General features: G+C 36.4%; 7 protein-coding genes and 1 long non-coding RNA gene across 17 annotated transcripts; 1 reads left to right on the forward strand and 7 right to left on the reverse strand.

The window, feature by feature from the left end:
* The first annotated feature begins 16,296 nt into the window (after positions 1-16,296).
* On the forward strand, positions 16,297-20,856 carry LOC133797762 (diphosphomevalonate decarboxylase MVD2, peroxisomal). The gene is made up of 10 exons (XM_062235793.1): positions 16,297-16,651; positions 17,430-17,628; positions 17,968-18,031; positions 18,375-18,438; positions 18,539-18,619; positions 19,003-19,089; positions 19,210-19,367; positions 19,451-19,499; positions 20,138-20,262; positions 20,396-20,856. The coding sequence occupies exons 1-10, from the start codon at positions 16,436-16,438 to the stop codon at positions 20,616-20,618; spliced, it is 1,266 nt and encodes a 421-aa protein (XP_062091777.1). The 5' UTR covers positions 16,297-16,435; the 3' UTR covers positions 20,619-20,856.
* A 3,806-nt stretch (positions 20,857-24,662) lies between these two features.
* On the reverse strand, positions 24,663-27,473 carry LOC133797763 (uncharacterized). 2 transcript variants are annotated; one of them, XM_062235794.1, is made up of 5 exons: positions 27,245-27,473; positions 26,767-27,035; positions 26,212-26,423; positions 25,316-25,595; positions 24,663-25,115 (listed from the first exon to the last, which is right to left on the reverse strand). In XM_062235794.1, exons 2-5 carry the CDS (start codon positions 27,025-27,027, stop codon positions 24,816-24,818), a joined length of 1,053 nt encoding a protein of 350 aa, XP_062091778.1. In that variant the 5' UTR covers positions 27,028-27,035; positions 27,245-27,473; the 3' UTR covers positions 24,663-24,815. The 2 variants fall into 2 exon arrangements, with proteins under 2 accessions (XP_062091778.1, XP_062091780.1); XM_062235796.1 differs by having other exon boundaries at positions 24,663-25,112; positions 27,245-27,470.
* A 1,923-nt stretch (positions 27,474-29,396) lies between these two features.
* On the reverse strand, positions 29,397-69,433 carry LOC133797764 (uncharacterized). Of its 3 annotated transcripts, none has more exons than XM_062235798.1 (5): positions 69,306-69,433; positions 31,344-31,612; positions 30,882-31,093; positions 30,358-30,637; positions 29,397-29,866 (listed from the first exon to the last, which is right to left on the reverse strand). In XM_062235798.1, the coding sequence occupies exons 2-5, from the start codon at positions 31,602-31,604 to the stop codon at positions 29,567-29,569; spliced, it is 1,053 nt and encodes a 350-aa protein (XP_062091782.1). In that variant the 5' UTR covers positions 31,605-31,612; positions 69,306-69,433; the 3' UTR covers positions 29,397-29,566. The 3 variants fall into 3 exon arrangements, with proteins under 3 accessions (XP_062091782.1, XP_062091781.1, XP_062091783.1); XM_062235797.1 differs by lacking the exon at positions 69,306-69,433 and adding an exon at positions 32,325-32,475; XM_062235799.1 differs by lacking the exon at positions 69,306-69,433 and adding an exon at positions 31,816-31,993.
* On the reverse strand, positions 66,361-69,416 carry LOC133797765 (uncharacterized). Of its 2 annotated transcripts, none has more exons than XM_062235800.1 (5): positions 69,306-69,416; positions 68,363-68,631; positions 67,914-68,125; positions 67,337-67,616; positions 66,361-66,823 (listed from the first exon to the last, which is right to left on the reverse strand). In XM_062235800.1, exons 2-5 carry the CDS (start codon positions 68,621-68,623, stop codon positions 66,524-66,526), a joined length of 1,053 nt encoding a protein of 350 aa, XP_062091784.1. In that variant the 5' UTR covers positions 68,624-68,631; positions 69,306-69,416; the 3' UTR covers positions 66,361-66,523. The 2 variants fall into 2 exon arrangements, with proteins under 2 accessions (XP_062091784.1, XP_062091785.1); XM_062235801.1 differs by lacking the exon at positions 69,306-69,416 and adding an exon at positions 68,828-68,859.
* Positions 69,434-70,674: 1,241 nt separating the features above from the next.
* Positions 70,675-73,931, reverse strand: LOC133797766 (uncharacterized). 3 transcript variants are annotated; one of them, XM_062235804.1, is made up of 5 exons: positions 73,781-73,931; positions 72,874-73,142; positions 72,422-72,633; positions 71,751-72,030; positions 70,675-71,230 (listed from the first exon to the last, which is right to left on the reverse strand). In XM_062235804.1, exons 2-5 carry the CDS (start codon positions 73,132-73,134, stop codon positions 70,931-70,933), a joined length of 1,053 nt encoding a protein of 350 aa, XP_062091788.1. In that variant the 5' UTR covers positions 73,135-73,142; positions 73,781-73,931; the 3' UTR covers positions 70,675-70,930. The 3 variants fall into 3 exon arrangements, with proteins under 3 accessions (XP_062091788.1, XP_062091786.1, XP_062091787.1); XM_062235802.1 differs by having other exon boundaries at positions 73,804-73,929; XM_062235803.1 differs by lacking the exon at positions 73,781-73,931 and adding an exon at positions 73,330-73,701.
* A 15,076-nt stretch (positions 73,932-89,007) lies between these two features.
* On the reverse strand, positions 89,008-106,714 carry LOC133797770 (uncharacterized). The gene is made up of 5 exons (XM_062235809.1): positions 106,676-106,714; positions 106,243-106,555; positions 91,112-91,323; positions 90,724-91,003; positions 89,008-89,503 (listed from the first exon to the last, which is right to left on the reverse strand). The coding sequence occupies exons 2-5, from the start codon at positions 106,540-106,542 to the stop codon at positions 89,195-89,197; spliced, it is 1,101 nt and encodes a 366-aa protein (XP_062091793.1). The 5' UTR covers positions 106,543-106,555; positions 106,676-106,714; the 3' UTR covers positions 89,008-89,194.
* A 12,219-nt stretch (positions 106,715-118,933) lies between these two features.
* Positions 118,934-119,644, reverse strand: LOC133795605 (uncharacterized). The gene has a single exon (XM_062233059.1). The coding sequence runs from the start codon at positions 119,642-119,644 to the stop codon at positions 118,934-118,936; it is 711 nt and encodes a 236-aa protein (XP_062089043.1).
* A 919-nt stretch (positions 119,645-120,563) lies between these two features.
* Positions 120,564-124,883, reverse strand: LOC133797767 (uncharacterized). Of its 4 annotated transcripts, none has more exons than XR_009875689.1 (8): positions 124,572-124,883; positions 123,906-124,014; positions 123,240-123,304; positions 123,042-123,137; positions 122,273-122,373; positions 121,955-122,098; positions 121,427-121,558; positions 120,564-120,811 (listed from the first exon to the last, which is right to left on the reverse strand). It is a non-coding gene; the product is annotated as an uncharacterized LOC133797767 (long non-coding RNA). The 4 variants fall into 4 exon arrangements; XR_009875687.1 differs by having other exon boundaries at positions 123,240-123,314; XR_009875688.1 differs by having other exon boundaries at positions 123,895-124,014.
* Between the last annotated feature and the right edge of the window lie 11,812 nt (positions 124,884-136,695).

A 136,695-nucleotide genomic window follows, 5' to 3' on the forward strand; every position in this document is an offset into this window, starting at 1 on the left:
TACCATTGGCTGCTTCCCAGGGCGTCTTGGATAGTTTTCTTCAGGAATATTTTGATCATTCGCGGCCATAACTGTTCAGGGATTGTACTGCTTAAGGCTCTCAATGAAAACACCAAACTGTTGACGCCGTTTTTCGTCAACTTAAAATGTAGAGCACGTAAACAGTAAATAATTATGGCCAGAATAACACAATAAAACAATGAGAGTTTTTTACGTGGTTCAGCAGTTAACTCTGCCTAGTCCACGAGTCTTTGTTATTAGAACTTAGGAAATTTCTAGAAATTCTTCAGGGATAAATTCTCCAGAATTTCTCTCAAGATTACAAAATTTCCGTCCTTTACAAAAGTACATGACTTCTCTATTTATAGAGGAGGTCTCAGAATACTATCCCACACGTTTCGGGAAGTTATTCTGTATATTAATAAATTTTATGGCTTTTAAGCCTGTAACTTCTATATACAAGGAAACGTCTCCTGAAGACCAGGGGCGTGTAACCGACTAGTCAATATCCCTTTATTGTAGGGAAGTTACAACAATAATATCTCTTGAATGCATGGACTGTGTCTCTTCAAGTGACCCATTAAACCGTTCGAGATCAGCAATCAGCATCATGCCCGTCTAAGTCTCTGAGTAAAGTACAAGTTGCCTTATTTCCCGAGACCAATTTGGAAAGGGTAAATACCACTGAGGCCGCCTTACCCCGAGCTCACACTTATGCCAAGCTCGGGCCACTTAATCCGAGGTCACCCGACAATGGACGTACTCCGATGTTCTGTCTTTCGAGCTTATAAGGACTTCGAGGCTGCCCATCTTCGAGGTTGCCACCTGCTTAGAAGATTCGGCGTCTAGATTACGAGCATGTATTTTAATTATCGCGAACTCACCCCTGACGGATCCAGCTTTCGAGGTCACAACCTCAAGTCTCGAAATCTGGGTGTAACACAATTCAATCGATAGCATCTTAAATACTCATGCAAATTTTATCATGTTAAGCAACTATAACAACCTCATATTGTAAATTAATCATGATTATGCAATCCAATGCAACCGAAAGTAACTTAAAAAAAGTTCATATACAAATTTCAACAACTTAAGCAATCTAATTTGAAACTAAAGCAACAAAAAAAAATCTTCATTTGTAACTAAAGCAACTTCAAAATATCATATGCAAATTACAACATATTGGTACATTATGATGTAAATCAATTTTTTTTGGCTTTCAAATAAAGAAAGGTCACAAGAAAGCATTGAACATATGTGGTTCTGTCATGGTAAAAAAAATTATTTCATTAATTTTCTGAAAATTTTGAATGTATATATATAAATAAAGTTTATTAAAGTGAAAGGTCTAGTTCACTGATCATCGCTAGTTGTGATGGATAATTAATTTAGATGAATGATAGAAAAAAATATGAAAAATGACATGACTCATTATCAAAATTGAAAAACATGACAATTTAGGTTGAAAAAACTAAATAAAGCCTCCAAAATACTAAATAATAAAGTTAATAGTCACACCGTATTCTAGAAATAAAAAATTAAGAATTATATATAAATTAAACATTTTTTAAAAAACCGTATAAATGAGTAAAGAATTTTCTATATCCTTATTGATGAAAAACCCTTAAAATAAAGGGGTCCTTGGCAAAATGACCTTTTTTTATAGTGCAATTTGCACTTTGGCCTAGTTTCAATAGTTTTTTTGGTCTGAAATTTAGATAACTGATCTAAAATATTAGACTCCTTGTTGAAAAATTAGACAAGCTGTCAAAAAATTCTAGATTTCTCTATCTCGAAAATAGCCAAAACCACCATTAATTTTTTTTTTCTTCAGATTTTCAAGCTTTAACCTCCATAAAACCCCATAAATAAACATAAATCCTTACTTATACTTTCAATATACTAAAACAATCATTTTGCATTTTAAATCTACAAAAACAATATCAAAAATCTCATATTTTATATATATAAAAAAACATTTATAAACCAACCTTTTGAGTGAGTGGTGGCTAGATTTGTGGAGAAATGGCAGCATCCGGTGATGAGCAGTGTTCGTCAGCGGTAGGGGGTAGTGGTCGACAGTGGTGGTGGTGGTGGTGGCGGCAAGGGATGAAAGTGGGTGATTGTGGATGGGTGAGAGAAATAAGATGATAGTTATTAGGGTTTTTATTTTAATTTATTATTATTTTATTTTAAGGGTAAAATGAGTAATACAAAAAATTCATTAATAAAAGAAATCATTTAGCTAAAATGTTTGGAAAGTAAGTTATTGTGCAAAATACACTATAAAAATAGTCTATTTCCACCCATTTCTCTAAAATAAATTATATATAAGTTACAAAAATGCCCACGATGATGTCGAATAATTTACATAATAAAGTTATCGTGAGTCACACCCGAATTCAATGTTTTTTTAATCCAAATTTAATGTTAACATAAATAAAATCAGTTTTGAAAAAAGAAAAAAGAAAAATGGATTTCTGTCTCTATGCTTTCACAATGCTTTCTTCCAAATTCACAAATTAGTTCACGGTTATTTGTTTTTTTAGCAACAAATTCAATTCACGGTTATTTCTATAATATATAACTTTTAAAAAAAAGAAAATAATAAACAATTTGTTTTTAGAAAATAAAGGGCCCGTTTGGTAAAATTTTTATTTTAAAAATTTTTAAACACAAAAATATAAATATATTTTTTTTATTTTTAAAAAATAAAAATATATTTGGTAACTATTTTTGTTTTTTATTTTAAAAAATAAAAAATAATAAATGCGTTTGATAACTTTTATTTTTATTTTTTGTTTAACAATATGATGTATTAATTTGAAGAATAGAAAAAAAAATTGAAAACTGTTTAAAAAGAATTTAAAAGTGAAAAAATTCTATATTCAAAATTTAAGATATTTTAATTAAAATTAAAAAAAATAGTAAATAAAAATAAAGTTATCAAACATATTTTATGTTTAATTATCAAATTTTTAATTAATTTAATAAAAAATTATTTTTTAAGTGTTACCAACAGCACCAAACAATTTTATTTTTAGGCATATCTATTTGGACTAAATTAAATTCTATATTTTTGGTCTTCAATACGTACGATGTCACTATGTTTCTAGTCCAAAATAATTAATTTCATATTTGAGATTTATATCAAATCAACTAATTCATTTGTATATCTTAATGATTTGTTTATATATTACTTGCAGTAAGACTTGTTCGGCATAATGCAAGACTAAACATAACATAAAAAAAAAAGTAAAAAAAAATCATAAAGTAATCTCAAGTGATATTGACCACAAAATATGAGACTTAAATTCACTTATTTTTTTTTAAAAAATATATACTTTATTTTTTTTTATTTAATAATATAGACAATATTATTCTAATGTTTGAATATATTAACAATACTGTATACATAAATAAGTAATACATTTAAAAATTTATTATTTAAAAAAACAAATCTTATTAATATATATCTATATAAAACTACATTTCAAAGAGGTATAGCACTTTAAAATCTTTACAACCTACCCTGTTTATTTTCTAATTTATGATTGATAATAATAAAAATTTATTCAATTTGATTTATTTATACTTTTTATTTGACGCGGAACCTTAAAATCTCTACTACTTCATCCATAATCTCATTTCTTTTTTCTTTTTTCATTTTTTATTTTACTTTTTCTAATTTATTAATAATAATAATAATGTTATCCCTAAAATTTTATTTTGATAACGTGGCAATCAGAGGTGACATGTGACAGAAAATGATCTACCCGACCAGATAATACTTTTGTCTGCGTCAGAGAGAAGCCTCGCCCGACCAGACAAGCAGTTTGGCCGACCAATAACGTAGTTCATCCAACTAATCATCTCAAAAATGGGTTCATCCAACCAGTCATCTCATAAATGAGTTCATCCGACTAGTCATCTTAGAAATGAGTTTTATCCAATCAGTTATGTCAAATTGAAGGTGTAGCCGACCGGATGTGTCAGAATCTCAAGAGTTAACTACCCAGTGACTTCTTTATAGAACCTTAATAACGACTTCAACCCAAATAGCTCGCAACTCCCGGCGAATCTCTCAAATATCCTGAAGTAATAGCTATATTGTTGTAATTTAAATTTGTTTGTTATTTATTAATTAAAGTTGGTTGAAACAACCAAAGACCCTGTCAAAATGGGACATTTTTCATGTACGATTCATGATGAGCCTATAAATAAAGGGCTCATGGCATCTTTTTAGGAGATCTAACCTTTTGGAGATTTTTAGACTCTAATTTTGAGATTTTGGGATTGTTACTTAAGGGGTTCTGGGAGCATTTTCTTAGAGTTTATAGAGATAAACATTATACTTTTTTACTTACACTTGAGAAACTCAGTTGACTTAGCTTCATCTTAAGTGTAGGCTACATATATTACAATTTCAAGTGAATTAGGCTATTACCAATAAATTGGGGCTGAACCATTATAAAGTTATTTGTGTCATTCATTTTCTATTCAAGGTTTACTGCCGTTTTTGCGTCTGCTTGCCGTTGGCCAAAATCGTGGTCAACAAATAATAATAATAATAATAATAATAATAATAATAATAATAATAAAATCATTTATTCAAATTATATACTTTTTTAAAATATATCTTAACAAAAGATATATAATTTAAATTTGAATTCCAAATTGATTTATTTATGCTTTCTATTTAAATGATATAATTTGAATTCAAATTTGATTAAATATTTAATTATGATATCTGTTTAGTTAAATTATAAATATAATAATAAATATTTATTCAATTTGATTTATTTATGATTTTTTATTTAACGATATATTAAATTCAAATACAAGTTATTTTTTCATTTTTTATTTTAAAATCTATTTTACATTATTTAATAAATTCATTAATTGAAAAACTTGAGGGTATTTTAGTCATAATTGTTATATTATTTTATAATATAATATTTTAGATTAAATAAATGTGACAAAAGTGTCACATATTGTAATATATAATAGAGAGTTACATATTTAGATATATGAGATATATCCAAATAATGTAACATATTTGGTGTTACAAATTTGTAACTTCCAAATATTACCATTTATTGTGTAAATTTGGTGTGTTACACAATATTGAGATGAATTTCATAAAGCCATATGTGAAATTACTGTTTTAACCTCAATAATGTGTTTTGAGAGTTACAAAATCATTTTGGAGGGTTTGGAACCGTTTGGAAAAACAGCACATTTTCAAGTGCTAAAACTGGGCTGTGGCTGTAATATCCAACATTTTCATAATACATTTATTTATTATAAATCAAAGTTTTAATACATAAAATGTACAACTTTACAAATTTAAGAAATAGTAATGGAAAAATAGTGTTTAAAATATGATTTTATGTTTTTAATGAGATTAAAGAAAGAGAAACTTGAGTAGTCAAGTATTGGACCCAAATGTCATATAATTTTAATTGGGGATTTTTATAAAATTAAGAAAGTTTGGCTAAAGGGCTTATTTGAAAAGAATTTTAGTATTTTGGGTCCAAGTGTAATTTTTAAAAAATAAATAAATAAAATAAAATAAAATAAAAGGCTTCAGCCTTTCATTTTACCCGAGCCTCTCTCTCTCTCTCTCCTCAGAAACTCTCTCTCTCTCTCTCTCTCTCTCTCTCTCTGCGTGTTACTGTTGCCGACGACGCAGGAGTACTTTCCGGCCACCATTTTTAGCCACGCGCCGGACCGTTGGATTCAGAGGCCTCCGAACTATCGACCCACGCGGGAATCTAGAGCTCACTCGCCGATTAAACGCCTCAACCACTCGATTTAAGTTCGGCCACCCCGCGACTTCAAAGTTGCGATTCGGCCACCTCGGGCATCCGTTTGCCGATCCGTCACCACCATCGTGCTCCTCGTGTTGTGGGCTTCAAAACCCAATAACTTGTTCCTACATCTACCATAGTTGGGTGGTGGGCCCACCACGAGCCACCGCGATCCACCGTAGATCGACGGTCGAAACTTAGTGTTCGAGGTTCCGAAGTACGTTTTGAGTCTCAGAAAATCATCGTTTGACTTATTGTGGAACCCGATCATTTTGGTATAATTTCTTTAACCTATATATTGTGATTTAATTGTGATTGATTAGAGTAATTGTTATTATGTGTATTTATGGTATATAATTATATATTATTGATATATGGAATGTTTTCTGTAATTTACTGGCTGTCTGAGATTATATATATTTTTTATACAGGTTTTAATTTTGGAATTGTCCACTTTATAGCCGTTGTGCTGTCTAATTTTCTAGAAAATATTAGATATTAAATCAAGTATAAAAATACATATTTAATTGATTTTATATTAATATGGAAATTATTATGATTAAGTAATTTTAATTATTATTGTTATTATTTTGTTAAGTAAATCAAGAATACAGATTCATATATATATATATGAAAAGTATAATTTATAGTAAACCTATTATCTAACCATTATTATTGTATATTAATATTTGAATATTAAAATAATATCAAATATTAGTTTCTTACAGTTATTGATATTTGTAAGACCAGTGAAGTTTGGAGAAAGTATATTTATTATATCACTGGAATTGATATTATGACTAATTAATAATAATATAAATATTTATATTTATATTATTATCATTATATTGATTATTACAACTTTATGTTAAAAATATGATTTCTTTTATAAAATGACTATTTGAATATATACATCCATATACGTATTGCTATTGAAGTATTTTGTTATTAATATCGAAATAAGTTTAATTATAGACGATAATTATTATTTTTGTTGGGATTATTATTATTATTATCATAAGGGTACATTATCTTATGAGCAAGGTTTAAAGCATGGTTTTATATGAAGAGTTATTTGCATTACGTTGATAATAATTTATTATTATCATTTATATAGTTTCTGGTATTATTAATATACACTATCAATAGTGTATATTTATGATTTTGATAGAATTTAATAAATGATGTGCCTTGAATAGGATTTGTATGGATTTGATTGATTGACTCTTGGTGAGGAATTTTAAAATAAGCTAAGGACCTAAGGTAAGTAAATCTCACCTTTTGTGCTTAAGTGTAAGATGCATGACTACATTGATTGTGTACATCTGATGAGTTAAGTATGGTATGATGATGATGCATATGATAAGTATGTGAAGAATGGTTATATGAACACCATAAGGGTGTTGTGTGATATGTAATTGATGAATTCTGTGATATGTGAAAGATGTCTTACTTGGTTAAGAATGATATGAATTATGTGCAAGTATATGTTCTTATGTTGATGGATATGTGGATTACTCTATGTTCATGATTTGTTATATGTTATGATATATGAAGCGTTTAAGTTTTTAGGCTGGAAACCTTAGACCTGAGCCATAGCTCTACGTTAAGGTATAACAACGCCACCAACCCAAAGCTTCATGTATTATGACTAAATATGTTTTGAGTTATATGAGATGTGATATAATGCCTTGATTGAATACCATCAACATCAGTCATGAACACGAACATTGGCATTTCAGCATCAGCATGTATGCATGGCATGTACAGTTATGTGATACATTATTATGTGATATAAGACCATGCATATGAATATGAGAAAAGTTATGAAATGTCTTGAAAAGTCTTATGTAAAGTTAAACATTTTAATGACACAAGGCTTAAGCAAAGTGATAATAAGATGTTTAAAAAGGGTGCCACTGTTTTGATGAAGCAATCAAGTAAGTTCAGTAAAGAAGACGGAAGTCTATAAGACTTATAGTGGCTGCCCACTAGTGTGGGCTAGGTCAGAGTTGACCATTCAGATATGTTTGCCATGTTTCCGTCTTTCTCCTCCATATGTGTAATAAGTATGGCAGCTATGGCAACGATGAAATGAGTGTTATGATGAGCCTAGCTGAGATGATGGCTAGCCGGAGGAGAACCCATGGGATTCTATATGATATGTGTAACAAGCCCTGCAGGCATTGGCTGAATCAAACAGTGTGCACAAGTGATATTGGGCCCATAAAAATGTGAAACTAAAAGAAAGAGCATAAAAGTAAAGTTTGAAAGTGCATGAGCAATAAATGAAATGCATAAGTATATAAGTCAGCATATTAGTATATGTGCACTACAAACTCACGACATTCATGTGTATGTGTATGCATGAGATTTTCTTACTGAGCGTTAGCTCATTATGTTATTTTCCAATATTTTTCCAGGTGTGGCTTTAGCTGTTGAGCAACTTGTGGAGCACGAACTCAGTAGCAATGCAATAATGGTTTAGAGTTTTCATATGGCTGCCTTAAATTTAAAGTATTCATACGTGTAATAATTTCTTCTAATAAGTTTATATAAAAGTTTTAAATTTTTCTGTATTTCTTCGTATCATTTTATTTAATTCTTTTGGTCAAGTGCCTTACATACTCGTAAACCCTAGAATTACGAGTATGTGGCAGACGTACCCTACCTTAGGGACGTTACAAATGGTATCAGAGCTTTGAGTTTGTAGATGTCGTATACTCGTTATGTTATTAGATTTTGGGATCTGAAATGCTACTGAGTTCCGCCACAAGACAAGCCACACGTTAATGGTTAGTATAATTTATCCATATTTTAGTTAATGCATGTTAATGATGTTGTATAATTGTATTAGAAACTCATTGTGTGTTTGAGTTTCCATGATATAAGTATGAGTTTGGATTAAATGAATATTCTCATGCACGGTAGAGAAATTGAAGTTTGTTATTTATCTGAATGCATGCCTTTATTATTGATGTGATAAATAATTGATGATTTATCGATGTCGATGTTTGGATTGTTAATTGATATTCTCAAGCTTTGAAAGTGATCTATCAGTTCAGTTAGTGTGTTAAGGGTTAATATGTCAGGTTAGTGTTTTGGAGAGCAAAGTTTTAGGTTGTTGCTGAGAGCACACACAATAAGAGACTTTAGTGAAACAGTAGTAATATATAGATAAAAAAAAATAAAAAATACATAATCTATTAAGGATTGGGGTTTTGGACACGTTCTACCTCGTCAATCAACTTTTGTTGTTCAACTCTAAGGGTCTCCCCAGTAGTTTGCAGTGTCTGAAATTTTTCCTTCATATCGACTGAGTAGTTAGCAAGAAGTGTAGTTAAAGTCCCATTCTCCTTAACCAACTTCTCCTTCTCTCGAGTCAATGCCTTGTTGGCATTTCTAATGGTTATCATCTCTTGTTTTTGTGTTTCTATATACCTTTTCAAGTGGTCAACCTCTTGTTCTCTTGCAAGAACCCGTTGGCCTAGGTTTGAGACCGATGCTGCCACCTGAGTGGTAAGAACTAAGGAATCTTTTACAGCTTGTAGGTCTGACCTATGGGATAAAATTATTTGGTCTTTAGGGGTGAGTATGCTTTGACCTATACTAATGGCCACCTTTTTATCGAGCATAGCTGAATCCTCCACCGTGACAAGGCCAGTATCAGAATAAAATTTGGGAAGCCAAACTCTGGGAAATTGAGTATTTCGTTCTGGGATGTGTACCGTAGGATACACCATTAGCTGTGGTAGGGGTGCAGAAATTTGTGGTGAAGATTCGATAGTGGGAAGATTTGGCTCAGGTAAAGCTAAAGTTAGGTCTAAGTTCAGCTGAGATGATGAGGATGCCATGGGTTGCTTAGCTTGAGTAATGGACGGAAGTAATAATGATTTGGTTTTCAAAAGCTTGAGATTGATTGTGTTTTAGTGTGTATGTGATGAATTTTATTTATAGAAAAATGTGTTGAACTGTTGGGTCATTGGATCCTTGAATTTGTTTGTTTTCAAGATAGATATCACAGATTTTATCTTGTTCAATGTGTTACGCTATCCTCTCTGATGATGAAAGTCAAACTTATTAGATGTTGTCGACATGGAAATCACTTCTATTGATTTTGCGATCCTGATTTGAACATGGAAACAATTTGTAAATTGTTGAATGAATCGAGGTGATAAATGTTATTTACCGAATTACTCTGTAGTGTGAATTACTTTCGGCGATTAAATTATAGTATATTAGCTGTTTTATCCCGAAAGTAAGATAATGTATTACTTGTGTGAAGTGATGACTGAGTATTATTGGTATAGGTGTTGAAATGAGACATGTCTAACTTATTAGACATGTGAGAATTATTCGTTTTCGTAGATGAAGTGGTGGATTGGTCAGTCAAGACTTATCCCATGTTTTATTCAATGAAGGGATACTAAGCTAAGTGTGTGAATTTCCGAGTGGCCACGGTTATTTGCATTCTAGCATAGTATCAATATGCCCTTTATTATTTTATACATTTGGAAACAATTTTGATTTTTAAATGTTTTCTTAGAGAAAGAATGAGAGTCAGGCTTTTCTGAACTGGTACCTAATGAATGGCCTATCTCACTATTTCTCATTCAGGGCAAGAAGTCGGTTTTGACAACGAAAGGGTTTCACAGAGACTTGGTTTTAAAGAATAATCTCCATCGGCTATATAATTGTTTTCTAGTTATCCAATTTTTTTTTATGCCAAAAAACTTTCTATTGAACAAACTTGTTGCTCAATTTAGCATCTATTATCAAGGTATAACCAGTCAATTGCATCTGCTTAAAAAAAAAAAAAAAAAAAAAAAAAAAATTGACTGTAAGACATGAAGATCAAGGATGTTTTCATGATGATGGTCATTTTCTCTTCTTACGTTATGTGGTTTGTGTTCAAAAGTATGGATGATGAGGATTCGTTTGTATTTTCGTATACATTCATTGTAATTTATACTATTGTTATAGCTTATTTCCTTTCTATCTATATTGTAGTCCTCATGTGAGGTGTTTACACATCCTCGCCTTTTTATATATGATAAGGATTACAAGAAGTCAGGAATAAGTTTTGTTTTCGGGGTGAAAGTAAGTGTTGTGTATAAAATCTTATGCTGTGAAATGTTGTTCTGTTTATTTGTAATGGTAGTTCTTGTCTCCGATTATCAAATTTTAGTTTGAAATTTCGAGGACGAAATTATTTTAACGGGGGAAGGATTGTAATATCCAACATTTTCATAATACATTTATTTATTATAAATCAAAGTTTTAATACATAAAATGTACAACTTTACAAATTTAAGAAATAGTAATGGAAAAATAGTGTTTAAAATATGATTTTATGTTTTTAATGAGATTAAAGAAAGAGAAACTTGAGTAGTCAAGTATTGGACCCAAATGTCATATAATTTTAATTGGGGATTTTTATAAAATTAAGAAAGTTTGGCTAAAGGGCTTATTTGAAAAGAATTTTAGTATTTTGGGTCCAAGTGTAATTTTTAAAAAATAAATAAATAAAATAAAATAAAATAAAAGGCTTCAGCCTTTCATTTTACCCGAGCCTCTCTCTCTCTCTCTCCTCAGAAACTCTCTCTCTCTCTCTCTCTCTCTCTCTCTGCGTGTTACTGTTGCTGACGACGCAGGAGTACTTTCCGGCCACCATTTTTAGCCACGCGCCGGACCGTTGGATTCAGAGGCCTCCGAACTATCGACCCACGCGGGAATCTAGAGCTCACTCGCTGATTAAACGCCTCAACCACTCGATTTAAGTTCGGCCACCCCGCAACTTCAAAGTTGCGATTCGGCCACCTCGGGCATCCGTTTGCCGATCCGTCACCACCATCGTGCTCCTCGTGTTGTGGGCTTCAAAACCCAATAACTTGTTCCTACATCTACCATAGTTGGGTGGTGGGCCCACCACGAGCCACCGCGATCCACCGTAGATCGACGGTCGAAACTTAGTGTTCGAGGTTCCGAAGTACGTTTTGAGTCTCAGAAAATCATCGTTTGACTTATTGTGGAACCCGATCATTTTGGTATAATTTCTTTAACCTATATATTGTGATTTAATTGTGATTGATTAGAGTAATTGTTATTATGTGTATTTATGGTATATAATTATATATTATTGATATATGGAATGTTTTCTGTAATTTACTGGCTGTCTGAGATTATATATATTTTTGATACAGGTTTTAATTTTGGAATTGTCCACTTTATAGCCGTTGTGCTGTCTAATTTTCTAGAAAATATTAGATATTAAATCAAGTATAAAAATACATATTTAATTGATTTTATATTAATATGGAAATTATTATGATTAAGTAATTTTAATTATTATTGTTATTATTTTGTTAAGTAAATCAAGAATACAGATTCATATATATATATATGAAAAGTATAATTTATAGTAAACCTATTATCTAACCATTATTATTGTATATTAATATTTGAATATTAAAATAATATCAAATATTAGTTTCTTACAGTTATTGATATTTGTAAGACCAGTGAAGTTTGGAGAAAGTATATTTATTATATCACTGGAATTGATATTATGACTAATTAATAATAATATAAATATTTATATTTATATTATTATCATTATATTGATTATTACAACTTTATGTTAAAAATATGATTTCTTTTATAAAATGACTATTTGAATATATACATCCATATACGTATTGCTATTGAAGTATTTTGTTATTAATATCGAAATAAGTTTAATTATAGACGATAATTATTATTTTTGTTGGGATTATTATTATTATTATCATAAGGGTACATTATCTTATGAGCAAGGTTTAAAGCATGGTTTTATATGAAGAGTTATTTGCATTACGTTGATAATAATTTATTATTATCATTTATATAGTTTCTGGTATTATTAATATACACTATCAATAGTGTATATTTATGATTTTGATAGAATTTAATAAATGATGTGCCTTGAATAGGATTTGTATGGATTTGATTGATTGACTCTTGGTGAGGAATTTTAAAATAAGCTAAGGACCTAAGGTAAGTAAATCTCACCTTTTGTGCTTAAGTGTAAGATGCATGACTACATTGATTGTGTACATCTGATGAGTTAAGTATGGTATGATGATGATGCATATGATAAGTATGTGAAGAATGGTTATATGAACACCATAAGGGTGTTGTGTGATATGTAATTGATGAATTCTGTGATATGTGAAAGATGTCTTACTTGGTTAAGAATGATATGAATTATGTGCAAGTATATGTTCTTATGTTGATGGATATGTGGATTACTCTATGTTCATGATTTGTTATATGTTATGATATATGAAGCGTTTAAGTTTTTAGGCTGGAAACCTTAGACCTGAGCCATAGCTCTACGTTAAGGTATAACAACGCCACCAACCCAAAGCTTCATGTATTATGACTAAATATGTTTTGAGTTATATGAGATGTGATATAATGCCTTGATTGAATACCATCAACATCAGTCATGAACACGAACATTGGCATTTCAGCATCAGCATGTATGCATGGCATGTACAGTTATGTGATACATTATTATGTGATATAAGACCATGCATATGAATATGAGAAAAGTTATGAAATGTCTTGAAAAGTCTTATGTAAAGTTAAACATTTTAATGACACAAGGCTTAAGCAAAGTGATAATAAGATGTTTAAAAAGGGTGCCACTGTTTTGATGAAGCAATCAAGTAAGTTCAGTAAAGAAGACGGAAGTCTATAAGACTTATAGTGGCTGCCCACTAGTGTGGGCTAGGTCAGAGTTGACCATTCAGATATGTTTGCCATGTTTCCGTCTTTCTCCTCCATATGTGTAATAAGTATGGCAGCTATGGCAACGATGAAATGAGTGTTATGATGAGCCTAGCTGAGATGATGGCTAGCCGGAGGAGAACCCATGGGATTCTATATGATATGTGTAACAAGCCCTGCAGGCATTGGCTGAATCAAACAGTGTGCACAAGTGATATTGGGCCCATAAAAATGTGAAACTAAAAGAAAGAGCATAAAAGTAAAGTTTGAAAGTGCATGAGCAATAAATGAAATGCATAAGTATATAAGTCAGCATATTAGTATATGTGCACTACAAACTCACGACATTCATGTGTATGTGTATGCATGAGATTTTCTTACTGAGCGTTAGCTCATTATGTTATTTTCCAATATTTTTCCAGGTGTGGCTTTAGCTGTTGAGCAACTTGTGGAGCACGAACTCAGTAGCAATGCAATAATGGTTTAGAGTTTTCATATGGCTGCCTTAAATTTAAAGTATTCATACGTGTAATAATTTCTTCTAATAAGTTTATATAAAAGTTTTAAATTTTTCTGTATTTCTTCGTATCATTTTATTTAATTCTTTTGGTCAAGTGCCTTACATACTCGTAAACCCTAGAATTACGAGTATGTGGCAGACGTACCCTACCTTAGGGACGTTACAGTGGCCGCGGCCACTGATGTCCCTGGGCGCGGCCACAAGTGTATTTCAGGCCAATTTTTCAGTTTTTTCTAAATGTGTTGAACGGTTCCAAAAACCCAAATAACTCCCAAATCTCAATTTTAATTCCATATTAATCCAATTAAACATTGGTAACAGCCATGGAGTTGGTGGAATTTGAAATTCAAAGGATGTCTCTAAACTCTATAAATAGGAGCCTATAACTTATTTGAAAGACACACCATTTCTATCCATTAGAGCACTTGGCTAGAAACACCTTGAGGTTTGATTATTTCAGAAAGCATTTCCAAAATCTGTGAGAGATCCCTTAGTACTTGAGTTAGGAGAAAATAAGCTTTTGGACAAATGTTTCAAACCTTGTTCAAGTTAGTGATCTCCAACACTCTTCACTTTGGTTGTGTGAGTGAGAGTTTATTGTTTTTGTTCTTGTTTTTATTTTCTTCAATTGCTTTTTCTTCTTGTTCTATTTACTTGTACTTTTGTTTAAGAGCTGTAATCCTTTTATTTCCTTTGTTCAAACACTTCTAGTTTACTTGTATCTTTTTGTAATAGAGTTGTACTTTCTATTTCTATCATCTTACATCTCCTTCTCCTTTTATTTGTATTTTCAGTTAAAGAGTTATAACACTCTTTTTAATCAATCTATATTTATTTGTAATATTATTGTATAGAGTTGTATTATCTTACCATTTCTATTAAGGCAAATACATATTTTCTTAACAATATTAAAAAATTGTTTGACCAAAATCAAGCTCAGGGTATTATTTTGTTCCATTTTACAAAATACAAGGTCCAAATTGTCATTTAACAAAATACAAGGTCTGATCGATAATAATAATTATAATAGAGATCAATTAAATAAAAGTATGAAAATATATATATTTTACATATATCTTCATATAATTTAGATATTTTACTATCTTAGCTTTATTATCCACTAGTGAAATATAAAAGTTTGATGTAAAATAAAAGATAGTGTGGAGGAGAGGTGATGAGAGTACTATTAAAGCACTATTAAGGCAACTCCAACTCCAACCATAAACATAAAAATTGTGCTGAAACAACACTAAAATAATATAATTATAAGGGATATTTGCGGTGAAAATACATAAGTTTTGCACATTGTGACACGTAAATACTTAACTTTATTTTTCTGCTAAAATACCTTCCGTCACACTTTCTTGGCATCTGTAGGTATCTATTCGTTAAGTGTTAGGTAAGTGTCTACGTGGCAGCTTCTCATTGGTCCACATTATTTAATATTTAATTTTTAATTAAGAAATTGATTTAAATATTTAAAATATAATAAGTGTGTAGATAACGAAAATTATTGGTTTTAATGATTTTTTATTTTTTTAATAAATATTTAAAATATAATAAATGTGTAGATAACGAAAATTATTGGTTTTAATGATTTTTTATTTTTTTAATGTTAACTTAAACAGAATATTATTATATTTAACAAAATATTTTTATATTTATCGGTAGTTTATAAATACTTAAACTTAAATAAAAAATAAAAAAAACAAAATATGTATATAATATTTTTGAAATATTTTACAATGCTAATTATTTAAAAAATAATAAATAAATTAAATAATTTCTCACACTATTTTTTCTAATTCTTCCAATTTTAAGAATATTCAAGTGAAAGGTAATGATTATTAATATTCTTTTAATATGTTTATTATTTGAAAGTGGTACGAGAGAAATCGTATGGAGATAGTGAATATTATTTAATCAATACAAAATCATTGAATATGGGGAGGTTTTTATTTATTTATTTTTTTTATCAAAAAAAAAGTTTTTTTTTTCTTGGGTTGAAGTGGAAAATTGAGTAATAAAAACAAATAATAATATTAATATGTTGAGTGGAAAATTGGAGTTAGAACTTGGAATTGTACCCTCTTTATTTTTTTATTTCGCTAATGTTCAACTTCAACCAATGAAACAATATTCAACAAACAACAACAACAAACAACAACGTATTCACTCATTCATTCACATGCCACCATTTGTCACTTTCTTCCTCTTTCCCATTATTTATATACTATAAAAACTTGTCAACAAACGCTAACTCCCACTCTGCTCTGCTCTCAGATCTCTCTCTTTATCACCTTCTTGGAAAAATTTGGAGTTCTCAGCAATGGCGGATGAGTCGCAAAAATGGGTACTCCTCGTCACTGCCCGTACACCCACCAACATCGCCGTCATCAAGTACTGGGGAAAGAGAGACGAGAAATTGATCTTACCTGTCAACGACAGTATCAGTGTCACTCTTGATCCCGATCACCTCTGTACCACTACCACTGTCGCTGTCAGTCCCACCTTTGACCACGATCGGATGTGGCTCAACGGCAAGGTCACACTACTTTTCATCTTTTTAACGTTTTATGGGTTTTATTTAATACATTTTTTTTATTTGGTTTTCTGTTTGTTTCCCGGGAAAGTGAAGGGAAAATTAGATTTTATTTTTTTGGATAGAAAAGCTTGTAACTTTGGACCTGTCGAGTGTATGGTTTTGGTCAATGGTGGCGTACTTGTGTCAATATCTTTTCAGGTATAGAGGATTTTTCTATGTTGGAGTTTTAAGTCTTCCTTTATGCCTCTTTGGATGAAGAGAAAGTGTTCTAGAAAAAAGTAGTAAGGTTTGTTTATATAGTTAGTTTGGGGGTTTGAGAGAGTTAGAATATGGAAATTAATATAATATGGAGGAGTTGAATTTTGTGGGTGTCAAATTCAATCCTCATTTTTGGTTGGTTTCTTAGAGATTGTCTTTTGGAGATGAAGGTTATAAGAATTAACATAAGTCAGTGGAGAAGAAAATTTGTTTATCCGGTCAATTGTATCCTTAGCTTTTAACACATGTAGGTAACGGAATTTTGTTCTCTTTTCAATTTTTAAACAATGCAAAAAATTTAAGTACATCATATTGTTTAATCATTTTACTCCAAAAATAAAGAGAATATGATCAGAACCAGCCATATTTGTTATTTAAACTTGGTTAAGGTGAATTTTTTATCTTTTTAACAATGAATTTTGTGTAAAAACTGAATTTTTCTTGTTTTTAAGCCCATTCATTACATGTACTGCCCTTTTGGTCTTGTGCTGATTCGTGGCACTTTTGCTGGTTGGTGTAGGAGATTTCCCTTTCTGGAGGCAGGTTCCAAAGTTGTCTTAGGGAACTTCGCAGTCGTGCTGGTGATGTTGAGGACAAGGAAAAGGGTATCAAGATTTCGAAGGAGGACTGGGGAAAATTGCACATACACATTGCTTCATACAACAACTTCCCCACTGCTGCTGGATTAGCTTCCTCTGCTGCTGGTTTAGCTTGTTTTGGTAATATACAAATTTTAATTCTTTCTTCTTTTCATACAGATGTTGTGTTGTTTTAACAGTTTTTCTTCTAAAGTATAGTTGAAAGAACCATAGTTTTGATTGTGTTTTCTAAAGTACTAAAGTACCACTAACTTGATTTAAAATGTATGTTAAAGTGATGCAACAAATTTTCACTACATGACTGGTTATGTTTTATTATTTGGCATAATTTTATGTTTTCTTGCATACTAGTTATTTATATTTTCGACTTTATAATATGTTTGTTTTTTGTTGCTAGAACTTTTATAAATAAACCTTATTTTTTCACATTATAAAGATTTTTCTGCTCTTTATGTACAGTTTTTTCCCTTGCAAAGTTAATGAATGTGAATGAAGATCAGAGCAAGCTTTCGGCTATTGCAAGGTACTAATTCTTTTCTTCATTAATAATTTTATATATTTCATTTTAAAGTTTCCAAAGTTTGTATTTGTCACCATGGTTAATTTTGTAAGGACGTAGCCCACTGCTATCTTTACCTAGGGTACCACTCATGTAGAATCTACATTGTAGATAGTATAATGGTAGTTAGCCTTATAATATTTTGATGTTATATATCTTTGGAATCTGATCACTCCTCTCTCATTAAGTTAGTTTCATGAGCTTGTACACATATGAATTAAATAGTTTAATATTTTCCTGTAAAAGGATATTGGAAATGCTGGTTGTAGTTTGTGATAATAGTTAAGATTTTTTTTTATTCACACAGGCAAGGTTCAGGCAGTGCTTGCCGAAGCTTATATGGTGGATTTGTGAAGTGGATCATGGGGAAAGTATGTTTGATTTCTCACACGGACCTTTTATTCTCAATTACTGTAAGCCAATTCATACTTTTGAATATTTATAGTGATTTTTTTTTCTTCAATATTTAAGGAAGAGAATGGAAGTGACAGTGTTGCAGTTCAGCTAGCAGATGAGAAACATTGGGATGATCTAGTCATAATCGTTGCAGTGGTACACATCTTCTCCTTTCAAGTGTTTCTATTATTTGATTGAGTTTTGTGTTTTTCCAGTTGTGGTTTTAGTGTGATGATATTGTAGTTTGTGGTTTTTATTACTGTGTTGCTCATGGCAGGCATGACTGTGAACTGGTTATTTTTTACATTAGTTATTAGAGTAGACTATCTCATTAGTGTCCTGGAATTCTTGTTGGCAATTTAAAATCATGGTATGAAAACAGATGCTGAAATTGAGACTACTGTAGAAATGACTCCTTTTATATATTGTCCTTCGGAGCTGATATCATATTCGAAAGTTTGGTTAAATTTTGTCTCGTGACTTATGGTTCTTCTAGTATCCTGTATGGTGACTCCATTTATTGACTTTGTTGCTTCCAGGTAAGTTCACGGCAAAAGGAAACAAGTAGCACCTCAGGAATGCGCGAGAGTGTTGAAACAAGTTTGCTTTTACAACATAGGGCAAAGGTATATTGTCTTTCTCACAGTTATGACTGTCACACTATTCTATGTCTAATTAAACTCTTGACACTAATCATAGTTTGAACTATTGAGAATCCTAACTTTTTTTTTTTTGAATTGTTGTAGGAAGTAGTACCAAAACGTATATTGAAAATGGAAGAAGCAATAAAAAATCGTGATTTTGCTTCATTTGCACAATTGACTTGTGCGGATAGCAACCAGTTTCATGCAGTTTGCCTAGACACAAGCCCCCCTATATTCTACATGAATGACACATCCCACAGGCAAGTCCTTTTCTGTAATTTTGTTCATCAAGATGCAAGATTAGACTCTTGAATTGTATACTGAGAAAATAACTTCATTTCAGGATAATTAGTCTTGTTGAAAAGTGGAATCGTGCTGAAGGAACACCCCAGGTATCAATTTATGCTTTCCTTCATTATAATTTTAACAGTTATTTTAGTTTTTAAAGGTTTTTAAGGTCGCATGTGCCTATGTAAAATTAATTAAACTGTCCTTATAAATATGTGTATAGGTTTACATAAAAGAGATTTCTTTCCAAATTAAAATCGAAAAGCTAAGTGTAGATGTATTTTGTTCCTAATGATAATCGTAGCAATTGAAACATGCGAAGAAAAATCATGTAAATTACAAATGCAACTTGTCAAATATTTGTTATATTAAAAACGACACATACCTTTTGAGAGCTCAGTGTTCTATAGTCATTTTGAACAAATTATACCTGGAAATTTGTAGATATTTAAAAAAGCATTATCCTCGTATTTAATTGGTATTTGGTCATGGAATCTCATGGCTTATCACTTGTTTTATATTTGTCTTGTCAATTTCTCTTATTTGACTAACTACTTATAGTAAGTAACTTCTGCTTTTTTACTGATATATTTATGCATTTTCATATCCTAACCAATTTTCCATTTTGGCTTGTCAAGTGCTCAGTTATAAATGATCTATAACTCTACTAATTCATATTATGTGTCTCAAAGCTTGAAGCTGCCACTATGAATAGCTGGACTGATGTTTACTGAATTTACAGGTGGCTTATACTTTTGATGCGGGGCCAAACGCTGTTATGATTGCACGCAACAGAAAAGTTGCTGGTCTTCTGCTTCAGAGGCTCCTATACCACTTCCCTCCAAACTCGGATGCAGATTTGAGCAGGTGATTTATACTTGGATTCTATTGTCACCATATGACATTTTTTCCCTTTTCTTTGCATAATACATAGCTTCTCCATACGTCATTTACTATTTTACCAATATCTTCTTCGTGGTTTGCTTCTCTTTATCTTCAGTTACATTGTTGGCGACAAGTCAATTCTACAAGATGCTGGGCTTGAGGGGCCGAAGGATGTGGAAGCTTTGCCGCCACCGCCAGAAATCAAGGATAACATTCCATCTCAGAAATGCAGAGGCGATGTGAGTTATTTTATCTGTACCAGACCTGGAAAAGGTCCGGTCTATGTTTCAGATGAAAGCCATGCTCTTCTTAACCCAGAAACCGGGTTGCCAAATTAAGTTATAGAGTATAATTTCCTTTAGCTGGATCTTCTCATCGTCAAGCCGAGGCATGAAGTGTATAGCTCATGTAGATAATCCTTTTATGGTTTATCTGAGTTTCTCCAAATCAGTTTGTGCTCATTTACTAATGTATTTTGTAACTTAAAATCTTTCTTGCTCTTTTGATCAAATTTTTGTACTATTCTCTTCTTTAACGCATAAATGAATAAGTTGTTTATTGTTCCTTTTGCTGAAATTCAAATGGGTTCCTTTGCAAAATATGCCTCTTGAAAGTGATCTTTTTTTTTTTTTGAAATGAAAGTGATCTTTAGTAAAGAACTCTTGTTTCTAAAATTAATTTAAATAGTCTTTTTGACTTGCAACGCAGGGAAAAAATACTGTTGTAAATTGATACTAGAGCATAAACATTTGACTATTCATTATTTATTTATTTTTACCTCTAATTTTTGCCCACTCCCTGCTATAATAATTACAGGACTTAGTTCGCATACCTGAGCACTCCCAACCCAACGGGTGTTTTTATATTTTAAAATACCTTACAAAAATACTACTTTTTATATTCTACATTCAATCTTTACATTACACCATATATGATTTTTTTTTTTTTTTGATATCATTTAAATATTATTATTTTTATAATTTTATTTATTTTAAATATTTTATATCACTTTCAATAATATCTCTATATCTTACAATAATATTTATATATCTTTTAATACTTGCAATAAATATTTATACATAATGTCAAATATAATTATATTTTATTTTTAATTAATCCAAATTTATAAAATAAGCTAAAATATAATTTCCTTACAACATTTAAATATTCTATTTTTTATTGATTTCAAATATTTATCTAACTATTAATAATATTGTTATATATCTTAATATTTATTTCAAATATTTATCTAACTATGATAATTAAAGATATTGAAAGATTTTAGGAAATTAGCGGCAAAAATACCCAATGTTTTGAAAAACTTGTGAATTAATACCTAATTTTTTGTGTGGGAAAAATACCTAATGTCAACTTCCGTTGGTATCTGTCCATACTCAGCTCATTAACTCCATTAAAAGCTAATCTTGGACTCATGTGTCAGCTCCATATTGACTTATTTAAAAATATTTTTTTAAAATATAAAAAAATTATTAAAAAATAATTTAATCAGTAAAAAAATTTAAAATTTATTTTTATAAGGGAATATACTCATTTGGTACCCTATGTTTTTGCAAAGTATCATTTTCGTACCCTCTATTTTCAATAATGCTCATATGGTACCCTGTATTTTAAAATCGTACATATTTGGTATCATAAACTTAGATTTGATAAATAAAATTTTGTCAATTTAATCAAACTGCTGTCAATTATGTAAGTTACAAATTTAAATTTAATTACATAATTACATATAACTGATGACAGTTTGATCATATTGATAAAATTTTATCTATCAAATGTGAGTTTAGGGTACCAAATATGTACGATTTTAAAATACAGGGTATCGTATGAACATTATTGAAAACAGAGGGTACCAAAATGATATTTTGCAAAAACATAGGGTACCAAATGAGTATATTCCCTTTTTATAATAAGTTTTTAGAAAAATATTATTGTAGAAAATAAATTTAAAATCAAGAAAAATATTTAATCAATAAAGCAAATTAAAATTTATTTTTATAATAAGTTTTTAGAAAAATATTATTAAAAAATAATTTGAAAAAGAAAAAGTTTATTTAATCAATAAAAAAATTAAATTATAAATTTTAATTTTTTTATTGATTAAATAATTTTTAATAATTTTTTTCTATTTTAAATTAATTTTTTAATAATTTTTTTTTCTAAAAACTGATTATAAAAATAAATTTTAATTTTTTTTTACTGATTTTAATTTTTTTTACTGATTAAATTTTTTTTTAATAATTTTTTTTCTATTTTACATTTTATCTAAAAAAATATTTTTAAATTGGCTAATAAGGAGCTGACACGTGGGTCCATGTTTAGCTTTTAACAAACTTAATGGATTGGGTACCGACGGATACCAACGGAAGTGGACATTAGGTATTTTTCCCACACAAAAAAAAAAGATTGGGTATTAATTCACAAATTATTCAAAACATGGATACTTTTGCCACTAATTCTCCTAAGATTTTTTTTGCAAAAGTATATGACAAGAGAGAGAATATATATATTAGAGTTTATATATATATATATATATATAAAAAAGAGAAGAAAAAATAATAGTTACAATTTAAATAAATTAATTATAACTAATTTTTGGCTTTGTTGCTAGTTTCAATTAATATAAAGTAATTAAAGAAATACATTCAAATAAAAGAATGGAAGTGGAGCGTGAATGAGACGAGGAGAGAGAGAGAAAGTATGAGAAATTAATAAAAAATTAGTTTAGAGTATGAACAATATGTTATAAATTTATTCAAATATTGTAGCAAAGTTAAAAAATTTATGTACAAATGAGCAACTTTTTTTTTACTAATTCTCTAAAAATTTAAAGATTTATGTAATTTACAACAGTAATTGAGACTGCTCTTATATCTAAACTCAATAAAAAACATACAAAATATAATAATGACAAATATAATACGATATTGGAAAATTTTAAAATTTCAAACTATTTCTAAAATAAAATGCACTTATACATAATGTATTGTATTTTTTATTTGTTGGATTTTTAACACAATCTATCATTGCATCGTTCCAATCAGTTTTCAAAGTTCTACATCCAATCTAATTTTAATTGGGTATCTAATCTCATTTGGTTTAGAAGGATTGATTAATTTAACAGTCTTACTATAGCAAAAAATGACCAATAAAATTAAAAGAGAGACTGAAAAAACATAAATACTTGAGTAATTAGCGGCAAAATCTCATTATTTTTACCGTTTGCTACACTTAACCCCCATTTTTTTTTTTCCCATTGAAACCTCCTAATCCCCTATTTCATTAGCAAATGTAAAGTCTCTATTTGTTGTGGCTGTTAACTGCCAATATAGATACACGTGTCTATAATTTATTGAGTCACATATTAAATAGCAATGCCACATCATTTTTTTAAAATTAAAAATAACTAAAACTAAAAAAAAATAAAAATAAAAAATCAAATCTTTCTCTCTCGTGATACTTTTTTTTTCTTTGACTTCTTCTTCCTTCTTCCTACCCTCTTCTTTTTTTTTTTTTTTCAGATCCACCCACGCAACCCTCAGCTCTCTGAGCCACCATCTTCGACGACCTCCAAGAAAGAGAGCAGGAGGGCGATCGAGAGAGATGAGGGAGATCGAGACAGAGAGAGGGGATCCGGGCAAAAGAAGAAGAAAAATAAATAAAGAAGGGGAGGGAGGGAGATTGAGAGAGAGATGATCTAGGCAGTAGAGAAAATAAGAAAGAAAGAAAAAAGAGGGAGGGAGGGAGATTGAGAGATCAAGAAAGAGGATATGGGAGAAAGAAAAGAAAAAGAAAGAAAAGGGAGGGAGGGATAGAGATTGAAGGTCTGATTGGTTCACAAAACTGTATTTCTGAAATGAAAATCTAAATGCAGTGACTAAAAATATATTTATAAAAATGTCATTGGTTCAATGTATGTAAACATGATTTTATTGTTTTTTACTTTCCTTCATAAAATCTGAATTCTGATTTGTATTTAATTTTCAAATACAGTCTATCAATAATTTATTTTGATGGGTCCTACAGATTTTTAAAAATCTAAAATCATAAAATTGTATCCAAATTGAATACCAATCACGCCAGAGATCGAGAGAGGGAGGGGATCTGGGCAGTAGGGAAAGAAAAAAGAAAAAACAAAGAAAGAAAAAGAAAAAGAAAAGAAAATTAAAATTAGTTTTTGTTTTTTTAATTTATAATTTTCTTAATTTAAATTTAAAATTTTTTATTATTTTTAAATAATCTTGATTATATTTAAATAAATAAATAAATAACTTGAACCAATAGAAAAATGTCACATGTACCTTTGTCTATACCTGGAATGTCTACTATGGCATTTAACGGACAAGAATGGACAATACCTTAGATAATGTAACGGAATAGTAGATTGAAAGGTTTCACCGACAAAAAAATAATAATTGAGTGTTATGTGTAAAATAATGTGAAGATGAGGGAATTTGCCACTAATTATTCTAAATATTTTATATGTAAATGTATATTTTTCAATTCCATAAGCAAAGCTACTTCTCTCCAATAAGGAACACCTTCATCATAGCTTCACTCATTCCATTGGCCAAGGGAAACAAGTGTCCAGCCCCTGGTAATTCATGGTAGTGAATCCATGGAAGTTTACTAGCAATATAGCGTTGCAGGGCTACTGGGACAAGCCTATCTTCATCACCCTGCCATAGATGGACAGAGCCTTCATTGTTAGGAAAAGGGTTCTTCAGATCATCCATTGGATCAAATTCCCAACTCCCAAATCCAACCATCATATCTCTATGCAATGACTCAAATTCTCCTTGCTGTTTGACCTGCTGCTAGGAAAGAAAACAAAACAAAAAACACAATCATTTAAACAACATGAATGAGACTGATCATGGCATTAGGCCTTAGTTCACACTTCATATACAACTAAAACAACATTGCCATTGCTAATAGAAACTGCATGATGTAGTTTCAGGACTAGGCCAAGGCTAGGCTGTAATGATATACTTCATAATGCAGTTTACTTGAGTACCATGTTTGTTTCCATATCAGGACCAGAAACTGAAAGCCTCTTCTTCATAATTTCCAAATCTTGTGGAGAAAACATACTAGGATTACGAGCTATGACACTAGACGCGGGAAAAATCTTCTGAGTGTTCCACCAATAGGTTAGCCACGGTAGGTGGTGAGCAACTCGGAGTGTCCATTGATCCTGTGGTGGTTGTTGGTAATAGGCCTCAGTGGACAAGTTTGTAGGAAAAGAAGGCCACCAGTAGTTGATCACAGGAGTAATGAGTCCTGCTCCTGCAAGCCTGTCAACATTCCAAACTTCTAATTTTGAACAAATTTCATATTTGAGGACTGAATATAGAGATTGTATACTGATGTATAATGGGAAAAGAGTTTCTTCTTTTTTTTCTCCAAAATTCTTGTTTTCCATGTTTAGACTAATGCAAGAAATTTTCTCCTCTTTTTATTTTGTGCTGCTTTTATCTTAAATGCTCAAACTTCTCAATCTCACCTGCCTAATAAAAACTCATTGTGGAAGCTTATATTCAGAAAAAGATCAAATTATGTAAATGTATTTTGTAGTAGTTTTCTCTCTTCTCACTCATATTTACTCTTGGCTATTATCATGATTTTCATATAAAGACATGGAAAGATCACTCAGTTTCCAATTTCCACATGTTAGAGTTATTATTTGAGGGCTTTTTAGTCTTTTCTTAATTATTGTTATTTTATATCTTTTGCCTTGCTTATTAGTTTTGTAACTTAGAACACTTTTCTCTCTATTTTGCAATACACTCTCGCCTCCCTTTTCTCTCTTCATCTCTTTGCTATCTCCATTTGAGTTTTATGGATTGTGTCTTTTGCATAATTATCACCACAATGGATGTTAACCAAAGAGCATAATTGGGGATGGCTAACCTGTTGGGGATAAACTTAAGGCAGCCCCATATAGCCTGGCCACCCATGGAGTATCCAATCACATAGAACTTGGATCCAAGTCCAAGCTGATCAGCAAGCTCTTCAATATCCAAAGCCAAACTCTTCATTGTCCTATTAGGATCTGGGTCACTTTCTCCATAGCCTGGTCTATCAAATCCCACTATGTAGACTCCTAGTTCTTCAATAGCTTCCTGAGAAGATCATGACCATAAAAGGACACATAATTACATACACACATCAAACCTGTCAAATTCTTGAGTATGGAATTCCAAAAGACTAGCCTATTGAGAGGAGGGTGCCCAAGTAGTTATAAAACCAACCAGTCCCCCATAAAGGGGAACTCACTCCCAAAAGACTAGTCTATAAGAAGATGATGATGATGCTCAAGTAGTTATAAACCACCAATCAGTCTTATAATTAGTAGGTGTGGGATCCTAAAAAAGCTACTAAAAAGACGGTTTGCTATAAAGAGAACCATACATAACATGCATATATACATATGAACACACATATAAAAACAATATAATGGAGTACCGGAGAGAGGGTTGTAGCAACCACTGCATGGTGTCTGCAAGAACCAAAGGAATGGACATAGATAATCTTATATTTGGAAACTTTTAATGGAACACCATATTCCTTATAGGCCAAATGTCTTCCATCTCTAAGCTTTATTCTGGGAGCAGTGATGGGTGGTCCTCCAGGTGAGCCACATACTTTAGGTGGCGGAGGGCGTATTGTCTGGTATGCCAATGACACCAAAACAATCACCAAAACCAGACCAATTCTCTTCAGCATTCTTAGCCCTTTAAGAAAAAACAATGCTCAAAATGATGGACTAGAAATTTTAAGAAAAATGCACACACGTGATGAAAATTTTCTGAGCTATAGTTGATATTGTACAGCAAATTGAATCTTAGACACAACAGAATAGAGTTTTAATCAAGTAACCATGTAATGCAGACTAATTCATTTTCTTTGATAAGGTTATTTTCATCAAAATTAAAGTCATTACCAGTGAAAAAATTGGAGAAGCTTGGTGCTCTGCTGAAGTGGCTTCAAAGGAGCTATAGTAGTTATAAAAGTATTCTTTCACCACTTATTTGTAAACAAGCATATTATAGAACTTAGTTGAAGGAAGGAACTATGCCATTACTTCAAACTCCAAAATCATCAGTTTTGACCTTTATTGTGTGATGGTCTTCATTTTCAGTTTATCATCAGAGAGATCTATAGGTTTGTGGAAGAGTCAATGTTATTTCACTACAACCAAAATAAGTGGAGCCAAGCCAAGAGGAAGCTAATCTCATTTGTTGTCCACATACTTTTACTAGGGGCCACCTTTTGATGAAATATCTCTGATCTTGTAGGCTCATCCAAATAATTATTTAAAAAGGAAAAAAACAAAAAAGAAGGAAGAAGAATAAGATGAAATTGTGTGCTTTTAGAGATGAAAATAGGGCAAGCAGTATGACTTTTCATACATTGAATTTTTTCCCAATGTATTAAGAGTGACCAAACCATACAACTTTTCTAAAAGATTTTGAGGTGATTTGATGGAGATGTAATGTGTTAAGACCCTGTGGTAGCTGTAAAGATTTTCCAAGAGTAGTTGTGTGTGAAATTAGTGAAAGGATTACAACGACCAAGCCAAACCATACCATCGTATATATGGTCATGTACAGAGTAAGATTGAGCAAGACTTTGCCAATACAATTTTCTTAGTGGAGTCACTCCGAAGTCTATTTTGCATCACATTAGACATGTCATCCTGTAATTGGAATTTGGAATTAGGTGATTTAACATGTTTGTCTGACTATGTAATTACATACTAATTATGTAATTAGTAGTAATTGAGAGGTTCAATTACACTCTCAAACTCCTATAGGCCTACGAGAATTTGGTGTAATTCACTGTGTAATTACTAATTACTATCAATTTTAAATAGTATTTATTATATAATGTTATTTTTATGTGTAATTACTAATTTTTTTTTGCCAAACATGACAATAGAAATTTATAAATAATTATCACTTGACATCTAAACACACTTTGTATTTTAAAATATAGTGTAATCACTGTAATTATTTCCTTAGTAATTACATAATCTAATAATTACACAGTTGTTTTCAAATACGACCTTAGTGTTTTCAATGTAGATTGATTAGATAAGCGTATATTTTTATTGTTTGGTTCATTTTTGTTAACTTAAATCACTAATATGTTTTATATTGTTTCATAATGGTTTTCCTTTTTTTTTTTTTGTCGTCTAAACCCAACCCTGTTAGGGCATTATATTTTAATTGAATACATTTTTTCCCTTTTCTTCTTTGACCATTTTCATAAAAGTGCATCTTAAACGGGAAAAAAAGGTTAAGGCAATAATTAATTATATATTTACCTTTTCTAATGAAAAATCATTTGTTTTTATCTTCAAATATAAGTTATTGTTCTGAATAAAAACCTGGAATTAAATTGAAAACCAAAAAATAAAATAATAATTATAGCAATAATGACCCAATTTTTTTTGGCTAACCACTAAACATTTCCGATGAACATTGTTTTGATATTCATTACTAAGTAATTATTTACATTAAGACATTTTGTAGTTGAAAGTTTTATTGTTTGTGGCTAATTAGACATTTAGTTGAAATTTTCGTTAGAGTTTTCTTTCTATTGATTATTGTAAACGGTTTGGTATGACTATGTTAGTTGATTTTGCTTCATGAGCAGTATTTTCTTGTAATGGACTATGTCTGATTGACCTATCAATAGATATTTCCTTTACCTTTCAAAAAGAAGACATTTTGTGTTTTTAGCAATATAATTAGTTTGAGGGGCATAAAAGGAGTAACTTTATGAGTTCTTTCACCCTAAAAAAATTCATGAGTTCTTTTGGTATTTCCATATGTACCTTCAAAATTGAACAATCAAGCTTTTTATTTTTATTTGTATTTGTATTTTTTATCTTTAAAATAAAATTTTCCCATTGTTTTGCCTTTCTTTCTTTATAGACAAAGAGCATATTACTTTCCTCACTACCATAGGCTCAAACTTTATAGTGTATGTTTGCTTGCTTTATCTGACATTTTCCTTTATAAAAATTAAGAATAGGAAAAACAGGCAAAGAAAACAAAGCAAAACAACTACAAAAACACACAACAAAATAATAAAAAAGAAAGCTCTATTGCTTTTCATGGGAAATGTTCTCATCTTGAATAATTATGGTGAGTTGTGACTACAAACATAGACATACTCATTGCTTATTATACTATCAGCTATGGTCTCTTTCGTCAAAGTTCATTTCCACAAAGTCCTATATGGAGAATAATGCAACCTACTTCTCTCCAATCAGGAACTGTTTCATTAAAGTTTCACTCATTTCCTTGGAAAGGGGAAACATGTGTCCAGCACCTGCTAGTTCATGGTACCGAATCCATGGAAGCTTATCAACAATATAGCGTTGCAGCGCTACGGGGACAAGCCTATCTCCATCACCCTGCCATAGATGGACAGAGCCTTCATTGTTAGGAAAAGGGTTCTTCAGATCTTTCATTGGATCGAATTCCCAACTCCCAAATCCAACACTTAAGTCTCTATGCACAGACTCGAATTCTCCTTGCTGTTTGACTTGCATCTGTATAGAGGCAATAAAACAAACATATCATCTTCATGACAGAAGGAAATATGCATGAATGAGGTTAATACAATTGATAGCAACTGACATTGAATTAAACTTGTTGATAAAGGCATTCCTCACATTCAATTCTTTTGTTAGTGTCTAGTCCATTACATCTGTTATGAATAAGTTAAATAGACAACGAAATTTAGTAAGGTTTGTCATGGTCTTTAGCTTTCCCTATTCAGACTCAATTAATCAACCAAAAGGGGCATTGCATTAGGTGAACAACAGAGTCAAAAACCAGCTATAAACTCATCAATGCTTTATGCCTACATATTCAAAGATGACAGAATGTAATTTTGCTAAGTCAAATCGAAATCAAAGTAGGACACTAAGACCATGATGTCTAATTAAGTAAATAACTTTTGATAGCTACTGCAGTCTAAAGTAAGTTGTGGATTCTTTTGGGGTGTTAAGCAGTTCGATTCATAGATGTAGTTAAGTACCTTGTATTTTTCTCTCTCATGATTAGGAACTGAGAGCATTTTCATGATAAGTTGTAAATCTTGAGGAGAGAAAATTTCCAGTTTCTCAACTATAAGACTTAATGAAGGAAACCACTTCTGAGTGTTCCACCAGTAGGTTAGCCCTGGTAGGTAGTGAGCTACTCGGAGTGCCCATTGATCCTGTGGTAGATGTAGGTAATAGGCCTCAGAGGACAAGTTTTTAGGAAAAGAAGGCCACCAGTAGTTGACCACAGGAGCAATGAGTCCTGCTCCTGCAAGCCTGTCAGCATCCCAAACATCTAACATTAAACAATTTTGAAAACCTGGATTTATGTATATAGATTCACCAATATAAAATTGGACAATAATTTCGCATAATAGCAACAATGCATGCAGTATAACACCCAAACCAAATTTCAGATGTACTTTTCCTCCTTTAGACTAATCTCAACTCCTTTCTCAGTTCCTTTTTTACTCATATACTAAGGCATGATAGCTAAAGAGCATAACTGGCTCTGCCTTACCTGTTGGGGATATACTTGAGGCAACCCCATATGGCCTGGCCACCCATGGAAAATCCCATCACATAAAATTTGGATCCAAGTCCCAACTGATCAGCAAGCTCTTCTACATCTAAAGCCAGACTCTTTACTGTGCGGTTAGGATCTGGGTCACTTTCTCCATAGCCTGGTCTGTCAAATCCGACCACATAAACCTGTAGTTCTTCAATAGTCTCCTGAAAAAATCATGTTCACCATAAAAGGGCAACCTTGAACACACAAATAATAGCACACATTCCTCCATACATATGCATGTACATAAGCATATACAAAAACCTGGGGAATCAAAGTTCAATACATAAACCCCATGTTCGTGAGCAAGTTCTTATGAAAACCATGTTGCTTAAAGGGTAACATTCAAGTCATACACATTTACATACATAGATATATACACATATACATCATAAGAGAGACAGAATTAAGTACCGGAGAGAGGGCTGTTGCAACCATCACATCATGTCTGCAGGATCCAAAGCCATGAACATAGACGATCTTATGTTTGGCAGATTCTTTTGCAACACCATACTCTTTGTAGGCCAAAAACCTTCCATCTCTAAGCTTTATTCTAGGAGCAGTGATAGGTGGTCCTCCAGGGGAGCCACATATTTTAGGTGGTGGGGGCCGTGTAGCCTGGAATGCCCATGACACCAAAATAAGCACCAAAACTAGAGAAATTCTCTTGATCATTCTTGATCCTGAAACAAAATAGAAATGGAAATGATTAATGAAAAAATGAAATCTTAGTGATAGAAAAGAACATAGACTTTTTTACGAACATCTTGATGAGTTCATTTTGTTCCAAAAACAAAAGGTAAAAAAAGAAGCAAGTTTGACTGACAATAGAGAGTTGAGATTTGCAGACTGAAGCCAATGCTCGAAAAAAAGGAACAAGACATACCCAGGTTTCAAAATCAAATTTCGTGCTTTTTGGTAGAGATTCTTCAAAGAAAAGTTTGATCTTATTTAGAATGGAATGTAGTTTTGGTACTTGGCCATGCTTTATATATATGATATAACATGTTGACAAAGTGGCTAATTAACAACAAGATGAATCACTGGTTGAGTCTTTATATTTGGTTGTTAAGATAATTAAACTCAAGTTATGAACTTTTATATTCACTGAACCTGAAGTGGGTTATTGGCAAGGACTTAAGAATGTGGTACTAAAACCAGCTCATTAAGAAAAAACTGAAACTCAGTCTCAGACAATAAACAGTCGTCAAAATTTGATGAGTAATGAGAAGATCAGAGCCATGCCATACAAAATCAAGAGTAAGAAAGTTACATGAGATGTGCATATATGATGTGTAACAAACACTATAAATATATATTATATATATAAATATATATTGTGTGTGAGTGTATACTGAGCAAATATAGAAAGAAATGAAGAGAGAGAGAGTGAACCAGATAAAAGTTTGAAGGAGCTTGAGAGTTCTGGCGAAGTAGTTGGGAGAAGTAGCTCAGCACAGCAGTACTAGTAGTAGTAGCTCAATTCAACTCTTTCTCCATCACCTATTTGTAGTTAAACTATTTCCAGCAAAATAAAATAAAATAATAAGAGACCAGTGAGGTAATCACAGGACAGGACGAGTCATAATATACCTAAAAAGTTTTTTGTTTTTCTGAATAATTACGTTTATTTAATTGTGCTATTATCTCTGTCTTACTGTCTTACCCTTACTCCATCCACCTATATTTTGCCAGCTAATGTAATATTTATTATTTTAAAGATGAGAAAAAACTTCTGATAACCTTCCACTCTTAAGTAAGCATTAAACAGTTTTTTGCTCTATTATTTTTCAGACTCTTTTATTTAGGGAAATTTCATTGCTTACTAGTATATCATATTTTATTTTAATAGTGTAACTATTTACCCACATTTTTTTTCTACTCTCACACCTTTTCTAATTAAACTTATTTTAAAATGTAAAAATAAAATAATTTCTTTTCTCACCCCTCCTAAATTTTTAATAAGTACAATATTATCTATAAAACCTTCTTCCCCACTATGCATTTATATTATTAAAATAATTATCTCATATACAAAACTAAAACTTAAATCACTTACACTAATATAAAATACTCATAATGATCAATAACTTCATATTATGATCAATATTTCATCTTTTACCTCTTATTTTCATAGCCTAATGGTCTTTCTTCTCCTTTTATGTTTTTATTTAATCTTTTAATGATGTCAATCTTGAGTGACGTGTTATTATCATATACAGTTTTAAGAATGAAATACAATAAATAGTTCATACATATGATACAAACAATAAAATACAAAAAAAAAATCAAAAAAACAAAAATAAAAACCTCATTAGAAATAATTATTTTAGCATCTCCATATCCATGTCCACTACCATATTCATATCTATATTTTGTTCATTCATTACCTTTTTTAAGAGTAATGATTTTTAAATTGATAATCTAACATTTTTTGAATATTTATACATAATATGTTGAGATGGTGTATGTTAAGAATTATGGTTTATAATTATAATTTTTTGAGGATATTTATGTCAATTTACACATGATTATGTTTGTAAATGACTAATTAATTACCCATTAATTATCAAAAGGGTGAGGGGAGAAAAAAAGTGTGTGCCAATAGTCACACACATTTTAATAATATGATAAAATTAATAGATATCTCAAATATATGTTAGTTTTAATAAAATTACTATAGTACCCCTCTCATTAAACTCCTTCCTCTTTCTCAAACTCCCCCAATTTGGACATTGTGTTTTGTAAAAGTTACTGATCATACTCTTTGTTTTGTTAAATGACAATTTGGATCATGTGTTTTGCAAAATTGAAGAAAATGATACCCTCAGCCCGAATTTGGTCAAATAATTTTTCAATATGACCAAAATACCCCCCACTTTTATTAATTAATGAATTAATTAAATAAGAAAATATATTTAAAAATAAAAATTAAATTAAATTATGTTTAAATAAACATAATTAATTTTAAACATTGATCCAACGAAAATTAATCTTCAATCTTAATTAAAAAAAAACTTAAACCAAAAATAAATACAAATTTTAAATTTCTTTCACTTCCCTCTAAGTTCATCCCCAAATTTTTCCAAAACTTGTTCATCTATAATCATAAAACATAAAAATCTCAAATTAGAAATAACAAATCTAAAGTTCATGAACACAAAATACAGAACCCAAAAACTCATAACATCAACAAAAATCAAAATCACAACATGAATATATCTATGAAATCATAACCAACAAATCCAGTAACTTGCAACCCATATTAAACAAATCAATAATTCAAAACTTGTTGGGTAGAAGAATGTAACCTGCAACCCATAACAAACTCAGAACATTGCAACCTAGGTTTTTTAATCTAAACTCAAGAACAAACTCAATAACACAAGAACGCGAAGCCAAATCCAGATACATTGAGAACCCAAACCCATAGCCTATCTCTGTTGCCTTCATCGCCAGCCTTGCATTTCCTCAAAGCTTATCTGTCACGAAAGCTATGTTCGCAATGTTGGAGTTTTATGCCCTAATTAAAACCCAAATTCTTTGTAATCTCATTTTATTATCAATAAAAGAATAGAAATCATTTTTTGACTTGGTCAATCACTTTGCTCACATGTTTTATTTTCATGATTATTTGTTTAATATAAACTTCTATTAAATCTCGAGCATATAGCTAATCTTATTTATAGTGACGTAATCATAGTGGAATATAAATATGATTATATGTTCATAATAAGTTAGTCCTAAGATTAGTCAGTGCATAGGATTTACACTGACTTGCCAATCTACGATATGATCTACTTACACATTACAGTTGTTATACCTAAAAATTGGAGATCAATAATGTGGCAATAAAATTAACACGTGGCATGAGTAGTTGGGTGATCTGGCTTAGCAGTAGCCCAATGCATCAGTTGAGAAGTTGGACTGCTTGAGAGATGCATTGTCAAGTCAGATACGCCCAAGGAGACTATTTTGTCTAAGGAGTGCTTGGCTCCGACCCCAATTTGAAGAGCCCAAGTGTTTGTTTCAAACCCAAGTCCAAGGACCTTAGCATGAGGAGCCTCTTGAATATTTGGCTCGAGTGTGTCCGAGGTAAACCTCTCAAGGTTTCCTAAATGTTGGCTCGAACATGTCCAAAGTAAGTAGCTAAGGAAAAGGAGTTCCATGCACCAAGAATTGGGACTTAGGTTTTTTACAAGGATAGCCTGCACCATGTCCGATCGGACATGGTTGAAGAGGCCAAGGGAGAGATACCTCGGACTTATCCGAGGTGAGAAGCTTCAAGGAGGTTGCCTCGGACCTATCCGGGGTGAGATGCCAAGGAGGTTGCCTCGGACCTATCCGAGGTGAGAAGCCAAGGAGATTGATTCAAGGAGAAACATGGCATGCTAGAGGAGAGTGCCATGTTAGAGGAGAGAAGTGCATGTCCTACCACCATGCACGTTCGACCCACAAAAACATGTCCTACCACCATGCACGTCCAACCAACACTTGCATGAGTGGTCAGTAGGAGGTGGATCAACTAGCTAGAGGAGACTAAGTCAAGATTCCCAGAAACAACTTCAACAAGATATGCGGGAATCTCTCATTCTTCCCACGAATGGGGGGTTTGTTACATTTTGAATTTCGAATGTTTCTTTGTAATTTAAATGTAATAAATATAATAAAATATCCCGGTTCTAAGGGATACCGTATGTATGACCCTAAGTCTATAAATAGGGGGCTTATGGGATGAAAGATGGGCTTTTTCTGCTTCTTCTTTCTAGAGAGAGAAAATTGGGTCTGAGTATTCTAGAGAGAGAAAGTGCTGAAATAAGAGAGAATTCTTGTATTTTTGCAATCTGTACTGAAGAAACTCAATTGGCTCAGTCCATCTGATCTTGAGTACGGATCTATAAATCACAACTCTAAGTGGATTAGGCTATTACCGACAATCGGGACTGAACCACTATAAAAATCTTGTGTGTTCTTTATTTTCTTTATTATACTGTCTGTGTCGTATAAAATCTCTTGAAGGCTTGTCGTATTTGACGTTCTCACGTTGTTGGCTAAAAACACAGTCAACAACAGTGTTATGTTCTTTCCAGAACATTAGCAAAGTAGATAAGATCGGATGTATTTGTTATATCGGACTGGACAGATATTGACAGTTGATAAGATAAGTAAACATACCATTATTATCTATTCTAGTCATATCATATAGTTGACCATAGGTCAATTCAATCTCAATTCTGAGCGGTTAGTATTCTAACTGTAGAGTCCAAGAACTTTACTTAGCTAATTGTTTAGTAGTATTATAGTATGTTTAGTGTTATCTTTGTTACTATGGATTTTTGGTTCAGACCGGGAATTATTTGGACACTCATAGTAGTACTTATAGATTTTCTAAGTTTAACCTATAGTTTAAGAATATTAAGTATAACCTAAGGTTTGATTATGTGACTGATATTAAGGATTATATTTATTATATTATAAGGTTTAGACATCAACCAATAGGATTTTAAGCACATGTTATGAATGGTAATTAAGGATTAAGTATTTTGGAGGATTAAATTAAATAAGGGTAAATTTTGAATGTTATAGGGTCAGTCAGCAGCTTTGAATACGTTGAGGGCTTAGTCAAGGCTGTTTACTCCATTCAAACTTAGCTAAAAATGTGTAATTTCGTGTTTAATTATTCAGCATGTGCCGATATATCGCAGCTATAGGGGGCGATATATCGCAGCACGTAAATACGGAAAACACGAAACGATGCACGGTCGCCTCGGGCATACTGGCCCAGGCGATATATCGCCTACAGGGGGCGATATATCGCCTCCTCCAGTATGTTTTCAAATGTTTTTGAATTCATTTCCTTTCAGCCATTCAAACTCCTTCAACAGTCCAGCATCTTTTGAACGAGTCTTCAGCCTCTGCTGAACGATTATTTAAATAATTTTCACCTAAAAAGCCATTATTTTTATTCAAGTAAAATCAAGATATTTTCATTCCCAAACTCTATAAATAGGACCTAGTACCCAGCCATTATTCACCTTTTACTCTAAGTTCAGAAGCTGCTAGTGCTAAGTAAGTGTGAGAGTGTAAACACCTGGTTTGGGAAAAATCATAAGCTTAAACATCATAAGCTTATCAAACACTTTGGGAAGTGAGATTCGTTAGTATTTCGGTTGTGGTTAGATTGATCTTGCAAGTCGTTGAGGTAAACCCGAAACTCTAGTTCATTTGATTTATGTTATGTTTCCCTTCTCTTAGTCTTCTACTCAGTTTCCTAACCTCATTCTTATTTTGGTTAGGGAATCCAAGTTCTTAAGCACATAAGTTGTGGTAAGCATATTTTTTTTATGGTTTAGTTTTTCCATCCCTTTCATTTCATCTCCTTTCTTCTTTAGACTCACTCTTGTTCATTATGGTTTTAGGAGTGTTCCAAAAAGTCCCAACTCAGTCCACATATCCCGGTAACTTTGGTAAGGAAAATAGGCTAGAATCTATATGTTTATGTTTATGTTATCTTATGTGTTATGTTATGATATGATATGAATATGTTATGCATGTGTTTGTTGTAGGCTTGGGCTTATGCCCTATTTGACTAACAAGACCCCAAAAAGATTGTGGGCATATGCCTATTTAGCTGGTAGGACCCCACTAATCTCATGGGCATAAGCTTGTTTAGTCTATGGGACCCCAAGTAATAATGGCCATTATAATAAGTGAATTATGTGTTATGATATGTCTTTACGTTATTATGAAATTATGTTTATGTTTATGACTGCGTGTTAGATTTTTTCTTGCTGGGCATTAGGCTCATTCCTTTCTGTTTATGTGCAGGAAATAAGCTTTAGAGGTGGAAAGATTCGTGACGCTTGGAGGATGTGTATCGATGGTGAATGGAGTCAAGGGGCCGAGCGTTATTCGATTCGAGGATGTAGTCTCATTTTATGTTTTTATGATTTTATGTGTATTTTCCGCACCAAATATGTAATGTCTTTTATTTTTAAATCATCTTTTGTTTTAAAAACAATGGGATCCCAAATCCTTCTTAAGTACTCTATTTATTTGTAAGTAACTCAATAAAGTTATGGTATTTTCGTAAAAATGTAAGTTTTATGTATAGTTTCGTTAATGGTCCAAATAGTCTAGATTAGTGGGTCATTACACTAACTGATTGTATTATTTGAGTTCTTTGACTTGTATGTTACCAGCTTACCCTACGGATTAGCCCATACTTACATCTTGGGAACTCGGTAGTATAATTGAGTGGGAGTGTTAATCATAGATATGAACATCTATAACTTCTAATGAAGAAGTGAAACGATGGTTTCCTTTTAGTTTGGTTCAAGGTGTTAAATGATAGAGATCTCATTTCAGTAATTAAATTAGTTTACTGAAATATCATTTACAAGGAACTAAGTGTTTTAAGGATAAAATACAATGAGGGGTAAAACGGTATTTTAGTCCTATCTCATTGTAGACCGTCTATAGAGGATTGAGTGACAATTATGGTTGTAACAATGGATAATTAATAGCGTATCTATATTTGTTATAGAGCGTTCTATGAATTCAAGAGTGCAATTTCGAGTCTATAGTTGAGTCATGAGGAATTAATAAGTTAGTAAATTTATTTGTTAGATTTATGATAACTTATTGGAGCTTGATTTCATAGGCCCATGGTCCCTATTGTACCTTGGATAAAATCATCTAGATAGTCTCAATTAATTGATTTAATCATCAATTAGAATTATCAAAGTTGACCCGGTCAATTTTGGATAGTTTCACAGAGTTGTGTAATTTTGAGAAGAAAAGAGAAATTATGGCAGATTTATTAATTAAGATAAATTGGTATCTAAATTAATAAATAAATTTAAATCAAGGTTTAAATTATAAATAATTAATTTGATAAAGGATTTAAATAATTTTTTAATTAATTAAATCAATAGAAAATAATACAGGCCTTGATTTTAAGTCCAATGTGCTTATAATCAAATAGGAAATTTCACGGGCCTATAGCTCATGATAATTTCGACCTAGGGTTTCAAAATGGCTGTTATTTTATTGATTTTTTAATTAAATTAAATAGTCTAATTGAGTCTATAAAAGGAGTGGAGTGCTTAGAGAGAAGTCAAAACATAAGTTTGATAAGTCACAAGTCAGATTTTCTGATAGTTTTAGATTCTCTCTAAACACAAGTCCTTTTCTAAGCCTCTTTGTTATTTTCTCTTCTTCTCTCTATATCTATCTCATGCGTTGAGAATTGCCCACACTAGTCTAGGTGGTTCTAAGGATACATTGGAAGATTGTGAAGAAAATAGAAGATCGGTTCAGTTTCTTGATAATACTCTGCGACAGAGAGGATACAAGAATTAGAGAAACTGAAAGAATGACTCTTAATTCCGCTGCGTATACTGTAAGTATTCTATTATGTGTTTCTCTTTGAATTCAATTTTAGAAACATGTTTTAGGCTATCTCGTATTAATTTGTTTAATATTAGATATACATGAAAATAAATAAAGATCCTGTATAAGCTAATCCAATACGCAATTCCTCCATCCTTGACCACAAATCTAAGATCGAACGCTTCCATCTGCAACATGGAGCTGCCGTCGAGCACCCCCATCCGCAACCCAGAGCTAAGTCGCCAGATCGACCCCCCAAGTCGCCCCAACTAGCCCCCCCAATCGCCCCAACCTCCGCTCAAGCCTCTCCTTCACTTAGATCGCCCCCACCCGCAAGTCGCCCCAACCTCCACCACAACTGCTCCTTCACTTAGATAGGCCCCTGCAGTTGCTCTATCCTCCACCTTATCTGCATCAGGTCCATCACCCCCAGTCGCTTAACCTACGTCCTAGTCCCGTTAGTTCTGGCGCCTTTGGTCACCTCAGTCTTTGTCCCAACTCTGTCCAACACCCAAACAACCTAGTTCAAACAAAAGAAGAAGAAGAAGAAGTAGTAGAGAAAAGGGTTTTAAAAAAATTCAGTTTTTGTTTTTAATTTTAATTCATTTTAGTTTTATTTAAGATTTTAATTTTGTTTTGTTTAAATTTTTATTTTTTTCAAATTAAAATATTATATTTTTGTACTATTAGTTCAATTATTTATTTTTAAAATTATTTAAATGTAATTAATATTAAATTTTTATATATAAAATTGGGGGGTATTTTGGTCATATTGAAAAATTATTTGACTAAAATCGGGCTCAGTGTATCATTTTGTTCAATTTTGCAAAACGTAGGGTCCAAATTATCATTTAACAAAACAGATGGTCTGATCGGTAACTTTTGCAAAATACAGGGTCCAAAATGGTATTTGCCCTAAAAAAATCATATAAAACTAAATCAAACTCTAACTTGAAAAAAAAAAATTAATATTTAATAAAAATAATTAAATTAATTAATATAAATCAAAATCTAACATATTAATAAAAAACTATGAACACATGTTTGTCATTTCCTCTTTTTTTTCTTCTTCTTCTTAAAAACCCTAACCATAAATATGAACCTCACCATTCCTCATTTGCCTTCTCTTCTTCTTCTTCTTCTTCCGATTTGGCCAGACCTATGGGTGATGGGCGACAAACAACGGGTGACATGGGCTTGCTCGAATCTGCAGGGGTGCCACTAACTTGCTTGGATTTGCAGGTGGCGACGAGCGACATGTGACCCGGGCTTCCTTTGATCTGGAGGGGCACCACCAGATTGTTCAATCCGTTGGATCAAAGACGTTGGCTCAGTGTATCATTTTGTTCAATTTTGCAAAACGTAGGGTCCAAATTATCATTTAACAAAATAGATGGTCTGATCGGTAACTTTTGCAAAATACAGGGTCCAAAATGGTATTTGCCCTAAAAAAATCATATAAAACTAAATCAAACTCTAACTTGAAAAAAAAAAATTAATATTTAATAAAAATAATTAAATTAATTAATATAAATCAAAATCTAACATATTAATAAAAAACTATGAACACATGTTTGTCATTTCCTCTTTTTTTTCTTCTTCTTCTTAAAAACCCTAACCATAAATATGAACCTCACCATTCCTCATTTGCCTTCTCTTCTTCTTCTTCTTCTTCCGATTTGGCCAGACCTATGGGTGATGGGCGACAAACAACGGGTGACATGGGCTTGCTCGAATCTGCAGGGGTGCCACTAACTTGCTTGGATTTGCAGGTGGCGACGAGCGACATGTGACCCGGGCTTCCTTTGATCTGGAGGGGCACCACCAGATTGTTCAATCCGTTGGATCAAAGACGTTGGCTTGCTTGGATCTGCAGGGCGCCACTGGATCAAAGTTGTGGGCTTTCTCAAATCTGCAAGGGTGCGACCAACACTGGAGAGGGAAAACAAAGGACAACAGGTGGTTGGATTTGGGTGAGGTACAAGGGCTCGGTGGATGGGCTTTTTTTTCTTCCATTTTTTTATTATCATCTTCATATTTTGTGTTTTGTGCCCATTTTTTATGGGTTTTGTTCATTTTTGATGAGTTTTTGTTTAGGTTTAAATTTGTGCATGAAACCGGGTATGGATGAATTTTTGTTAGGGATTTTGGATCTATTGATGAAAAATTTTCATTTTTAAATCTGGATTCATCATGGATGAACTCAAGAACAAAAACCTATTATTTTTTTTAAATTAGGATATTTGAGATTAATTTGGTTAATGTTTTAAGTTTATAAATTAAATTTAAGTTTTAATTTGGCTTATATAATCAATCAAAATATATTTTTGTTATTTTTAAAATTTTATATCAATTTATTTTCGGAAATTAAAATATTTAATTAAGTAATTTAATTTTTAAATATTTTTTATTTTGAAATTAATTTAATTTATTTTCTATTTTAAAATATATTTTTAATTATTAATAAATTCATTAATTAAAAAACTTGAGGGTATTTTTGTAACGTCTCAGTTTCCCTAATAAGGTCTAGTGCCTTGATTAAATGTTAGGAGGATAATAATTGAATTATTATGTGATTATATGCATGATTATATGAATTATGTGAGTTATATTATAATATGACTATGTTTACATGTTTAGGTGTATTATGCATGCATGTGGGCTCGTTTCTTATTAGAATGACATTTTTGTAAATTTTGACCCGTTGAGAGCATATCTGTAAGTATATGTGGATATATTTGAGTTAGTCGGCAAGATACGATCTTAGTAAGCAAGTAGCGGTTTAGTCACAACGGGGCAAAATACCCGGCTGAGGGTGAGCCTAGGGGTATTTTGGTAATTTAGTACATTACCGGGATTTATCGGGTAATGGAAAATTACTTGAGTATTTGAGTGTAATGGATTTGATTGGGAAATTAGAGTGATATTTGAGATTGGTGGGAATCTTTGGAAAATACCAAAATGCCCTTGGTTTGGTAAAAGAGGCATTGGCTTGGATGATGGTAAATTGGTCATTTTGACCCTTGGACCGAGTTAAGTGGCCAGAGCATATCACTTTGGCTCATTCTACGTAATTTTGTCTCTCTCCATCTCTTTGTTTCTCCTCTCTTGGTCCTACTTTGAAGAACTTTGAGAAAGCTAAGCTAGGAAACTTTAGGGAGAAATCTTGTGTAATTGGAGTTCTTTTGCTGGGTTTAAAGGCTATTGAGAGACCAAGGAGAGCTAGGGGTTCGAAATTCTGCAGCTAAGGTAAGGGTTTGCTGAAGTGTTTATCATGTTCTTGGTGTTCTTTGGTTGTGGTGGGTTTTGAATCTTAGTTTTTATTTTTGGTGCTTTTGGTGTTGTTTAAAGATTGATTTGAAGTTAAGAATTGGTTTATAAACTAATTTAAAGGCTTGTGGTTGTCTGAATCATGAATTGGAGCTCTCGATTTCTCGTTTTGGTTAGAGAATGAGTTTTAGAACTCAAAGTGGGATTCTTGGCATTTCTGGTTTTCTGAGAGCTTTGAGGTTCTTTGTGAGCTCATGGGCACTTGGATAGCCATCTTGGGGGTCAAGGTGTTGTTAGGATTGAGTCAGGAGCTGGGTTTGGTGACCCTTGGGGGTCTTAGGTCGAAGGTTGTCGAGCTTAGATAAGAGGAACTGCAGAAAATGGAACCCAGAATTCTGGGTTCGCATTGTAGCGTCTGTTGGGGTTTTATGCCCTAATTAAAACTCAATTTCGTTGTAATCTCATTTTATTATCAATAAAAGAATAGAAATCATTTTCTTGACTTTGTCAATCATTTTTCTCACATATTTTATTTTGCATGATTATTTGTTTAATATAAACTTCTATTAAATCCCAAGCATATAGCTAATCATATTTATAGTGACGTAATCACAGTGAAATATAAATATGATTATATGTTCAAACATAAGTTAGTCCTAAGATTAGTCAGTGCATAGGATTTACACTGACTTGCCAATCTACGACATGATCTACTTACATACTGCAGTGTTATGTTCTTTCCAGAACATTAGCAAAGTACAAAAGATCGGATGTATTTGTTACATCGGACTGGACCGATATTGACAGTAGATAGGATAAGTAAACATACTGTTATTATCAATTCTAGTCATATCATATAGTTGACCATAAGTCAATTCAATCTCAATTATGAGTGGTTAGTATTCTAACTGATTGTATTATTTGAGTTCTTTGACTTGTTTGTTACTAGCTTACCCTACGGACTAGCCCATACTTACATCTTGGGAACTCGGTAGTATAATTGAGTGGGAGTGTTAATCATAGATATGAACATCTATAGCTTCTGATGAAGAAGTAAAACGATGGTTTCCTTTTAGCTTGGTTCAAGGTGCTAAATGATAGAGATCTCATTTCAGTAATTAATAATAGTTTACTAAAATATCATTTACAAGGAACTAAGTGTTTTAAGGATAAAATACAATGAGGGGTAAAGCAGTATTTTTAGTCTCATCTCATTGTAGACCGTCTATAGAGGATTGAGTGACAATTATGGTTCTAACAATGGATAATTAATAACGTATATATATTGGTTATAGAGCGTTCTATGAATTCAAGAGTGCAATTCTCAGTCTTTAGTAGAATCACGAGGAATTAATAAGTTAGTAAATTTATGATAACTTATTGGAGCTTGATTTCATAGGTCAATGGTCCTCACTGTACCTTGGATAAAATCATCTAGATATTCTCAATTAATTGATTTAATTATCAATTAGAATTATCAAAGTTGACCAGGTTAATTTTAGATAGTTTCACAGAGTTATGCAATTTAGAGAAGAAAAGAGATTTCAGAGCAGATTTATTAATTAAGACCAATTGGTGTCTAAATTAATAATGTTACACCCAGATTTCGAGCTATGTTAAATATGACCTCGAAAGTTGGATTCGCAAATAAGTGGACTCATAAAGTTGGAAACATGCTCCAGGATTGAATGTCGAGCCTGCAGGACATAGACGACCTCGAGTATGGTGACCTCGAAGTATTCATGATCTCGAAAGATAGCTCCGGGGACGCTCTCATCTTCAGGGACGATCTCAGATCAGGGGTCCTGAGCTTGACGCACATACGATCTCGAAAGCCATGTGGCCTCGGAAGATGTTTTTAGCTTGATAGATGACGGGAAACCTGGGAAGCTAAAGCCTTAGAGATACGTGATAACCACCTTGAATATCTACAAGTGTTATAAATACGAGATGTAATCCTCATTCATTATTGTAAATCCCCTAGAATCGTGGGATATTATTTGGTCAGTTATACATCTCCTAATCTTCAAGGGACGTTTCCTTTTATATCTGATTATAGGCATTTAAAGTCATTTATTTTATTTACACAAAAAGAGTAACTACCCAAAATATGTGGGATAGTATTCTGCAGCCTTCTCTATAAATAGAGAGGTTAAACACCATTGTAATGGATCGAAATTCTGATCCTTGAGAGAAAACTCTGGAGAATTCATTCCTAAAGAATTTTCAGAGATAATCTTGAGATTAATAACAGAGACTCATGGACTAGGCAGATTTAACTGCTGAACCACGTAAAAATCGTGTCTATATTGTTTTACTTCAATTGGCCATTATCAGTTATCGTTTATGTGCTCTTCTTTCACTGTTTGACGAAAAATGGCGTCAACAGTTTGGTGCTTTCATTAAGCATTCATCCCTGAGAAAATCATGGCCACAAACAATCAGAACACCCCTGATAAAAATTACCCAAGACGTCCTGGAAAACAACCAATGGAGAACCCGGATGTTGAAGAGAGAAGTGGGTCCTCTGATTCCCGGGAACCACCTCCTCCACCAAGAGATGAGGATATGTACTACAATCCTGAGCGGTACGTTCCTATTGTGGAACTTGAAAACCGGCAACTGAAGCAGCTGTTGGCAGAGGCCAACAAACGGAATGAGGAGTTGACAAGGATAGCCGCAGAGGTGCAGGTGGCTCAGCCCCCGCCTCCGCGCGAAAACCAAGTCTCTCCTCCAAGGGACGTACATGTTCCTCCCCGGAGGCCCCGCGGGCGTCCATGAAAGGATGCCGCCACAAGGAGGCCGACTCAACCTCTGGCACCAGCGGAGCCATCCGCTCCACCTATGCCCCAAAGGAGTACTCGAGCTCGGGCTCCGGCTAACCCGCCTGTAGAAGTGCCTGTAGGAGCTGAGAATAACCGAACCCCTGCAGAGGCTCGGACTCAGGTACCTGGGAGCGCACCGAATGAGACTGACCCATCTCGGGCAAATTCTGGACCCTCAAGACCGCAACAAGGGTGGCAGCCACCGTCGCCTATACGGTTCCCTCCGTCACCCATAAGATATCCTTCGCCCCCATGCAGAAACGCTCAACCTGTTCGAGATCAGGATCAAGGGCGTGCGGGGGAAAGACAAGGAAACAAAGAGACTTTCTAGGAGCGGAGAGGCGCTCCATCTGAGCGAAGTCAGACATCTCGGTCTCGCACTGCGGAGACGAGGCGACATGGAAAGAATCCATCGCGAAATAACCGAGCAATGAGTTTCACCAGTGATGAGTCCGGAGAGACCAGGTCCGTCAGTAAGCACGACCGAGGTCGTAAGAATACTGGAAGTCGCAAGAATCGTCCCGACCTGCGAAATCATCTGAATCAGAGTCGGGGGAATGGATATCAAACAAATCCGGACCTGAGAGATCGCTTGAATAAGCGTAGAGATCCCTTGTGAAGACGCGAGCCTGGAATCACTATCAATGACATTCAATTCCAGACAGCACCTCCTATTGACCCAGTCCAAAAAAGAATTGATCAGCTCGAAAGAGCCTTTAGGCTTTTAAAGAATGAACGGGGAAATGGTCGATACGAGGACTCTGATGAGGAGCTCGAGCCGTTTGCTCCCCATATTTCTGACACTCAATTTCCTCAAGGGTTTCAGATTCCTCATGTCCCTACGTTTGAAGGAAAGACCGGCCCGTGTAATCACCTGAGCACGTTCAACACGATCATGAGAGCCAGTAACGTGAGTTACGAGCTCAGGTGCATGTTGTTTCCAACATCATTGGCAGGTCCTGCCAAAAGTTGGTTTGAAAAGTACAAGAGACACTCGATAACCTCATGGGAGCAGTTGTCCAAAGACTTTAAGAACCAGTTCAGAGCAATGGTAGGGGTCAGACCAGAAGCATCCACCTTAACTAACGTCCGGCAGCAACCGGGCGAAACATTGAAGAGTTACTTGACAAGATTTAATCTGGAAGTAGCCCGAGCTCGGGATGTGGATGACAGTGGACACCTCATGGCTATCCGAGCTGGCGTATTACCGGGAAGTGCCCTTTGGGAAGACATGCAAGGGAAACCGGTGAGGTCAATGACCGAGTTTAACAGACGAGCGCAGAGGTTTGTCAATGTAGAGGAAGCGAGGTCGACGCTCAAAGCGACCTCCCAGTCCGAAACTACAACGATAAACATCAACTCTGCCTCAACCTCGGTGGACCCAACACCATCAAAGCCTGCCTCGGAGAACCCCTCCAAGAGGAAAAAGAACGAAGGAAGTAACCCCGAAGCTGAGGGAGGAAAGAAAAAGAAAGGGGAGAGGTATTTCTCCATGTATAAGGTATACACCGAGCTCAATGAGTCTCGAGAGAACATATACCTGGCTAATGAGAACCAGGTCCCCTTTAGGCGCCCTGACCCGATGAGAAATCAAAAATCCAAGAGGGATTCCAGTAAATATTGTCGGTTCCACAGAGACACCAGACATACAACCGATGAATGTCGACAACTGAAGGACGAGATCGAAGGGTTGATCTCGAGAGGTTACTTCCGGCAGTATGTCAAAAACCAGAGTACTAGTCAGGCGGTCGCGAGCCAGAGAGTAGCCGCGCCTCCGACCGCACAAAACAATAACTCCCGATCTTGGGAAGAGGACAGGCCCCCGCCAATTGATGGAGAGGATGTAATAACCATCTCGGGAGGGCCTCACCTCGCGGGAGGAGGTAGAAATGCTCAAAAGAGGTATGTTAACGAGTTGAAGACAGGGGACGGGTCTCCTTATGAACCCGAACCTAGGGTGCCAAAGAGCCAGAGAATTGAAACACAACCTATAACCTTCACCGAGGAAGACGCTTCCCATGTTCAATTCCCTCATCATGATCCACTGGTCATTACTCTTCAGTTGGCCAATAAAAGGGTTCACCGAGTTCTCATAGACAATGGGAGCTCGGTCAACATCCTTTACAAAGCAACCCTAGAAAAGATAGGACTCTCCCTTCGTGACCTGAAAGCGTGTGCAACTACTTTGTACGGCTTTTCAGGAGAAGGAACTGCCTGTATGGGATCTATTGAACTCCCCATAACCTTGGGAGACTATCCAGTCTCGGTGACCAAGATAATGGAGTTCGTAGTAGTAGACTTACCATCTGCCTACAATGTACTGCTCGGGAGGCCCGCCCTGGTCGGGCTGGGGGTAGTTTCATCAGTACGGCATCTAGCCCTTAAGTTCTCGACCCCCAGTGGAGTCGGGACATTAAAAGGAGACCAGTTGGCAGGGAGAGAATGCTATAGCATCTCCTTGAGGGGAAAGAAACAAACGAACGCTCAAGCACTCGTTATCATACAAAACAAAGACGGAACGGTCTTAGAGGTTGACGAAGAGATCGATCCTAGGATTGAGGAGAAGATTGACCTCGAACCTTTAGAGGAGCTCGAAGAAGTTCAGGTCGAAGAAGCTGATCCCTCAAAGAAGGTGAAGGTCGGAAAACACCTCCAAGACGAGGCCAAATAGCAATTAATCTGTTTTTTGAAGAAAAACCAGGATGTCTTCGCATGGTCGCATTCCGACATGGTGGGGATAAGCCCGAATGTAGCAAGCCACGCATTAAACATAGACAAAAGCTTTCCCCCAAAGCAACAAAAGCAAAGGCAGTTGGATGAGAACAGAAAGAAAGCACTGAAGGAGGAGGTTGACAGGTTAAAGGCAAACCATTTCATTAGGGATGCCTTTTACCCTGACTGGGTAGCCAATCCGGTGTTGGTCCCAAAGCCCAATGGGATGTGGAGAACCTGTATTGACTACTCAGATCTCAACAAAGCTTGCCCAAAAGATTGTTTTCCGTTGCCAAGGATTGACCAGCTCGTAGATGCCACGGCGGGGCACGACCTGATGTCGTTCATGGATGCCTATTCTTGATATAATCAGATTCCCATGCACGCCCCCGACCAAGAACATACGAGCTTCATCACAGATAAAGGGCTATATTGTTATAATGTCATGCCATTCGGGCTCAAGAATGCTGGAGCCACATATCAGTGGCTCGTAAACATGATGTTTTCAGAACAAATAGGGAACAACATGGAGGTTTATGTTGATGACATGCTTGTAAAGTCTCAACTCGACAAGAACCATGTTGATGACCTCGAAGAGTGCTTCGGCGTGCTCAGAAAGTATAACATGAAGCTAAATCCTCAGAAGTGCACTTTTGGGGTATCTTCAGGAAAATTTCTGGGCTTTATTGTGAACTCCCGTGGAATCGAGGCTAACCTCGACAAGATCAAGGCCCTGATTGATATGCCCTCGCCTCGAAAGCACAAAGATGTCCAAAGTCTGACTGGCAGGATGGCAGCCCTAAGCAGATTTATCTCGAAATCTACGGATCGTGGTCTTCCATTTTTCAACTTACTGAGAGGAGGTAAAAAATTTGAATGGACAGAGGAATGCGAGTTGGCCTTTCAGGAGCTCAAAAAACACCTTGCAGAACCATCCATCCTGTCAAAACCTGAAACGGGGGAAATACTGTACCTATACCTTTCAACTACCGAACACGCGATAAGTGTGGTGCTCGTCCGAGAAGAAGAGAGGGTGCAAAGACCCGTTTACTACATCAGTAAAAGATTACTGGGGGCAGAGTCAAGATATCCACTGATGGAGAAACTCGCGCTCAGTCTAATTCATTCATCCCATAAGCTCCGCCCCTACTTTCAGGCACATCCCATCCATGTGCTGACTGATCAGCCACTTAGACAAGTCCTATCTAAACCAGAGGCTTCTGGTCGACTTCTTAAATGGGCTGTTGAGCTCGGACAGTTCGAGATCACCTACCACCCGAGAATGACCATTAAGGCACAGGCGTTGGCAGACTTTATAGTGGAATGTACTGGTATAGCCGATGACGAGGTAATAACCACGGCCCACGAGCTGTGGAAACTTTACGTCGACGACTCGTCAAATGAAAATGGAGCGGGGGCAGGGGTCATTTTAGTTACCCCCGCGGGAAGCAGATTTCATTCTGCCCAAAGATTTGACTTCAAAGCATCGAATAATGAGGCCGAATACGAGGCTACTCGCGGGACTTCGTATAGCTAAGGAGCTCAAAGCTAAAGCTATACATTGCTACAGTGACTCACAGCTCGTGGTTAATCAAATCTTGGGTGAATATCAGGCTCGCGGCACGAGAATGGCAGCTTATTTGGAGAAGGCGAAATCCGCGCTAGAGTGTTTCGAATTCTTTACAATCGAACAGGTTCCCCGAGAGCAGAACTCGAATGCAGATGCCTTAGCTCGACTCGCCACGTCCACCGAAAACGAAGAGCTGAATGTTGTACCCGTAGAACACCTATCAGCACCTAGCATTAACGAGCCAGAAGAGGAAGATGTGTGTATGATCGAAACAGAGCCGACCTGGATGACCCCCATAGTTGATTATCTCGAAAACGGAGTTCTTCCAAAAGATCGGAGCAAAGCTCGAAAGTTGATGTATCAACTTCCCCGTTACACAATTTTGGATGGAAGGCTATACCGAAGGGGATATTCCATGCCGTTACTCAGATTCATAACCCCTCCCGAAGCTAAGAAAATCATTGAAGAAATTCATGAAGGGTTCTGCGGAGATCACACTGGAGGTCACAGCCTGTCCAAGAAGATCATACGCCAGGGATATTTCTGGCCAACCATTAAAGCAGATTCCTTTGAGTATGTGAAGAAGTGCGACAAATGCCAGAGATTCGCCACGATATCCCGAGCCCCACCATCCGAGCTGACCATGTTGACATCCCCATGGCCTTTCGCGGTATGGGGCATCGACCTCATAGGCTCTCTCCCGACTGGCAAAGGCGGAGTGAAATATGCTGTAGTCGCCGTGGATTACTTCACAAAATGGACGGAGGCTGAACCATTGGCCACTATAACCTCAAAGAAGATCCTCGATTTCGTTGTAAAAAGCATCGTGTGCCGATACGGAGTGCCGAGGAAGATCGTATCCGACAACGGAACCCAGTTCGATTGCGACCTATTCACCAATTTTTGTGCAAAGAACGGTATAATAAAGAGTTTTTCATCAGTGGCTCACCCTCAAGCGAATGGCCAGGTCGAAGCTGTGAACAAAACTCTCAAAAGTTCACTAAAGAAAAAGTTGGAGGAAGCAAAAGGACGGTGGCCCGAAGAATTGCCCCAAGTCCTTTGGGGATACAGGACCACGACTCGAACCTCAACAGGACATACCCCGTTCTCTCTAGCATACGGCTGCGAGGCAATGTTGCCCATAGAAGTCGAAATCCCAACGATCCGAACTCAGATCTATGACCAAAGTTCAAACCATACTCAGCTCGAGGAAACCTTAGACTTGATTGAAGAAAAAAGAGAAGAGGACCAGCTGAGAAATGCTGCCTACCAGCAACGAACTACCAGATATTTCAACAAGAGGGTTCGAGATCGAAAATTTGGAATGGGGGATCTGGTGTTAAGACGCGTATTCTTGGCAACTCGAGATCCGGCAGCTGGAGTGCTCGGGCCGAACTGGGAAGGACCATACCAGATAGAGTCAGTCATCTGACCTGGTGTGTACAAACTTGCGAGATTGGACGGGAGCCTAGTACCTCGAGCATGGAATGGCGAACACCTTAGACCTTACTATCAGTAGTGTAGGAAAAGTGTTGCCTATAACCATGAGTTTCTATTTGTGTTAGCTTATTTGTTTTTGAATGTCATCAAATAAAAGTTCCATTTCGTTCAAATATGTTATTTCTTTTCATTTTTGCAATCTCTCTTAATTTAATAACCTATGGTCACACTCATAGGATATTAAGGGGGCATCATTGGTACATATACCATCAGCTTAAAAAATAAAATAACATATACAAAAAATATATAAAGTATTTGGATGTAACCAAATACGCGAGCCTAGATAGTTCGGATATAACCGATTTATCAAAAACATAAAGTATTTGGATGTAACCAAATACGCGAGCCTAGATAGTTCAGATATAACCGATTTATCAAAAACATAAAGCATTTGGATGTAACCAAATACGCGAGCTAAGATAGTTCGGACATAACCGAATTACCAAAAATATATAAAGTACTTGGAAAGAACCAAATACGCGAGCCTAGATAGTTCGGATATAACCGATTTATCAAAAACATAAAGTATTTGGATGTAACCAAATACGCGAGCCTTGACAGTTCGGATATAACCGATTTATCAAAAACATAAAGCATTTGGATGTAACCAAATACGTGAGCTAAGATAGTTCGGACATAACCGAATTACCAAAAATATATAAAGTACTTGGAAAGAAACAAATACGCGAGCTGAGATAGTTCGGACATAACCGAATCATCAAAAAACAGAAAACGTTTGGAATTAACCAGATGTGCAAACTAAACAGGTTTGGAACAAACCAGCCAAAAAACTAATCGATGATAAGTAGGAACCTAAACCTACTTCGAGATAAGTCGAGATCGAGGCTGGAATATCTTAAAGAAAATAGTTTCGAACTCTTAACCTCGGGGAAAAGACTGAGGATGAGGAAAAGTGACTAAACAAAAAATATATAACCAAATCATTCACATTACATACCATATAAGTACTTTCGGGTTCATGGTTAAAGTAATACCCGACCTTGAAAAATAACGAGGTCGGAAGCGGATAATTTGAACAAACTGTGCATGAATGCATTGAGCTTCGAACCTAAACCCACAATATGTTTGTATGACTAAATAAACATAACTGATTCATCAATATAAAATGTGCCAAATATTTCGAGCCAAGAAATGTAAAGCATATATAAGTAATATTTAAAGAAATTGTATCAGCCCCGAGGGCATAAAATAAAATAATTACAGAAATAAGGGGACGAAGCCCCAATAAATGGTTTCCCTAAGATCAGAGTCAAGGAAGAGGAGTCTCCTTGGCCTTCTCAGCATCTGCAGCACCGGATTCCTCAGGATGAATAACATGGCTATCCTCCTGGGTTCCCTCCGAAATAGCGTCTCGAACAGCCTTTTCCTTCTCGAGCTGCTCGACCTTCTCCTTCTCGATCTGCTCAGCCTCTTCCTTCTCGAGCCGAGCGTTCCACCTTTCAAGAAGCGGCGCCTCGTGAGGACCTAAGAAGCTGGTGTCCAGATCTTCATTGTAGGCCCACATTCGGTACATAGCAGAGTCGACCGCTTGATCCTTCTTCTCTTTGTATTCAGCAAGGAGGCGAGTTTTTTCATCCTCTATGATCTCGAAGGTGGCAGCCTTGTCCTCTTCAAGCTTCTTGTTGGTCTCCTGAAGCTGGGTGATCTCCCTCTTATGCTCCTCGAGCACAACTTTCAGCTTCCCGAGCTCGGTGGCCATGTCTTCACGTTCCTTGGCTCCTGCCTCAAGCTTCGCATTCACTGCCTTCAGATCATCGCACGCTTTGAGCTGGAGATCCTTCGCTTCCTGAGCATGAGACTTGCTCGAGTGGACCTCGTTGTTCAGCTTATAGTTGAGCTGGGCAGTGAAGGCAAGAGCCTGAAAAAAGGAAAAAACCACCATTAGCTCCAGGTCAGTGTGATTATAAGCAGAAAAGGAGGGACTATAGAAGGATACTCACCGCGGTAGTATGCTCGATACTCTTCTCGTAGAGAAAAGTGCAGTATCGGGTGTCATTTAAGCACTTCCATTGGGGAGCTTCGAGACTGCCATAGCTCTGGCCGATCCGAGACATAACATCCGAGACCAGCGTAGATCCATGGGACCCAGCAGCATTATCAACCACAAATGCATCCATGTGGGTGGAGACTGATAGCTTCTGTGCTCGAGAAGCAGAAGGCCTTCTAGAAGGCGGACCTAAGGAGGACTGAATCGCCATGGGAGGTTGGGACTCAGCCATAGTGGAGGGACCGACCAGCGAGGTCGGCGCCACTACCGAGGCGATGACCTGCGAGGACGGCGCCGTTGTGGAAGCACCGACCTGGGAAGTCGCTGCAGCGATGGAGCTCGAAACCGGCGGAGCAAGGGGAGGTGTTTTCTTGGACCTCTTGGGGCCTTTGCCCAGCTGGTCATTCTTCTGCGGCCCCGCTCTAGGGCGCTTGCTCCTCTTGGCGCCGGCGCCGTCGATGATGTTGTCGAGGTCGGAGTCCATCTTGCCTGCACAAGTGACAACACATGAGTTAATAAAAGAGAAGCATACAAGTTGTTTCAGTATCACAGACATATAAAGTGATGATAGAAGAAACCTAACTGGAACTCTCCCCCGAGCTCAAACTTGGGGACCATGAAATTCCCCCGTCTTCAGAGGAGGCGGGGGGAGTGCCTTCCCTATATGTGGGCGATAACCTCGAAAGGTCCCTATAATCGTTGGTCCTATACTGAACGGCTATCCCGTTCCACATCTCGTCCGTGGTGTACATGGTGTCGTATTTCCCGAGCCCACTATCATACCTATGGACGCAGTCATCTACCCAACTCCATATGTAGAAGTGGTATCTATCCTGTGGACACGAGACTAACCTATTGGGCCTGTGTTTTAGTAAGGTCGGGGACCACATTCTCGAGGTAGGAAGGACTTTACCTTCATCCGAATTCGAGCTTGAAGCTTCATCATTAGCCTCATTCCCAGACAGCGGGCTCCTTGGGCGAACTGGAAGTGGCGGCCTCGTTTCTCTCCTCGGAGGAAGGGCGCCTGTGGGCAGTGGCACCTGCTCCCAGTGTTCGTATTTTTTATTGGACCAGTCAAAGGTGGACTGGCCCTCCTCCAAAAGCCCGCACTTGCAGAGCTTGTCCTCGTGTAAAAGGTATAGGAGAGACCTCCTGCCACAGGGGAGTTGGAGCAGGGTCTCTCTATGCTCCTTCATTGTATCGTCGGGGGTGGGACGCTGAAAATTGGCTGAAAGACAACATATTTCTACTAAGTACGGATCTAAGAGCTAAGGTCACGAGCACAGAAATAAAGATAACAAGAATACTTACGGTTCCGCCTGAACGAATAGTGTCAAGACGGGGACAGACCGTCTGTCCAGAAGAAGGCCCTTTTGAAATCGGGCGGATGATTAGGAAGATCTTCAAAGACCTTCTTCTCCTTGGGATAGCTCGAGAGGTAATAAAAGACATCCCCTCCCCGAGCTCGGGAAGGGTTACTTTTCAGACAAAAGAGATACAAGATCTCTTGAGGCGAAGGTCCTTTCCACCCCATCTCGTGGAATAAGGACCTCAGGGCAGACAGTACCCTGTAGGAGTTGGTGTTGAGTTGGAACGGGGCCAACCCAACGAAATCCGTGAAGTCCTTGAAAAAAGACTTCAAGGGCAACAGAGCTCCTGCCCTCATATGTTCCTGGCTCCAGGCCGCGTATTTCACACTGGCGTCACGACCCCCAGGGGCGAAGCAGCTTCGTTCATGCTTGGCCGGAGGTCGACATTTCAAGGAGCCTAACAGGCTGAGACCGTGGAAAGCCAGGATTTCAGTTATCTGGCTAGTTGTGGTAACCGAGCTCCAGTAGTGCTCGGCCTCGAACATTTCCCTCCCCGGCTGCGAGGAGGAAGGTTCCCCCATTAGTGAAAATTTGAGCTCTCCTGGATGGTATGCGACAGTAACCTTTAATGCAGGATCGAGAGGAATCGGCCTAGGTCCTGAATTGGATTCCGGATAGAGGGCCTCCCGAAGAACTCTCCTCTTCCCCTCTATGACCTCGTCAATCTGGTGGCGGTAGTGAGCTCGAATGTCCACTTGCTTGCGCGCAAGCTCGTATTCTCTTATCCGACGTTGATTACGGGCGAACATCGATTCTGGGCTCGGAGATTTTGGCTCGTAAGGGATTGCCAGCAACGACCCCCACCGTTTTTCTAGATTCTCTGACATCTAGCGAGAAAGAAAAAATGGTGAGGGCCATGCATGCAAGATTTCCGAGCTCGAACTTACGAGCTCGGGGTTTAGGAGAGAAACAAGCTAAATATTAAGACCCTAATTGAAGAGTCAGGGGCGTGCGTTCCACGAAAAAGAAAGGAGCGTGGATAATTTTTTGAAAATCCCAAAATCAAGGGAAAAGAAAGTGGCGGTTAACCAGGAAAGGCAACCTGGGTTTCGTGCATTTATCAAGGCCCATATTTTTAACCCGAAAACTTAGTGTACAAGAAACATCGCCTATAAATTTCAAAACCCAGAAAATAGGAACCTCACCCAAATATGAAAACTGGGTATAAACCAGTGATGTAAATCCAGTACGGAAGTCTAAAAAGCATAAGATTCTATCGGATCAAAACCTCCTATCGTATTATGCTAAAGATGTAAACTAGTATAAACACATACACAACAAGAACAACATGAATGAAAACTGGAAAAATGGAAAACAAAGATTGCTTACTTACACAACAATGGCGATTGCAGAGAGATTGTCAATTGAAGAAGAGGTTGCAAATAAGAACTCACGGACTCGAACAGACCGGGGTTTCTTTGTTTCTTTGGCCGAGAAAACATGCACATAATAGAAACGTTATGAGGAGGTCTCTGGTTTCTTTTTTTCTTCTTCTTCTTCTTTTCTTGCTTTTGTTAAACGAAGGTAAAAATGAAGACGAAGAGTAGGGTCTCGTATATATAGATGGAAAAAGGGGGATCAATCCGGGGTGTTGAATGAAATCCTTGCTAAATCGGACGGATGGGAATCAATGACAAGATGGCGCCGAAAAGGTGGCAGACGGATGATCGTGGGCCTGTTTCCAAGGTACTCAAGTACCGAAAATGAGCAATACCCAACTGACGCGTGTCCATTTTCGAAAGTGTGACGGTACAGTTCTCAAAGAAAGTAGTTCAAAAGTTTCCTTCTCTTAGGATTCGAACAAATACTTTTGAGGGGGCAAGATGTTACACCCAGATTTCGAGCTATGTTAAATATGACCTCGAAAGTTGGATTCGCAAATAAGTGGACTCATAAAGTTGGAAACATGCTCCAGGATTGAATGTCGAGCCTGCAGGACATATACGACCTCGAGTATGGTGACCTCGAAGTATTCATGATCTCGAAAGATAGCTCCGGGGACGCTCTCATCTTCGGGGACGATCTCGGATCAGGGGTCCCGAGCTTGACGCACATACGATCTCGAAAGCCATGTGGCCTCGGAAGATGTTTTTAGCTCGATAGATGACGGGAAACCTGGGAAGCTAAAGCCTTAGAGATACGTGATAACCACCTTGAATATCTACAAGTGTTATAAATACGAGATGTAATCCTCATTCATTATTGTAAATCCCCTAGAATCGTGGGATATTATTTGGTCAGTTATACGTCTCCTGATCTTCAGGGGACGTTTCCTTTTATATCTGATTATAGGCATTTAAAGTCATTTATTTTATTTACACAAAAAGAGTAACTACCCAAAATATGTGGGATAGTATTATGCAGCATTCTCTATAAATAGAGAGGTTAAGCACCATTGTAATGGACCGAAATTCTGATCCTTGAGAGAAAACTCTGGAGAATTCATTCCTAAAGAATTTTCAGAGATAGTCTTGAGATTAATAACAGAGACTCGTGGACTTGGCAGATTTAACTGCTGAACCACGTAAAAATCGTGTCTGTATTGTTTTACTTCAATTGGCCATTATCAGTTATCGTTTATGTGCTCTTCTTTCACTGTTTGACGAAAAACGACGTCAACAAATAAATAAGTATCAAGGTTCAAATTATAAAAAAAATAATTTGACAAAGGATTTAAATAATTAATCAATAGAAAATAATTCGAGCCTTGAATTTTAAGTCCAACTAGCTTATAATTAAATGGGAAATTTCACGGGCCTAAAGCCCATGATAATTTCGACTTAATGACTGATATTACCTATTATTTTATTCATGTTTTAATTAAATAAATGACTTAATTGAGCCTATAAAAGGAATGTTAAGTGAGAGTTGAAATCAGACAATCTGACAGATGAAAACAACATTAGAAAATCTATTCTTGATGCTCTAGGTTTTAGGTTCTCTCTACAGCAAAAGTCCATTTCTAAGCCTCTAAATTCTCTTCTCTTATTCTCTTTGCATCTATCTCATGTGTTGAGAATTGTCCACTCTAGTCTAGCTGATTCCAATGATACTTTGGAAGGTTGTGAAGAAAATTGAAGATCAGTTCAGTTTCTTGGTGATACTCTGTGACAGAAAAGATTCAAGGGTTAGAGAAATTGAAGAAATGACTAATACATTTCGTTGCGTATAATGTAAGTGTTCTTATCATTATCCCTATTTAAATTCAATTATAGAAACATGTTCTAGGTTGTCTTATATCAATTTGTTTAATATATGATTTATATGAAAATAAACAAGATCATGTATAAGTTTTCCCAACAGCGCCCCTGCCCTGGATTTGGGCACCCCTGCGCTATGCAGGGGAGGGCTTGGGGGCTCTATGTTTGGCTTGGGCGCCTCTGCTCTTGTGTTGGGCGCCCCTGCGCTATGCATGGGAAGTTCTGGGGCTCTCTGACTTGGTTGGGCTCCCCCCTATGCCAACTTCATTAAGCCCCATTTTTAGAGCTAGGGAAGAACTTGGGGGGCTCGGGGATGGTTCCACCACCCCGTTGGGTGGGATTGAAAGTCCCGAGAGCACGAGATTGGTCCCGGTGTTTGATTTTGGGATTGAATCTTAATGAGGATATTATTTATGGTTGTGACTAGGTTATCGCTAGTGCTCAGGGCAGGATCTTTCTTAAGGGTCGTTTTATCTATCTTGTGCTTGGACCAGAGGTAAGAATACTGCACCCAATACGTGATATATGTGATCAGGGCTTAGCGCGGTTGTTAAATATAGATATGAATAGGGCTCGGGCCCCTATGAATGTGCATGATTATGAGTATGCCTGTGATTGTTTGATTAAGCATGCTTGAATGCTCTATATCTAGATAATTGTTAAATGATGTATGCTTGTCTGCATTATCTGATTGAAAAGCATTGATTTATAAGTCTAGGGCGACAATAGAACGTTGAGCGCCGGTCGAAAGCATTGACTTATAAGTCAAGAGTGGAAATAGAGCGCAAAGCACATACCGATATTGTTAGGCCTAATCAGGAGCGTGGTATACACTTGACCGACCCTATGGTCGTTTGGAAATTAAAGCATCAGGTACATTGGGCCAGCTCTAAGGCTGGTTATACAGAGGATAGGGAAATGGGCCCCGGGGTGACTCTATAGTCCCATATCCTAGGGCAACGGGCCTCGGTGTGACTCTATAGTCATGTATTTAGGGCAACTGCCCCGGTGTGTGATGGACCCAAAACGGGTATTTTTTTAAAATTTCTACTCGCAAGTGCACGAATCGTACATGGAATATAGTGTTCGTGTAAGCACGAGATCGAACCCAAATGAGTTGTCTAAAATAAAAAAGAAAACTATTTTAAACCAAAATTACTAAATTCTAACATAGCTCCAAAGATTGATGAGTTTTAATGTTATGAACATAAAATAAAAAATTGAAAATAAAGCTATTTAAGAGAATAAAAATAAACCAATAATGATTTGAAAATAAGTGGTAAAAGGGAAGATTATTAAGATACTAGAATCCACAAAATGTAAGTTTAATAATATTTATTAGTATACTGATTCCCAAATTTTAGTGATAGTTAAAATAAATCAAACTATAATTTTCCAAATAGATATATAATTTTAAGCACAAATTACTTCCTAAAAAGATAGAATTTTTCTTCATTTTTCAAAAATTATAATTTCAAAGTATTTAATGTGAATCATTCTAATGAAACAAAAAAAAATCAAATAACATTATTTATAAGGCAAAACATAATATTTTTGTTCTAAGCATTGAATGTGTACAATTTAATAACACATTTTACACAAAGAATATTATGTTTTACAAAGTAAAGAACAAAGTGCATATTATCTAACAATCCAAAATATGAGATATTAAAGATGAAAGACATATATGAAGAAGAAAAATCCATAAACTTTGTTGCATTACAAAGGAAATCAACATACAACATAAATATTATCTAGTTACAAGTTGCTTCATCATGATCTTAATAATCTTATGAAAAAGATTAGAAGCACATAACTAGAGTAGAAATTACAAAATAAATGACATACATACTTGAAAATGCTCTTGAAAAACCCAAAATGGAAGAGAGAAAATGGTAGAAGAAGATGGTAACCCAAAAATTAAGCACCCCAAAAATGGTCTTGAAATCCCATATTTATAGCCAAAATGAGATTATTAAAATAATCAACTTAAATTAATTAAATAAAATAAATATGGTATGTAGAGGTAAATTATAGGGTGTAATGATGATGTTGTGGTGAAAATGTATAGAAAAATGGGTAAAAAGTTGGTATTTTGGACATAGGAGACAAGGGGACATTGGGTAATTTTATGGGCTCAAGAATGGTGGTGTACAGCTGGGCCAGGCGGCTGGCTGCTGGGTGGCTGAAGGGGGGCAGCAGGCGTTTGGGCCGAGTGGGCCTGGAGGACACTTGGGCTTCGGCTGGATTACATGCACGGCTTGGAGAGGGATGCGACTGGGTGCTTTGTTGGCACATGGAGCTGCTGGGTGACACCTGACTAAGGTCTTCGGTTGGAAGAGAAGGTGATGGAGTAAGGCACGGGTTGGTGTGCTTGGCGTGAGCTAGGGAGGCACCAGAGAAGAGGGCCAGGCGTTGGGCCTGGGAAATGGCCAGCGGGCCTGGTGGAGTGAATGCCATTTTCTTTGAAATTTGCCACTTTTTTCTTTCTTTTCTTTTACTTTTCAAAGCCCAAAAAAAATACAACTTACTCCCTACAAAATAAATATAAATTAAATCAAAATAAAATATTTTCAACTCTAAAATAAATCATATTAATTCATTGAAAATATTAATTAAAACTTAATTTAATTTAAACATTTAAGCTCAAAATTGCATCTTTTTACTCATAACTTAACAATATTAATTTTAAATAATTAAACTATAACATTTTACAATAATATAACTATAAAAATACACAAAAATCTATAAAATTAAAATAAACCTAATAAATTTAAAATTACTTAAAAACTTAATAAATCAATTAAAAACTCAAGAATTAAGCAACAATTAGCACATAAAAAGTGGTAAAATAACTCTATTTTGTAGAGTTATCAGTGTGACACTGTAGTCACTTATCTGAATAGAATACATGCATGAGTAGGGTTATTACTGTTAGGCATGCTTATTATGTGTAATGACCCAACTAATTCTAGACCTTGGACCATTAAAACTACTTATACATAGACACTATTCTTAATAAAACATACATACGAAATACTCATAACTTTATTAAAAACTGTAAAGCAAAGGTTAAATGCATAAAAATTTAGGGTAGGATATGGGTTCCCATTGTTTTGAAAATAAAACATATTTTAAATTGTAAATAAATTCGTTACAAGATCAAGTGCGGAAAAATACATATAAAGCATAATTGAAATGACTAAAAACAACTTCATCCTCGAACCGTTCACATAGTCCACCGAATCCATTCTCCCTCAATATACAATCCCAAGTCGCTAAGAATCTTTCCGTCGCCATAACTATTTTCCTGTGCATATAAAACAAAGGAATAAGCCTAATGCCCAGCAAAAAAAATCTACTATAAGCATGAAACATAAACATAAACATATAACATATAACTATAAACATGTATTGGGGTTTGCTAACTAAGCAACTATAAGCCTCAAAATACAATGAGGTTTGCTAGATAAGCAACTATAAGCCCCAAGAACATAAAAGTGTTGGGGTTTGTTATTTAAGCAACTATAAGCCCCAAAACATACATATATCATAACATATATATAACATAATCATATAAGCATATAATAACTATTCTATTTTCCTTACCAAATACCGGGATGTGAGAACAAGGACGAGATTTTGGAACACTCCTAAAAACCATTAATGCAAAGGTGAGTATTTCTAAAAGAAGAAGATGAAAAAGAAATGAATCTAAAGTACCAAGAATAAGAGCTTACCGAAATGAATCCTCAAGTTCAAAGAACTTATTTTCCTAACCATGAATGGAAAACAACGAGTTAGGATTTGAGTAGAGAAAAACTATAAAAACTAATGAAATATACAGAAATGAACTAGGAATAGGAATACCTTTGAATGCACTATGGCTGAACTACACCTTCATAGAAAATCACACTATTAATCTTACTTCCCAAGTGTTTATTAAGCTTAAAATGATAAAGCTTATAACCCCAACCCAAGTGTTTAACACTCTAAGGTAAACCTAGCAGCTTGAAGGCTCTGAACTCAGCTTGAGGAATGAAAGAAATGGCTGGGTATTAGGTCCTATTTATAGAGTTCAAGAGTGAAAAGATCTTCTTTTAACTTGAATAAAAATAATGACTTTTTAATTGAAAAACATTTGAATATTCGTTCAGCAGAGGCTAAAGACTCGGTCAAAAAATTCTGAGCTTATCAAGAGGTTATGAAATAAAATGAGCTCAGTTTCAAAACCATTAAAAAATAATGCCCTAGAGCTGATATATCGCCCATGGTAGGCGATATATCGCCTGGGCTTATGTTCTCGAGGCTCGTCGAAGTGTTCGTGCAAAGTTACGTATTTTTCGTATTCCCCGAGTGGCGATATATCGCCCCCTAGAGCTGCGATATATCGGCATACATTGAAATATTATACACGTAATTACACTTTTTCAGCCTAATTTGAATTGAGTAAACAGCTTTGACTGAGTCCTATAACGATTTCAAAGCTGCTGGCAGACTCTCGGATTTTCAAATATTATTCTTAATAAACTATTCCTCAAAAATACTTAATTTCTCAATAAACATGCATATGACAAGTGTCATTACCTTATTGGGTCTATCTAAACCTTATAGTATAATGAATATTATCTTTATAATCAATTATATTAATCAAACCTTATGTTATAATTAATATTCTTAAACTATATGTTAAACTTATAAAATCTATAAGTGTTGCTACGAGTGTCCAACTAAGTCCCGGCTTGAATCGAAAATCCACAGTAATAACATACTACAACTATTACTAGCTATTACTATTACTACTACTATCTAACTAGCTAAGTAAAGTTCTTGGACTCTATATTATGATTATGTAATATGTTATTAACTGCTTATGAGCATGTTTAAGTTTTCTTGTTGAGCCTCGACTCACGGGTGATTTGTGGTGCAGGTAAGGGGAAAGGGAAGCTGGACTAGCCATGAGTTGGAGAGCTTCAGTGGCAACGTGTACATATGCGGCTGCTCAACCACCATGGCCGGAGTTTCTCAGAGGAACTAGGGACAAACCCTATTTTGACGCTTAGGTCGGCTTGTTGTAACTTTTGAGTTGTAAATAACCTTTTAAATGTTTAGTTTGGCTTCCTATGTATGGAGTTAAATGTTTTAATGAAATGGTTATTCCGTTTGACCAAATTCTTTAACCCTAAACCGTTAATCATGTTTAGTCACACGTTTATGGTCAAATGACTCGTTTAGAGAGTCTAGCACTGTTTAAAATACACAGTGTAACGGTATTGGCTATCCATAGCATTACAATTTTAGTTATATTGAAAAATATTTTGACCAAAATTGAGTCCATAGTACTATTTTGATCCAATTTTCAAAATATGGGGTCCGAATTGTCATTTAACAAAACATAGGAGTTGATCGCATATTCAGGAAAAACAGAGAGACCAAACTGATACTTTCTCTTGTTTTATTTGTTGGACAGAGAAAATAACAAAAATTCTACAGGGTCTTGGTTAATATTATTTTTATTTTATTTATGTTGTGACTTGTGTGTGACCTTCCAAAAAAAACTGTTTAATATTTTGGTTTTATTTTGCACATATCATTGCTCCAACTTGATATACTTTCCTCTTAAAATACTCCATTTCGTGGTACGAACAAGAGATAAGTTTTCCTAGTTGAGTTTATTACATAAAGGGAAATTTCAGTTTCTATGCTTAATAGAGTGTGCTAATTAAAAAAAAATGTTAGCATAAGATTTCAAAATAATGCAACTTTTTGGCACTCTTCTCAAAATACCCTTGCCATTTTTCCCTTCACTTATCACTTCCCATTTCTCTCTCTCTTGGTTCACTCTCTCTCACCTCATGGCACCACCAACACTACCACTACACTAAATATTGCATAAGATTTCAAAATAATGCAACTTTTTGGCACTCTTCTCAAAATACCCTTGCCATTTTTCCCTTCACTTCTCACTTCCCATTTCTCTCTCTCTTGGTTCACTCTCTCTCACCTCATGGCACCACCAACACTACCACTACACTAAATATTGCATTTCAAACACATTTTGGCATGATTTTTGGGATTTTTTTTGTAATTTTTTCAGATCTAAAACTCTGAAATATGCATAAAAGTGACTTTGCTCGATGTCTGCTTGATGAGGCCTTCAAAATCAAGATTTTCATGAAAAAAACAACTTTGGTTGATGGTAGTTCGATGGTGCTCGATGCCAGATTGACGGGGCCTTCAAAATCAAGATTTTCTTGAAAAAATGACTTTGCTCGATGGTGCTCGATGGGGCCTTCAAATTCAAGATTTTCATTAAATAAATGACTTTCCTCGATGGTGGTTCGATGATTGTTTGATGGTGCTCGGTGCGATTCTTGCAAGAGACATAATGTTTCACTCGGGTGTCCGTTTGGAGTGATTTTTTTTTTTGTTGTATTTTTTTGAAGATCTATATGTTTAACATGCTCATATGCACATTTGTGAAGTTTAAACTTGAAAACATACCAAAAATGTCTTAAACATGAGGTATGTTTGCATTTTTGTATATTTTTTTTCAAGTGTTACATTTCACAAATGTACATATGAGCATGTCAAACATGTAGATCTTGACAAAAATACAAAAAAAAAATCACCCAAAATGGACACCTGAGTGAAAAATTACGTTTCTTGAAAGAATCGCATCGAGCACCATCGAATCACCATCAAGGTAAGTCATTTTTTTTTTATGAAAATATTGATTTTGAAGGCCCCATCGAGCTGACATTGAGCACCATTGAACAATGTCGATTTTCTGCAGATTTCAGAGTTTTAGATCTGAAAAAATTGTAAAAAAATTCCAACAATCATGCCAAGGTCTGTTCAAAATGCAATACTTAGTGTGGTGGTGCCGTGAGGTGAGAGAGAGTGAGCCGAGAGGGAGAGAGGGGGAAGAGAGAAGAGAGAAGAAAGATTTGGAGAGATTTGAGGAGAAACTTTGAATGTTCTTGATGGAGAAGAAGGTTGGCGTGGTGCTACGGGGTGGGTATGGGGGCGGCATAGTGGCTGGTGACGCTAGGTGGGGAGGAGGCCGACTAGTTCTAGATGAGATCTTTTTTTTTTTTGTTTGCAGTAGTCCTTCTGAAAACGATAGAGAGAGATAGGGAATAGACCTAGATAGGGGTAGTTTAGGAAAGTTAGACAAAAATTAGCATAAGTTAATAATAATTATAAGATAGGGTATTCTTTTGTCATTGGTCTTTAATTATAAGATAGGTAGTTTTCCTTGCATAAACTCCTTTTATATATCTATGGGTTTGGATGTATTCTTTTGCTAATGCTAATATCATTCGCACAATATTAGCTTAATAATAGGCATATTGACACAATGAATAATATTAGACACACACTATATGATGTGTCATCAATTATAGTCATTTAGATATTTTTATGGACGACCCATCATTTTAAATTACATGCTAGATTTAATAATACAACATTGTGTATAATTTAAATGTGTATCAATAATTATCTTGACACAATATTACGTGCAGTGCAAGACGATTGATTTCAAAAGTACTGCTTACAAAAGGAGACTACATCATCGTTGGAAAATAGTCTTTTTCTCACGTGATTTCAATAAATTTTAGCTCATAGCTTATCATTTTAGCTCTTAGGGCTTCACTTTAAGCTCTACCGGTAGGGTTCTTAGTGTTTATAATCCGTGAATAGTTTTCGGCGCGATTTTTTTTATGACCGTGTATATTATAGCTATTTAGAGCATCCTGCAAATTTTCAGAAAATTCGGAATAGTTTACAGTACCGAAAACTAGGTTCAAACATGTTGTTGCATGCGTGACTAATTTTTTTTATGCGCGTGAAAAACAATATGTTTGAACCTAGTTTTCGGTACTGTAAACTATTCGAAATTTTCTAAAAATTTGCAGGATGCTTTAAATAGCTACAATATACACGGTCATAAAAAAAATCGCGCCGAAAACTGTTCACGGGTCGAGAAACACTGAGAGTCCTACCGGTAAGGCTTAAAGTGAAACACCTATAGAAAAATTGTCATATATATATATTATATTAGTACAAATTTGGCTAACCACTAAACATTTCCAATGAACATTGTTTTGACATTCATTAATGAGTAATTAATTACATAAGCCATTTTGTGTTTTCATGTATTCCCTCTTAGCAATTTAATTAGTAAGTTAATTTTAAGGGGAATATAAGGAGTAATTTTATGAGTTCTTTCACCCCTAAAAAAAACAACAACTTAATGAGTTCTTGTGATATTTCCAGATGTACCTCAAAATTGGACAAGCAAGCTTTTTATGTTTATTTGTAATTTTATCTTTAAAAGAAAAAAATTTCCTTTTGTTTTTCCTTTCTTCCATTATAGAAAAAGCGCATATCACTTTAAATAAAGACCATGCAATATCATGCATGTTTCTGTTTTTAGCACTCATCACTACAGCCATAGGTTCAAACATTTAAATGTATGTTTGCTTTTGCCGACATTTTTCTTGTAAAAAGAATAAGCATAAGAAAAACATACAAACAAAACAAATGCAAAAACACAAAATAGTAAAAATAAAATAAAATAAAAAGAAAGGCTCTATTGCTTTTCGTGGAAAATGTTTGCATCTTGAATGGTTATGGTGAGTTGTGACTACAACATGTTCATTGCTTATTATACTATCAGCTATGGTCCCTTGAGTCAGAGGTCATTTCCACAAAGTCTTAAATGGAGAATAATGCAATCTACTTCTCCCCAATGAGGAACTGTTTCATTATAGTTTCACTCATTTCCCTGGCAAGGGGAAACATGTGTCCAGTACCTGCTAGTTCATGGTACTGAATCCATGGAAGCTTATCAACAATATAGCGTTGCAGCGCTACTGGGACAAGCTTATCTTCATCACCCTGCCATAGATGGACAGAGCCTTCATTGTTAGGAAAAGGGTTCTTCAGATCATTTATTGGATCAAATTCCCAACTCCCAAATCCAACTCTTAAGTCTCGATGCACAGACTCGAATTCTCCTTGCTGTTTGACTTGCATCTGTATAAAGATAATAAAAGAAACAAGAAAAAAAAAATCCATCTTGATAACATTCGGAAGTGTGCATGAATAAGCTTAAAACAACCAAGAGCAACTGACATGGAAAAAAATTGTTGATAAAGACATTCCCTAATACGTTCATTTTTTTTTACGAGTGTCTACTACATTACATCTATTATGTATAACTTATTTAGACAAAACAAAATTTATTGAGGTTTGTCATGGTCTTTTAGCTTTCCCTATTCAGTCTCAATTAATCAACCAAAAGGGGCATTGCAGTAGGTGAACAAGAGTCATAAACAAGCTATAAACTCATCAATGCTTTATGACTACAGATACAAATTCAAAGACGACATAATGTAATTTTGCTGAACCAAATTGAAACAAAAGTAGGACACTAAGGCCATGATGTCTAATTGAGTAAATAGCATTTGATAGCTAGAGCAGTATCACGCAAGTTGCCGATTCTTTTGGGGTGCTACATAGTTCAATTCATGGGATGTAGTAATGTACCTTGTATTTCTCTCTCTCATGATTAGGAACTGAGAGCCTTTTCATGATAAGTTGTAGATCTTGTGGAGAGAAAATTTCAAGTTTCTCATCTATAACACTTGATGAAGGAAACCACTTCTGAGTGTTCCACCAGTAGGTTAGCCATGGTAGGTAGTGAGCAACTCGGAGTGCCCATTGATCTGGAGGAGGTTGTAGGTAATAGGCCTCACTGGACAAGTTTGTAGGAAAAGAAGGCCACCAGTAGTTGACCACAGGAGCAATGAGTCCTGCTCCTGCAAGCCTGTCAGCATCCCAAATATCTAAATTTAAACAATTTTGAAAACCTGGATTTATGTATATAGATTCACCAAATATAAAATAGGACAATAGGGTGTTTTTCTCCCAGTTTTTCACAATAGCAACAATGCATGCAGTATAACACCCAAACCAAATTTCAGATGTACTTTTCCCCCTTTAGACTAATCTAAACTCCTTTCTCAGTTCCTTTTTTACTCATATACAAAGGCATGATAGCCATATATAGTTTCCAATTTCCACAATGGATGTTAGCTAAAGAGAATAAATGCCTCTGCCTTACCTGTTGGGGATATACTTGAGGCAACCCCATATGGCCTGGCCACCCATGGAAAATCCCATCACATAAAATTTGGATCCAAGTCCCAACTGATCAGCAAGCTCTTCAACATCTAAAGCCAAACTCTTTACTGTGCGGTTAGGATCCGGGTCACTTTCACCATAGCCTGGTCTGTCAAATCCGACCACATAAACCTGTAGTTCTTCTAAAGTTTCCTGAAAATACCATGTTCACCATAAAAGGGCAACCTTGAAAACACACATTCCTCCACATATGCATGTACACAAGTATATACAAAAACCTAGGGAATCAAAGTTCAATACATAAACCCCAAGTTCGTGAGCAAGTTCTTCTGAAAATCATGTACAGCTTAAGGGTAACATTCAAGTCATGCATATTTACATACATAGATATATACACATATACATCATAAGAGAGATAGAATTAAGTACCGGAGAGAGGGTTGTTACAACCATCACATCATGTCTGCAGGATCCAAAGCCATGAACATAGACGATCTTATGTTTGGCAGATTCTTTTGCAACACCATACTCTTTGTAGGCCAAAAACCTTCCGTCTCTAAGCTTTATTCTAGGAGCAGTGATAGGTGGTCCTCCAGGGGAGCCACATATTTTAGGTGGTGGGGGCCGTGTAGCCTGGAATGCCCATGACACCAAAATAAGCACCAAAACTAGAGAAATTATCTTGGTCATTCTTGATCCTGAAACAAAATAGAAATGGAAATGATTAATGAAATCTTAGTGATAGAAAAGAACATAGACTTTTTTACGAACATCTTGATGAGTTCATTTTGTTCCAAAAACAAAAGATAAGAAAAGAAGCAAATTTGACTGACAATACAGAGATGAGATTTGCAGAGTGAAGCCAATGCTCGAAAAAAAAGGAACAAGACATACCCAGGTTTCAAAATCAAATTTTGTGCTTTTTGGTAGAGATTCTTCAAAGAAAAGTTTGATCTTATTTAGAATGGAATGTAGTTCTGATACTTGGCCATGCTTTATATATATGATATAACATGTTGACAAAGTAGCTACTTAACAACAAGATGAATCACTGGTTGAGTCTTTATATTTGGTTGTTAAGAGAATACTCAAGTTATGAACTTTTATGTTTCCTGAACCTGAAGTGGGTTATTGGCACGGACTTAACAATGTAGTACTAAAACCAGCTCATTGAGAAAAAACTGAAACTCAGACAATACACAGTTGTCAAAATTTGATGAGTAATGAGAAGAAGATTAGAGTTATTCCATACAAATTCAAGAGCAAGAAACCTCCAAAAGAGATGTACATACATAATCTGTAAACAAACACTATATATATAATATTGTGTGTGTGTACTGAACAAATATATAGAAAGAGAGGAAGAGAGAACCAGAGAAAAGTTTGATGGAGCTTGTCTGTTCTGGCGAAGTAGTTGGGAGAAGGAGCTCAGAACAGCAGTACTAATGGCTCAAGTGAAAGAAAATCCGCTGTCCCAATTTCCTCTCTACTCCCTGCCCACACACACACCTCCTTATTTAACATATATTTAAATTGTTTTACAATTAATATTTTACCACTCTAAAATTAATATTAAAGTTAAAAAATAATAAAGTTTTTCATCAACCATACAAAGCATTGCATTTCATTTATTTTAATTTTTTCAAAAAGAAAAAGAAAAAAAAATGGTACTTACCATTATAATAAGTTGCCTTCAACAATAAAATATGAGCATTGGGAGGTGAAATATTAATTGGAGAAATAATGTTAATATAGTTGGGTAGAGAGAATATCTATTATAGTTAGAAAGTTGTAAAATAATTTAAATATATGTTAAATAAATAAATAAGATGTTTTAAAATAATTGGTGGGACTAGGAGGTGATTGTAAATTGGGGAACATATTTTTTTTTTCCTATTTGTAAGCTTTTCCCAGTAGTAAATTAAAGAGAGGACCACAGTAATCACAGGAGTCATAATATACCTACTAAACAAATTTACACTCCCAAAAGTTTATAGTCACTCCATTAATTAAAAAATATATATTTTAATTATTTTAGTCATTTTTTGTCAATATTTATTTTTGATATTTTTTTTTTGTTAATTTTACTTTATCTTGTTTCCATAATTTTTTAGAAAAAAACTTTTACTTTAACAAATTTATATAATATATATTTTATTTTAATTTTTTATTTAAATATTAAAAATATATATTATTTATATGTATTTTCACAACATAAAAAGGAAGAAAAAAATAGAAAAATATGAACATAAGTTGAGAAAAAAAATTATATTAAATTTTAATAAAGATTAAGTGTATTAATTAAATTTTGGGGTGTTAATATAATGGCTTATTTAATTGTACTATTATCTATGTCTTACAGTCTTACCTTCCCTCCATCCAATTATATTTTGACAGCTCATGTAATATTTATAAAGACATTTTGTGTTTTCAGGTACTTCTTTTTAGAAATTAAATTAGCAAGTTAATTTTAAGGGGAATAAAGTAGTAACTTTATGAGTTCTTTCACCCTTAAAAAAAACTTTATGAATTCTTTTGATATTTTTCAAAGATGTACCTCCAAAAGTGAACAGGCAAACTTTTTATTATTATTATTTGTACTTTTATATTTAAAAGACAATTTTCGTTTTGTTTTTCCTTTCTTTATTTATAGAAAAAGCCCATATTACTTTTTCACAAGTTGAAAGCTTTCTTAAATATAGACCATGCATGCATGTGTCTGTTTTTAGCACTAGCACTCATCACCACTACAACCATAGGTCTCAAACTTTATAGTGTATGTTTGCTTTAGCTGACATTTTCCTTTATAAAAAATAAGAATAAGAAAAACATACAAACAAAACAAAACAACTACAAAAACACACACACAAACACAAAAAAAGGCTCTATTGCTTTTCATGGGAAATGTTTTCATCTTGAATAATTATACTATCAGCTATGGTCCCTTGAGTCGGAGGTCATTTCCATAAAGTCTTAAATGGAGAATAATAATGCAATCTACTTCTCCCCAATGAGGAACTGTTTCATTATAGTTTCACTTATCTCCCTGGCAAGTGGAAACATGTGTCCAGCACCTGCTAGTTCATGGTACCGAATCCATGGAAGCTTATCAACAATATAGCGTTGCAGGGCTACTGGGACAAGCCTATCTTCATAACCCTGCCATAGATGGACAGAGCCTTCATTGTTAGGAAAAGGGTTCTTCAGATCTTTCATTGGATCAAATTCCCATCTCCCAAATCCAACTCTTAAGTCTCGATGCACAGACTCGAATTCTCCTTGCTGTTTGGCTTGCATCTGTATAGAGGCAATAAAAGAAACAAGAAAGAAAAAAAAATCATCTTCATGACATTACGAAGTATGCAAGAATAAGCTTAAAACAATCTAGAGCAACTGACATGGGAAAACTGGTTAATAAAGACATTTCCCAGATTCAATATTTTACGAGTGTCTAGTACATTACAACTATTATGCATAACTTGTCTAGACAAAACAAAACTTAGTGTGTGTGGGAATATTTTTCTGTTCATGCATATGTAAGGTTTGTATTCAGTCTCAATTTATCAGCCAACAGGGGCATTTTGCGTTAGGTGAACAACAGAGTCGAAACTCGAAAACCAGCTATAAACTCATCATTAAATATTCAAGAAATTGATGATGTAATTTTGCTAAACTAAATGGAAACCAAAGTAGGACACCACTAAGGTCATGAGGTCTAATTGAGAAAAATAAAATTTGATAGCTAGTGCAGCATAGTGTAAGTTACGGATTCTTTTGGGGTGTTACATAGTTCGATGTATAGAATATAGTTAAGTACCTTGTTTTTTTCTCTCTCATGATTAGGAACTGAGAGACTTTTCATGATAAGTTGTATATCATGAGGAGAGAAATTTACAAGTTTCTCAACTATAACACTTGATGAAGGAAACCATTTCTGACTGTTCCACCAGTAGGTTAGCCATGGTAGGTAGTGAGCCACTCGGAGTGTCCATTGATCCTCTGGTGGCTGTAGGTAATAGCCCTCAGTGGACAAGTTTGTAGGAAAAGAAGGCCACCAGTAGTTGATCACGGGGGCTATGAGTCCTGCTCCTGCAAGCCTGTCAGCATTCCAAACATCTAACTTTAATCAATTTTGAAACCCTGCATTTTTGTATATAGATTATCACCAATATAAAATAGGACAAAAAATATATTTTTCCCAGGTTTTACAATAACAATAATGCATGCAGTATAATACTCAAACCAAAGACTAATATTCCATACTACTTTCTCAGTTCTAAGTAGTAAACACATCCACAAAAAAAGTAAATGCTTCCAATGTCACATGCCCATGCAAAATTCATTCTACAAATATGTACTTGGTAAATCAAATCAGTAAATGTATTTAAAATGGTTTGCTCTTTTCTCAGCCATATTTTACTATGTTATATATGGTTTCCATTTTCCAAAATGGCCTGGATCTAAAGAGCACAACTGGCCCTGCCTTACCTATTGGGGATATACTTGAGGCAACCCCATATGGCCTGGCCACCCATGGAAAATCCCATCACATAAAATTTGGATCCAAGTCCCAACTGATCAGCAAGCTCTTCTACATCTAAAGCCAAACTCTTTACTGTGCGGTTAGGGTCAGGGTCACTTTCTCCATAGCCTGGTCTGTCAAATCCAACCACATAAACCTGTAATTCTTCTAAAGTTTCCTGAAAAAATCATGTTCACCATATAAGGGCAACCTTGAAAACACACAAATAATAGCACACTTTCCTCCATACATATGCATGTACACTAACAATCAAAGTTCAATGCATAAACCCCAAGTTCGTGAGCAAGTTCTTAAGAAAACCATGTACAACATACAGGGTAACATTCAAGTCATGCATATTTACATACATGTAACATACATAAACATATACATCCATAAGAGAGATAGAATTGAGTACCGGAGAGAGGGTTGTTGCAACCATCACATCATGTCTGCAGGATGAAAAGCCATGAACATAGACGATCTTATGTTTGGCAGATTCTTTTGCAACACCATACTCTTTGTAGGCCAAAAACCTTCCATCTCTAAGCTTTATTCTAGGAGCAGTGATAGGTGGTCCTCCAGGGGAGCCACATATTTTAGGTGGTGGGGGCCGTGTAGCCTGGAATGCCCATGACACCAGAATAAGCACCAAAACTAGAGAAATTCTCTTGAACATTCCTGATCCTGAAAGAAAATATAAATGGAAATGATTAATGAAAAATGAAATCTTAGTGATAGAAAAGAACATCTTGAAGAGTTCTTTTTGTTCCATTAAAAAATAGTAAAATAAAAGAAGCAAATTTGAATGAACAATACAGAGATGAGATTTGCAGACTCAAGCCAATGCTCGAAAAACAGGAACAAGACATACCCAAGTTCCAAAATCAAATTTTGTGCTCTTTGGTAGAGATTCTATTGAAAAAGTTTGACAAAGGGAGTATAGTTTCGGTACTTGGCCATGCTTTATGTATATGATATAACATGTTAATAAAAGTGGCTAACAACACAATGAATCACTGGTTGGGTCTTTATATTTGGTTGTTAAAAGCTTAAACTCAATTTATGAACTTTTATTTCCTCTGAACCTGTAGTAGGTTATTGGCACAGACTTAACAATGTGTATAAAGCTCATTAACAAAAAAAACTGAAACTCAGACAAAACACAGTTGTCAAAAATTGATGAGTAATGAGAAGAAGATTAAAGCCACGCCATACAAAAAACAAGAGTAAGAAACCTACGAAGAGATGTACATATATAATCTGTAAACAAACACTATAATATATATATATAAAAGTATTGTGTGTGTACTGAACAAATTTACATAAATAGATGACGAGAGAGAACCAGAGAAAAGTTTGAAGAAGCTTGTCTGTTCTGGCGAAGTGGTTGGGAGAAGGAGCTCAGCAGTACTAGTAGCTCAACTCTTTCTAATTCCCACAAAGTCTAATTCTAACACCAATCACCTATTTGTAAGCATAATATTAAACTATTTCCCACAAAAAAGAAAAGAAAAAAAAGGCCCACAGTAATGACAGAGTCAAATATTAGTCTCTTTCATCAACTTGACGGGGAATGATACGTGCATACAAATATACAATATATATATATATAAGAAAACAATGCTACAAGTTTTCTAAAGTAATTTCATTTGTTTAAGGTATGCCACCAAATCCTATTTCCTATAATCTTTGTCTTATAGTGGGGTGATCGCAGTGTTCACGGATATGATCAATTTTTCAAATCGCAACATGCATATCGTAGACTTCAAACTGCATAAAATATACTGTATTTTTGCAGTGTGACCGATTTACAAAATAATAAATGTACACCAAATTAATAAATTCTTAGCAAAACAAAATACAACAAACTAATAAAATAAAATGTGATATAGAATTAAATATTTTAATTAAAATATAATATATTTAGATTGAAATATAATATATTTCCACCTCTTATAAAACATAATAATGTTTTTAGTTATTGTGTATATTATACTGATTCTTGCACGTTAATGGCATTTTTCTTCTCCGGTAACGGCAATTTCATTAGTGTTTATTACTTTATTGTACTTTGGATTAAAGCTAAAATACTTGTGAGTTGAAACAAAGAAATGTACAAATATTTCTTTCTAGAAGCACCCAACATATCCCATCTTGAAAACGAGAACTTTTATTCTTATTTCAATCTCTAACGCCACCATATTACCATCTTATTGACATTGGCAAAAGAAAGTCAGACATTTCGGTTTTAGGTAAAATATATATATATAGACTATCTATACATATATGTATAGACTATATCTTTGGAGAATATTGTCCTTTTTCGCGTGATTTCAATAAATTTTAGCTGATAATTTGTCATTTATTCTATATAGTGGGAGACTTTAATTTTCTAATATTTAAATTATTATATTAGTAAACTTAAAGATTTGATACGAAAGAAGGACTAAGTTAAAACTCATAAATAAATTTGTAAGCAACAAATGGGGCAACTCCCAAAAAGAAGGAAAACGTTAAGAGAGTTAGACTTAGCCCAAGAACATAACAGTAATAAAATACATTAAGAATTGAATAAGAAATTCAAGTTGCAGCTGCCCTAGTCCTATGCTGGTCTGCAACTGATTCCATAAACATTTTAAACATGAATATTTACTTTTAATTTATATATATGCTAAAAGAAAAGAGACAATTTACAAATACTTCTCACCAAACATGTAATAGTAATTCCCCTTAAAAAATGTGACATAATGTCTTCAAAGTATGTTGACTTTTAAACATACCAAAAAATTCAATTTGCAGTGTTGGGTCCAAGCATCATTTTTGCCCGGTTCACATATACATGCATGGAGAGAAAAACATGCAAATTGAACACGTGGAAAATATTTATTTCTATATATATATAAAAATTATATTATAGGGTGTTGTTTCGATGCACCTCTCATTTTTTGTGTACCGGTGCACCAATGATTGGACGACTTTGGATGTAATATTTTTGTTAGTGATGATGGATATTATATTTATTTAGAATATTCGATAATTTAAAAAAAAAAATTGAATAATTTATAATATCAAAAATAAAATTTAAATATGTCATTTTTTTACAAACATAACCAAATAATCATGTTTTTATAAATTATTTAAAAAATTTTAAAAATTTATAAATGCTCTAAATAATTATAATATATACAATTATATAAAAAATTATGCAAAAAAATTATTTGAGTACCGAAAACAAAAAAGGATAGCAAAAAATAGTGTGAAATATAGAATTTTCCCATATTATACTAAAAAAAAGATAAATTAATGATGTCAGAATAAATGAATTTGAATCCAATCCAAATTCATGGATTCTCTTGTAGATTTCATTTCTTTATTATGCTTTTTTTTATTATAAATTTTTTTGTCTTTGATTTGAGAAATCTTCAAATTGAAAATATGTAATTGTAGACGACTTTAATTTGAGCCATCACATTCATCATAGATGGGTATGAGTGGTTAATTTGGTAAGACTTGTGTTCCCCCATAGACATTGTTGATCACTAGCTTGATGCTTCTTCACTGGTTTGGAATCTTCATCTTTTATGCATTCACATCCATTTGAATTTAGTTGGAGATTGACAATCGCTATGGATGAAGCTATTCAAAGATGGTGTCATGGTGATGATTTAATAATTAGTTTTTTTTTAATGTTTTTAATGAAAGCTATTAAAAGATATATATGGTGTTGGTGTGAATGCAATTATACTAAATACCTATCGTTGTTGGAACAGTTGGGTGGCAAGTCAGGAATAGGTGATCACATAATTTATGGTTGTTTTTATGAATGATTTTATGGTTGTTAATTCTTCTACGTTAAACCATAATAAACTAAATTTGGTTGGAAAATACTTTACTTGTGGCACAAATGGTGTATTTAAAAAACATAGGAATATTAATGGAATAATCTAGTGACGAAGTCAAAAAAAAATTATTTTAGGAGGCTTATTATCTCTTCTATATAATAACTGTGTAGATAAATATTTAATAGAATATATCTTTAAAATTAATTTAAAAATAGATATTTATCAAAAAGGAAATTTGACTTTTGATGCATCAAACGTTTCCCATGACAAAATAATAACAAACTTAAAAAATATCACATTTTTATTCTAGTATTCTTTTGAATTCCCAAAATGCCCCTAACATAAGTTTTCCCTCTCTTTTTCTCATAGTCTTCATTCTCTATCTCTTACGTTTTCCATCTCTATCTCTCAAGCTCTCATACAAAAACAAAACAAGTCAGCCACCATTATTTTAATCTATACTAATTTTCGAGTTCATTTTGAATTTCAGATATAGGGGCAAATTGTGAATCCTTTCAAGCCAAGAAACTTCATTTTGGATTTCGAATCTATGGGCAAAAATCGTATGGGTAAGTATATATTTGTTATATTTAGTGAGGAAACTTGTTTGTCTACATTATTTGTGCTATTTCGAATAGATCTGTATATGTCTTCATGTTTTATTGTAATTTTTCACTGTCGCAATGAATTTTGGCTACTTCCTACGATTTTTTCTTGGTTTTTTGTCTGCCTCAATGAGTTTTGATGAAACTCGATAGATCTCGATGGGTTGCATGCATAGAGGCTCGATGGTCCTCGATGGTCCTCGATGGACCTCGACGTGCCTCGATAGTGTTAGGATGTTAATACCTCGATGAGGCTCGATGGTCCTCAATGGACCCAATAAACCCCCGTTCGGTGATGTCCAATGGATACCTCGATATGCCTCGATTGTCCTCGATTAACCTCAATAGAGGTATAGAACTTAAAATATAGTATGTGCCTCGATGAGTTCATAAGAATTTTTTTGGGCAGTATTCGATGTGCCTCAACTGTCCTCGATAAAACTCCTTAGGTGTATAAGAATATAATTGGATTGTTTACCTCGAGAGGCCTCGATTGCCCTCGATATACCTTGATAATGTGACATCGATAGGCCTCAATATATATCGATAGAAATTGATATTTTGCTGTTTTATGTTGTAGTTTAACTTTTTTACCTTTTTTTTATGCAGATTCTACTGTTTCCATATTTGTTGCATTCAATGGTGTTTGGGAACTCGAAAATAGGGATTGGAGCTGAAAATCAAGTTCTGCCTTTGGAGAAGACTGTGACGTATGAGCAACTGCTTGACATTCTGTACGATGAGCTTGAAGTGAATAAATGTGTGCATGACTTGAAAATTGAGGTCCCGTACACATGCCTATCATAATCCGTCAAACCTACCATTATAAAAAATTATAGGCATATGCGTGCATTCATTGGGTTAGCATCAAAATTTGTAGAGAAACTCATTCCTCTATGTGTGACATTGGTTAAGAATTGAGGTATAAGAAATGCATCGACCTCTCCTAGTGTTAATAAATAAGTTCGATTTGAAGAGACCATTTCTCTCTCATGTCATGGTTTCAAAGGAACTCAAAGTGAGGTTGGAACATTTGTTCCCGAGAAAAATTCAGACGTTATAGTCCATGATGATATCCCTGTTAGAGATCCGTCATATTTGCATGACACAATGGAGTATGATCCCTATGGCTACGATCCTTATATTAGGGCAACAAATCTTGGTGGGCTAGATATTAGGGCAGATTTTCCAACACAGAGTTAAGATGTTATGGTAGCTGAGGAGCGCAGAATAAAAGATCAGCAAACACCTGGGACCAGCAGTAGTCGTCCAGGTCCAAGTAGAACCAATGATAGTTTTAGATGGAGTTCTCCATTGGACTTAGGTGAAGATCGTAGAACATGGAGTGCTCCCATGTTCACCAAAGAGGATATAGAGGCCTCACATCAACATCATTCATCAACCAGCAAAGCTTCAGGAGAATTACACCTTGGCAAGTTCTTTCAGAACAAGCTTGAATTGAAAACCAAAGCATCCATATTTGCGAAGAAGAATAATTTTGAGTTTATGGTGAAGAAATCTGGGACTGATGTGTGGTACATTACCTGCAAGGATCCTGATTGTGGTTGGAGATTGAGGGGTAAGAAAAAATTGCGATCTGAAATGTTTGAGATTACTGTATACAACAAAGTACACAATTGCTCACAAGAAATTCGAGATAAGGACCACCGTCAAGCATCACCGTGGGTTGTTGGGCACCTTATCAAGAGGAAATTTGCTACCGATGGTACTCAGTACATGGCAAACAACATAAGGGAGGACATGAAGCATCATTTTGGGGTCGAAATGAGCAATGAGAAGGCGTGGAGATGCAGAGAAAAAGCTCTTATGTATGTCAGAAGGACACCTAAGGAATCATACTACAAGTTACCTGGATACCTGTGTCAGTTGGAGCATAAGAACCCAAGTACAATTACTGATTTTGTAGCAGAAGATGGTCATTTATTGTAGTGCTTCTTTTCCCTCGGTGTTTCTAGGCGTGGTTTCCAATACCATAGAAATATCCAATCACATATAAATAAATATATATTCTCTTGGAAAACGTGTATCATTAACAAGAAAAACACTCCCAAAGAGGGAGAAAGGAGACATCTCATTTACAAGAAAACTACTACTACTTGTAATGACCAAATTTCCAAATAAGATTTAAGACTTTGATTAGGAGGCCAGGATGACCATAATTAATTTATTATGTTATTAAATAATTATATGCATGTTTATGTGAATTATATTATTATATGATGATAAATGCATGGATATGGGTCCACTTTTCATTATAAGGGCATTTTGGTAATTTGGCCCGTTGAGGGCATATTTGTATATTTTCATGCATGTTGGTGAATTATGAATAAGACCACATTATAATGTGGATTTTTTCGAGCCATTCGACAAAAGACAATCTTTTAATGCAGATTAGAGGTTTGGTCATAATGGGGTTGATTTCGAGGCTCGGGGTGAGTCTCGGGATAATTTGGTGATTAGAACATTACCGGAAATTAAAGGGTAATGGGATATGATTTATTAGCATTAGAAAATATTGGGAATAACGGGAATTGGAGGGTGTTAATTATGATTAACGAGAAAGGCGAGAAATGATAGTTTTACCCTTGGTGGCCTTAAGAGGACTTTAAATGTGTGACGCCCCACATCACTATGGCTGCTTTCTGGAATGACGACTGGCCCTACAAACCAAGACAAGTCTTTCCAGCGTGCTTTGTCCTCACTCGCACACTTCCTGGGAAAACTTCCCAGGAGGTCACCCATCCCTAGATTACTCCAAGCCAAGCACGCTTAACCATGGAGTTCTCAAGTGATGGGCTACCGAAAAGAAGATGCACCTTCCTGATATAGGTAGTACCCATCAATCCATTTAAGCCATCTTCAACTGTGTAGTCCCATACCTCCACAGTCTTAGAATCATTACACTTGACCTTCCCCAGGCGGTGTGGGATTGCACAACTTACCCGGTCTTTCCCCTTACGGATCACGGGATTCTGACTGTCACAATCACCCCCCATTACGGGCCCGACGTCCCCGTCGGCCACACTTCCAGCTGGGTCAAGGCTCTGATACCATTATGTGACGCCCCACATCACTATGGCTGCTTTCTGGAATGACGAATGGCCCTATAAACCAAGACAAGTCTTTCCAACGTGCTTTGTCCTCACTCGCACACTTCCTGGGAAAACTTCCCAGGAGGTCACCCATCCTTAGATTACTCCAGGTCAAGCATGCTTAACCATGGAGTTCTCAAGTGTGGGCTACCGAAAAGAAGATGCACCTTCCTGATGTAGGTAGTACCCATCAATCCATTTAAGTCATCTTCAACTGTGTAGTCCCATACCTACACAGTCTTAGAATCATTACACTTGACCTTCCCCAGGCGGTGTGGGATTGCACAGCTTACCTGGTCTTTCCCCTTACGGATCACGGGATTTTGACTGTCACAAAATGACCTAAGGGTATTTTAGTCTTTTGACCCTAAAGGATATATATCAGCCATTAGAAGCTTACAAGGCTGTAGAAAATAGAGCATCACTTCTTCTTCATCTGATCATCTTCTTCCCTTCATTTCTCTTTGAATTTTGAAGCTCATTTTGAGGAACCAAGCTTTGATGATCTAGGGTTATGTTCTAACATTGAAGAATGTGTGATTCTGAGATTGATGTGAGTTTTTAGCAATTAAAACTCTGGTTCTTTCCATGTTTTTCATTTGGTTTTTAGTGGGATTTTTTAGTTGGATAATGGGAATTGATGGAAGTTTTTGGCAAGGGTTGCTTGGGTTATGATGCCTAAAACTTGTGTATATGGTTTTTGGGTTCAATTGGGAGTTTGAATGAGGTTTGGAAGCTTGTTTTTTAGGTTGGGAATGGAAGAATCATAGGAGGGAAAAACCAGGGAAGTTCTGTCTGGTCCTAGCACTACAACGCCCAAAGGATGGCGCTACAGCGCTAACTAGGGCAAAAACTCCCCTGCTTGTAGCGCTAGGGCGCTAGGGGGCAGCGCTGTAGCGCTACCTTGTTTTTCCTGATGCATATTTTGGGCACTTTTGAGGGTTTTTTTCTCGGGGTTTCAATTCCTAAGGCTCGGGATTGAATCTACTCACCGTTTGGGTACGATTCGAGATCCCAGAAGTGAGGTTTAGGTCAAGAACCTTTTATTGTTGATTTCATTAATTGGATTTCATATTTGGTTATGACTAGGTGACTGCTAAGGGATTAACGGATTGATCATTCTCAAGGGTTGTTCTTAACGTATTTCTCGCTCGTACCAGAGGTAAGAAAACTGCACCCCATATTTGACATGCATGGTTATCAATGAAGCATGTTGAGTGTTTAAATGTGGACATTGATTGCATATCAAGTGCTTGGCATTTGCTATCTGTTAATGGTACTGACTTATTAGTCAGAATCGACAATGGTGTCAATATTAATTATGAAGATGTGGCTCATTAGTCAGGTTTAGCAGTAGTATTGAGCATTGATCGTATGGTATTGGCTTAAGAGTCAAGAACGGTTTTAGTGTGTTTAACGCAAGCCAAAAAGATTAGATCTAATCGACATAAGCATTATCATCAAAAGCATGAAATGCTTGACCGACCTTAAGTTCGATGAAAACTAAAAGCGTGTGTCTAGTCTAAAGGCTAATTATTTAGAGCCAGAGCCAGAAAGGCTAAGGTGACCTACACGTCACATGCCTCGGAGGGTATGGGACCTCAGAGAAAGACTTATCAGTCATCTGACTGAGGTAGACTTATTAGTTATCTGACCGAGATAGACTTATAGGTCATCTATACAGAGATAGACTTATCAGTCATCTATTTAGAAAGTGACTTATTAGTCAATTATTCAAAGAGTGACTTATTAGTCGTCTACCTCAAAGAGACTTATTAGTCATCTACCTCAGAGCGGGAGACTTATTAGTCATCTACTCAGAGCGCAGGACTTCACAAACATTTATTTGTACTTGCTTGCATGCATGAGTAGGGTTATTAGTGCTAAGCATGCCTGTTGAGACTTAGTAGCATGTTATTACTTGTTCATGAGCATATTGAGTTTTCTTGCTGAGCTTCGGCTCACGGGTGCTATTTGGTGCAGGTAAAGGCAAAAGAAAGTTAGACCATACTTGAGTTGGAGAGCTTAGGTGATGACGTGTACATATGCAACTGCTCGATCGCCACGTCTGAGGGTTGAAAGAAGAACTAGGGTTAAACCCTATTTTGACGCTTAGGTCGACTGGTTGTAAATAGTTTGTTGTAATTAACCTTTAAATTATATTTTTGAGATTCCAATGTATACAGTAAACGTTTTAGTGAAATGTTGTATCTTAACCAAAAAATTTAACCGTAAACCGCTAATCATACTTAGTTGCACGATTATGGCTAAATGACTCGATTAGCGAGTTTAGCACTGTTTAAAATGCACATCGTAACGGTCTCCGGAGATTAGGGCGTTACACTACTGGTTGAAGACACCGATAGTCTAATACCTCTTGGCTAAACTACATTAGATTGTCTAAAGATGGACATAAGATAAAAGAGCCATACCATACTAAATATTAAACAGACTAATCACAAAATGATATGTGTTCGTCCAATCGGCATCTAGTAGTGTAACACATGGAAATCGACGAAATAATTGCTTTACTAAATACTAGGGGTGAGCAATTAAACCAAGAAACCACTAAAACCGATTACACCGACCGGCCGTGCACCGAAAAAACCAACACCGAAAAAATCGTGGTAGGTGTAAACCGAGCTTAAGCGGTTTGTTTTGAAACTTTCTGCACACCGACCGTTTGAAACTTAAATCGACTGAATACTTATATATATATATATCAATACCTTAAAATGGTACACAACCGGCCCTAACAACTTGAATTCCAAAACCTAAAATATCACTCATCTTATTCTTTTCCTCCACCTTCATTCTCTTTGACCCATGCTCAGTCGGCAGCACACTAGCCTATTTTCTTTCTCTCTCAGTCCCATCCCATGGTGAGCAACGCATGAGAACTGTCCTTATCTCCCTCTCTGATAGACCCAAAACGGGTATGTTTTAAATATTTATAAATCGCAAGCGCACGAATCGTTCATATAGAATAGTGATCGTGTAAGCAAGGATGTCGAACCCAAAGGAGTTGTCTAAAATCGAAAAGAAAACTATTTTAAACCAAAACTAATAAATTATAACCTAGCCCCAAAGATTGATGAGAATTTGTAACAATAAAAAAAAATAAAAGACAATAATAAAGAAATTAAAGACAATGTATAAACATAAATTAATAGTAGAAATCAAGATGGTAAAATAAGATTATTAAGGATTAGAATCCATAAAATATAAGTTCAATAATATTTATAAGTATATTGATTCCCAAGTTTTAGTGATAGTTAAAATAAATCAAACTATCATTTTCCAAATAGATTTATAATTTTAAGTACAAATTACTTCTAAAAAGATAAGATTTTTCTTCACTTTTCAAAATTATAATTTCAAAGCATTTAGTGTAAATCAATCTAATGAAATAACAAATAAATCAATGAACATTATTTATAAGGCAAAATATAATATTTTTGTTCTAAGCATGGATGTGTACAATTTAATGACACATCTTACACAAAGAATATTATGTTTTTGCACTAATGAAGAACAAAGTGCAAATATGTGCTAACAATCCAAAATACATGATATTTAAGATGAAATAAGATATTTGAAGAAGAAAATTCCATAAACTTTGTTGCACAAAATTATCAAATCAACATACAAAATAAATACTATCTAGTTACATATTGTTTCATCATCACCTTAATAATCTTAAAAAGATTAGAAACTCAGAACTAAAATAGCAAATACAAACTAAAAATTACAAACATAAATAGGAAAATTTGGAGGATGAACCCTCAAATTTTTCCTCTAAAAATACATAGAAAATAACCAAAGAGAAGAAGAAGATGAAGAGACTAGAGAGGTTTGAAAGTGTAGAAACTTTGTAGTATGGTAACCCCCTCTCCCTAAAATGAGCACCTAATTCCCTTATTTATAGCAAAAAAATGAGTATTAAAATAATCAATTTAATTAATTATAATATGGTAAATAATGGTAAATTATAAGGTGTGATAATGATGTTTTGGGGTAAAATGTGTAGAAAATAAGGTAAAAAGTTGGCATTTTTGGTATAGGGGACAAGGGAATATTGGGCAATTTTATGGGCTCAAGAAAAAATTGCTTTGTGGCTTTTGGTGGCTGTGTGAAGTAGGGCTGTGCAGAAATTTTTACAACCCGCCCAATCCAAATAAACCGCCCAAACCAACCCGAAAAAACTGCTAAAAAACGCAACTCAAATAAACCGACCAAAATTTAAACTGCCAAATTGTTATATTGGGTAGGTTGAAAATAATTATCAACCCGCCCAATTAAAAACTTATTATTAATTTATTATTTTTAATACATTTAAATAAATATATTAAATTTATGTTTGTAATTCGACTTTTGTTTGTAATTGGACTTTGTACTATATTAATTTTCTTTTTTATTTTAATGACATATGTTTGTTACTTTGTTTAATACTTTTAATATTGATGCAATTATTAATATATTGTCAATTAATATATAAGAAATTTTTTCAAATAAATATATAAATTAATTAAGTTTTGTTTTATTTTTTTTTACTATAAATTTAAAATATTGTTTTAAGCTTAAAAAGATAAACTTCACACTATTAGTACTAGTATTTAAAAGAAGAAAAAATGTAAAAAAAATATATATATATCACTTCGGTTTGGGCGGGTTGACCCGACCAACCCGCCCAACCCACAAAAAAAAAATACTTCGATTTGGACAGGTTGACCCGACCAACCTGCCCAAACTATTGGACGGGTTAAATTTATTTTTTTCTTAATTTGGCAAGTTAAGGATTCACTTTTGCTAACCCGATTATGACATTGGACGGGTAAAAATATCTTGTAACCCAACCAATCCGCCCAATAATCAGCCCTAGCTAGAGCGTGTTGGCTGAAGTAATGGTTGGTGAGGAAGTGTGAGGCGTTGGCTGGCTTGCTGGAGAGAAGTTTGGACATGGCTGCAAGGAGTTGTGGGCTTGGTGAGGTGGTTTGGGCCAGCGGCTGGAATGGGCCTTTGGGTGCAGGTGCAGGAGTGGCTCCATGGGCCTGGGCAAATGGGATATTGCTGTTGGCTCCTTTGAGAAAATGCCACATTTTTTTTTTTGAAATGCCATTTTTTTCTTTATCATTCTTGCTTTTCAAGAGCAAAAATACACCAAAATTCCTAACAAAATAAACATAAATTAAATATTTTCAATTATCTAATAAATCATATTAATTCATTGAAAATATTAATTAAAATTTAATTTAATTTAACAATTAGTTTCAATAAAACACACATTTTTTTACTTCTAACTAGACACAATAATTTAAATAATTAACTACAACATTTTATAACAAAATAACTATAAAAACTTAATAAATCAATTAAAAATCAAGAATTAAGCAATAATTAGCACATAAAAAGTGGTAAAATAACCCTACTTTATAGAGTTATCACTATCATTCGCACAGTCTCTCTTTCTGTCACTCAGCTAATGCCTTTCCCTCTCATTGTTGATTCAAGGTAAGCTTCAACTTCTTTCATTTAATTTACTCAAAGATTTTTCATGAACTTAATTGTAAATATATTGTAGTTGAGTATATAAATATATATCTTATCCGTTTTAATATATACAATTTTATTTGCGTATATAATTATATATAAATAGTATTTTTATATTTATATTGTATTTATATATATAGTTTAGAGATTTGTGGATATATATAATCTTGTATGTATATATGCGATACTCTACATTTCTATTTCCACAGCTTAATGGAGCCTAGTTTCTTACTAGTTTTGTTATTCTTTTGCTTTTTTTTTTTTTCCCTCTTTTAATGTTTTTGTTAGTTTTTAGAAAGAACCCACCAATAAAATGAATCACCTTAGTCAAACGAGATAAAATTAGAGGGAATTACACCAAATATGAATTTTTTTTATAAACTTTGAAATATATGGCAGTTTTTTTTTTAAAGTTTTTTATGGCATATTTTTTTTGTTTACATTTTGATGGGATTTTTTTCCTATATATTTGTAAAAATTTATTTGTATACCATATTTTATCTTTTATTCTTTTTTAGTACCTATTGTTTATATATTTTGAAATTATTTTAATCTATTTGTGTTAATTTTTATCATTTATATTTGATAAAATATTTTTTTATATAATTCTTTGAAAGAAAAAATTAAGACATATTCAAAAGAAAACGCTTTTATTGATTATTCCTATATTATTATTGGTAGTATTATTTTTTTTGTTCTTTTCTCTTTTGTTGATTTTCCGGATTCTTATTGTCTCTCTATATTTATCTATCTATATATCTATTTCTCTTTTCTCTTCATATGCTTTTATTTTTTTTTCTTTTTTTTTTCTTAGTTGTTTGAAAGTTGCTGCTGGGTTTTCAAATTCATATGGATGTGTCTTCATATAATTTGGATTGATCTTATCTTCTTCGTCTTCTTTTTCTTCTTCTTCTTCTTCATCATCTTCATCTTATTTTCCTGAAGATATATTAGAAAGTGTTTGCATTGCATATTACAGCAGCCTAATTCATCCACTGCTACTCTCACTTCCTCAATTGTTTCCATCATTGCTCCTCCAAAGAAGAGAAGAAATCAATCATCATCAAGCAAGTATCATTTATATTATGAGATTATTTTAACAATTTTAATCTATTTGTGTTAATTTTTTTGAAAAAAAAAATTGAGACATTCATCACCATACTTTTTATTCTCATTTCTTCTTCTTTTTTTTTCCATTTTTTATCTTCTTTAATCAACATTTTATCTACAGTAACTGGTTACCCCTATCAAAATAATTTTGATTTTTTTTGTCATAATAATCGTATGCCACTGTCTATTTTTTTTAATGATGTGTGGTAACCGGTTACAACTATAAAAATCAGTTTTATTATTTAAGAGGTGTTGTAGTAACTGGTTACAACTATAAAAATAATTTTTATTTTTTTAAGTAATGTACCATTATCAAAATATCAACTGAATTGTAACTGGTTACTCAATGAGATTTGGAAGAAAAAAAAAATGATATGAAAAAAATAAACTAAATTGATCTTGAAAGTAACTGGTTACAACTAGGTCCGAAAAAAAAAAAAAAAAAAACAGAGACAGTTGCAATGGTAAATGATTACTTAGCCAGACTTGGAAAAAAATAAGATTCAAATAGAAAATCTAAACTAATCATAATCGTAACTGGTTACAGCGAGGTTTGAAAAAAAAATCAAATCTAAAAAAAAAACCAATTGCTATGGTACCTAGTTACTTAGTCAAGTGTAAAAACAAAATAAAATCTAAACAAAAGAATCTAAATTAATCGTTATTGTAATTGGTTACTCATAGGTCTAAAAAAAATCAGATATGAATAAAATGAATGAGGCATCATGGTACCTGGTTACTTAAACAGATTTGGAAAAAAAAAAACTGATATGAAAAAAAAAAACTAAATTGATCTTGAAGGTAACAGGTTACAATTAGGTCTGAAAAAAAAAACAGAAACAGTTATAATGGTAAACGATTACTTAGCCAGACTTGGAAAAAAAATAAGATTCAAACAAAAAATCTAAACTAATCATAATCGTAACTGGTTACAGCGAAGTTTGAAAAAAAAAATCAAATCTAAAAAAAAGAACAAATTGCTATGGTACCTGGTTGCTTAGTCAGGTGTGAAAACAAAATCAAATCTAAACAAAAGAATCTAAATTAATCGCTATTGTAACTGGTTACACCTAGGTCTAAAAAAAAATCTGATATGAATAAAATGAATCAGGCGTCATGGTACCTGGTTACTTAAACAGATTTGGAAAAAAAAAACCCAGAAAAATCAAAAGTTTTGTTTGCTTGTTTTTTTATTTCTTGTACTTGTATTCTGAATAAATTTTGTAAACCTATCGATACATGTTTTGAGCAAACGTTCTAGTTCTATTTCTTTAAATAATTAATAAACACATAAATATTTATGTTAGAACCTTATTTGATGAACGTTTGGCTGCTAAACCTATATCCAATTGATCTAAACATCACAAGCAAGAACTTTTTGACAACTTTTGCCCTTTTCAACCAAAAAAACTAATCAGCTAACCTAAGCTTTCATATGTTAAAAGTACCCTAAAATATTCAACTACCTAGCTTCTTATACTACCCTAGTCTACACTAAATAATAGCAGTCAACTTTTTTTAAGTACATTTCTTAAATCAAATCAAATATGAAGTCAAGTACCGATTTAGAAAAAAAAAACCCAGAAAAATCAAATATGAAGTTCAAAATCAGATGTGAAAAAGAATAAAACTATATTTGAAGAAAGAAAAAGAAGAATAAGAAAGACCGAATAAGAAGAAGAAGAAGAAGAAGAAGAAGAATAAGAAGAAAGAAAGAAAGAAGAAGAAGAAAAAGAAGAAAGAAGAAGAAAAACCATTTCGTCGTCGTCGGAGGCAGCGGCGGAGGTAGCATCGCCGAAAGAAATCTGAGATGGACACTGAATGGGGAGGAGAAAGAAAGAAATGAGAAGAGAGAGAGATCGTGAGGAGAGAAGAGAAAATAAGAGAATTAAGTTTATGGTAATTTATTTACCATATTTTAAAAAAAAATTCCAAAACTTACCATATTTTGTACAATTATTTTTTTCCCATAAATTTAGAAACTATATATATTTTTCTCATATTTATGTAAACTTCTCTTTTAATTATTACAATACAATACAATTGCGTACCAAACATAATATAATTTAATACAAGTAAATATCAAACATAGTGTTGTATTAAACAAATACTATACAATGCAATAATATACAATCCTATATACAATACAATACGGCATACTAGACGGATCTTTAATTTGTAGTTTTTATAGAACTGTAAACAATGTAGAAATTTATTTATTTAAAAAAATGCAATTTGAAACAAGTGGTTGAAGAAACTCATACAGATAAGAGACCTAAGAGACCATACTAATACTAAATAGAGTAAATCATAAAGTAGCCAAACAATAGAGTCCCACAATTATCCATTCATATATAAAGATACCAAAAATTAGCATAAAATCAATTTTAGTAACAAAATACTCAAAAATAGTAAAATGTTAACATATATCCTCTTCCTTTTTTTAAAAAAAATAATATTAATAAAAACTTTCAGTCCATTCCTAATGAAATAATAAAGTGATCATTAATAATAGATTAGTTGTGATTGTCATCATCCCCAATTAAGAATTGCTTTAAGATAGTTTCACCCACTCCATGAGCACTCGGAAAAAGATGACCAGCACCAGGCAACTCATGGTAGTGAATCCATGGAAGCTTATCAACAATGTAACGTTGAAGCTCCAATGGGACAAGCTTATCTTCTTCCCCTTGCCATAGATGGACTGTTCCTTCATTGTTGGGAAAAGGGTTATTAAGATCTGTTGGGTCAAATTCCCATTTCCCAAATCCAACCATCATGGATCGATGAAATGACTCAAATTCTCCTTGTTGTGTCACTTGTTGCTGCAAACACAAAAATGTTCTATGTTGTCACATAGCTAGTTTAATTTGAATTCAAACTAAGCCATAGATGAACAATACAAAATGATTTGTGATATACAAGGTAACTTTTAGGTGTCGAACACTATATAAATAGAAATGCATGTAGAACGTAGAATTGGCGAGGAGTGCTCTCTTGTCTCGTCTCAATTAACCATTTAAATCCCTATTGTCGTCCTCATCCCTGTTCCTATTCCCATTTTTTTTTGTTAGGGGTGAGGCGGGGAATTTCACGAGATCCATTTATTTAAAAATAAATTTTAATTTAAAATTTTTAAAATAAATCACATGAAATTTAAAATTTTACACAATGTTCGTAAATCAAAATACTAAATATTGTTTCAAATAAATTTTAAAATACTTAAATGTGATTCGTAAACTACAAAAACATATAAATAATGGTTTATATTTTTTTGGACCCTATGTTTTTACTGATTACTTTTTTGGACCCTGTGTTTTAAAAAAAATTATTTTTGGACCTTATATTTTGTAAAATGGTTCAAATAGACCCCTAAACTCAATTTTGATGAAGAAAAAACTGAATATAACAACACAATTTTTAAGCAAAATGATTTTATTTTTGTTCTGAATTGTTAGTTTGGTAAATTATTTGTGATTTCAGTTGAGAAAACTTTGACCGAAATCGGGTTTAGGATTCTATTTGAACCATTTTACAAAACTTAGAATCCAAAAAATAATTTGTCAAAACACAAGATTCAAATAAGTAATAAGACAAAACACAAGATCTAAAAATATACAAACCCTATAGATATAAAATACATTTTAAAAAATATGAACAAATAAATAAACGGGGCATGTTGACAGAGCCGATTCTAGACATAAGTGGGCTAGGTTTGTGCGTAGGGCTCCAATTAAAGGAGCTCAAAATTTAGAAAAATGTCATTTTTCTATACAAAATGGCTCCCACATTTTACAAAACTATAATTTTATATAAATATATAAAAAAAAATTCTTAAACCCCTCCATCTCCACACCCTCTCTTGCCTTATTTAATATTCAAGAATAAAATTACCCCTGCTCTCTATTTAAATAGATGGAACAAAAATATCAAAAAAATGTCTTTAGGGGCCGGGAAAAATGTGCATCTCTGCCTATAAGTTATCTTAACTAGTGTTTGGAAGTTACTTATTATAGCAACACTTCTATAAAATGATTAAGTATACCTTCTGCTTTTCCTTTTCTGGAGTCATTTTTGACAGTGAGCTGTTGAAAATTTTGAGATCTTGAGCAGAGAAATTGATAGGACTTTTAGATATAACGGTGGAAAACGGTAACCAAGTTTGAGTGTTCCACCAATAGGTCAACCATGGCATGTAGTAAGCAACTCTTAGTGCCCATTGGTCTCCTTTGGGCTGTCTGTAATAGCACTCTCTCGACAACTCAGCTGGCAATGATGGCCACCGGTAGTTTATAACAGGAGCCATTAGTCCTGCTCCTCCAAGCCTATCCAAATACCATATACCATTTTTTTTTTAAGAAGACCTATATAATATGACATAATAATTAAAACAATAAAAAACATCAATTGGGTATGTGTTAGTTTTTTCTTACCTATGAGGAATGTACTTGAGACAACCCCATACAGCTTGGCCGCCCATGGAATTTCCAAGCACATAGAATTTGGATCCAAGTCCCAAATTATCAGCAAGCTCTTCAATATCCAAAGCCAAACTCTTCACTGTTTGTTTAGGATTGGGGTCACTTTCTCCATACCCTGGTTTGTCAAATCCCACCACGTACACACCTAGTTCTTCAATAATTTCCTGACCACATCATATATGAATACTCAGTAGATAAAAATATACATGGTTATTTTCATAGAGCTACAGTAAAAAAGACTTGGTGAAGCTCGACTTGAAGTGTTAATTGCCTCTATTATTATTGTCTCATGCTAAATTAATTGCGCATGTGTGTAATTTTGACAATGTTTGTGGTAATGTTAAAATGACCCAACAATTAAAGTGTTGATATTTGGTATTTTAAGGTGCACAATACTATATGAAGTGGCAACTCATGATTAGTTACCGATATTCTATAATACTTATTAAATTCAATAAGTAGGACACGATGTTGGATTGCACTAATAACAATATGTCACATATTTGTGGTGTTGGACACCAATAATGCCCCTTAGCCATTCTCTGGTGGACACAGGCGAGCCAGGCCCTTGACTAAATCCCCACACAATAAGACTCCAAAATTTAAAAAAAATGTCATTTTTTACATACACAAAGATTCTGAAATTTTAAAAAATTGTTACTTTATATATAATTTCTTTTAAAAAATAACATATCTTTTATATGGTTTCCCACAACTTAGGTCCACCATGTCTTTAACTTTACTTGGGGTTAATTATCTCCCGACAAAAAAAATCATGAAAATGTTAGTTGGGTTCCAACTTAGCTTCCCTTTTAAATTTGCTTTTCAACAAACTAAATATATATATATATATATATATATATATATTATTCAACCTTTGTTGCCTCTTTTGTAGAAATGGATTAATTTCTTTTGCCTAAACTAGAAACCTTAACATAAAAAAAAAAGTAATATTAATTTATTAAGAAGAGAGTTTTAATTAATTAATTAACACCGGACAAAAAATGAATATAAATTTATCAAACGAAGCACAATTTTAGAAGAGATGTAATGAAATTTTGTAATTAGTTCTTCCAATAAAAATTATTCTTTTTTATTTGGCTAATAGAGACAAATATCTTGATTAATTAAAAATTGAACCTAAATGAGAAATTTCAACATAAAAAAGTAATATTAATTAGTAGGCAGACAAGGAATTAATGAAAAAGTTATTAGTTGGGGTTCCAACTGTTAGCTTATGTTTAAAAATTGCTTCATCAAACTAAATAGATACACACTGTTCAACCTTCGTTTCCTTTCCTTATAAAAATGGACAAATTTATAAAACGAAACAAAACAATTTTAGAAAGAATATAATGAAATTTCATGATTGGTTATTCCAATAAAAATTATTCTTTTTTATTTAACCAATAATGACTGTTATCTTGATTCATTAGAAATTGGACCTAAACGAAAAAGTTATTGTTATCCCCATTTCCTACGTGGGCTCGGGGCCTTCGTCCAGGCCCATTATCAAGGGCCATGTAGGCACGCGGGCCCGGCCCAAGGCCTCTTGGTATGGAGAATGTCCGTGGAGAAGGGTATAGACCGGGGATTCATGTCTGGGCCCGTTGGAGGGGTCCGAAATGTCCCTCCGGGTCCGTCCTCCAAGACGATAGTCCGGGCGGTGTACAGAGCGTCCAGACCACCCGCAGCCTACGTGTCTCGATCCCGGACCCTGAAACGGTCCGGACCTATGGTAAACGAAGCGGGACAAAGGTAAACGGACCTGGATCACCTCACCCCCGGTTGAAGGGGCCAAGCGTCTAGGACCCTGAAGCCGCCTCACTCCACATGGGCGTTGTCCCCACTTTTCACCTGCAGAAAAGGCCACCTCGGGATTGCACGCCAATATGTCAGGTCTGCGCAGCCAAGTACTCTGACTGGTCTTGTCTCCTGAATCGGCCTCGTGACTCGAAGTGATCAGACCAAAAGCGCCGTTTTGTCGGGCGAGACGTAGCTCTAAGGTCAACCTGTTGGGCCTTAACTGGTTTGGAATTCATGTATTTTGTACCTCTTGTATTGGGCCTCCACTAGAAAGGCCACATATATCCATTTCTCCAATGGGCCTGAGTCGGACCCGGCCCAGACCCGGTGTTCCGACAAGCCTATAAATGTAAGCTACAGAACGCTGTAAACTCTCTCGCTTCTTCCACTAAAAAAAAGGCAGGAACTCTGTCAAACTATAGAGGAAAAACTCCATTGTAAAAGCTTCTTCAAGCTCTAATAATATAGACTCGTGGACTAAGGCTAGTTAACGCTCCAACCACGTAAAAACCCCATGTTAATCTTCTGTTTTCACTATACTTACTAGTAAATATTGGTTATTAATAGAGTTGCCGAAAATCTCGGTTAATAGTTTGGTGCTTTCATTGAGAGCTGAAGGAAGCTAGTGCTAACGTCAGGCCTTTACTACGATGGTGAACACGCGCACACCACCTTCGACCCTACCAATCCAGAGCATGACAACGGAGACCCGCTGCCTTCGCAGCCTATCCCTCAAGATCTGCCCGAGGACGTGCCTCCTCAAACATCTCACCAAGATGAGTCACAAGACTACGAAGGTGGGACAGAATACGAAGAGGAAAACGAGGAGGAGTATTATGAAGAGGAAAATGAGGGGGAGTACCACGACGAAGCTGCGGATCCCAAGACCCCCCACGATGATCAGCAAGACTTGGAGGTGACCAAACTAAGGCAACAAGTCCTAGATCAGGAAGCCAGGATCGCTGAGCAAGCGGAGGCACATCGACGGATACAAGAGTCTCTCCAAGCCCTACAGGCACTCTTGGTCGCGCGGGGTCCGACAGTCAACCCCGCAACTGGCCCACTTCCTGAGACGCGGCAACATGCCCCACGAGAGCAAGCCGGGGTCCCCAGAGGTGCCAGCCCTGTCCCTCCCCCGGAGCCTTTTTCCGAGCAAGCTCCAGGATGCCCGGACAGGGAGCGACGGAAGACCCGGGAGAAGACCACTCCCGTCGCTAAAGTCGGGGCTCGTTCCCGGCCGCTACCTAGGAAAGAAAAGGTGCGCCCCGTCCTAGGACGAGGCCACCCGATCAATCTGCAGGGGACGCGGCCGCGAAATACACAGCCCCGACACGCCCCAGGGCGAGACGGGCGGGAAAGGTCTTTGCACCCAAGTGCCTCGGTTAACAAGGACCGTCGGGAACAGCCTCGCTGCGAGGAATGTCACGCCCCCAGTTCAGGGGACGACACTTCCTGGATAGATTTACGCGATGGACTGAACGCCCGGAAAGAGCGGGCCCGTAAGGAAAAGATCCTCCCCCGAGACGGTGACCTCAGAAACAACATCAACGACAGGAGGAACGAGAGAATCCCCCTGGAGGATGGCACGGCCAGGCAACTCATGGAGCAAATGGCCACGTTGAAAAAGGTCACGGATCGCCTGGTCTGCAAGCAAGAAGGCGTAGACACCGACTCTGACGAAGAGGATAAAGAGCCCTGCGCAAGGCACATCCTGGACGCCATACTCCCCAAGGGGTTCAAGATGCCAAGTCTCACTGCCTATACTGGCAACACCGACCCCAGGAACCATCTGTCCCAGTACAACCGACTCATGACAGTGGCCCATGTCAGCGACGACGGCAAATGCCTCTGCTTCTCGATCACTTTGGGCGGTCCCACTGAAGAGTGGTGGAAGAGGCTTAAACCGGGGTCCATCCAATCCTGGTCCGGGCTGCAGTCAGCATTTCGAAAGCAGTTTGTGGCCGCCATGAGGATGGATATGCAAATCAACGCTCTCGCCAATATTAAGCAACTCCCCGCAGAGACATTGAGAGCCTACATCCAGCGTTTTACTGAGGAGGCCTCCAAGACGAAAGTCGACGACGGACAGCGCCTAGTGGCACTACAATCCGGGATCCAGGCCGGGTCCCCCCTTTGGGATGACATGCAGCGCAGCAAGGCCGCCACCATGGACGAATTCATCAGGAGGGCCCAAGGATTCATCAACTGGGAGGAAGCCCAGATCCAGGCCTTCGGGTGGCCCCCGGCTCCTCATCCCGTCTCTCAGAAGATTCCGGGATATACAGGACAGTTTCCAGCACAGTCCTACGCCACGCCCCCGGGACATGCCATCACGCCCGGAATCAGTTACACCCCTGCGGTATACGGCCCTGCCGCCTCGGGGTACACCCCGGCCCAGTCAACCCACTTCTCCGGTTATAGCGTCGCGCCGGCAGGACACAGCATGGCCCCCGTCGTGGTCCAGCAGTCATAAACGGGAGTGACTGAGGCAAGCGTGAATCCCTCCCGGGAGAAGCGATCAGGCAAAGGCCAGAACTGGCCCGAGCCGGCCAAGAAGGGGAAGAGGGGCTACGATCCCCAATATTCAGAATACACCAACTTTGTGGACACCAGAGAAAACATCTATCTGACGACAGAGAGGGCGGTCCACTACCGGAAGCCTAGCCCCATGTATAAAGGGGGAAGGAATCCGAGAGACACCAGCAAAATGTGAGCCTATCACAAGGACGTGGGCCACACAACCGATGAGTGTCGGCAGCTCAAAGATGAGATTGAAAATCTCATCAAGCTGGGGCACCTCCACCAGTGGGTAAGGATGCCCGTGGGAGTCCCGGGCGTTTCAGCAAGCCCTGGGCAACCCACGTCCCCGGGAACGACTCGGGCATACCCCCCCAGGGAGGGTATGCACAGGGACCTCCAACGCAGGCCCCTCAGGGGGCCCTCACAGCGCAAGTTCCCGGTCCCGGAATGCCTTATCCCTTCGGGGCAGCACCCCCTCGAGTTGACGGACATGTGGCAACCATCTCGGGCGGACCTCACCTGGGAGGGCCTTCAAGGAATCACCAAAAGCGCTATCTGAGCGAGCTGGACCACGACCAGGAAGTTTGCGCCCTTGTCCAGGCTTCGGCTCAGCGCCCTAAATTGATAAACCTCCCCATCACCTTCACGGAGGAAGACGCCCGCAACGCCCACTTTCCGCACCATGACCCGCTGGTCATAGACGCTCAAATCGCCAACAAATTGGTGTCTCGCGTGCTGGTAGATGATGGAAGTTCCGTCAACTTGTTGCTCAAACCCGCTTTCACCGCCATTGGCCTGACGGAAGCGGATCTGGCGTCCTGCCCGACCTAAATTTATGGCTTCAATGGAGATGCGCTTCTCCCCATGGGAAAGATCCAGCTGCCGATTACGTTGGGGGGTGAATTGCAGCACTCGTTCAAGTTATGCACCTTTGTCGTGGTGGACTGCCTCACTGCTTACAATGTCATCTTTGGCTGGCCCGCACTGGTCGAGTTCGGGGCCATCACCTCCATCCGCCATCTTTGCATGAAGTTCCCATGCGACAACGGAGGGGTAGGGACCGTCTGGGGAGACCAAAAGAGCGCTCGGAAGTGCTACCATGTCTCCACCCGGCCCATATTCATGATCCGGGAGGAGCCCGTCGAACCAGTTCTTCTCCCGCCCGCCGAGAGGATGGTCCGGGAAGAAGACGACCAGGACCCGCGAATAGGGGACGATCGTGCCCTGGAGCCAATGGACGAAATAAAAGAGGTGTGCATTAGCGAAACCGATCCAACCCGGGTCATCCAAGTCGGAAAAAGCCTGCCGGCAGACATTTGGGCCGCTGTCATCGCTCAAGTCAAGGATAACCAGGACCTTCTGGCCTGGTCCCACTCCGACATGACCAGGATAGACCGCAACATCATTTTCCACGCGTTGAATATTGACCCAAACGTGACCCCGATCCGCCAAAAACGTAGGCCTTTGGGGACGGAGAGGGCCGAGGCCCTTAAGCTGGAGGTTGAGAAGCTGTCTTCTATCAACTTCATACGCGAGGTTGTGTACCCCATGTGGCTGGCCAACCCCGTCAAGGTACCAAAGCCGAATGGGACCTGGAGAATGTGCATTGACTTCACAGACCTCAACAAAGCTTGTCTGAAGGACTGTTTCCCGCTCCCCCGGATCGGCCAAATGGTGGATGCCATGTCCGGGTACGAGATCTTGAGCTTCATGGACGCTTACTCTGGCTACAACCAGATCTCTATGCACATGGCTGATCAGGGACACACCAATTTCCTAACCGACAAGGGAATCTATTGCTACATAGTCATGCCTTTCGGACTCAAGAATGCCGGGGCAACGTACCAAAGACTCGTCAATCGGATGTTTCGAGCCCAGTTAGGATGAAACATGGAGGTATACATCGATGATATGCTGGTCAAGTCTAAAACATCCTGGAACCATCCGGATGACTTGGTGGAGGCTTTCGCGGTTATCCGGAAGTACGGGATGAAGCTGAATCCTAAAAAGTGCACTTTCGACGTGGCTTCCGGGAAGTTCCTGGGTTTCATAGTAAGTTTCCGGGGAATAGATGCCAATCCGGATAAGATTAAGGCATTGATCGACATGGCCTCTCCCCGGAAGCACAAGGACGTGCAAAGCCTAACGGGGCGAGTAGCCACCCTGAGCCGTTTCGTTTCTAAAGCTCGGACAAGTGTCCCGTTCTTCAACGTCCTTCGGAGAAGCCAGTGTTTCGAATGGTCGCCTGAATGCGAAGAGGCCTTCCAGAAGCTGAAAGAACACCTGGCCAAAGCCCCGATCCTGGCGAAACCGGTGGAGGGGGAGTCCCTGTATCTATACCTGGCCGTGACCGAGCACGCGATCAGCGCCGCGTTGGTGCGAGAGGAACAAAGGACACAACTCCCGGTATACTACGTAAGCAAGCGGTTGCTCGACGCTGAATCTCGATACCCGTTGATCAAAAAACTAACTTTCTGCCTGCTGATGGCGTCCAGAAAGCTTCGACCTTACTTTCAGGCCCACGCCATAAAGGTCTTAACCAATCATCCTTTGCAGCAGGTATTACAGAAGCCCGAGTCATCGGGAAGACTCCTGAAGTGGGCCATGGAGCTAAGCCATTTCGATATATCTTACGTGCCCAAAGTGTCCATCAAGGGACAGGCCTTGGCCGATTTCATCGTCAAATGTTCCGGGATTTCTCTGGAAGACAGTATTCCCGAAGCCCCTGCGGCACCCTTGTGGAAAATCTTCGTGGATGGAGCCTCGAACGAGAATGGGGCCGGAGCCGAGATCATCTTGGTGTCACCACAGGGACACCAACTGCAAAATGCCCTTCGCTTCCAGTTCAAAGCATCAAACAACGAGGCGGAGCATGAAGCTGTCCTAGCCGGCCTGTGCTTGGCCCGGGAGGTAGGGGCAGCGAGCCTGGAAATTTACAGCGATTCCCAGCTAGTCGTCAGACAAATCTCGGGGGAGTATCAGACCAAAGGAGAGAAAATGGCGGCGTACGTGACTCAAGCGAGGGAGCTATTACAGGCGTTTGCAGCACATTCCATCCGCCAGATCCCCCAGGAGTAGAATGTCATCGCGGATACACTGGCCAAGCTGGCCACCAACGCCGAATCAGAACTGGCCGGACTGGTCCCTGTCAACCGTCTCCCTGTCCCGAGCATCAGGGCCCCCGCCATCCACGCTGTTGACCACTCCGCTTCCTGGATGGGACCACTGATCCGCTATCTGTCTATCGGGGAAGTTCCAACTGACCGGGCCGCTGCCAGGAAACTCCAATATCAAGTCCACCGCTACGTCATGATGGATGGAAAGCTCTATCACCGGGGTTTGTCCATGCCTTACCTGAGGTGTGTGTCCGGGACCGAGCTGGGCGCCATCATGCATGAGGTGCATGAAGGATTTTGCGGAGATCACACTGCCGGGCCCAGTCTGTCCAAAAAGATCCTGCGCCAAAGATACTTCTGGCCAACCATGAAGAAAGACTGTATAAATTACGTCCGCAAGTGCGAACAGTGCCAGAGGTACGTGAAGGTCCCTCGGGTGCCCCCGACAGAGATAACCTAGATGAATAGCCCCTGGCCTTTCGCAGTGTGGGGGATCGATCTTGTTGGATCCCTCCCGACCGGTAGAGAGGGGGGGGGGGGGGGGTAAAGTACGCCATTGTGGCTGTGGACTATTACACAAAATGGGTTGAGGCAAAGCCCATGAACACAATCACTTCCAAAAAGGCCTTAGATTTCATCATAAACAACATAGTGTGTCGGTATGGCCTCCCCTACAAAATCGTATACGACAACGGGAAGCAGTTCGACAGCGCCCACTTCACGGATTTTTGCGAAAGGCACGGTATAGTGAAGAGCTTCTCCGTGGTTGCCAGACCTCAGGCAAACGGGCAGGCAGAAGCTGTGAGCAAAATCCTAAAGGGGACACTAAAGAAAAAGCTCCAGGCCTGTAAGAGAAAATGGCCCGAGGAACTCCCCCGCGTACTATGGGCTTACCGAACGACCGAGCGGACGTCAACCGGCCACACCCCCTACTCTATGGTCTATGGATGCGAAGTCGTCATCCCGATCGAAACGACCGTCCCGTCCCACTGACGTGACACGTATGATCTCGCCCATAACCACGCCTTACTCCAAGAATCACTAGATCTCATCGAAGAGATCCGGGAAGAATCGCAGGTGCAGCTGAAGATGTATCAAGGCAAGATCGTACGGCACTTCAACTCCAAATTCAGGAGCCGTAAGTTTGAAACTGGCGACTTGGTTTTGCGAAGAGTCTTCCCTGCCACTCAAGATCCGGGAGTGGGGGTTCTGGGCCCAAATTGGGAGGGGTCGTATGAGATCCAGCACGGGGTGTGCCCCGGAACGTACCGCTTAAAGCGGCTCGATGGCTCGGAGGTCTCGCAAGCCTGGAATGCGGAACATCTCCATAAATACTATCAATAGTCAGGGAGCCTTTCCCAGTTTAATATTTTCGTTGTAAACAATGTACGCCTCAGGGTGAATTTCTTTCAAACAATGGAAATGACGTGTCCAAAACTTCATAAAGGGTCATTGTCAAAACTGTGCTAATCTTTCTCAAGTCACCACAGACCTATCTCCGCTCACTTGCGGGGGTATCATCCCAGGTGTAAGCAATCACCTGGCGGAGCGCAAGCTTAGGCTAGTCCCGGCCCGGACCACAGTCCGGGAGACGCAAACCCCACGGTCCAACCCCAGACGAACGATGACCGGGGGGTATAAAAGAGGACCGTGCCCAAGGCCGGTCCCACCCCAGATGAACGATGTCCAGGGGTATAAAAGAGGACCGTGCCAAGGCCGGTCCCACCCCTAGCGAACGATGTCCGGGGGTATAAAATAAAGAGGACCGACCTAAAGGCGGTCCCACCCCGGACAAACGATGCCCGGGGGTATAAAAACGGACCGAGCCCAAGGCCGGTCCCACCCCGGACGAACGATGTCCGAGGTATAAAAGAGGACTGTGCCCTAGGCTGGTCCCACCCCGAACGAACGACGTCCGGGGGTATAAAAGAGGACCGTGCCAAGGCCGGTCCCACCCAGGGCAAACGATGTCCGGGGGTATAAAATAAAGAGGACCGACCTAAAGGCGGTCCCATCTCGGACAAACGACGCCCGGGGGTATAAAAGCGGAGGACCGAGCCCAAGGCCGGTCCCACCCCAGACGAACGATGTCCGAGGGTATAAAAGAGGACCGTGCCCAAGGCCGGTCCCACCCCGGATGAACGATGTCCGGGGGTATAAAAGAGGACCATGCCAAGGCCGGTCCCACCCCGAGCGAACGATGTCCGGGGGTATAAAATAAAGAGGACCGACCTAAAGGCGGTCCTACCCCGGACAAACGATGCCCGGGGGTATAAAAACGGACCGAGCCCAAGGCCGGTCCCACCCCTGATGAACGATGTCCGGGGGTATAAAAGAGGACCGTGCCCTAGGCCGATCCCACCCCGGACGAACGACATCCGGGGGTATAAAATAGAGGACCGACCCAAAGCCGGTCCCACCCCGGGTGATCGACGTCCGGTGGTATAAAATAGATGACCAGGCCCAAAGCCGATCCTGCCCGGACGAACGATGTCCGAGAGTAATGCCGGTCCCGTCCTGGACAAGTGATGTCCGGGGGAGCAAAATAAAGAGGACGGAGCTTAGGGCTCGTCCTGTCCGGAAAAATTACGTCCGGGATATAAAAGCATCCGGTTTACCCCAGGGCAAAGCCAGGGCCTAAAACTGATAAAAGGAGAAAAGAACTCCAGGTTAAACCATGCCACGAGGGCCCTGGAATGGGTGCCAGGATTAGAAACTTGGAAAGTTAAGTCGTTGGGTCTAGTCCAGGCCGTTGGAACCAGAACTAAACCCTTGCAATCAGTTAATCGCGGCAACAAAATGAAATTCCTACTTGGAACAGCGAAAGGAAACCTTCATAAAAACCAGAGAAGGTAGCAGTGTTTTAAATTTAAGTACAAGCCAAAAACACAAATAAAAATTACGTGTCCGGGCCTACAACACATCCACCCGGAGGTCTACATCCTCCCTCTCCTTGGCCTCATACTCGGCCCGCTTTGTCTCAGGATCGGGGAAGACAAGGAGATTCATGCTCTTATCCTTGCACCAGGCCATGTAGATGGCCTCGTCAAAGGTGACATCTAGTAGGCCCTCGGCCTCCTCCTTTTCTCGACGGGTCGTTTCATGCGCCGCCTTCTCCTGGAGCAGAGAATCGCCCAGCTCGCAGACCCGGGTTTTCAAGGCCTGGATCTCCTCCTTATCCAGGGCGGACTGAGCCGTGGCCGTCTCCAAGAGCGTCGCCCGCTCATCGGCCTCCTTTGTCTTCCGGGACAACTCCTCTTCCAACCCGGCCTTGACTCGGCCGAGCTCCTCGCGCTCTGCCTTCACACGGGCCAACTCTGCCTGGACGAAGGCCGTCTCCCGGCCAAGAGCCTCCTTGGCGGCCTCCCTCTGATTCACGGCCGCCTCCAACTCTAGCTTGGCCGTCTCCATCTTTATGGCGAGCTCGGCCACCAAATCGGCACTCCGTTGGGACAGCAGATCGACCTAGAGCAAAGAAAAGTTAGAAAATAAAACTATCATCAACAAGTAAGGGAAGGAGTGTAAGAGAAGTGAAAGTTACCGCGGTGGCCTGGTGGCGGAGAGCCTGAGAGACGAATAGTACGTCCGGGTTGGCTATCGTGGCGTACCTCTTGAGCTGAAGATTGGACATGGTGCTCCCAACCTGGTCCAGCAGGTCAACCGCCAGGGGAGCCATGTCCTAGCCAAGTTTAGGGCGGAAGCCCGCTTCAGCGATTAGCCGGTCCACGATTGGCTGGGGAGCGCTAAACTCGGCAGGACGATTCGAGAATTCAACCTGACAACGGATCGTCAGGGCCTTGTAAGTGTCATCCCTCCAGCACCGGCCGTTTTCCCAAGTCCGGTTGATCAGCTGGGACTGCTCATCCCGCAGGGCTAGTTCCCCCTTCTCCAGAAGAGTCGGGCGTAGGGGAAGAACTGGCGTGGGGGGGGGGGGGGGGGGGGGGGATTTCTTTCGCGGTCAGCCGACTCTCCCCATGTGACTCTTCAGTCGAGCCGGCTCGCATCACCCGGGGCCTTTTCCCGGCGTTGCCTTCTCCGGCGTCAGCATCCGGGCCCCTCTTCCCGGAGCTCCGGCTAGCAGCTGCGCCCGCCTCCAAATCAATCACCGGGGGCGGGTTGGAGGCGAAGTTTGCAGCAGGCTCCACGCCCTAGAAGGGGACCACGGCCAGAGCTCCTTCGCCTGGATGGAGCTCTGTCCCGGATAGTTCCCCCGTAAGGTGGGGCTCCGGACCTGTCACCTCGTTCCTCTTCCTGGCCGCCTTCTTGGCCGACCGGTCCTTGATAAGCCGCCTCATTTCGCTGGCCGGGTTTTACATGTCAGAGTCCTCTGCAAAGGTACAGAAAAAGGAGTTAGGACGGTAAACCAAACAGATGAAAACACAAATCAAAGTTAGGAATGGCCTGGGACGAACCCTCGTCTAGGCCCCGGGCGAGACTCAATTCCCTTAAATCAAATGAATGGACTCGATCCCCCATGTCGTCCGGGTTCAAGAAGCCCCCGTACTGGAGGAACCCAGATAAGAACATGAGGACCTCTGAGCCTACCGGGACGGGAACTAAAGGCCTCACCTCCCCATCGGCCCCAAACGCGGGGCCCAGGGGGACTAGCCTATCCCTAGCTAAGTCTCCGACTCGAGGAGCATACGTTAAGGTTAAAGGGGAGTTACCTCGCCCCGATACGCTAGCCCCGGGGGTCCCGGAGTTTGGTAGGGCATCTTCGAAGAGCTCCTCCAGCTCTTTTGAGGTGGCCGCTTCCGCCGGGGCCTGGTCCTTCTTCCGCTGGGCCGCGTCGGCCCGCGCCGCTTGTACCACTATGGCAATGTGGTCCAGAGCCAACTGTTCCCAGACGTCGACGTTCTTCTCGCAGGGGATGCCCCGAAGGTTCGGGATAACAATGGTATGGGTGGCCGTGAGCATCCCAACCAGTCGGAGATTGTCATTCGTGACGTAGCCCCCTAAGTCTAGATCCTCTGTGGTCAACTTAGAATAAAATCTCCTCATTTCCAGAATGAACTCGGTAAGAGGAGTTTGAGTGAAGGGCCCTGCCACCCGGAAAATATGATAAGAGACGAGTAGAAAAGGTGAATAAAAGAAAGGTCCAAGGAAGTACTTACCCACTCGCTGGAAGTCCAGCAACAGTGTGGGGTTCTTGTCTACAAGGAATCCGGACGTCATGAACCAATAATGCTTGACGTCTGGGGGATGCCTCTAGGAGCTGGTAGGAGCGGGATAGCTGCTCCGCGATTTCAACCTATAAAAGTCGTCCAGGGTCTTGTCCTTGACGTTAACCTGCGGCTCCAGCTTGTAGAAGTACAAGACCTCCGCAGGGGTGGGCTTCGTGATCTCCTTCGCGGCGCAGAATACACGCCATCCAGCGAGTAGACGGTACGCTTATGGCAGAAGCTGGAACAGTGCAATTCCCACGTACGTCAAGAACCGCACGAAAAAGTCATGAAGCGGGAGCGTAGCTCCCGCGCTGATATGGCCAGCACTCCAGGCTCTGAATCCTTCCACGGACGTATGCGCCCGCTCCTTGAGCCTGGCAAGGCGGTTGTGAAAGAGGCCCGGAGTTGATTCGATGCCCAAACGCTGCTTCAGGAGCAGCATCATCCGGTAATTTCGGAACGAGTTAGACGTCACGTCCATTTCCCACCTGTTGCCCTTAGGCGTCTGGGATCCGGGAACGGTGACAGGGGCCCTATTGACCTCCTCTTCAGAATGGAGTGTAACGCCCGTTGCCATAGCTGACGATCTGGGAACACAGAAATAAAGGCCAAGCAGTCAGCACCTAAACCCAAGAAAGTCGGTCAAGGTACGGGGAGTCGGACTGCTTGGAATCCCGTCGGATCAGGTCCGGGATTCCGGAGAGCCCCGGGACCCTGATCGGGAGAGGAGACTACTAAGGCCCGCCCCTTGTCCGGGAAGCGTCCGGGTACGGAGCAACCCGGACCAAGCGGCCTTCCTAGCAATTTCTAAGCACAGAGCCTAAACGCACGCATCAAAAGAACATCACAGGTTCATAAAGTTGTCAAGAGAGTTAGGAGAACTTACTGTGAGGTGTCGACCATAGAAGGTGGTGGTTGTCCGACGGTAAGGACAGCAGAACCTCGTTCTTGAAGTGGCGCAGCCGGTGCAGCAGTTCATCGACAAGACAAACCCGAGACACGTCTTCAGGAAGAAGAGCAGAAGTTGGGATTCTGGGGAACAGGTGGCGGCGCAGAGTTAGCAGGTGACATTTATGAGTCCTTTCAGGTTGGATCCTCGCCATCTCAGATCTGACGGCCCAGGAGTGACAGATGCCAAAGGTCATCCCATCCTACGGTCCACCTCGTTCTAGGGACATTAATGATGGCCCCCCGTGCAGATGGGACGCCTCGAGACGTGCGCTGACACCCTAGTCTAGGCCTAGCGACCCTTGGAAGGACTAGGCGACCCTTCAAGACCCGTGCAGCAATCACCTGACGACACGTGTATCCTTACCATAAAGCGGGACAAAGGTAAACGTCCCCGGACCGTGGTAAGTGATCCGGGCCAAGCATCCAACCAATGCCACGGCCTACTGACCCGGACCCACGAACTCGGGCAGGAACCGGGGAGGCAACCAAGCGAGCATCGTGGGGACAGTGTAACCCTCCTCTTGGCAGACCTAGGCGAAGGCTTGGGGGGTAAATGTTATCCCCATTTCCTACGTGGGCTCGGGGCCTTCGTCCAGGCCCATTATCAGGGGCCATGTAGGCACGCGGGCCCGACCCAAGGCCTCTTGGTATGGAGAATGTTCGTGGAGAAGGGTATAGATCGAGGATTCATGTCCGGGCCCGTTGGAGGGGTCCGGAATGTCCCTCCGGGTCCGTCCTCCGAGACGATAGTCCGGGCGGTGTACAGAGCGTCCGGACCACCCGCAGCCTACGTGTCCCGATCGCGGACCCTGATACGGTCCGGGCCTGTGGTAAACGAAGCGGGACAAAGGTAAACGGACCCGGATCACCTCACCCCCGGTTGAAGGGGCCAAGCGTCCAGGACCCTGAAGCTGCCTCACTCCACGTGGGCGTTGTCCCCACTTTTCACCTGCAGAAAAGGCCACCTCGGGATTGCACGCCAATGTGTCAGGTCTGGGCATCCAAGTACTCTGACTGGTCTTGTCTCCTGAATCGGCCTCGTGACTCGAAGTGATCAGACCAAAAGCGTCGTTTTGTCGGGCGAGACGTAGCCCTAAGGTCAACCTGTTGGGCCTTAGCTGGTTTGGAATTCATGTATTTTGTACCTCTTGTATTGGGCCTCCACTAGAAAGGCCACATATATCCATTTCTCCGATGGGCCTGGGTCAGACCCGGCCCAGACCCGGTGTTCCGACAAGCCTATAAATGTAAGCTACAGAACGCTGTAAACTCTCTCGCTTCTTCCACTAAAAAAAAGGCAGGAACTCTGTCAAACTATAGAGGAAAAACTCCATTGTAAAAGCTTCTTCAAGCTCTAATAATATAGACTCGTGGACTAAGGCTAGTTAACGCCTCAACCACGTAAAAATCCCATGTTAATCTTCTGTTTTCACTATACTTACTAGTAAATATTGGTTATTAATAGAGTTGCCGAAAATCTCGGTTAACAGTTATATATTAAGAAGAGAGTTTTAATTATTAATACTGGGCAATGAGAAAGGTCAGTGGAAAGAAGTGATGCAGTATGTCTAGAGGAAGAGAAGCCATGGATGAAGATGATCTTATAATTAGCATGTTGTTTAGGGACTCCAAATTCCTTGTAAGCCAAATGTTTTCCATCCCTTAACTTGACTCTTGGAGCTGTGATTTGAGGCCCTCCTTTAGACCCACATATTTTTGGTGGTGGTGGCCTCACTGCTACTATAGCTGCCTTGTATCCCCATGACACCACCAACCCCATCCCCATCACCACTACCGGAGCCATAATCCCCTTAAACATCTCCATCTTTGTCCGATCCCTGAAAATTAATTATTTGTAATAGATGATCATGATCATGATCATTAATCCAAGACAAAAACAATAACCAGATATGCATAGATTTATATAGTAAGGCTGTGAAATCAAATCATCAACCTACCAGAGAGGGATAGATTTAGGGGCAGGCGTGCTCTTTATTTCTTTTCTGTATTATATAGTTTATTTCTATATGACCCTTTTGCTAAGGCTGTTTAATTATATATATACATATATATGTGAATGTATTATAGTTTGGTTGGAGGAAAAAGTTGAATTTGATAATGCATAATGTGTTTGGTGAGACGTGGATAGGTCACTGAACTGATCCAGGAACAAACAAAGTGCTGTTTTGTCCAAGCTATTTTACTTACGAGGAATGTTCTCTCTCTTTTGTATTCTCCTTTTAGTTTTGTGACAAGTGTCATGTTCTAATTAATAATTATTTTTACTTAATAATTAGTTATAAATTATATTATACTTTTATTACATTAATATCACTCTAACTAAATTACTCTACTAAATTTTTCACTTACGCCAAGCTAATAGGAAATATCACCACACAAAAAATGTTAGAATTTAATTAAAGAGGATGGAAATAATTAACAAACATAATAATATATTATTAATTGAAGAACAGAAAAAATAAATACAAAATAATAAATTATAAAATTGGTAATTGAAAAGAAAGCCGAGGCACGTAAAACACGCTTTCCTTAAAGCAGATTTGCCCCATTTACCTGATTGGTGTTAGAGGATACGTGAGCAACCACTTCCCAGAATACAACGACTAACGTGTAGAGGAACACACCGCTTTCACTACTCCAGCTGTAACGCCCTGGTTACCCCAGAACAGTTACGGTGAACGGTGGACTGGAAATTTGACTCGCTACCCGAGTCATTTGGTCAAAAACGTGCTCTAAGTGTAATTAACAGGTTAAGGTATAAAACCAATAAAAAGGAAATGGAGATTTTTATTACAAACTGCTCTGCAGAGCTAAACAAAATGTTTACAAGTTGTTCTCAGTACAAAATGGTCACTACTGTTTCAACTTTACAATCCTACCGACCTAAGCGGCAAAAATAGGGTAAACCCCCTAGTTCCTTTGAGAACTCCTTGACCGTGATGGTCAAGCGGCCGCATATGTACACATCACCACTTCAGCTCTCCACTCTAGGCTAGGTGAGCTTTTCTTTCCCTTTACCTGCACCACATAGCACCCATGAGCCAAAGCCCAACAAGAAAACATAATACTATTCTATAACATTATCGAATGATTATCATTATAATCACACTGAGCATAAAGCTTTCAAACAAATGAGTGGACATCACATGAGGTCCTGATAAACCATACTGAGTGACTGACAAGCAAGTCACTAACTAAAATGGAAGAGTGGCTGCTAGGTAACCCACTAGCCTTCAACAGGTTCTGGTAAACCATACTGAGTGACCGACAAGCATGTCACTGTCTCAAGTGGGAGAGTGGCTGCTAGGTAAGCCACTAGCCTCCAAGCGCTTATTTCATTCATCGACCCTCGGGGTCAGCCTGGCATTAATGCTCTTTGAGTCATTCAATGCTGATGTTCGATTAGATCTAATCTTGTTGGCTTGCGTTAACACGCTAAGGCCGTCCTGGCTAATGAGTCAGCTCCACGTGACCAGTGCCCAGTACCACTGCCGAACCTGACTAATAAGTCACAGCTTCACAGTTGATACTAGCACCTTTGCCAAATCTGACTAATGAGTCAGTACCATGCACAAGTGAGCAACATATGCTAAGCATTCTATATTCAATCCATGTCCATATATACACAACCAACATGCCTCACGAATATCCATGCATGTCACACTTGGGGTGTAGTTTTCTTACCTCTGGTTCGAGCTAGAATGAATAAAAGAACAACCCTGAGAACGATCAACCTTATGGTCCTTTAGCGGTTACCTGGTCATAACCAAATATGGGATTCCATCAATAAAATGTTCCCAAACCAAAACCTAACCTCCGGGACATCAAACACTACTCAACCGGGTAGTAGGTTCAACCCCGAGGCCTTAGGCTTGCATCCCCGAGCCAAAAAGTCATTTCTGGCCAAAAAGCCACTAAGGGTCGTGGCCCTCCTTGGCCATGTCGCGGCCCACCCCTCAAGCAGAGGCGCCCAAACTCAGCATCCCCCAAGGGCCGCGGCTCCCTCTGGCCATGCCGCGGCGCAACCTCTAGTTCAGCCAAAACCCCTGTTTTTCTTCCCTTGTGTTTTCTCTTAGAACCAACCCTTCAAACCCAGTTTAAACACCACCCAAACCTCCAATAAAATCCCCAAACTTTTCCTATGTCACACCCTTAGCAAAGCCCAAGACAAACCCCAATTAAAACTTCCATCAATTCCAACAATCCTCCATAAAAACACAAGCTGAAATCTAACACTAAAACAGGGTATAACCAGAAACTCAATGGATAAAACTCACCTCAAACCTCCTTTGAACTTCCTCAATTGCCAAACCAGGTCCACTAACTCAGCCCTTTGATCTCCTAGCTTAATTCCACACTTTGAGCTCAAGAACACCAAAGAAGAAAGTGGAGGAAATAAACGTACGGGAAGGAAGAAGACAAGTCTGTTTTTGCTCTGTTCTTCTTCAACCCTCCTAAGTCATATATATCCAAACCCCAAATGACCAAAATACCCTTAAGTCACCTTAAGACTCTAAAACCACTTCAAGGGTAAAATTGGTACTTTTCACCTATCCCGTTAATCATAATTAACGCTTCCCAATTTCCGCTAATCTCATTATTCTCAAACACCAATAATTCACATCCCGTTACCCTTTAATGCCCGGTAACACTCTAATCATTAAAAGCACCCCAAGACTCACCCCGAGCCCCGAGCTTAAGCCTGTTATGACCAAACCGATAATTAACACACCATGATCGTCTCATGCCAAATGGCTCGAGCAAACCCACATCATAATATGGTCTCAAAAATATATCACCAACATGCATCCAAATAAACAATTTACCCCTCAACGGGCCAAGTTACCATCACACCCCAGTAATTAAGAATATGGACTCACATGCATGCATTTCACATCATATAATAATATAATCAACATATACATGCATTATATCAATTAATAACATAATTATGCAAGTACGGCTCTCCCGACCTACTATTCACGCCGCTAAACACATCGGAGAATTTGGGGCATTACACCAGCGAACTCGGATTAATACATTCACTCTATCACCTTAAGACTTACGAAAAACAAAGAAGAAGAAAACAAGAGAGCTTTTTAGTGAGTGACTCTATTTGTTGGTGTCTCTAGAATGAAAGGTGAAGCCTCCTTTTATAGGCTTCATATGGGGTGGAATACCAAGTGTGGACACAAGGGAATTAATGCAAAAAATCCCACAAAATTAGTGATATTGATCAATCATAATCTTTACCATAATTTTTTATATCAATTAGAATATTCACCATTATTACAGTGATTACATCATTGACCAAATCTGCATTTATTAGCAGCTATCAATGGACCACATTTAAGGCATCAATTTTCCATTCACACATTAGCCTAAATTGGCTATTTGTTATATATAAAATATAATTTTTCCAACAATCCCCCACATGAATGAAATTGATCAACGATAAGGAATACACAGAGAAAAGACTCACAATGAATTGACAAGACTCGACTCAACACGGTGATAGAATTCTACGGTAGATACCTGCATAGGATAGGTGGGTGTTAACCTTTGAACCTTCCCTTGTGAAAATATATTTACCTTACTAGCTGATCTGTGGACGCGATGTCTTTGAACTGTCTGCTGTTGATGTAAATGATGATATATCTCACACAGATATCTTCCTGGCATCATATCGGTTCTCATGATTATGTTCATTTTGGCCATGAACATCCGCCTGGTTCTGTGAGAGGTTTTAGAGAATTTAGCCCCCACAATTCTCCTTTGAAGCGGCCCCACTTCTCTCTCACATAGGTGACCTCTTAATTAAGAAAAATCCCGCATTGCCCCGTTTGGACTTCCGACGCATAAGGGTCATTAAAAGCTTAATGTTTATCCTTTTTCCACAACGAGAATCAGTGTTTCATCAACAGAATGGGTAGGGTTAGTCCCCACAGTGATCTTACAAGGTTTATATAATTAGGTTGTCCCATTGAACCTAGATCTTGGGATCTCCAGTCAACTAGGTTGGGTTTTCCTTTATATCTACCTTATTTCTTCTGGGCTTAAGTCCCAATCCTTCTGATGTCTTTTCAATTTGATCTCTATTTAACCCTTTGGTTAGCGGATCTGCAATATTATCTTTTGACTTCACATAGTCAATTGAGATAACTCTAGTTGAGATCAATTGTTTAATGGTATTATGTCGTCAACGTATATGTCTTGACTTACCGTTATATAGAACATTCTTTGCTCTGCCAATTGTTGCTTGATTATCACAATATATACATATTGCAGGCACAGGTTTAGGCCAATCTGGAATATCATCTAAGAAATTACGTAGCCATTCTGCCTCTTCACTACATTTATCCAGAGCAACAAACTCAGATTCCATTGTAGATCTAGTGATTACAGTTTGTTTCGAAGATTTCCATGAAACCGCTGCACCACCTAGAGTGAAGACATATCCACTAGTACCTTTTGAGTTATGAATATCAAATATCCAACTTGCATCAGTGTATCCTTCAAGCACAGCTGGATCTCTGGTGTAGTTTAGCCCATAGTCATGAGTATACCTTAAGTACCTAAGTACCCTAGCAATTGCTTTCCAGTGTTCAACACCTGGATTACTCGTGAATCGACTCAAAGTACTTATAGTATAGGCAATGTCTGGTCTAGTACAACTCATCAAGTACATTAGACTTCCTATTACTCTAGCATATTCTACTTGGGACACACTTTCACCATTATTCTTGGATAGATGCTGACTTGTATCGATTGGTGTTCTGGAAATTCCAGAATCATCTTTACCGAATTTTTCAAGTATCTTGTCCACATAGTGTGACTAACTCAAACTGAGTCCATCTGGCGTCCTTATAATTTTTATCCCTAAAATTACATCAGCCAGTCCCATATCCTTCATGTCAAACCTTGAGTTTAACATTTTTTTGGTGGATTTAACCATTCGTTGGTTGCTTCCAACAATGAGTATGTCATCTATATACAAACATAGAATGATGTATCCCTCGTTTGTGGTTTTGATATACACACATTTGTCACACTCATTGATTTTAAATCCATTTGTCATCATGACACTATCAAATTTTTCATGCCATTGCTTTGGTGCTTGCTTAAGTCCATACAGTGACTTAACAAGTTTGCAAACTTTCTTTTCTTTCCTTGGAACTACAAAACCCTTGGGTTGTTCCATGTATATTTCTTCATCAAGATCTCCATTTAGAAAGGCAGCTTTTACATCCATTTGATAGACTTCTAGATTTCGCAATGCAGCAATTGCCAAAATCATCCTGTAGAATTTATTCTCGTCACCGGAGAATAAGTATCAAAGTAGTCATAGCCTTCTTGTTGTTTGTAACCTTTTATTACCAATCGGGCCTTGTACTTATCAATTGTTCCATCTGTTTTCATTTTTCTTTTGAAAATCCACTTGGAACCTAAAGGTTTACATCCAGGAGGAAGGTCAACTAGTTCCCAAGTATGATTTTGCAGGATGGACTCAATTTCACTCCTTATGGCTTCCTTCCAAAAAGGACCTTCAATAGAGCTCACAACTTCTTTATATGTTCGAGGTTCTGCCTCTATCATATAAATTAGAAAATCTGGTACAAAATAATTTTCTATCCTTGCCCTTTTGTTTCGCCTTGGCTCTACTTGGACTTCATTAGTTTCCTCTTCTTGTTCTCAATCATCCATCGTTTCAGATGTTCGCTTAGAAGAGCTTGGTCCAACCCCATTATCTTTGCAAGGAAATACATGTTCAAAGAATGATGCATTCTTTGATTCCATTATCGTATTCTTGTGAATGTCCGGGTTTTTAGACTCATGTACAAGAAATCGATATTCATTGCTATTTTGTGCATAACCAATGAAAATACAATCTACTATTTTTGGACCTATTTTCATTCTTTTTGGCAATGGTGCAATCACCTTAGCCAGACATCCCCACACTTTTAAGTACTTGTATGAAGGTTGTCTACCTTTCCATAATTCATATGGTGTCTTTTGATCTTTCTTTCGGGGAATCTTATTTAAAAGATAATTAGCTGACAAAATAGCTTCACCCCACATGTTCTGCAGTAATCCAAAACTTAATAACATGGCATTCATCATCTCTTTTAAAGTGCGATTTTTCCGTTCTGCCACTCCATTGGATTCAGGAGAATAAGGTGTTACCTCGTGAATGATTCCATTTTGTGCACAAAGTTCACTAAATGGTTCTACATATTCACCACCATCGCTTCTACACAAGTTTCGCACTTATGTTTTGAATCAATATTGAACGTGGGTATGTGATTCAAGTTAATTAATCTACGCAAAGAGTTATAATTAACATGATCTAGTCTACCATGCCATAAATTTGAAGACTCAAGAAGGTAAACAGAAGAAGTACTAGCTTTATTATTATCAATAACAACCATTACATTCATCTTCCACATGCCCTCTTTTACATAACCCTTCCCAATAGGAACACCCGCTTTAGTGAGTACAATTTTCTGAGATTCAAACACCATCTTGAACCCATGTACACTCAGCAGAGTTCCAGATATCAAATTCCTACGAATGTCAGGCACATACAGTACATTTTTCAGCTTGACATTCTTTCCAGACGCCATCTTCAAGAACACAGTTCCTTCCCCTTTTATCTCAGAGGTTGCCGAGTTGCCCATGTAGAGCTTCTCTCCATTTTCCAGTGTAGTCAGATCAGAGAATGCTGACTCGTTTGCACATATATGACGAGTAGCTCCAGTGTCGAGCCACCATTCCTTTGGATTCGCATCCACCAGGTTGACTTCAGAGACCACGACACATAAGTCTAATTCAGCGACCTCTTGGGATATCGCGTCCACCATATGGGTCTCATTTCCTTTCTTCTTGCGCAATTTGCACTCAGATGATTTATGTCCCATCTTGCCACAGTTAAAGCACTTCCCTTGGAACTTTGGCTTCTTTGCAATTCCACCTTTCGGTCCCAACTTGGGCCCTTGCTTGTGCTTAGGATTCTTCCCCTTTGAGCCTCTATCATGCTCCATCAAGTTTTCCTTGGCAGCATTAGGATTCAAGGTTCTCTTTTCATTACCTTGGTTATCCTCTTCAATGCGAAGTATGAGAATGAGATCTTCAACACTCATTTCCTTTCGCTTGTGCTTCAAATAGTTCTTGAAGTCTTTCCATGCAGGGGGTAGCTTCTCAATAATTGCAGCTACTTGGAATGATTCACTCAAAATCATTCCTTCAGCATGGATCTCGTGGATGATCAATTGAAGCTCTTGCACTTGGCTTATCACATTTTTGGAGTCTACCATCTTGAAGTTCAAGAATTGACCAACCAAGAATTTCTTGGCGCCAGCATCTTCAGCCTTATATTTGTGGTCCAAAGAGTTCCACAATTCTTTGGTTGTTTTCTTCACACTGTACACACCATACAGAGTGTCTGATAAGCCATTCAGAAGATAATTCCTACAAAGGAATTCAGCGTGCTTCCAAGCATCAATTGCTTGTTGAGTTTGCACATCTATCTCATCCTCTCCAATAAAGGGAGGATCCTCTTTTAAGAATCTCGCAAGATTTAATGTTGTCAGATAGAAAAGCATTTTCTGCAGCCACGTTTTGAAGTTCACCCCAATGAACTTATTCGGTTTCTCATTATGGTTCACAGGAACCGTTGAGACCGTTGGTACCAATGGTACCGAAACTTGCACAGTCTGACCCTTAGATTGGTCCTTGGTGGTTGAAACTGGAGTTCGGGGAGATCCTTCAATGCTTCCAGTAGCAATGACATCCATATTTTCAGCCATATCTAATTGGTGTTAGACAAAATTTAGTTATTTTACGTTTCAAACAATAGTATATGATAATTTATAAATATGTATTCACTGCCTAAAACAGTACCAAAACTAAAAAAAATGCGCATAAACTAATTGAATTAGAGAGATCCGAATGAGATAATAAAAGCATTTATACAATTAGACATGGAAAAAAATATTAAACATGAGGCATTAAGAGCATATAGCTGGCCATTAAAATACAAAAATAACATATATAAAATTATATGGATTTTAAGGACGTGAAGACAATAAAAATAAAAAAGTTATATTGATCCTATGTAAATAATGTAAAAGATAAGAATCAAATCAATATATATCATTATAAAATCAGAGAAAGGATGATAGAACAATTATTTTTTTTAAAAAGAAACTAATTACATCGTATCATAAATTACACATATTTATAGCATAATATAAAAGATATCCTAAGGGAAAAACAGATAAGTAGAAAGAAAGTATATAAATACTATAAATCAAACATAAATTGATACAAAAGAATATGACAAATAATATGTCAAATAATCAAACATAATATATATATATTTATATATATATAAGTCACAGAAAACGTAATCATGCATACAAATTTTATATATAAATATATATGATATGAAGTGGTTGAAAACACTGTAATGAAACTGAGATCAATAGTTCACAGTATATATACATATAAATGAAACAAAAAAAAATTACACCAAAATTTATTTATAACGAAAGAAATATGTCCTTCAACCTGTTGATCTACTCCAAAATGAATATTCTTTAAGATTGTTAGAATTTAAATAAAAAGAATGGAGAAAATTAACAAACATAATAATATATTATTAATTGAAGAACAGAAAAATAAATACAAAATAATAAATTATAAAACTGGTAATTGAAAAGAAAGCCGAGGCACGTAAAACACGCTTTCCTTAAAGCAGATTTGCCCCCTCTACCTGATTGGTGTTAGAGGATACGTGAGCAACCACTTCCCAAGATACAACGACTAACGAGTAGAGGAATACACCACTTTCACTACTCCAGAGAACTCGGATTAATACATTCACTCTATCACCTTAAGACTTACGAAAAACAAAGAAGAAGAAGACAAGAGAGCTTTTTAGTGAGTAACTCTATTTGTTGGTGTCTCTAGAATGAAAACTCTAGAATGAAAGGTGAAGCCTCCTTTTATAGGCTTCATATGGGGTGGAATACCAAGTGTGGATACAAGGGAATTAATGCCAAACATCCGGCAAAATTAGTGATATTGATCAATCACAATCTTTACCATAATTTTTTATATCAATCAGAATATTCACCATTATTACGATGATTACATCCTTAACCAAATCTGCATTTATTAGCAGTCTATCGAATTTCACACATTAGCCTAAATTAGCTATTTATTATATATAAAATATAATTTTTCCAACAAACAAAAATAGTAGTGAATATGTTTTTCTCAATAATAATAAATGTATAAATAGAACAATAAGTATTTTATATATAACTTTAACAATATCATTAAATTTAATAAAATTTTATTCTACATTGTATAAAAGTTAACACGTATATTTTCCAAGGAGAAAATGAAATATTAAAGCATATTTCTACTCATTACTCACAATATATATGTTTTGGATCATATATGAAAGAAGGTATATTTTAATCTCAATTTTTATTAATTATAATATTATATACTATTAATTTGGATTTAATATTCACTTTATTAGAGTTGATTTTGAGATTATATTTATTTTGTTGATTATTTCATGCATTGATGTTTAAAATTGAGTCTGTATGCCCGTTAAGCAAATAATTTTTTTTCTGTATGTAACTTTAGTGGTGTGTTTTTTTTTTTTGTATGTTCTTTAGTTCATTTTCCAACAATAGAAATATAGATTTTAGTTTTAGGTAGAAAATTAAGTATTTGCTTTGTTGTTTAATTTAAGTAATTGCTTTTTGCTATATAATGAAAAAAACTTCTAAATATTTATTGTGTTTTTTTTCATGATTAATTTTTTTATTCTCCCTTAAGCAAAAAAAATAAAAATGAGTAGAGTGATTTAGTTAGAGTGGCATTAGTGTAATAAAAGTATAATATAATGGCTACTTATTAAGTAAAAATAAGCTTTACTTAAAAAATGACACTAGTCACAAAACTAAAGAGGGATCGTGCAAAAGATAGTGAAGAAGAGAGTCTTCTTAGTACTTCTCTTTACTTATTTTATTTCTAAATTTTAGCTGACTTTATTAGTATATGATTCTTATATTTTTTTAGGAGTCTTGTTACTTGACACTTTAAGGTGCCCAACACTACATAAGGTGACACCCCGTGATTAGTTACCGATACCACATAATACTTATTAAATTCAAATAAGTAGGACTCGATATTGGATTCTACCAATAGCGGTGGTGTTGGGCACCAATAGTGCCCTTTATCAATTCTCTTTTTTTAGGGGCTCTATTAATTTATATATATATATATATATATGAATATTCTTATGTAGGCATCACTTTTGCCCTTACCACCGTAGGAGTGTTTTCTATTTTCGGCACTTGGAGAAATTATAACCAATTTTTTTTTGTATGATGACATACATTTAGTTATAACAGGCATCTTGCTAATTTTTGAAAAATTCTAAATAATTTACGATGCTAAAATTAAAGTTCAAATAGTCAGTTGCACTCGTGCCTAATTTTTTTATACGCATGGAAAACATATTATTTGAACTTTGATTTCAGCACCTTAAATTATTCGAAATTTCCCGAAAATTGGTGAGATGCCTTCTATAACTATCATGTATGTTGTAATATAAAAAAAAATTGGATTATAATTTCTCAAAGTACCAAAAATAAAATAAAAAAACGTTTCTACAGTAGGGGCAAAAGTAATGCCCCTACCTAAGAAGCTCTCTCTATATAAATAAATATATAATGAAATGAAAAATATTTGTACCTATAGGTACTTTTAGTATTTTCACTAAATGGATAAGTTATAATTCTATTTTTTTTATATGGCGGTGTATAATGTAATTATAGGAAATCCCTCACAAATTTTTAATAAATTCTGAATAATTTATAATGTCGAAATTAGAATACAAATAACTTGTAGTACATATATTTATTTCGACATTTATACGCGAGTGCAACCAACTGTTTGAATCTTAATTTTTACTTCCTAAACTATACAGTATTTTATAAAAGATTTTATGTAACTACATCATATATTGTCATGTAAAATAAATAAAATTACAGCCTATCTATGTACATAAAATAATAAAGTAGTTATAATTAAGTAGTGATTAAACTATACTATAGTATTACCCATTTATAATTAGAGATATATATTGTTAACTTCAATCTTCAACAAATAGTCTTATAGTCGAGATATCGTTTTCAATTTCACTTTTGTAATGTATTGTAACTCTAGATTGAGTACTATTGAATATATCGTAGTCAAATTTTCTCAATCCATTAGATAACCTTTGTTTGATAGGAAATCGAAATACTATCTAATTAAACAAATTATGATGGCTATGTGGATAAGGCCTACATGTTTTTTTATTACATAACTAAAACATGTAAAAAAAATATATTAAATGTAGTAATAATGCTTTCTTATATTTAATATTTCGAACGTGATCAATACATATATATGTGTATGCATGCATGTTAGCAAGGTTTGAAGGGTTAATCAATTACTAAACAATTTTAAATTTATATTCTTTTTATTCTCCAACAAATTAAGAAATAAACTCTCCCAATTAATAATTTTTATTATTATTTTAAGTCTTAATTTATCTTATAATCACTAACCTAATACAAAAGAGGGGTTCCAAATTCAAAACTTCTCCCTAATATTAAAAAAAATCTGATAATTATACAAAATAAGTCATTTCATTTACTACGATCATTAACTTTAGACTCCAATAAAATATGTAAATAGTGTGCTATATTTAGCATAAAAACAAATATATTATATATTTAGACAAATGTATGAACTACTTCATTCACACAGTGGAGAATGAAACGATACAAACCATTACCAGCAGAATTTTATAAACTAATTAAAAAGTATCATAAACGATAAACCATGAAACAGCAACAGACAATTACAATTGAATGGACATATATAATTGAGATATTTTAGTTTTATCTATATAAATAAATTTATTTAGTTATTTGCAACTAAAATTCCTCCATTTTAGATAGGAAAAAACAATATTGTTTGGTGTGTATCCTTTACTCAATAACTTAATAATTAGTTTTCACACCAATATATATAAATTCACCCATAGTATGGCAAAGCTTCAAATTAAAACAAACATATCTTTCTAGCTAGCTCTCCTCCCATTTTATACTGATAATTATTGTTTACACCAACATGTCAAAGATGGCCTTCAATTTAACTTTCATTCTATGCTCGGTTATTCTCTTCTCATCAACCTTTGTAAATGCTCGTTTTCTCACTGAGAAATTATTAGAAAATAAACAAGAAAATGAGAATGAGAAGACCACTAAGGAGACAATTGGCAATGAAAAGATCTCATCCATCCCTGGAATACCATCCATCCCAGGAATTCCCGAATTCTCATCAATTCCAGGATTCTCATCTATTCCAGGATTCTCAAATGCACCACCACTCTTTAATATTCCTGGAATGTCATTCATTCCTGGAATTCCTGGGATGCCGTCCATTCCTGGAATGCCATCCATTCCAGGAATGTCAGATCTTCCTAATATTCCAATATTGAACCCTCTAATCCCTATGACTCCAAATTTACCACCCCTTCCTCCTTTACTTACTCCTTCCACTCCCACTCCCATTTCTTTTCCTTCGCCTCCTGCTCCAAATTCACCAATCTCGCCTTCTCCTAATTCTCCCTCTAAGTCTTCTCCTAGTCCTGCCACATCCTCCTCGCCTTCTCTTGCTCCTGGGCCTGACACTTCCAGTAGGAATTTTCCATCCCCTACTGTTTCTCCCACTCCCGCTCCTGCAACTCCCACCTCATTCTCCTCATCACCTAGCCCGACAGGGTACTGAGAATATATTACTAACAAATATATATATAGTAGTTTTGGCATTTTCAGTTTGTTGATCCAATAATATATATGTATTTGCATAAGAAAATGTAGCTATGGGTTTTGTGATTTTTATATATATATGTGCAATTATATGTATGTATATGTAAGAAGCAACTGCATACGTGTAAAAACATGAATACATTGACTCTTATTCAATACGAAATATTGTATTGTATACAAAAGATCTTGGCCATTAAATTTGTGTTCTTCCATTAGTCTAAATGCTCAAATCTCTTCTATATAAATAGTATGTAGATAATATAAATTTTTTGTTTTAAATATTTTTTTATTAAGATTAACATAATATTCTAAATGTTTAATGGAATATACATTTAAAATTATTTAAAAATAGATATTTATTAATTAATAATATAAATTCAAATATTAAATTTAAATTCAAATGTTATAAAATGTCATTATTATAATAATCACTACTACAAAAACAGATTTTCCCGACAATTTTTTAACTGTCATTATTGAGCAATGACGACAGTCGACTAACTGTTGTATTTGTCTATGCCGGCGTAGAGGTAGCTACACCGACAGTTAATGAGTGTCGTCGTTGCTGGCTACGCCGACAGTTAATAGGTGTCGTCACTGCTGGCAACGCCAACAGTTAATACGTGTCGCCGTTGCTGACAACGCCGACAGTTAAGAAGTGTCACTGTTGCTAGCAACACCGACAATTATTATGTGTCACTGTTGCTAGCAACACCGACAGTTAATAAATATTGCTATAACATTAAATTTATATATATATAATAATTTTTCAATATATATTTTTTAAAACTTTTAATTATATTTTTAACAATTGAAGTTTGATATAAATTTCAATAAAAAAATTACTCATAATTAATTATTATTACCATAACTTGTAAAAAAATTATCATAATAAAATTACTCAAAAATCCATAAAAATCCATATACATACAACAATTACTCATACAATTGAAATATAAATAATACATCAAATCCCAATGAGACTAAATAATTCTCAATAGAAATTCATTATTCTCAATGTAAATAACACATCAAATCCTCAATGTACATAATTCTTACAAGAAAGAAATAAAATAATACCCAACAACTTGAAGAAGAATTTCTTGTTGTCTTAGTTCTCTTATATAATTGTCTTGGTTCTCTTAAATATCCAAGTAGAGTTTTAGCCTACAATATAGAATAAACACCATTAAAGTCAAACCAAAACTAAAATAAATAGAGAACTTGAGGTTGCAGAAGACATAAAAAGGATGAAAGTGATTTTCAGTCACAAAAATAATTTATATAAAAGTTGTATTTTTCTTATCAAACCGGATAGCCTCATGGCTTAAGTAGTTAGTCTTAGTTCTTTAAACTAAGGAATACATACATGTCAATCTCAATTTAAAAGTCATAGTTCTTTAAACTAAGGTGATGCTAGACATTCTCTCCATAGTAGTAAACTAGAGACTAATAGCTACAGTTTAAAAGACAAAATCGTAAAAGAAAATCAACCACGAACCAAAAGGAAAAGTGAAAATGATTTATAGAAATAGAGCATATATATAATGCTTTGAAATAACATATAAAATACTGAAAGAATGGGAATATAAAATGCTTTGAATAAAATTATGGCAATCTCTCTTAAAATTCTAACATCAACCTCATATAATCACCTTTTTTCAATAAGACAAATTGTTGAATACTTTAAACTTTCTAGCCTAAAAGTTCCTTGTGTCCTGTGTGTGCAGTCTTAAAACAGGTTGTAAATAAATGTCATGCTAAAAGCTCACCAACACATACCTGGAAGAGTGTGAGTTGGACAAATAGAGTTGTAGCTTCTGTGTGAAGAGTCTGAACTTTTCGCTCAAGTTCCTATATATTGCGAGCTTTCCTCTCCTTTGAGCAAGCACAGACTGCTGATCAGTCAGTATCCTTTGTCATAGAATGAAAATGTCAGGGGAAGAGGGCATACTTAGAAATAGAAAATTAATACAAGAGATAGAACTAAAAATATAGTTATATTTCACCAATAATGCATGGATCTATTTAGTGCCAAAATCTCAAGTAATTCAGAAACTTCTCAAAAGAATCATATTGCCCTCAACTTATTATCCAAAACATTTTTACAAAATAATACATTTAATTAATTGCCTACCAAAGATCTTATCCTATAAAAGGTTATATAGCATTAAAATTTCATCGAACTTTAAAGCCTACACTCAGACAAATTGCTATATAAGTCCATACGAGAAATCAAACCCTAGATTTCATGGCAGCAACCCATGGACCTAACCTCTCAACTTAAGAAATATAAGCCATTAAACCTACCCAGGATTATGCCTCCCCCAGAGTAGTGATACGTTTTTGGGCATTAACATCAACACGGCCAGCTATCTGGCCAGCTATCTTTCCAACTTTGGCATTAAGATTGCCTTTCTCTTGCTTTTTTCTCCCGCAACAGGATTGTGAGGCCTTGCAATATTCAGAAAAGTGAGAAGGCTACAGTAGATTCATATACAAGTCCAAGAATCAATTACTAAAACCTATTTTTTTTCTTCAGATTATTAACAGCTCATAAATAGTAAAATATATTTTAAAACAACATCATGTTCAGACTCAACAAAAGAGAAATAGAAAGGAGATTACGTGTGCTAATCGCGAACGAGCACGCCAATGGGGAAGCACACGCTGGGATTGAGGTAAGGCCGTGAGTGAGGGAAGGATGTGGTGACTTCACGAGGGTGTGGCTGAGAGGTATAAAAAGCACTATTTAGTGTTCCATCATTTATAAAAATAATACAAGGCATATAGAATATAAATAGCCATCAAAATTGGAAGTGAAGTTCAACTCAAAACCCATTCATATATGGTCTCCCTCTTAAACTTCAAGATCCAAACAAAGGGTAATTATTAAAAATATTGGTACATTGAATTACAAATATTTGTAAGTCTTTGAATTTGACATTAATTAGGAACAAAATATTAAACTTAGCCCAAATACCATTCTGAATTCTTTAATCATGGAATTGAAGCACATAAATCTTCCCAGACAAACAAGCAAAGCAATCTAGAGCAATTTGATTCTTCAGATAAGAAAAGCATTAAAAAAGAAGCACCCAAAAACATAAACACAAAGTAAGACTTATTGAATATAATCCAATCCGAGCATTCTGATTTCTTCCATTCCTTTATTTTAAATAAATTTCTCTTGTTTCACAAAAAGTATATCAAATTCAGACCAGACAAATGAGCAGTAAAGTAATCATGGTGAGTTATATACGTTCAGATACATTAATTCAAACACCTCGTATTCATATTTCATTCTATCAAAACAGATAATTTGCCTTTATTACAGTTGAGTAACCAACAAGACAATATTAGTTTACTACCAATCAATAAAAGGTAAGTAAATTACCTTGGTTATCATTTTCTGAGATAAAACAAGCTCCTTGGGATCAATCTCATACTCGGGGACTTCGCGTGCATTTATAACGTTCATGTGATGAGCCATCTAACACAGTAAAGTTCAAAATTAAAAATTTGCAACATGCTTTTATTTTGTCAAAAGAATGATAATATAAGCCACTGACACTAGAGAAGACGCAAAACATACCGGAGGCTTTGCACCATGTTCCTCTAAAAGTTTGATCACATCTTCATTTTTGTAATGCACAGCATCTGCAAGAGGCTGTTGAATATTCAATATAGAGGATATGATAATGGTCCATACTTCATATAACTATATAAGAATACACAATGCTAAAGATTGAACAGCCACAACAACACGCAATGATCCATTTTAAACCAATTGTAAAAAGAAAATTCCAAGTATTTTTTTGTCAAAGTTCGTGCAAGAATTACCATCTTCATGCCTTTAATTACAGACCCAATCAAGTTCTTAAAACTAGTATTTAATCTAATACAACAAAAAATTGATTCATACAGAATAGGGAAAAAAAGTTTTCTTGGTATAAGAAGTTCGATTTAAAGTAAATAAATTTCTTTTAAAAAAAATGATATCAAGGTAAACAAATTCATTATTATACTTCAATTTTACTGCTTTTTTTTTTAAGGAAAAATGTAAGTCAGTCCAAGTTGAATGAGCACAAATGGGTCATTGCGTGTTGTTGTGGCATGGAAGAGGAGTCAAAGTTCTCAGACCATAAACCTGTCTATGCTCTTTTCTCTGTACAAATAGACTCCAAAAGACATAACAACAACAACACCAACAACAAATTATTTTATTAAATTTAATTGATTACTCTTACCAACACAATACCTCAGATGAGATATACTAGTTGTGATAGATTTTCTTGAGAAGGCTGGGAAATTTAAGGAAGCAGCAACACTTATTCTTGCTTATGTTCTTTCCAACTCACTCTGGTCATCTAGTAAAATAAGCAGCAAAACATAAATATAGGCACAAAACAGAACAAAAAATACAAAATAGAGATTAACCATAAAAATAGGCACAAAACAGGACTCAAAATAAGCAAACAACATACACTGCTTTTATTTTTAGTTGATGTTTCTAATGAGGCTCTTAAACCTTTTAGAATTAAATTTTAAGATTATCAGGATGCCACTTCTCTTGACCACAGCACTAGGATAAGTCATCATCAGTGCAGTGACCAAACCAAAACTCATAAAGAACAAAAAATGGAACTAGCATCCATACTTCCAAGGCCAAAATTATTAACAAACCTAACTTGGTCTAGAACCCAAATCAATTCAGTTGTCAAGCCACTACACCAACCATGGGAAAAATCCTAGAGACCTCACGAGCCTAAAAACTAGACCTTCGGCTATAAACTCTAGGACCCTTTTTCAAAATCACAGCCAAGAGCTTAGAAATGAATACATATATATATATATATAAATATATATATAAATTAAGTTAACAATATTAAAAATAAAACAAACAAATATATATATAAATATATACCTGCCACCTACGATGATTGGAGAGGTGGGGACGCCGCCTACGATGGAGCTGCCGAGAGGATGATCGGAGGTCTTCGTTGCTCGAGAGGATGAACGGTCTAAGAGAAGAGAGAGGGAGACTTACAGAGGTTTGGGGTTCAGTCGTTTATGGTTTGGGGTTTGAGGTCTGAGAGAAGAGAGAGGGAGACTTACAGAGGTTAGAGGTTCGGGGTTTGGGGATTGAGGTTTGGGGTCTGAGAGGAGAGAGAGGGGATTGGGGTCATTTGGGGTATGTGTCTGAGACAGAGGAAAAATATCAGAGGGAAAACAAAAAAAATTGGGGTTTTTCTTTTTGTTTTCGCGCGAAATAGGCCTCTCTCTTAAAGTAAAATGCTTTAAATTTAATTTATTCTCTATTTCTAAATTTTAATGTAACTAATACTACTTTTATAAATATGTTAAACAATAATAATTAAATTAAATTAAAGTATTGTTACTTTTAATATCATAATTAATTTAAAATTTGATATAAAAATTATTATAAATACAAAAGTTAATAATATGAAAAATTTAGAAAAAAAAATATAGTTTTAAAAGTTTTTAATAAATACATATTTTATTTTTTAAATTTTATTATATTTTTAAATTTTTATTTGAATTTTGGCGACATTTTATAACTGTCGTCATTGGTCTCGAATTAACTGTCGGCGTTGGGGTCAATAGCAACATTATTTAACTGTCGACATTAGTCTCGAATTAACTGTTGGCATTGGTGTCAATAGCGACACATTTTAACTATTGACATTGCTCTCGAATTAACTGTCGGCGTTGGGGTCAATAGCGACAGTCACAAGCAACGGTGACAGTTATTAGCTGTCGGCGTTGGTCTCTATGCCTACAGTTTTTAACTGTCGACGTAGAGTCCCATTAAGCAATTACGACAGTCAACAGAGTTGACTGTCGTGGTTGGGTGTCGGGAAAGCCCAGTTTTGTAGTAGTGACCCTAGCAGGCGATGCATTGCTTAGCAAGTGATGCCTCGCCTATAGGCAAGTGACGAATCACCTAGGCAGTCCGTACAGGGTCGTACATTTACGTAATTAAGCTCCAAATTATGTGTTTTATAGCTCTAATCCTATTTGTTAGACTTGATGATGACACCTATACTATATATAAAGGTTAATAGAGTTTTAAAGTCTTGATCACACTTTTCAACTCTCTCTCTCTCTCAAGCTGTCAAAGGTCATAAGTTTTCTCCAAGAAACTCATCAAGTATTGTGTGACAGTCAGAATCCCGTGATCCACAGGGGGAAAGACCCGGTAAATGTTGTGCTATCCCACATCGCCAGGAGAAGGTTAAGTGTGATGATTCTAAGACTGTGTAGGTGTGGGACTACACAGTTGAAGAGGGCTTAAATGAATTGATGAGTACTATCTATGCCAACAAGATGCATATTCTTTTCGGTAGCCCATCACTTGAGAACTCCAAAGTTAATCGTGCTTTACCTGGAGTGCTCTCATGATGGGTGACCTCCTGAGAAGTTTTCCCAGGAAGCGTGCGAGTGAGGACAAAGCACGCACGAAAGACTCTTGTTGGTTTGTAGGGCCAGTCGTCATTCTAGGAAGCAGTCATAGTGACGTGTGGCGTTACACATTGCTTGACTAGTTTTAGTTTAAAAGACTTGTTCAATCCCACTTCTCATTCCATCTTAGTGAAGCTTCAAGCAACAATGGGAAAGCTTGGAATAGATATTTTGGACAGCAAACATTCATCTTGTATAAGCCTTTAGATGTCTCCCAACTTTGAAGATTCGATTTGCTCAAATTCAAAGGTTGTATCTCTTTAAACAATTACTTTGTAATTGTGTTATTCTATTTGTGATTTACTTCCTTAATTATGTTTACATAGTTAGTATTGACGATTAAATGTTTCTAAGTTCATTTTATAATCATTTAATCACTTAATCTTTAACTTTCAAGATTTGCATTCATACTTTGAATATGATTATTTGATTATCAATATTTGCATTCATACTTTAAATAAGATTCTTGATTAGCATCTAGGGTTTGTAATATTGAATTATTCAATTATTCATTGTTGATTTAGAAAGTATAAAGCCATAAATTCTCAACAGTAAGTTTCACACTAATGAGAGAATTTTCATGAACTTTTTTATTCCTCCTATGCCAAATGCGCCAAAAGAGAACCAACACATGTTTCATTTCTTTTACAGTTAAACAAGGAATAATCTCTAAGAGAAACACATAGAAATCCGCAGAGGTAAGGTTTGAGGCACTTAACTTGATAGGACATGCCTTCCAAACATTGGTTAAAGATGAACAATCCCATAATGCATGGAATGATGAATCTACCTCCGATGAACAAACTGAGCATAATATATTAGTGTTAACACCATACTTTTGGAGATTCAACATCACAGGAATCCACCCGAAAGATTCTTTCAAAACAAAAATTTTGATTTTTTAATTTTTTTTTATATTTCTTAATTTCCATAAAAGTAATATTCATCAACAATATATTTGTTATTATTTTTTATTTCTCTTGGTATTATCTTTTTATGGTATAGTTTTCCTATTAATTTTTATCAAGATTCACAAAATAATAATCAAATTTAATAATAATAATGAATTTATATATGTAACAAATTTTAATTATTTTAGTGTTGAATTTGTTGCTACATTTTCCAAATTGAACTTGAATGAAACTTGTTGTAATAACCCAGATTTTTTTTTATTATTTTTTATGTAAACATTATTCTGTGAATTTTTTTTAAGAGTGAATAATAATTAAAATAATATTTGGTGAATATTATTTTAATTAAAGAAATGTGAGTTGACCGCTTTAGACCATAGTGTGAGGATTTAGATGTGAAATAAATCTAAAATAGACATCTTGTTCAAAAAGTTTTAGTATATGATTTTATGTATTTGGAATCCACATAAAATCATAGAATCATTTTAGACTATGATTTTGTGACTTATTCATATAGAGTCTATGAATAATTCAAGAAGAATTTTATAGGATTAAAATCATGATTTTATGTTGAAAGGACTCACATAAAATCATAGACATAAGTTAAACCAAAGTTGCATTTTTGGTGTTTAGACTATAGTTTATATTTACCATTCTTAAGCTATAGTTTTAATGTTTTATTTTGAGAAGCGTACGGTGGTGTGTTTGGCTGCACACATACTTATTGGAGGGAAACACAATTTAAACAGCTACGGCAGTTTTTAGAGGTTACCAGGCAGGGAATTAGAACCGTTGTTTTTCTTCATTAGTTTCAGCCATTTTTTTTTTAACATGAGAGGATAACTGAGATTAGAGAAAGAGAACACATTGTGTTCTTGTTTTGTACGTTCACTTCGGGTCCAAGAAGGAGGAATCACATGTGAGTTTTCTTTGGGTTACAGTCCTTAGACACGTCCTTAGAGCCTATGTTTTGATTGTAGAAGAAAGCAAGAGAAAGAAGGGAGTGTTACAGGGAGTTCGGTACAAGAATAGTCAGAAGAAAAACGTAAGTCCGGACCTACCTTTGCGTTGATTTTTCTCTTAGATTCTGAGTACCAAATTCATGTCAAATGGTTTTGTTGTGTTCATAGTTTTGTCTACTAAGTTGAGGAGAAGAAGAAATTACCAAGAACCGGCCACAGTAAGAGGTATATATTCATAGATTTCCTTCGTAGTTTTACGTTTCCGATTTTTCATCTTTGTTTCTTAGGATGGTGATGACTTCTGTGGACTGTTATGTATGGTTTTTGTTAATGTTAAGTTTTAGCTCTTGCTGTTTGTTGTCAAAAATTATACATTTTGTCTTGTCTAGCTTTCGATCTGTTTTATCTCAATATTATAAAGGGTTATCACTGTTTTGACAGGTTAGTTGTTAGTTAAAATAATAATGGTCTTTTCCAGCTGGCAGTCCACGTGACAAGCTGTTGTCACTTGATTTTGTCCTTTCTATATATAGATCATTGTGCTAAACAGAGCTACTAACTCTTTGAGAAAAAAACCCTAGATATTGTAGATCTTGTTTCTTAGACTTTTCTGTGTGGTGCAGAGATAAGTGTGGAGAAGAAGCTGGTGATCTACTTGGGCTTTTGAAGAGGAGCAGCTAAAGCTTGGTGCAGACATTCACTGAAGGGAGTTCAGCCGATTCTTTGAAGGGAGTTCGAAGAAAGATCTCTGTCAAGTTTTTGCTGGAGATCGTAATTGGTTACTAATTGGTGTACATAGATTGATTTGATTGTGCAGTCAATCTATATTCTGTATTTCTATTTGTAACTTGTATTTGTAAACTTTGTTTGAAAGATTTCAGTTCTATAATAAATCTTCTTGAAAGATTACAAGTGTTTTATGTTCAATCAATAATTGAGTTCTTTGAGTATAAGGTTCTTTGATTACTGTAAGTAATTTGAAATAATCATTAGAATAGCACACCCACTTTCAGTTTTAATCAGTGTCTTGGGATTAGAAACACTCATTAAGGTCTTGGGGATAGTATAATATATGTGGTCTTAAGATTTAAGAGGGTTTGGTGGTGGTTTAAGATTGAAGATGGTGGCTGGCCGTGCATGGAAGTGCCACTTTGAGTGGTCACGGATGGAGGCCGATGGTGATGAGGGTGGTGGTTGTGATAGTCGAATGGTGGTCATGGTGGTTAGGAGTGAAACCGTGACTGCCTAGGTGAGGAAAGATGGAGATGGGTATGGCTTGGGAGAGAAATGGCTGAATGTGTACAAGGAAGAAGACAATGGGGTGTTCACGTGTATGTTCATCCATTCAGCAACAAGTTACCAATGGTTACTGATTGGTAACCAAAGAGACCAAAAATGGTAGTTGGTCCCAAAACTTTAGGATTTTATAGCAAGACTTGGGATTAAATACTTCTAAGTTTTAGGTCTGATTTTAATGATTCGGGGTTAGAAAAATTTATCTAAGTAACATTTAAGACTAATAATTTACGAGCTAGGCTCAGGAATTATTATGTAAGCTTCAAGAAAAATTCGAAGTTCGGGAATTAATTTCAAAGTTTAGATTTGACAACTTAGAACCTACGAAATATTTTCAAGGACTTCGAAAATATTTTAGGAAGTACAATATTACTAATTTTAAGTCTCAAGATCAAGGATTGGACTCAGGGCTCGTGTTTTGGACTCGAGCATCGAAAAATGGAATTTTAAGAAATAATTGGAGTTTTGACTTGAAATTTCGGACGTAGTCTAGGATAAAATTATTATAGGAAATAATAATTTTCTAAGTTGAGATTAGGATTTTTGAGAAGGGTATTATGGTCATTTTACCCCAAGGGCTCGGGTTTGGGCCAAGGTCGGGAATTTTAGTTTTTGATTTTTAAATTCCCTTATTTATATTTAAAATCTTAGTAAAGCATAAACTAAGACATATTGTCCCAATATGATTATAGGGTCTAAACGCGATCGGAAATACTCACAAAGATATAATTCGCGAAAGCTAAGGACAAGAGGTAAGGAAGTATACACCAAGAGTAACTTAGCTTGTTGTGATTCTAGTGAATTGTTTGCATGTTTGTAGACTGCTGGTTAAATTCTAGATGCTATATATGTGTGTGATTATATGGCTGGATGCGCATGATAGTACCCATCTATCGGGTTTGAATGTGCTTAGTGCAGTAAAGTTATCATGAATGCATGTGTAATGTTTGTGACTGTCAAGGGAAACCTTGTGAGGGTGGACCCCATGCATCCGTGTAGTGGGGTTCACCGTGCAGTCAGTAAAGTCATCGAGTTTTAGTGAAGTTTACCCCTTTGGCACGGGAGGTGAGTATTCTCTGGGCCGCGGAGGCCACCCGGGGATCATGACCCCACAGATAGCTCGATGGCTCAGTACAAGGCCTTGTGAGGGCGGATTCCCCATGCAGCCGTACAGTGGGGTTATCTGCCAAGTCAGTAAAGTCATCGTGTTTTAGCAAAGTGTACCCCTTTGGTACGGGAGGTGAGTGATTAGTGGTGAAAAAATACACATTTATTGATTTTAATAGTCAAAATAAATTAAGTTTTAATTAATATTTTCATGGAATTAATATGATTTATTTTATAAATGAAAATATTTGATTATGATTTAATTTATTGTTATTTTGTAGGAATTAAAAGTTGTATTGTGGCACTTTGAAATGAAGAGAAAAGGAAACATTTAGATCTGAAAAAGAGAAGGGAAATATGGCATTTTTCTTGAAATATAGGCCCAAGAATTCGGCCCAGCAGCAACAACCCAATCCAAAGGCCCTTCCCAGCCCAAGCCGAGCCACGCCGAGCCGAGCCGTCGAGCCACCGAGCCGAGCCTGCCATCTGCCATGCCTCCTTCCTAGCCGATGCCTGTCCAGCACTCTCACGCCTACTGAAGCTTCCCCACATGCAAAGCCAAACCTCCTCAAGCCTTGCTCCCAACGCCCAAGATCAAGTGATGCCCAAAGAGACCCAGCTACCTTTTTTTTGTCCACATGCACAGCCAGCCGCCAGGTGTCCGCCTCTGATTGGTTGCGGCTGGTCAATGGACCAGCTGCCACCAGCCCATCTTGTGTGCTCTTTGGGCCTTGGACCTCCTATTTTAAGCTTAAAACTTATCTTTTTTTTGGTGTTTTTGAAAAAGAGCATTTTGACTATACACAAAAATAGCTAGGGTAATATTAATAATAAGATTTGATTTTTCAAAATCATATTTTATTATTAATATTTCAGATTTATTTTGTAATCCCCAAAGTGTTATTTATTGTCTTTTAGTCATTTTCTTCATCTATAAATAGGGACACTTTCTTCACATTTGGAATGTAATTTTTAGAGTAGAGAAACTATAGCAAAATTTCCACTCACTTTCTTCTCATATTTTCTTCTTAGAATTTTGTGAGAATCATGAGCATAATTGCCTAATCTTCCTAGGAAGGTTAGGGATGATTCCATATGCAAGTGAAGTTATTTTGCTACTTTGATTTACTATATTCTTAATGTAATATATTTGAGTTATTTATGTTCTTTCATCTCTATCTTTATTTTGTTATCTTTATTTACTTATGCTAATAGTATATAGGATTAGTCATGCTCTTTCTATGTGCTTCTAATTAGTAAAAGTAATATTGATACATAATTTTATGTCTAATCTTCTATTTCATTATTGCCCTTGGGTATTTTGTCATTTTTAGATTTTTCATAAGATTAACATTGTGCTTTTAAAGTAAAGAACTTTATAACTCAAATGAACTTTTGTTAGAAAAACTATGGACTTTAATGTTAGATTTTCCAAGTAAATGTTGGGATGTGAACTATTTACTTGTGTATTTTTGTAAATCAAGTAACCAAGTAACTAAACAAGCATATGGATGATTCTTGAAACCTTTCATTTTCTCAAACTCTTGATTCCATCTTACCTTTATTTCACTTATCTTATTTCATCACTTTATCAAAAATACAATACCAAAATCTCAAACTTCTTTCCACTTACAATTTTATTTACTTCTTGTTACTAACTTTTTGTGTTATTTCCTACTAACCTTTTGATATTAGGTTACCTCCTTGTGGATCGACTGCCCGATTATACTACAACCACCGCTTAGTGGTTGTCACATTTTGGGCGTTAAACAGTGAGTATTCTCTGAGCCGTGGAGGCCACACTGGGATTAAAACCCCACAGATAACACGATGGCTCAGTTATATGATTTCAGTATGTTACGCAGCACTTTGACTTATGTGAATATGCTAGACGTGTTGCTCAGTTTGCAGTTTCTAGATATGAATTTCTGTTATGCAAAGTTTGTTTTGGATAGTAGAGTCATAAGTTGTAGCTAGCTTCCTTACTGATTGTTATAGCTCATCAGTTACTCTGTGTGTGTAGGTAAAAGCAAAGCTTAAGGAGCAGTGCAATGAGCTGGAGGGGATTCTGTCTGAAGTATGCATACTGTGAAACAACCGACCTGCAGGGTTGTCAGGGTTCTCTTAAGTTTTCCGCTAAGTCTAGTAAAAGTTTTATCAATTTTATGTTTACTAGTTCTACTTAAAGAAGGCCCTATGGCCACAGACTATTTCTTAAGTTACGTTTAAATTAAATTTTGTTTTTAAAACTATGAGATCCCATCCAAATACTATTTTATTTTAAAGTACTCCAATGTAAATTTTTCGAAAGTTTACTCTAAAGTTTATTTAGTTTTTAACGTCCGATTTTTACCAAAGTTGACCGTAAGGGTCCAGTTGACCCCGGATAGTCATAGTCGTGTTCGGTGGGTCTAGTTAAGAAAAGTCGGGTCGTTACACTTGTAGAAGCCCAGAACGAATTTGCTTTTTCTTTTTCTCTTTTTTTTTTAATTCAATTTTTTAAAAAACTTTTTCTCCACATGTTTAACGCCGGTACTATAGACGTATCTGTAACGCCCTGGATAGCCAAGACCGTTACACTGTGTGTTTATAGAGTGCCAGACTTGCTAATCAAGTCATTTAAATAAAATCGTGTTATTAAAACTATTAAGGAACTAGGGTTAAAAGCGTTCTGGTCTCAAAAGCCACGTTTTCATTAAGAAACATTGTTTATTTACACGGGATCCCAAAAAATATCAGTTTAAAGGCCATCTACAAAAGTTACAAGGTTCAAATACATTAACCAGCCATACTAAGGCAAAACAAGCAGTTAGGTAATCCATGTCCTGACTCACTCCTCGACCATGGTGATCGAATAGCTGGCTAAGTACATTCCACCTCGGGGCTCTCCACCTCAGGCTTGGTCCAGCTTGCCTTTGCCTTTACCTTTACCTGCACCACGTAGCACCCGTAAGCCAAAGCCCAGCAAGAAAACACAACAACAACAGAGCATGAGCAATTAACAGACAAATCAATAACTCACATTGTATCTTATAAACTTAGATATATCATCAGTCAGTATAATCAAGTATTCCACATATTAGGCATTTTAGTTCATAATATACACAATTCACAAACGATAACCAGGGCTAACGCCCTCAGGCTGCTCCCTCTGTTATCCTGTTGTTCCTGGCTCCCAGTGGCCAACTCGCGCCCTGTGCGCTAAAATCACGTACGGTACTCTTAGACTGCTTTCACATGTCCCATGGCGTGATACCAACGTTGACACGATATAACTTTTGGGAACACTTAGTCCCATCACAATCCCACAACCGGGTGCAGTTTCCTTACCTTTCAATTCACTGGTTTCCGATGCCACGAAGTCGCAAGCACGGTCCTCTACCCCGAGCCTCTCCAAAGTCCTAATCACAGCACAAATGAAACATCCTTTGTCACTAATCAATCCAAAGCTACCTCCCCGGAACCAATCCCACACTCTCGGAACCCCCAAATCCCTAAAACAATGCACCGAAGACATCCCCCGAACCCTCGGAACAAAGGCTCAAAATTGCAAATTCTAACATCCTGAAATTGGCCTAGCGTCGCGGCGCCCAGCAAGTCAGGGGACTCGCCCTGCCCAGAAAATCAACCTCGCGCCGCAGCACGCAAGAACAGCGCCGCGGCGCTCCTTCGCGAGCCTAGAAAATCTGGGTTTTCCCTGCCTTTTTCCCGAACCCAAATCACTCCAAATCATCCCAACTTCATACCTAAGTCCCGAAACCAATTTAAAACCCCACATAGACCAACCAACAACCTATAAACATTATAATCTAACTCAATTACACAACCACCCACAGATTTCACACTTAAATTCAGATTCAAACCCTTGAACCAAAGCTTGAGAAAAGTGTAAACCAGCCCCTTTAGATTCTTAAACCATAACAGCTACGAAGATTCAAACATGATACACTCTTACCTCAGTCAAGAACCCAGCTTGAATTCTCCTCAACTCTAGCTTCAAATCCCCTCCTCTTTTGATTATTCCAACTCTGAATTCATGCAAAACCAGCCACCAACTTGCTTCAATTCATAGTCTTCATCTAAAAACCAGACTTGAAACTTAAACATATCATAGCTAAATCCTTACCTCTGAGTATTCTTGGCCTAAGCTTGATTGATAACTTCAAACACCCCTTGATTCTCCTTCCAAGAGCTAAAGTTCAGCTTCCCTTTTCTATCTTTCTTTTGTTCTACTTCTAGGTCTCCAAAATTCAGCATAAAATCAACTTCCCAAAATGCTATACGTAAGTGTATTTTCCTTCAGCTCAAACTCACCTATTTACTGCCAAAAGACTAATTTATCCCTCTATTAGTATCCCTTTCTAACTAGACCTCAAGGGCTTACTTGTCCTTTTACTAGCTTTACAATTCTACCACCTCTCCAACAAAACTTGTTACCCTCTATGGTTACTAACAGTTACACAGGTTACCAAATCACCAATTACCACTATCTAACTTTCTAGGACCGTCTCGGCACGTGCATCACATTGAAATCACCGCACCCACGTGGTACAAATCACATATCATAATTATCACCTAACATAATACACATAGTCATATAACATGCTTAAAATCATAAGCATGCATCTAAATCATTAAAATCACACATAATTCTCATTATGCCCTCCAAGCACACTAATCAAGGCCCTTAAGCCTAATTAGTGAATTTGGGTCGTTACAGTATCCGACTTTTTATTAGGGAGAAAAAAAATATAGGGAAATTTGCAGCATAAATACCAAATATTTGGGAAAAATATCTAACATGGACCTAATTTTTTTTAGTGGGTAAAGTATTCAAATATCATAAAATTGTAATTCCGTCCAATATTGTCAATAGAGTCTTCTTTAGTGGGCCATAGTAGACACATGTATGCTCCATATTAATCCTAGGTTTAATTTTTTATTTTTTTTTTAAAACTTGTTCTAAACAACTCAAATACTGTATTTTGATTCAATGTCTATTTTTCCATAAATAAAAAAAAAAAAAAACTCATCATTCATCATTCTCAAACCCAACGTTCATTTCATTGAATCCTACACAAACCCATAAACTCATTTCAAAGTTAATCTTGTAACAACAAAGATTCAATATTAGAAAAGTCATTCAAGTCTCACACTCATTGTCAAATCCATCTCCTCAAGAACACCAAGATAAAAAATCAAGAAATATGAATATCAACTCTGAAAATTTATCCAAAAATACCCAAAAATTTCAAGTTTGACCGTTGCCATTGCAACCCCCACAACTAGATCCATTGCAAACCCATATCGTTGTAGTCCTTCTATGTCAAACAAACCCAGCACCTAGACCCATTGAAAACCATCGAAATCAAAGCCAATCTGGTAATGAAACCACGATGACAGCAAAGCTTCATATTTCTTGATTTTTTATCTTGGTGTTCTTGAGGAGATGGATTTGACAATGAGTGTGAGACTTGAATGACTTTTCTAATATTGAATCTTTGTTGTTACAAGATTAACTTTGAAATGAGTTTATGGGTTTGTGTAGGATTCAATGAAATGAACGTTGGGTTTGAGAATGATGATTGATGAGTTTTTTTTTTTTTTTATGGAAATATAGACATTGAATCAAAATACAGTATTTGAGTTGTTTAGAACAAGTTTTTTTTTAAAAAAAAAAATTAAACCTGAGATTAACCTGGAGCCTACATGTGTCCATTATGGTCCACTAACAGAGACTCTATAAATGAAATTGGACAGAATTACAATTTTAAAATATTTGGTACTTTACCACTAAAATAAGAATGGATTCATATTTTTCTTAAATATTAGGTTCTTCTGCCACAAATATCCCAAAAATATAATACACATAATTTTTACAGATGTTGTTATTAGAATAATGTGAACCATGTAGATTTTTTTATAAATGCAATTTGGAACTATGAAATTACAAATTTTATAACAAATCATTTTATAATAAAACTTTTTAGCCTGTTGCCCTTAGGTAGTCATGATTTGTCAATTTGATCCCTGAGTTTTTTCTTAGCAATTATGTCCCTGTTTTTATTAAACAGAAGCAATTAACCATAATACATTAACTGCCGTTAAAATATAACAAAAACCTTTCAATTTGTGACGTGTTTTTACTTTGTAATATTTAATTAAAATGGTTTTAAAATTAAAGAGAGGTGGACGATGGTATTGTGCGGTTGATATAGAAGATAATTTTTTTTACGGAGGTTTCACTTTAAGTTTTATTGGTAGGACTTTTAGTGTTTTTCGACTCGTA

Source organism: Humulus lupulus, chromosome 8 (genome assembly GCF_963169125.1).
Source record: "Humulus lupulus chromosome 8, drHumLupu1.1, whole genome shotgun sequence".
Lineage (NCBI taxonomy): Eukaryota > Viridiplantae > Streptophyta > Magnoliopsida > Rosales > Cannabaceae > Humulus > Humulus lupulus.

Excerpts from the sequence above, each read along its gene's own strand:
- LOC133797762 (XM_062235793.1), top strand. The coding sequence starts at position 16,436 with ATGGCGGATGAGTCGCAAAAATGGGTACTCCTCGTCACTGCCCGTACA. Across the intron at positions 18,620-19,002 it reads TAGTCATAATCGTTGCAGTG|GTAAGTTCACGGCAAAAGGA; the intron begins GTACACATCTTC and ends TGTTGCTTCCAG. Across the intron at positions 19,500-20,137 it reads GTGCTGAAGGAACACCCCAG|GTGGCTTATACTTTTGATGC; the intron begins GTATCAATTTAT and ends CTGAATTTACAG.
- LOC133797763 (XM_062235794.1), bottom strand. The coding sequence starts at position 27,027 with ATGCTGAAGAGAATTGGTCTGGTTTTGGTGATTGTTTTGGTGTCATTG. Across the intron at positions 26,424-26,766 it reads TTGCTACAACCCTCTCTCCG|GAAGCTATTGAAGAACTAGG; the intron begins GTACTCCATTAT and ends TGATCTTCTCAG. Across the intron at positions 25,116-25,315 it reads CTGATATGGAAACAAACATG|CAGCAGGTCAAACAGCAAGG; the intron begins GTACTCAAGTAA and ends TTTCTTTCCTAG.
- LOC133797764 (XM_062235798.1), bottom strand. The coding sequence starts at position 31,604 with ATGATCAAGAGAATTTCTCTAGTTTTGGTGCTTATTTTGGTGTCATGG. Across the intron at positions 30,638-30,881 it reads CTCAAGTATATCCCCAACAG|GCTTGCAGGAGCAGGACTCA; the intron begins GTAAGGCAGAGC and ends GGATGCTGACAG. Across the intron at positions 29,867-30,357 it reads ATGAGAGAGAAAAATACAAG|ATGCAAGTCAAACAGCAAGG; the intron begins GTACTTAACTAC and ends GCCTCTATACAG.
- LOC133797765 (XM_062235800.1), bottom strand. The coding sequence starts at position 68,623 with ATGACCAAGATAATTTCTCTAGTTTTGGTGCTTATTTTGGTGTCATGG. Across the intron at positions 68,126-68,362 it reads TTGTAACAACCCTCTCTCCG|GAAACTTTAGAAGAACTACA; the intron begins GTACTTAATTCT and ends TGGTATTTTCAG. Across the intron at positions 66,824-67,336 it reads ATGAGAGAGAGAAATACAAG|ATGCAAGTCAAACAGCAAGG; the intron begins GTACATTACTAC and ends ATCTTTATACAG.
- LOC133797766 (XM_062235804.1), bottom strand. The coding sequence starts at position 73,134 with ATGTTCAAGAGAATTTCTCTAGTTTTGGTGCTTATTCTGGTGTCATGG. Across the intron at positions 72,634-72,873 it reads TTGCAACAACCCTCTCTCCG|GAAACTTTAGAAGAATTACA; the intron begins GTACTCAATTCT and ends TGATTTTTTCAG. Across the intron at positions 71,231-71,750 it reads ATGAGAGAGAAAAAAACAAG|ATGCAAGCCAAACAGCAAGG; the intron begins GTACTTAACTAT and ends GCCTCTATACAG.
- LOC133797770 (XM_062235809.1), bottom strand. The coding sequence starts at position 106,542 with ATGGAGATGTTTAAGGGGATTATGGCTCCGGTAGTGGTGATGGGGATG. Across the intron at positions 91,324-106,242 it reads CTGACCTTTCTCATTGCCCA|GAAATTATTGAAGAACTAGG; the intron begins GTATTAATAATT and ends TGATGTGGTCAG. Across the intron at positions 91,004-91,111 it reads CTCAAGTACATTCCTCATAG|GCTTGGAGGAGCAGGACTAA; the intron begins GTAAGAAAAAAC and ends GTATTTGGATAG.
- LOC133795605 (XM_062233059.1), bottom strand. The coding sequence starts at position 119,644 with ATGCCAAAACTACTATATATATATTTGTTAGTAATATATTCTCAGTAC.